Here is a 101,092-nt window from a genome sequence, read left to right as displayed (position 1 = left end):
TTGTTTCTCTATTTCTTTGTAGTTTTTTCATTAAAATTTCCTCCTTTATCCTCCTCCTCCTCTTGTCCTACTCCCCCTCTTCCTCCTCCTTCTTCATCATCATCAGCCTTTACAAGGCTGTCATAGACCCGCCTATTACCTCCATCTCCCCTGAATTCCTTGAGGTATGTATGGCCTTATGTGCCATGTGGCCCAGGAGAAGACCCTATCACTCCCTCCTGGGAATCTGGAACAGGAGTATCAGAGACAGAGACAAAGCTGGTTTTGCTTTTGCAAAGTGCTCCCCTGGTAAAAATGAGGTGATTTGGGGTGGCCTGTGGTGAATCGTTTTCATTTAGTTTAATTAAAAATTTAAAATTATTATCATTTTTGGGATGCCTGGGTGGCTCAAGTCGTTAAGCCTCCGACTTTGGCTCAGGTCATGATCTCACGGTTTGTGAGTTTGAGTCCTGCGTGGGGCTCTGTGCTGACAGCTCAGAGCCTGGAGCCTGGAGCCTGCTTCGGATTCTGTGTCCCCCCCTTCTCTCTGCCCCTCCAACACTTGCAGTCTGTCTCTCTCACAAAAATAAATAAACATTAAAAAAAAGAATCTTTTAAAATTATTATCATTTTCCTTACATTTACCAGTTTATTATTATTATTTTTTAAATGTTTATTTTTCTGAGAGAGAGAGAGAGACAGAGATGTAAGCACAGTAGGGGCAGAGAGAGAGGGAGACACAGAATCTGAAGCAGTCTCCAGGCTCTGAGCTGTCAGCACAGAGCCTGAAGCAGGGCTGGAACTTGTGAACCATGAGATTATGACCTGAGCTGGAGTCAGACACTTAACCACCTGAGCCACCAGGCATCCCCTTTACCAGTTTATTATAAAGGATGCAAATGAACAGCCAGGTGAACAGGCAAGGTCTGGAAGGGTCCTGAGGGCAGGAACTTCTCCGTGGGGTTGGGGTGCACCACCCTTGTGGTGGGTGGATGAGTTTACCAATTTGGAAACCTGTTTTCATTTCAATTGGTACATGTTTATTGTAACAGGTATTGGAAAAAAATAAAACTCACACGCGAGAGTCACAAGGCTAACATAGGTATTTAAGTTACTTTGATAAAAGTGGATCAATTTATTTTTTTAATGTTTATTTATTTTTGAGAGAGAGAAAGAGACAGAGCACGAGCAGGGAGGGTCGGAGAGAGGGAGACACAGAATCCAAAGCTGGCTCCAGGCTCCGAGCTGTCAGCACAGAGCCTGATGCAGGGCTGGAACTCACGAGCCGTGAGATCATGACCTGAGCCGAAGTTGGACGCCCGACTGACTGAGTCACCCAGGCGCCCCAAGTGTGAATCAATTTAAAGAAGAACATGGCCCTTGAGTAAACATGACACAACGGCTGCAGACGGTTTGAGGGTGATTGAGGTTTGGAAAATCCCAAATTAGATGATAATCTAATCATTCTCAGTCAGTCAAGAGTGCCCTCCGCTGCAAGAAACAAGAACCTGACTCATAATAGCTAAAACACGTCGTGGTATTTTTGTTTGTGATTTTACGCATCATGTCCGTTAATGTTGAGTCAGGGGTTCAATGGTGTCCAAGGGGGAACCACCTCTTCGTGATTCTTCTGACCTTTCTTCATGGTCCCCTGATGACTGTTAGAGCTCTAGCCATCACAACCAAAAGGAAGAAAAGGAAGACGTGGTACCAAGCAGCATCTTTCCTTTTTTGTCAGGAAAAGTAAGAGCTTTCCTGGAGTTTTCAGCAGTCTTTTCCTCAAGCGTCATTTGCCAGAACCACATACTTGGCCACTGCTAGGTGTAAAGGAGGCTGGGAACGTGGACCACAGACTGCCGGCATTGGCTTTAACCATCCTCATTAAGCTGGGATCCTGATAGTGAGGAAGGAAGGACAAGTGCTGTGTCTGTCGTGTGGGAATGCTTGGACCTGCAGACAGAAGCAGAGATGGGAGGCCACATGGCCCCAGAGAGAATGGCCCAGCAAGGAATAACGTTGGGCTTTCAGCCCCAATCTCTAAGTGACAAACTCTACTTCATTTCCTGCTCTTGTGAGTTGGCGAGATTGCCCGTTGTATCATTTCCAAAAACTGTCCTTCTGACTTGAGCTGGTGGGAGTGAGTTTCTATTCCTTGTAGCCCTGAGCAGAGTTTGTGACACATCTTTCTAGGTGCTTCCTCATTTGTTCCTTACAGTGGTTGCTATTGTCCTTATTTGACACCAGAGGAACAAGAGGCTCTGAGAAGTGAGGTTGCCCACTTTCATGCGACTGTGGCCCAGATTTTCTGACAACGAATATATTCTTTATGCCATCAATGTAGTTTTAGAAGGATCACTTACAGGGGGAGTGTTTATTCCGTAAATAGCATCAAGGGCACAGAGGGACAAATATATGAGAGATGGAGTTTCATCTGGGGCCTGTCAGGGTCACCCATCAGCTCTGTCCCTGGCTTAAGTCAAAAGGCAGGAGGCAGCTTGTCATGCGTCTGGGTTTTGGAAACCCAGGGAATGTTTATTTTCTGCTTGTCTATTTTCAAACTTCACACATGTAATTTACTGTCCTGATTACACAGTTTAACATGGTTGGAAGATGTGAGTTATTCAAGTTACAGATTTGTATGAGAAGCACAAGAAAAAAGAACCACATCTGGGAGCTATCGCGCTCCCCTTCTCACGCCACTGTCTCTCCTTGGGTGACCTTAGCCGGCCAGCGCCTCTACTGCCCCCAGACAGTGCCGGCTATCAAGATGGTGATTCATCCTGGTCAAGCAGAAGTCATTATCTCCTCTCCCTAAACTTGACCTTTCTCCTTCGTTCCCTATCTCGGTAAATGGCACAGCCGTGGTACACAGCCATGCCCGGAAGTCATCACCCCTGCGTGCTTGCCACGTTATTTAAGATTAATCCCACTTTAATATGCCTCCTCTCCTCTTACCTCAATGCCTCAGTTCCGGCCTTAATCTCCTTTTGGAAGATAGTGGACATCATCTCCTGGACTCATTGTTTTCTAAGCTTGTTAGAAACGTGCCCTGCTCGTTAATCATCTAGATTCTCAGGCCCTTCTCCTAGACTCGATTCAATAGGTGTGGGGTGGAGCCCTGGGATCCATGTGCTTAACAATGATCCCGATCCATTCTTCTGGGCTGGTTTCCTGGCCTCAGGGCTCTCTGCTGCCACTCTAGCCCTCCTCTGCTATAGAACCATCCTCCTAAAATGGGCCCATAGCTCTTTGTCTGTGGCACAAAACCCAACCCTGCAGCATAACAAACAGGGTGTGATTTCGTCACTACCTCCCTCTCTGGTCTTACCTCCTGCCTTCCCTGGGCTCTAACGGCAAAGGCAAAAACCGTTGGTCAGATCTGAGGACCCCATTGCGTTTTCATTGCTCAATGCCTCTGCATGTGCCTTTCTTTCTGCCTGGACAGCCCTCCATCCCCACAGCTACCTGGAAAATTCCTATCCATCCTGCAAGACCCCACTCAAGTGTTCCTTCTTCCCTGAAGCTTTCCTTGCCATCCCTGGGACTCAAGTGTATGTTTATTATTGTAGTTGTCTCACTGACTTCTCTATTGAAGAGACTATGTTTAGCGCACAGGGTACTTTTCCCACGTGAGATGAAATTTAGGGAAAGCACATAAGGCAGTTTCCAGGAAAAAATGCTCCCATTCTTTCCCACGAGCGTAAACTCTATCGAGTTTCTTACTGTGAAAACAAAACACTATCCATTCACATTTACAAAGTCAGCGTACTAATTGTTTAATAGTCAATAATAGTCAGTAGTAGCCAACATGTATCTGGTGCCCACTGTGTGCTAGAAACTTTGCACTCACCATTTTACCCCATCTTACAGATGGGAAAAGTGAGGCTCAGAGGTGAGTTAATTTGCCTAAGATCACAAAACTGGTAAGTGGGGAGATTGACGCTATGCTAATTCTACCTCTTCCAGAGATTTCTCTAACAACCATTAGGATCTGCAGTATATGTCTAGGACAAACATCCCTGTACCAGGGGGTGCAGGAAGTATAAGTGAGTGAAACGGCGTGGGCTTTGGGCAGTGAGATAGGGTAGGGAGTGTGGCCGACTGGAGGGCATACACCCCATTTAAACGAGCCTGCCAACGGGGTGCCTGGGTAGCTCAGTCGGTTGAGCATCTGACTTCGGCTCAGGTCATGATCTCACAGCTCGTGGGTTTGAGCCCCACGTCCAGCTCTGTGCTGACAGCTCGGAGCCTGGAGCTGCTTCAGATTCTGTGTCTCCCTTTCTCTCTGCCCCTCCCCTGCTCATGCTCTGTCTCTCCCTGTCTCTCAAAAATGAAGAAACGTTAACAACAAAAAAAAAAAATTAAAAAAAAAATAAATAAAAGAGCCTGCCAAGGCTGAGTGCTGACTGAGGCCCCTCCCAACATTTTATTGTGAAAAATTTCAAACATATAGCAATGTTGAAAGAATTTTACAGTATATGCCTGTATACCTACCACCTAGATTCTTCCATCAACATTTGACTGGCCTTATCCTGTGTCTGTGCACCTAGCCATCCTTATGTATGCAGTCCTTTTGGATATGTTTCAAAGTAAATTGCAGACGGCAGGACACTTCTCCCTAAATACTTTAGGCCGCATAGCATTAACTACAGATGAATATTTATAGCTTTTCTTTTATTATTATTAGTTCATGTTTATTTATTTTTGACAGAGAGACAGATGATTAATGGGGACACTTCTACTTATTTTTGAGACAGAGCAGGGGAGGGGCAGAGAGAGAGGAAGACACAGAGTCCGAAGCAGGCTCCAGGCTCTGAGCTGTCAGCACAGAGCCTGATGCAGGGATCGAACTCACGAGCCATGAGATCATGACCTGAACCAAAGTCCAACGCTTAACCCACTGAGCCTACCCAGGTGCCCCTAGAGTTTTTCTTTTGATGTAAAATTTATACGTAGTTAAACGCATAAGTCTACAGTGTCCATTCACTAAGTTTTGATAAATATGTGCTCCTCTATCATCCCAACCTCCATCAATATGGAAAACATTACCATTATCCCCCCCAAAATCCCCTCATGTCCCTCCCAGTTTGTCTCTGCTTCCATCCCCCCAAGGTAGCTGCTGTCCCGATTAGTTTCTTCTTCTTCTTCTTTTTTTCCTACTTCAAAAAACTTTTTGTAACTTGTTTTATTTACACTGCCGACTTTTTAAAACTTAAAAAAAAAAAAATCTAGACAACAAACTAGGCAGAAATCGCTTTCCAAAAAGAGGGAAAGCCCAAAATAGCACCTTCTATAAAAACCCCTGGTTCAGTTTTGGTCAGAGCAAAGAGAAAAGGAGCTTTTGATCAGACTGGAAGAAACCCAGCCTCAAGTTTGGAATCTGTACTTCACCTGTGCCAGCAAGGAGGACAATATTCCACCAAAATAACTGATTTGTCGCTGCATTTGTCTCTGTTTGTCTAATATTAACAGTTATAAACAGAATCGTGTGGCTGGTCTCCACAACAGCCCTTACGGTGTAGGGTCAGGTGTAGCATTTCACTTCTCTTCACACCAGTGCTGAATTTTGCGTCCCTGGGCTTCCCCTTCTCCAGAAAAGTCATTAAAAAAAGTTTTTCTTTAAGTTTATTTAATAATTTTGAGAGGGAGAGAGAGGGGTGGGGGCGTAGGCAGCTCAAATGGGGGAGGAGCAGAGAGAGAGGGAGAGAGAATCCCAAGCAGGCTCCATACCATCGGTGTGGAGCCCAACGCAGGGCTTGAACCCACAAAACCACAAGATCGTGAGCTGAGCTGAAGCCCAGAGTCAGGCGCTTAACCAACTGAACCACCCAGGCACCCCTAAAGTCCTATTTTAAAAAGTTTATTTATTTTTTATAAGTTTTTTTTAACTTTATTTATTTTGGGAGAGAGAGAGAGAGAGTGCAGGAGGAGTAGAGAGAGAATCCCAAGCAGGCTCCACACGGTCAGCTCAGAGCCTGACACAGGGCTTGATCTCATGAGACATGAGATCATGACCTGAGCCCAAATCAAGAGTCGGGTGCTTAACCAAATGAGCCACCCAGGCACCCCTATCCCTTTTCTTAAAGATATCTTTTTGATAAGCAGAAAAATTTGATTTTGATGAAGTATAACTTAGCAAAAACATTTTTAAGATAATTAAAAAAATTTTTTTAATTTATTTTGAAAGAAAGGGAGAGAGAGAGAGGGAGAGAGAGAGAACCCCAAGCAGGCTCTGCACTGTCAGTGTGGAGCCCAATGTGGGGCTCTAACCCACGAACTGTGAGATCATGACCTGAGCTGAAACCAGGAGTTAGACATTCAACCCACTGAACCACCCAGGCGCTCCTAACTTAGCAAAAACATTTTTTAATGGTTATTCTATTCTTTGACTTGTCTGAGAAACTTTTTGCTTACCCCTGAGTCATGGAGGTATTCATCCACATTTTCTTCCAGAAGCTGTACAGTTTTAGCTTTCACATTTAGGCCTGTGTGTGATTCATCTCAAAATAATGTTTGTGTATGATGCAGGAGTAAAGGTTTGCATTTTCCCCATACCTCAGTATTCCAACATCATCTTATTGATAAAACTGTCCTTTCCCCATTCGACTGCTTTGGCATTTCCGTTGCAAATCAAACGATGGTATGAGTGTGGTTCTGTTTCTAGGGTCTCTTTCTTGTACCAGCTTCAGATGATTTGTGCCATGGGCTCAGTATTGCCGGACCCCCAGATTTTAGAGGACAGCTTAGAAACTCAGATTGGTTTTTTTTAAAAAAAATTTTTTTTAACGTTTTTTTATTCTTATTTTTGAGACAGAGAGAGACAGAGCATGAACGGGGGAGAGTCAGAGAGAGAGGGAGACACAGAATCCGAAACAGGCTCCGGGCTCTGAGCTGTCAGCACAGAGACCGACGCAGGGCTCGTCATGGACCGTGAGAACATGACCTGAGCCGAAGTCGGCCGCTTAACCGACTGAGCCACCCAGGCGCCTCAGAAACTCAGATTGTTTTTAATGTAAATGAGTCTAATTTTTTAAAATATTTTATTTATTTTTGAGAGAGAGACAGACAGAGCACGAGCGGGGGAGGAGCAGAGAGAGAGGGAGACACAGAATCTGAAACAGGCTCCGGGCTCTGAGCTGTCAGCAGAGAGCCCAAAGCGGGGCTCGAACTCACAAATCGTGAGATCATGACCTGAGCCGGATGCTCAACCGACTGAGCCACCCGGGAGCCCCAACGAGTCTAAATTTTTAAACATTGAGCACCAGTTCTAGTTTCAGTGCACAAACAAAGGAAGAAACTGATTCCATGCAGCCCAAGAAACTCATTGGGTCTGTGGCCTTGGGACTAGGGAGAGGTAATTGCAACAGGAAGCTGGATATACATACATTCACTATACATCAAAGGCCTTATTTTAAGTGGAAGAAAATGGGAATGGCCCAAGGGCAGGCAGGTTGATTTCCAGAGTCAGTGCAAGTTAATGAGAATTCACTGCCAGGGTGAGATAAAAAACCCCCCCCCCGGCCTGAGGTTTCTTTGGCGGCCAGGAGACGGGGGAGTACATCTGTGGAGAGATTTGGAATTGTATCTAGAAGCAATACAGGCAGAGAGGGCCGGGTGGGAGCTGAGGAGAGGCCACGATACCCTGGGTTGCAGCGGGGGGGGGGGGGGGGGGGGGGGGGATGAGAGCGTAGGCATCTAGACAGATCAGTGAGGGAGAGAGACGAGGACCAAGAGAGTCCAGGGTGAGCTGATTCAGAGTCAAGGATCTGGAGTGGAGGTAACTAAGAAGGGACAGTTTTCTAAGCCCAGGCCCAGAAAGGTGCCTCCTGGAATTGGCTGGAGGCCTCTTGGCTCTCTCGGTGGAGGTTGAGACATAGCATTCACGAGACATACAACCTCAGATGCCAGAGCTTCAAGGATGGTTCGCAGCAGCACCGCTTGCTTGTTACCCTCAAGTTAAAGTTCCTAGTTTTTACCATTTCAAGGTTATATTTTACAATTAAAATTTGTAACAAGAACACTTCACATGTTTCAAAAAAAAAATACTAAAAATGATTAATGAGAAGTCTTTTCCCCACCTGTCTCCCATCTGCCCAGTTCCCATCTTCAACCCCTCCACCCCCAGGTAACCATTTGTGCAATTTATTTTTACCGCCACCAAGGACACTACTTTGGCAGCCACGTCTGCCAGACAGAATGTCGAGTATGCTGGTTGGGCCGCACAGGGTAGAGCTTGGTGCAGTTGGCTGCATGTAAGAGAAAATAAGGAAGGCTGCGTTAAAGCCAGACAGAAATTTGCTAGAACTTGCTAGAACCTTGCCTCACGAATAGGTAAGAGAGCACCATCAGGACGGGAAATCAATCATTCTCCTTACAGTGTGACAGGGTGCTTGCTATGGACTCAATTGTGTCTCCTCAAGATTCATATGTTGAAGTCCTAACCCTGCATGTCATGGTATTTGGAGGTGGGGCCTTTGGGAGGCAATTAGGTTTGGATGAAGTCATGGGGGTGAGGCCTCTGGGACGGGCTCGGGGTCCTTAGGAGAAGAGGAAGAGACCAGAGCTCTTTCTCTGCCGCCCCCGTGTGCGGACCCCGCGAGAAGGCAGCTGTCTGCAAGCCAGCAAGGGAGAACCCGACCGGGCTGGCCCCACCGAGTCCACGCTGTTTTGTGATGGCAGCCTGAGCTGCCCATGACGCTGTTCAGGGACCAACAAGTGAGCTCTGAGAAAACAGTGAAAAGATTTTCGGTGCTTTGAAATATACCTTTCAATTGTCTTGCCCAGAGCGTCCCACTGTGCTGTATTTGAAAGGGCACGAGAGACTGAGAACCACTGGTCTGGAGGAAAGGGACGACCACAGAGACAGGACTCTTCCGTGCTTGAAGCCGGAGACAGATAATTGGATGGCACACGAGCACACAGGTGATTAACTTCCCGGCCCCTCCCAAGCTGTGCTCACACTCTGGCAACTGCTAAATTCTCCTCTGGGAGGACTTTAGGGGGAGAATGAATGCATGTGAAAGGATTTGCGAACCTGCAAGGGTGGCGTTAGGTTCTAGAGGCTGGCTGCCTGACCCAACTCCTATGGGGTACCGAGTTATTTTCACTGGGATGATTTCATTTTCCCTCCCCACCCCGTTTGTTTGGATTTGAAGATAATGCTGCCCTCTGCTGGAATGATCTTGCAACTACAGCCCCTGGCCACCCAGGGCGAACCCCACCCACGCCCCCGGCCCCTCCCCCGCCCAGTCGTTTGCTTGATCTCAGTTGTTGTCTGTATAGCTAGGGGTCTCAGGCTTTGCTAAGTCACGTCTTACAGCCGTGGTGAAGTTGGCTTTCCCTTCAGTGCTATATCCCAGAGGCTGGAGGTGAGATAAACAGGAAATTACTTCTGGGTCTCCCAGTCTCCAGAAACAAAACCCATCTCTTTTTTTTTTTCTTCTTTTCCTTCTTCAACCATTTTTGTTTTTTTTAAACGTTTATTTATTTTTGAGAGAGACAGAGTGCGAGTGGGGGAGGGTCAGAGAGCGAGGGAGACACAGAATCTGAAGCAGGCTCCAGGCTCTGAGCTGTCAGCACAGAGCCCCACGTGGGCTGGAACCCATGGACTGTGAGATGGTGACCTGAGCCAAAGTTGGACACTTAACTGACTGAGCCACCCAGGCGCCCCCTTCTTCACTTTTTATCACATCCTAATCACTAAGCTGTCTCTTAGGCACTTGGGATAGGGTGATCAAGATAGATAAGGATTTCTACCTTCCTGAAGCTTACAGTTTAGAGAGGAGAGAGAATAAACAACAGTATATGTAATAAACAAGCAGATATACAATATGTTAGGAAGTGGTAAGTGCTGTGAGAGAAGAAAAATGTTTAGAATACAGCATAGCCAGGGACATCAGAAACGCTAGGGGAGGGGCAATTGTGAGTAGGTGGACAGGGCGGGCCTGGAGCATTTGAGCAAAGTCTCAGAGCAGGTGGGGGAGTTTCCCCCGAGGGAGGTCTGTCGGAGAGCATTCAGAGAAGAAAAGACATTGGAAGCAATGCACTAAGGCAGGAACGGAGCAACCAGGCTAACGTGGCTGGAGCAGAGTTCTAAGGGGGGAAGGAGGAGGATACAAAGAGGATGCTATGGGCTGAATTATGTCCCCCTCTCCCCAAATTCATATGTGTTGGAGTTCTAACCAGAAGTATGTCAGAATGGGACCCTGTTTGGAAATAGGGCTGTTGCAGATGTAATTAGTTAAGACAAGGCCATGAGAGGGCGCCCTAATCCAACATGACTGGTGTCCTTACAAGAAAAGGGGAAATGTGGGGGCACCTGGGTGGCTCAGTCCGTTGGGCTCAGGTCATGATCTCGCAGCTCTCGTGAGTTCGAGCTCGCTTCAGATCCTCGGTCTCCCTCTCTCTCTGCCCCTCCCCTGCTTGAGCCCCCCCGCCCCCCCCCCCCGCCCAATAAATACATATATTTTTTAAAAAAGGGGGACATTTGGACACAGACACCTGCCCACGAGGAGAGCACCATGTGATGATGAAGGCAGAGATCAAGGCGATGCATCTACAAGCCAAGGAATGCCAGAGGTGGCTAGCAAACCAGCAGGCGCTATGAGAGAGGCCTGCAACGGATTCTCCCTTGCAGACCCTCCCTCAGGAGGAAGCAGCCCTGCGGGCACCCTTATCCTGGAGGTCTGGCCTCCAGAACTGGAAGACAATACATTTCTGCTGTCTAAGCTACCCAATCTGTGCTACTTTGCTGTGGCGGTCCTAGCACACCTAAGGCACAGGGATGATGAGGAGGGATGGGGATGCGGGGGGCGGGGCATGGAATGATGGAGGAAAGCCTTAAAGGACTCTGGCTTTATTCAAATTCTTTTTTTTTTTTCATGATTAAGTGGGATATATCCCCCCCCATGCAAACTAAATGAAAACCATTAATATAATTCACTTGCTAATATATCTAAGAAGGAAAAAAAAAGTCATAGGACTATCTACATAGGCCTTTGACAAGATTCAACACCTAGTCCTGATTTAAAAAATAAAACTCAGTATAACACTGTGTGTTAACTACACTGGAATGAAACATTTAAAAAGTCATTAAAATCATCTAGACCTGTATGCAGAAAGCATTTTCAAAAATAGAACAATGGAATTGTATTCATAAAAAAGATTGAAAGGAATCTTTCAATAACAAAAATCAGTGTTAAGACAAAAAAAATGAAGTCAATAACATCACATAGGTGATGACTTTAAACACAATTATGAACTGAACTCTAGCTTTTATTTGGATTTTGCCAGTTTTTCCATTATCACTGTTTTCTGCAGCAGGATCCAGTCCAGGGGTCACATTGCCTCTGGTTGTCATGTCTCCCCAATCTCCTGTGACCTATGGCAGTTTCACTCAGTCATTCCTTGTTTTTCATGACCTTGATAGTCATGAGGAGTATTGACCAGGTATAGAAGGCCTCCCCAGTCTGGGTTTGTCTGATATTTTCCTCCTGATTAGATGGGGGTTATGGGTTTTTGGAGAGAACACTACAGATGTGGATGCCCTTCTCATCACATCCTATTGGGCATGTAGGAGCCCACACGGCATCCCTGGTGATACCAGCCTTCCTTACCTGGGTAAGGTAGTGTTGTCCAGGTTCCTCCACTGTGAAGTTGCTTAAAATGCATTTACAAAAATCAAAGCAGCGAAGGGCGCTTGGGTGGCTCAGTCGGTGGTTAAGCATCTGGCTTCGGCTCAGGTCATGATCTTGCGGTTTGTGAGTTGGAGCCCCGCGTCGGGCTCTGTGCTGACAGCTCAGAGCCTGGAGCCTGCTTTGGATTCTGTGTTGCCCTCTCTCTTTGCCCCTCCCCTGCTCACTGTCTGTCTCTCTGGAAAATAAACCTAAAAAAATAAAAAAAATTAAAGCAGTGAAATTCATTCTTTGCAGCCATTGTAGGGCAGTAAGAAAGTATGACTGTGGTCTGACTTAGAATGTCAAAGGACCTGGCTGGCGTGATGAGAACAGACTAGAAGAGCAGGGGCAACACAAGGGGGACTGGGTTGTCGCTTCGGTGATCCAGGTGAGAAGGGAAGGTGGCAGGGGTCAGGGCACCAACAGCAGAGGGGGTGAAAATATAGGAGTTAGAATCAATTTTGGTCGAGTCAGCAGAATTTTCTGGTAGAGCAAGCATTGCATGTCAGGTGTAAGAGATAAAGAGGTGTCAATGAAGAGTCTACAGATGGCGGCCCGAGCTGCTGGAAGGACGGAGTTGCCACTGACCGAGCTAAGGTAAAGATTCCAATCTGCCATTTCGCTCCTCTCCACTACTGCGTCCATTTAACCAATATTTATTTGGTGGCAGGGCTGGCTGCAGGACCCAGTCAAAAGGAAAATGTGGGGCTCCTTGTTCCAAAAGCAAGAGAAAAGCTTGTTTGTTTCTTTCGCAATCTTTCTCTGAACTGGACTCCGTGTTTTTTATTTGCTATTCTATGCTGTGCTCCCTGAAGCATGGGGTGCTTGTGGGCTGGGAGAGTGGGTGGCCGAGCCCAAGGAGGCAGTAAGAGGCAGGAGTGCGCATGAGCTGAGCCCCAAGCTCCAGCGTGTGCTCCACTGTCCTGCCGGACTTCACGCGAAGGCACGGATTCCAAGATAAAGTTATTAAGAATTTCAAGGCAGAGACTGCAGGGCGTCACGCCCCAAGCTTGGGGTTCTTCTGAGCATGGGGCTTCCTGTGGCTGCACGGGTCATACACCGACTTCCTGTCTGGCATGTGCTAGTATGTGTCACACACTTTGTGGGGCACCAAGAATGCAAAACGGAATCCTTTCTAGTTCCTGCCTTTAAGGAGGAGCCAGGAAAGAAAGGATGCTTCATGAATCCCTACTCTGTGCCAGAGCCTCGCCGGTTCACAGCCCAGTGGGAGGGACAGGCTCCTAAAAATGATACAGTGATACAGTCTGAAAACTACAACAGTGGAGGACCCGGGCGGGTGACACGGGAGCCCCAAGGGGAGGGGCAGGAGGATGCAGGGCATTTAGGGCTCGAGGAGTTGGCACTTAAGTTTTTGTTTGTTTGTTTTTTAGATAGAAAGAACAAGTGGGGGAGGGGCAGAAAAAGAGGGAGAGAGAGAGACTCCCAAGCAGGCTCTGCACTGTCAGCACAGAGGCCGATGTGGGGCTCGAACCCATGAGTCGTGAGATCGTGGCCTGAGCTGAGGTTGGATGCTTAACTGACTGAGCCACCCAGGCGCCCCTAGGGCTTGAGGAGTTGGGAGTTCAATGGACAGGAGGCTCAGAGTCCTGGACGTCTGCTCACAAACCTAGCTGGACCAGCTAGGTGAGGAGAGGGGGATATGACCATTAGAGTGTTATATATTCATTTTTTAGTGAAAATGGCTAAATACATATTTATTCATTGCAAAAGTAAGGCTCATCGTAGAAACGGGGCAACTTCAAAAGATATAAACAAGCAGCTATCTGTAATCCCACCACCCAAAGATAACCACTGTTAACATTTTTTCATTTTTGAGAGACAGAGAGAGATAGAATGTGAGTGGAGGGGGGTCAGAGAGAGAGGGAGACACAGACTCGGAAGCAGGCTCCAGGCTCTGAGCTGTCAGCACAGAGCCCGACGCAGGGCTCAAACTCAGGAACTGTGAGATCATGACCTGAGCTGAAATCAAGAGTCAGATGCTTAACTGACTGAGCCACCCGAGTGCCCCAAGGAAGGCCAGTATTTGAATGATGGTCTGTCTGACTCCAAAGCAGAGCTTTCTGGGTCGTTAGTGAGGATTTTTGAATTCATTCCAGAGTGTGTTCTCAGACGGGTTCTTATGTGCTTACTTTTCAAGGTTCCTCTTTGGCTTCTGCCAGAGTTTGGCAGGCAGGGCTAGGAGGTCTGCACCTGCCCACGTCATACCTCTGTTAAGTCCTCTGTTACCCTGACTGTCGCAGCCTGGACCCTGTGATTTGCTGACATTCCTCCCCTCTCCTTTCATTCCAGATCACTTTTGTTTTCCAGAACTCTTTCAGTTGGTCATCGTTTTGGTTGCAAGCAACGGAAAACTCAGCCTGAACTGGTCTGAACAATAAAGAGAATTTATTGGCTCACGGAATGGAAAAGTACCAAGGGAAGATTGCCTCTGGGTGTGGTTTGTTCAGGACGCTGGCTCCGATTCTCTCAGTTCTGTCTTCCTCCGTGTGTTAGGTTTTGTCTTTGGACGGGTTTGCCGTTCATGACGGTAAAATGGCATCCAGCCGTAACAATACCACATCCTTGCCTTTCCACAGTCACCAAACAGCCATCGTGAACTTGGCTCTGCGTGGTTCATCTTAGGTCACATATGTACCCTGCTCCTGGCACTGTGGCAATGGGGGTGATCACTGGAGAGAGGGGAGAATCCTCTCCTCCACCTCCCTTGCCTTTATTCTGGTCCCCAGGTCCAAGCGGGTCCTTCTGCAGGAATGTAAAGAGATGCTGACACTGACATCAAAGCTGACATAGGGACGGAATAGATATACTTACAGCCATATTGTGCTGTTCACAGGCTCTCGCCTAGAAGCTTTCATTTTTAGAATGGAGTGGCGAGAAGAGGCCCCCGCACTTTGCCAGAGGACTGGCATTCAAGCTACACATGTCACAACAGTCTTTGTGGCACTGGATGTTCTGCACAGAATAGAAAGACGCTTTCCCATTAGGAACATTATAGATCCGCTGAAGAGGGAGCAGTTCTAAGCGGGAAGGTGCGGTACAGCAGATATGTTGGGTGGGCAGATTGCTGGAACATTTTCAAGTGGATAACATTTTATTCCAAGCTCATCTATGTGTGCCTTTCCCCTCCTTCAGTGCAATGCTCTTTCCTTTCTTTCCTTCCACGAAAGGGAACTTCTTTTAATTAAAAAAATTAAAAAGAAATTAAAATACAACTCATTGGCAAGTTCGCTAACATACAGCGTATACAATGTGCTCTTGGCTTCAGGAGTAGATTCTCATGATTCATCGCTTACGTACAACACCCAGCGCTCATCCCAACAGGTGCCCTCCTCATTGCCCATCATCCATTTCCCCTGCCCCCCCCCCCCCCCCCCCCCGCCATCAACCCTCAGTTTGTTCTCTGATTTTAAGAGTCTCTTATGGTTTGCCTCCCTCTCTGCTTGAAACTATTTTTCCCCCTTCCCCCATGGTCTTCTGTTAAGTTTCTTAAATTCCACATATGAGTGAAAACATATGATATCTGTCTTTCTCTGCCTGACTTCTTTCACTTAGCATAATACCCTCCAGTTCCATCCATGTTGTTGCAAATGGCAAGAATTTATTCTTTCTCACTGGCAAGTAGTATTCCATGGTATATATAAGCCACATCTTCTTTATCTATTCATCAGTTAATGGCCATTTGGGCTCTTTCCATAATTTGGCTATGGTTGATAGCACCGCTATAAACAGTGGGGTACACGTGCCCCTATGAATCAGCACTCCTGTATCCTTTGGATACATTCCTAGTAGTGCAATTTCTGGGTTGTAGGTTAATTCTATTTTTAATTTTTGAGGAACCTCCACACTGTTTTCCAGAGCGGCTGCACCAGCTTGCATTCCCACCAACGGTGCAAAAGAGATCCTCTTTCTCCGCATCCTCGCCAACGTCTGTCATTGTCTGAGTTGTTCATTTTAGCCATCCTGACAGGTGTGAGGTGGTATCTCAGTGCGGTTTTGATGTGTATTTCCCTGGTGAGGAGTGATGTGGAGCATCTTCTAATGTGTCTGTTGGCCATCTAGACGTTTAACTCTTGTCCTCCGGATCAGCTTCCCCCTGGAGACCTAAGCTACCAGTGTTGCTACCCCTACACTCATCCAAGAGGACTGCTTGTCTTTTGCTCCTTGGGCTTGAGGATGGACCAGCCCCTTCCCCTCCATACCTCAGTCACTCATTGGTTTAGATGGGAATGCTGTACTGACTGGACTGAGGGCGTAAGAAAAGCAGAAGGGAGTTTTATACAAAGAGTATAAATACAATAGGTATTCACTGGGGCTGCTCCTGCCCTGGTCTTTCTCACTGGTCCCTTGCAAGGACTTCCCCATCCCGCAACTGCCGCCCCCTTGTGGCAAACACTCTCTTCCCCCCTGTGGCCTCAGCTTGCACTTGAGGATGCGTGGGCGGTTTGCAGACAGGCCCCAGACAGTCTGTTCTCTTGTGTGTTACCAGTCACTGTTTACTGCCCCAGGATTACTTTTCCCCTAGATGATTAATAGTGGAATGTCTATTCCCTTCAGGGACTACCCCATCTTCCAGTGCTTTCTGATCGAGGTATCAGATCAGGATAGTAAGGCATGAGTGAAAGCATGGGTGGCCCCAGGACAATTATCTCCTTATACTTCCTGCTACTGTTCGTGAATGATAAGAGCACCCAGGAGGAGTGCCAGTGGCAGAATTGTAGGCACTGGGGGCATGTTTAATTGGCACTTATGGTAGGGGGTAGATTTTATGCTTGAACAGGTTGGTGCTGTGAACCATAGAGGATGATTGGGAGAGCACAATCCCAGACAGACCAGCCTGGCTGTGTGGAAGTGAAGCTTTCAGGCACACCTTATATATGACTGTGTGGCCGAAAGCAATAGACGCTCTGAATCATGGTGGTGATCCGATCCATGAATCACAGGAGGTATGTCTCATTTTTTCTACAACCATCAATTGAGCACCTGCTTTGTTCCCTGGTAGAGGATCAGAAGGTGGATCAGAGAGGGTCTTTATTCTCTAGGAGCTCACGGTCTCCTGGGGGAAGGCTGACTTGTAAACCTATCATTACAATACGGTAGGATTCATATTGTATCAGAGAAGTGGTTACAGTACCAGAAGAATGAAGCCAGGGGACAGACATTAGCTGCTGGGAGCAGCTGAGGCAGGTTGCAAGAAGTCACCCTTCATTCTGGGAGAGAAGCAAGATGACGTTAACTCCAACCCCTCTGTTCAGGGATTGCCCCAGGTCCAGTGGTCTCCCTGTGGTCCAGCCAGACTGCAGGAGTGCCCCCCACTCCCCCCAACCCCGTCCCTGCCCCACCCCCCGCCTCAGGCTATTCCAATCATCCAATTGTGGATAGTGATTGCCCCCCACCCCCGCCAGGCCCTCCTAAGTGGGGGGCTCCTACAAGGCTCACCTACAGTGGGGTCCTGAAGTCTCTGTCAGAAGCAAAGTCCTCTCCCCTTTATTCATACCCAAGCAAGTTGGAAGCTTTCAAAGGTGATCTGCTAGGGAATTTAAGGGATCAACAAATGGAAACAAACGCCAGAAAAGGAAGAAAATAAAAATAGTCATCCATGCGGAGAATTCAGATAGTGGACCCTTGACTCTATCTTCATGTCTGGTACCCCTGCGTGGACATATAGATCCTGAAAGTCTCTAACGCCCTGTGGTCCCTTGACTTCATCCGTTCTCCAAATACGGTTGTGGGCAGGGCTCAGAGAGGAGGTGTGCTAGGAAGAGGCTTGTCTATTTCCCTTTATTCATCAAGTTTCCTCTAACTGTTAAGTCACTCTGATCTGTGAGTTCCAGGCTCTTACAGTTGGACACACCTTGCCAGTGCCTCAGGTAGGAAGCAACCTCTACTGCCAGGACTTTCTTTGGGGAGGGAGATTTAGTTTGATTGTGTTTTACAAAATGCATCCATTTCTGTGGGACCTGAAGATTTCTGCTCACTTGGCTTCTTGCCTGTTCCCTTGTGACTGTGTATTCAGTTCTGACCTCATACGTGGTTGTAGGTGGTAACAAGGGGGCCACGGTCTTGTCACCTCCTCCTTTCACACCTCCCCCTTTTTGGGGGGGAAGAGGCTTGCTTTGCCCTAAAATGTTGTCTTCTGTAAAAAAAAAGAAGGATTGGCAAGGGGAGAACCTCCTAAAGTGTGTGGATCTGAATGAATTTCTAGAACCTCAGGCTTGGAAGCAGCTCAGGGGTTAAATACGCTGCCCACTTCAAGTATGCAGATGACAAAACTGAAATCTATAAAGGTAAAATCACCCACTCAAGGTCACACAGCTTATTAATGATAAATCAGGATGGAATGAAGACTGGATAGCAGGTATTCTTATTTCTTGGTAATTTTCCAAAGGTTTTCAGACTGTTTTCTGGAGAGCTTGGGAGTTTTGGGGGAACCATCTTAGCAGGTGTCTGGGTAGAGATGGAGCCCCCCCTCCTTCCCAGCAGCTGACTTTAAAAATAAAATGTTTAAAAATGATTATTTATTCTTGAGGGAGAGAGACAGACAGACAGAAAGAGGATGAGCAAGGGAGGGACAGAAAGAGAGAGAGAGAGACAGAGACAGAATCCAAAGCTCTTCCAGGCTCTGAGCTGTCAGCACAGAGCCTGATGTGGGGCTCGAATTCACAAACCGTGAGATCATGACCTGAGCCGAAGTTAGATGCTTAACCGACTGAGCCACCCAGGCGCCCCGCAGCAGATGACCTTTGATCGGTTTTACACATTGGTCTTCTGGTATGATTTTGCTTCAGCAAAATGTTTCCCAATTTAGGAAGATAATTGAAAACTGCTGATGGTTCTGCGGATATTTAGGGAGTGATATGAGGGAACAAGATGGGGACTTCTCTCAAATGCTGATGCTGTGAAACTGACCTCTAAAGAAGTCCAAAATAGGGGCAAAGGAAGGGATCTCCTGTTGCCAAACCAACAGAAAAGCAAAAGATATTTGAATAACTTTTCTCACATCCTTGATGAGTGATTTTAATTTGAGTTACTAAATCACATTTCTTTCTTTCTATCTTTCAACTAGAAAGATTCCATGATTGTCTTAATGGAAAATATTGGGAATGACACTGATTGGTGGGAGTTGATGGACGAGTTTGAAAATTTCACTGGCACACCACCCACAGAAGAATATAGTCCCTGTAGGATACAGATTGAAACACTCAACAAATATGCCGTACTGGTCATCTATGCCCTGGTCTTCATGCTGAGCCTGCTGGGAAACTCCCTGGTGATACTGGTTGTCTTATACAGTCAGGTCAGCCGATCTGTCACTGATGTCTATCTGCTGAACCTGGCCATAGCTGACTTGCTCTTCGCCCTGACCTTACCTATCTGGGCTGCCTCCAAGGCAAAGGGCTGGATCTTTGGCACAGCCCTTTGCAAGGTGGTCTCTTTTCTGAAGGAAGTCAATTTCTACAGTGGTATTTTACTACTGGCCTGCATCAGTGTGGACCGCTACCTGGCCATTGTCCATGCCACACGCACGCTGACTCGGAAGCGGCACTGGGTCAAGTTCATATGCTTAGGCATCTGGGCCCTGTCCTTGCTCTTGGCCCTGCCCATCTTCATATTCCGTGAGGCCATCGAGCCCCCCTATTCCAGCCCAGTCTGCTATGAGGACATGGGTGCCAATACTGCAAAATGGCGGATGGTGTTGCGGGTCCTGCCCCAGATTTTTGGCTTCCTCCTGCCCTTGATGGTCATGCTGTTTTGCTATGGACTCACCCTGCGCACGCTGTTTGAGGCCCACATGGGGCAGAAACACCGGGCCATGAGGGTCATCTTTGCTGTCGTGCTCATCTTCCTGCTCTGCTGGCTGCCCTACAACCTGGTCCTGATCGCAGACACCCTCATGAGGCTCCAGGCGATCAAAGAGACCTGTGAGCGCCGCAATGACATTGGCCGGGCCCTGGATGCCACCGAGATTCTGGGCTTCTTCCACAGCTGCCTCAATCCCATCATCTACGCCTTCATTGGCCAGAAGTTTCGCCATGGACTCATCAAGATCATGGCCATCCATGGCCTCATCAGCAAAGAGCACTTGTCCAAGGACAGCAGGCCTTCCTTCGTTGGCTCTTCTTCAGGGAACACTTCTACTACCTTCTAGGCTCCTGCCCCTGTTGCAGCCCCTCGGGGCTCCTCCCTTGCCATCAGCACCCCATTCTAAGCCTCACGCCCACTGGCTGTCCACAGTCTCTATGTCAAGGCAGCCCCCGTTGTGGTTACAGGAAGTTACTGGGGTCACATCCTTATCAGGCCCTCCTTGTTTGGTTGAGAAAGCCTGCCCTGCTGCCCCTCCCCTTACTGTAGTTGCTATGTCAGCTGCTAGAGCTCAGTCCATCCTACCACTGAGCCCATAGCACCCTGTCCCCTGAGACACTTAAAGACATTTAACAGACATTCTTTTAAGTGACTACAGAAAGTTCCCACCATTGGGAGCCATTAGTGGCAAACAGCATTGGTTGCTGCCCCAACTCTCTCTTTCTTGCCTGTCAGCAAAGTCCAGTTCCCTTGAGAGAGGCCAAAAAGGACAGGTACTCCTTTCTAAGACTCCTTTTTGCTTGGAGTGGCCTTATCGTTCACTTCTGACTAATGAGATTTAAGGGCAATAGTGTGCTGGTCAACCACTGTCCTGGGGAAAAAAAAGTCCTGATTTGTAGCATTTGCCAAGTTGCCTGGTGTAAATGCTCCACCGTGGCGATGTCACGGGTGGTGGTGTTTAGCAACCAGCTCACAAAAATCTAGGAAATGTAATGATCTGCTTTCACAAGCAGGTACAAACTGGCTTCAGTGCACCATTGCTTAAGAGGAAGTCTGCCGGGACTGGAGGACTCCTGGGAAGTACTCCTGATTGAACAAAGAAAGAGAGGGGCACCTGGGCCACCTCAGTTAAGCATTTGACTTTTGATTTGGCCTCAAGTAATGATCCCAGGGTATGCCGGGCTCATGTCATGGATTATTTGGTTAAGAAATGATCCCAAGGTCATGGGATCAAGCCTCATGTTGGGCTCTGCACTGAGTGTGGAGCTTGCTTAAGATTCTCTCTTTCTCTGTCTCTGCCCTTCTCCCCCACTCACACACACTCTCCTTCTAAAATAAAATGAAAACAATTTAAAAAAAGAATAAAGAGACACACACACACATCCTTGGTTCTTGCCTTTAAATATGGTTGTAGGATATGATGTGACAAAAAGTCAAAAAGTGTGCCCAACATACTTAAGCAGATGAAGGTAATGGATAAAGAAGACCTAGAATAAAGAGTCCAGAAAGAAACCTAAGTCAGCATAAATGGTCAAATGGTTTTCGATAAGGGCACCAAGACTCTTCAATGGGGAAGGGATAGTCTTTCAACAAATGGTGCTGGGAAAACTAGATACCTACATGCACAAGAATGAACTTGATCTCTTTCCTTACACCTCATACAGAAGTTAATTCAAAATGAATCAAAGACCTAATAACAAAAGCTGAAACTATAAAACTCTTGGAAGAAAACATAAAGGAAAAGCTTCATTTGGTTTGAGGTTGGGGGTGGAGAGATGTTCAGAGATGGGGTTTACATCAAGGTTGAGTTTGGAATCAGGGATGAGGTTGGAGTTGGGAGGTGATGTGGTGGGGAGCCAGGGATGGGGTGGCAGTTTGGAACAAGGCAGAAGATCAGAGAAGGATGAAAATTAAGGATGGGGGAAATCCAGAACAGGGAGAAATTGGGGATGAGATTGAGGGAGGTTCAGATGGGCTTGGGAGCAGGTACAGAATGAGGTGTAGGAATGGGATGAGTGTGGGGGGGGGTGTGGTGAGTCTCAGGGAGAGAAGTCAGAACTGGAGTGAATGCTCAGGGGCTACTAGTGTAGTCCAATTAGTGGTTGGAGCAAAAAGACATCCTTGGGAGAGTGACCATTTTCTGGGGATCATTGTCTACAATGCTTTTCTGGGGGCCAGGATGGAGGTGACTTGGCCTATCCAGCTGGGGTTCTCCAAGGCGGTTGATGAGAAAGGAGTTAGGGCTCAAGCCCTAGGGGATAGAGAGAAGCCAGACGAATGCAGAAACCCAGGGAGGAAGGCTGGATACTGGGCATGGGAACCTCCCCTTCCTCTCCTTCCCTCCCTCCCTCCCTCGCTCCCTCCCTCCCTCCCCTAATGCCCTTCTGCCTTCTCCTCCTGCCTGATTAAATGCTTATCGTCCTTCATTCTCTGCTATTCCAAAGACCGCTCCATCAGGGCTTTAGTAAGTAAATATGGATCCATATTGGGCCTGAGGAAATACAAATGACTAATACATATCTGAAAACATGCCTGGCCTCGTTAGTAACCTGGGAAATGGGAATCAAACAGTAATAAAATAATTTGGAAGTGTCTTAAATAGGAAGGGATATACAGTGGACTCTCCAACAACACTGGTTTGAATTGTATGCATCCACTTATATGAGGATTTAAAAAAATAAATACAATACTATAAATGTATTTTCCTCCTGATTTTTAAAAATTTTTAAATACAATCCACATGAGGCTCACACTCATGATCCTAAGAGTAAGAGTCCCATGCTCTACTGACTGAGCAAGCCAGGCACCCCGTCATGATTTTGTTTTTTAATGTTTATTTATTTATTTTGAGAGAGAGAGAGAGAAAGAGTGAAGGCAAGTGGGGGAGGGCCAAACAGAGAAGGAGAGAGAGAATCCCAAGTAGGCTCCACACTGTCAATGCAGAGCTCGATGCGGGGCTCAATCTCACAAACCGTGAGATCATGACCTGAGCTGAAATCAAGAGTCGGACGCTTAACCGACTGAGCCACCCAGGCATCCCCTCCATGATTTTCTTAATAACATTTTCTCTAGCTTATTTTATTGTAAGAATACAATATGTAATACATATAACATACAAAATATGTGTTAATCTACTATTTATGTTATTGGTAAGGCTTCCAGTCAACAGTACGCTGTTAGCAGTTAAGATTTTGGGGAGTCAAAAGTTGCATATAGATTTTTGAGTGCAAGGTGTGGGGGTGGGGTCAGTGTCCCTAACCCTGTGTCGTCTAAGGGGCAACTGTACTCAGAACTCCTTCCAAACAAGGGCAACATTGTTCAATTAGATTTTCAATGCAGTGTAATTCTCTGGGTATAGCTCAAGACATAAATAATTTGCATTTCAAATCTGTAGCAATGTCAGATGTGGGTACTAAAATAACACAGTATACTGAAATATCAAAAACGAGTGTTTAAACCACTAGGTAGGATAAGGATTAGATACCTGGTCAAGGTCAGGGAGATGGTTCGCCTCAGAAAGGGCTTAGTGTCCAGGGTGAGGCTGGGATCAGAGACGGGGTGCATCTTAGGAGGGGACTGGGGTGTCAGAGATGCTAGAGAGCCAGGGATGGGGCTAGGTTAGGGTTGAGGGGAACATCAGGATAGAGTGGGGGACAGGGATTGGGATGTGAATGTATGTTCTGCTCGATGCTTGCTAATTTTAAGTTTTGAAAATTTGTCTTGGGGGTACCTGGCTGGCTCAGTGGGAAGAGCATGTGACTCTTGATCTCAGGGTCATGAGTTCAAGTCCCACATTGGGTGTAGAGATTACTAAAAATGAATGAATGAATGAATGAACTTAAATAAATAAAGAATATCAAGTTTAAAAAAAAATAAAGAGAATTTGTTTTGTAGGCTTGGTTAAAATTTTCCAGCCTCCATGTAATTATGTTGAAATACACTATTTTTCCCTACCCTAGTTACACTTCTGACCGACCATGGCCCCATCACCATCCCTTGCCCTCAGTTCTGTGGCCCGTTCTTACCAGTTCCAGCAAAAACATTAATTGATAGTCTGGGCTTTATTCGAAAGGGGTTTAAGATGACCCCTTTCTGTGCAACTTTCATTCGAACTAGCGTCTTTCAGAGGCTGAAAATTCTCGTAGATGCAGTCAAAATAAAAGGGCTGCCTCCTCTTTGGTCTAAGAGTCTTCGTGAGATGTGTCTTTTTTTTTTTTTTAATTAAAAAAATTTTTTTTAAGTTTATTTATTTTTGAGAAAGAGAGAGAGAGAGAGAGAGAGAGAGAGAGAGAGAGAGAGAGAGAGAGACAAAGCATGAGCGGGGGAGGGGCAGAGAATCCGAAACAGGCTCCAGGATCTGAGCTGTCAGCACAGAGCCCGACTCAGGGCTTGAAACCCAAAGCTGTGAGATCATGACCTGAGCTGAAGTCGGATGCTCAACCAACTGAGCTACTCAGGTGCCCCCTGAGATGTGTCTTTTCTGAGGTGACCACTAACCAAGAAATCATGATGGACTACAGCCTTTTGCTGCAGAGGTTGGAGAGGCCAAAGATCTGCGGGTTTGTCCCTTCTAGAAAATCCTAAGTGGCTAACACCTATGTTCTTAACACTGTTGTTTGTATCCATCCTGGTATTCTGAGTTTAAACTCAAGATCCTTCTTCCAACCTTGAGGGTAAACAAGAATTAAAGAATTAGAAATATATAAAATAAACAGAACATGTTTCAGACTTTCTAAAATTAGTTTTTTAAGAAATAAAAGTATTTCATGTACATTGTTTCAAAAAAGTGAAATAGCTTTATAAAGCTTATAATGAACATTAACAGCAACCCTCCTACACTACTCCTTGCAGGGAAAGGCAACAACTTTCAACTTTCATAGCTGTTTCATTTAATGGTGCTGTACATATTTCTTTTTTTAAAATTTTTATTCATTTATTTTGAGGCAGGGAGGGGCAGAGAGAGAGGGAGAGAGAGGATCCCAAGCAGGCTCTGCTCTTCCAGCACAGAGCCCAACTTGGGGCTCGAACTCACAAACCGTGAGATCATGACCTGAGCCAAAGTCAAGAGTTGGTCACTTAACCGAATGACCCACTCAGGCACCCCAATAGTGATATCCATGTATCTGAATATCATGCTTATTCAGCTGGTTCTTGATTCCTGTCCCCTGCACCCCCCCCCCCCGCCCCAGTTTTAGATATCATTTATTGACCTTCTCCTTTGGCTTCTGAGGATTTAACACTTTTTCAAACTCTGTCCAGCATTTACCACTGTCCAAGCAAACATAAATACTGTCTCTCCCATTCTCCTAGGAAAGATAATCACACTTTCCGGTTAAACCAACATTCAATGTTTTTGCTATAATGACTATGTAAAAAATTATTCATAGTTGGGTACAATGTTTACATTTTCTTTCTTTGTACAAGTTCTATTTTCTCTGGAATTAACAATAGGATTTTCCATTACTTTTTATTACATCATTCTCAAATGTCTCCCTCAATACATCAATATTCATCAGATAATCTATATATATATTTTTCCTTCTTGGAGACTTCATTCATGGGGCCCTTCATAGTCCTGTTTTCGATCTGGACAGGTTAACTCTCCAGGCCTGCCTTTTTTTTTTTTTTTTTTTTGCCCCCTAAATGGTTTTAACTACATTTCCAGATAGATTTTAGAGTCTGATAGCCAATTTCTACAAAATTATCCTACTGGGATTTTGATATGGATTATTTTGAATCTGCAGATCAATCTGGAGAAAGTTGATATCTTAACAATATTGAGTTTTCCAATCCATAGCGTGGTATCTTTCTCCAGTTTTTTATGTCTTTTCTTTAAAAAAAATTTTTTTTTAATGTTTATTTATTTTTCAGAGAGAGAGAGAGAGAGAGAGAGAGAGAGAGTGTGTGTGTGTGTGTGTGTGTGTGTGAGAGCAGGGGAGGGGCAGAAAGATATGGAGACACAGAATCCAAAGCACAGAGCTGTCAGCACAGAGCCCAATGAGGGGTTTGAACTCACAAGTGGTGAGATCATGACCTAAGCAGAAGTCAGACGCTTAACTGACTGAGCCACTCAGGTGCCCCCGTTTTTTTCTTTCTTTCTTTTTTTTTTTTTATATTTGTTTGTTTCTTTATTTGAGAGAGACAGAGAGTGTGAGCAGGGGAGGGGCAGAGAGAGAGGGAAAGAGAATCCCAAGCAGGCTCCGCTCTTAGTATGGAGCTGGAATCAGGGCTTGATCCCATGACCCTGGGATCGTGACCTGAGCTGAAATCAAGAGTCAGATGCTTAACTGATCCACCCAGGTGCCCCAACCAGTTTTTTTTTTTTTGTTTATGTATTTCCCAATTTATCTATGCAATGTTCTGTAGTTTTCAGTACATAGATCTTGTACCTATTTTGTTAAATTTGTCACTAGGTATTTTGTGGTTATTTTGATGCTTTTATAAATGGTATTCAAATTTTTTTCCAGTTTCTTTTTCTTACCAGTATATAGAAATATAACTGCATTATGTAACTTGACCTTGTATCCTGGGACTTCAGTAAATTCTCTTATTAGTTTTAGTGGCTTTATTTTTTTAAAGATTCTTTTGGATTTTATAGGCACATAATCACGTCATCTGAGAATAAAGACAGTTTTATTTCTTCGTTTTATTTTTTATTTATTTATTTTTAATTTTTTTTTCTAACGTTTATTTATTTTTGAGACGGAGAGAGACAGAGCATGAACAGGGGAGGGGCAGAGAGAGAGGGAGACCCAGAATCTGAAACAGGCTCCAGGCTCTGAGCTGTCAGCACAGAGCCCGACGCAGGGCTCGAACTCACGGACCGCGAGATCATGACCTGAGCCGAAGTCGCACGCTTAACCAACCGAGCCACCCAGGCGCCCCTATTTCTTCGTTTTAAAAATTTCTTTTAGTGGGGCACCTGGGTGGCTCAGTTGGTTGAGCAACCAACATCAGCTCAGGCCATGATCTCATGGTTTGTGAGTTCGAGCCCCTCATGGGGCTTGCTTCTGTCAGTGCAGAATCCACTTCAGATCTTCTGTTCTTCTCTCTCTCTGTCCCTTCCCCTCTCCTGCTCTCACTCTCAAAAGTAAATAAAGTGTTAAAAAATTTTTAAATAAACAAATAAAATAAAATGTCTTTTATTCATTTTTCTTGCCTTAATTCATTGTCTAGGACCTCCAATATGATGCCGAAGAGAAGTTGTGAGAGTGGACATTCTTGCCCTGTTCCCAGTCTTAGGGGTAAAGCATTCAACCTTTCTCTATTAAATGTGATGTTAAGTGACGATTTTTCACAGAGGATCTTTATCAGGTTGAGGAAGTTCCTTTCATGAATGGGTGTTAAATCTTCCTCTTTCTTTGAGCGCATGGCTCTGGTGCTTTAATGCTTACTATAACTACTGCTTTGTGACCAAGGGCAGATTTCTCAGCTTTCTTCTAATACCTTGTAAAATGTGTATAATAACAATGCTCAGCTAAAATCTATGAGGATTAAATTAAATGAGCACACAGACACCAATATAGCATTTAGAAGAATGCCTAGCATACAATAGGTACTATATAAATGTCATCTATTGTCATTAGTTTGGTTTATCCTTTATTTTGCTAGATTAGTGGGTCTTGATAAAGAAGGATATAAGGGAAATAACTTTTTGAAGATCTTGAATTTCCAAAAAAGCTTTTATTCAGCTCCTGCACTTGACTGGTATTTGGGCTGAGTATTGAATTCTAGGTTGCAATTCATTTTCCTTCAGAATTTTTCAGGCTCTTAGTTTCATCTAGCTTCTAGGGTTGCTGTTGACACTGCTCGTGCTATTCTGATTCTTGACCTGTTGTATGAGACTGACTTTTCTCTTAGAAAGTTTTAGAATATTCTCTTTATGTTCTTAGTGTTATTTTAAATTTATTTTTAATTTTTATTTGAGAGAGAGAGAGAGAGAGAGAGAGAGAGCATGATGAAGGGAGAGACGTAGAGAGGGGGAGAGAGAGAGAGAGAAAGAGAGAGAGAGGGAATCTCAAGCAGGCTTCATGCCCAATGTGGAGCCCAATGTGGGGCTCAATCCCACAACGCTGGGATCATGACCTGAGCTAAATCAAGAGTCAAGCTCAACTGACTGAGCCACCCAGGCACCCCAATCTTAGTTATAGAATGCACAATGATGTGTCTTGGTGGGAGCTCTTTTCTCATTCATTTTGCTGGTGAATCCGTTTAATCTAGAAACTCAGAGTCTGTGAAATTTTCTTGTAGTATTTATTTGGTACTTTTCTACCCTTCATTTTCTCTATTCTCTTCTTTCTGGGATTCCTTTTACTTGTGTGTTGAATTCCCCAAGGTTGATTCTCTAATATATATTTTTAAATCACTCTTTGTTTTTCAATGTCTTCATCTTTCCACATCTCATGAAGTTACCCTTAACTTTATCTTCCATCCTGTTAATTGGCATTTAAAATTTCTGATCATATTTTAAATTTCTAATAGGCTTTTTTCCTGTTCCTTGAGGTTCCCTTTTAGAGCACCTCTTTCTCGCCTCACTAATGCAATATTTCCTCTTATCTTTCTGAGGTTACTATGGTTTTTGTGAAGATTTCTTTAGCTCCCCTCATTGTCTTTGTGTCTTTTCTTCTGGTCCAATAACATCTACTTTTTGATTTCTATTAAAAAATATCTCATATATTCTTTCACATTTTCTTTGTTCTTTACCTTGTGGGATTATACCTTTAGTGTCATTTTTAGTGGATTTTAAAAAATATAATTTATTGCCAAATTGGTTTCCATTCAACACCCAGTGCTCATCCCAACAGGTGCCCTCCTCAATGGCCATCACCCACTTTCCCCTCCCCCCCCCCATAAACCCTCTGTTTGTTCTCAATATTTAAGAGTCTGTTATGGTTTGGCTCTCTCTCTCTCTCTCTCTCTCTGTAACTTTTTTTTCCCCCTTCCCCTCACTCATGGTCTTCTGTTAAGTTTCTCAAGATCCACATATGAGTGAAATTTAGTGGATTTTTGAGAGGGAGAAGAGATAAAAACATTCCTTCAATCTTGAACTTTTTTAGATAAAACTCTCCTGGATTTAAAAAATATACTTACTGTTTTTATTTTATTTTATTAAAAAAATTTTTAATGTTTATTTATTTTTGAGACAGACAGAGCGTGAGTGGGGGAGGGGCAGAGAGAGAGGGAGACACAGAATCAGAAGCAGGCTCTGGGCTCCGAGCTGTCAACACACAGCTTGACATGGAGCTTGAACCTACGAATTGTGAGATCGTGACCTGAACTGAAGTCGGACGCTTTGCCGACCGACCCACCCAAGCGCCCCCCAAAATATGCTTATTATAAAGGCACATTCAGATGCTCTGTTATCTTCAGTCCCTCAGGTATAAATTCTCCCAACTGTTATGTTGGCTGAGTGTTGATGGTAGAGGTATTAATTCTATGGAATATTGATTGTGAGCTCATATGTTGAAGAGCATTTTGTTTCATGGGCATCTTGCATATGTTTTGGATTATGAAGAAGTCTACCCAGGGGAAGTGTCATGGCTATCTTTACTGGAGCTCTACTGGGTCACATGGTTCAGAGCATTTGTTGTTGTTGTTGTTGTTTTTCTTAGTCCTGGGTTTCCACACCATTTCAAAGGGCAGATTTGTGTCCTCACCATTTGTCACTCAGGGTTGGGATTTGGGACCATCCCCCAGGTGGCTCTCTTTTCCCTATGGCCTAGGGAAGGTAGTTCACTTACAGGACACGTCTCAGAGCTAACTGGTATTTTTCTATTTCCAGACAAGCGTGGGCCAACTCTTTCCTGGTTCTTAGCCTTTTTCTGGGAAACCAGTTCCAGTTCCCTGCTGCGGGGTCTGTAAACCTACTGTAGACCTTCTGTTGTCACTATTCCCATCATTAAGATACATGACCAGTTCTAGCATCCTTCTGGGTTCCTGTGGTTTTAGGTCCTTCCTAATAAGTCCAAACCTCTTTATGTTCCTCTTCTCTCTCTCTCTTTCTCTCCTTTTGCTTTTGATCTCAGATATTTACTTAAAAACTTAAAAATACATGTTATCTAACACTTCTCTGTAGATTGTGTGTGTGTGTGTGTGTGTGTGTGTGTGTGTGTGGTTGTTGTTGTTTCCCATGCCTCCTCAGCCCAACATCATGATGATGGGATATCAGTAAAAATTGAAATATCTCATGAAATAAAAACAAAGTTTCCCTTCCTGTACTCTACTTCTTCTTTTCAATGAAGATAAGCATTGTTAAAACCTTCTTCCAATACATTTTAAATGTCAACCTGGAAGACACATTGACCAGATTTCTAGTTAACTCACAGTGTGATGTGTATGTGTGTGTTGGAGGTACATGGCACTGGGCTATCCCAGAATTATCACTCTCTTCTTTCAGCCAGGTTCAGATTGGGGGTGTGGGAGAAGTAAGATATAAAGGTAAGTAGGAAGGTGCTTGTGAAGAAATCCAGTCATTTCCGACATTGTATTGCCCAACAGAAATGTGAGGCCACATCCGTACCTCTTTTGGTTCCCATGTTGTAAACAAGGCTATCTTCCTGAAAGGGTTGGCTTTGCTCCAACTTTGAAAGTGTTGAGGGTGGAGGGAGATTAAGGATGCAGTGCAGGGCTCCCCACTTTGACAGTGTACTGTGCACTCCTCTTAGCTGGGATCCTGATGATACTTAGCATGTACTATGCCCTGTGCACATTGATTGAGGTGTTCTAGAAAACATATGTTTGTAAGGTAGGATCAAATAACCAGTTATTGGATTATGTATCAAATGCCTACTATGCACCTAACTTCGTGTTAGTTCCTTAAGACAAGGGCACATACTATAGAAATGAAACTTAGGGGACAAAGGAAACTTGTGAATGGAGGATATGTGAAGAGTTATGAAATTTCCTGTCGCATCATGGTGGCCAGAACAAAGAGATCTAGCTGGGGGTCCTATTGTACTACAAGCGGACTATGAAGATTTGGGAAAATGCTTCTAATTAAATAAAAGAGAGAGAAAAGAAAGACTTAGCAGCTGTGTGACCTTGAATATTCACTTAAACTTTCTGAACCTCAGTTTCCTCTTCATTGAATAGAAGTTTGATTAGGGAAGCTCCCTTCCAGTTCTAAGAGGTGATCTAAATCTAAGAGTCTACTGAGAAGTACACATGCATCTATATTTGTGCATATGTATAGCTCCATGTAAACTTGATAAGAAACTTTTATCTTTGCTCAGACCATGATCATTAGTGATTAGGTACGTCACAGAAGGCCACTTTGTGCTTTCCAGGCAGATGCTGACTAGGCCTAACATGAAGGGTTCCAGAGAGGCCTCCCTTCTCTCCCTTGCTCTCCCCTCTTTCCTCCTTTCTCCCTCCTTCCCTTCCAACATCTCCTTTTCTCATCTATCAGCAATTAATTCCTTTGGGTTAGGCAGGTCATCTGGAAAAAGGGAAAATGCTCCTGGGTGAGGGAAATACTTGTCTTTCAGTCATTAAGCCTAGAACAAAAATGGTTGGAATCGTTCCCTTGCACAGAAGACTCTCTCCTTCTGAGCCTTCAAGGTCATGAGAGACTTGCATGCTGCGATCTGACATGTCAGCTTAGCCTGTCACTAACAGATGTGTCTGCTAATTGAAAACCTACTCTGTGCCAGGCACTGCGAAAAGCACTTCTTACATTCATTATTTCGTTTAATGCTCGCCGAGACCTTATGTTAGGAAGTATTACTATCCCCATTTTACAGATGAGAGAAATAAGGCCCAAGGAGATTAAGTACCTCGCTCAAGGTAACACAGCAACAGAGAAGTGACAAAACTGGAGGTTAAATCAAGGACTAAGTGCTTTCAGGGTCTGAGCTCTCAACTGCTCATGGTAGGTGGAGAAGCACTATGGTAGAGCAAGAGCCATGTGGGGTTTTGAGTCAGGCTCCGTCTCAGTCTATCCTGACTTCTTTAATCCTGAGCAAGTAACTTAACTTGTCTGAACTCCTGTCTCCTTGAAGGGATGATAGCATGAGATGCTTGGCAATATATGGCAGACTCTTGGAATAGACCAGGGCCTTGACAAATGGCAGGCATTATTATCATAGCAGAGCCTTGGAAGGGTGACTCAGCTGAAGAACTGGCAAGTATCCTGAAACCTTCTAACTTTAATGGCAGTGCTTCCTGCATGATGTTACAGGGGTTGGGGGCTAATAGGAGAGAGTTGGTATACGTTACTTTCAAAGGCATCAGGCCACTCTGAGATGAAAGGACAGAGCTTGGAAAGGGGATCAATTGTCTTGCTTCATGTTCCTACAACCATTTTTTTTTCTCTTCTCCTGAATCATTCCCATTAGCATTTAAGCTCCCTTCTTATAATAACCATCCCTTCACCCCACATCCCTGTCAGCTACGGTCCTATTTCTCTGCTCCACTTTGCAGCTAAGGTCTGAGTCTTATGGCTCAAGGGATGCTTCAAACCCATGAAGGGAGATGAGGGACATTGAGCAGAGTCTCAGTTGGAACCTGACCTGGGCCATTCTGGGGGTTCACGTAAGCCTGAGCACACCTGAAAGGAACAAGAGGTCAGGGGCTTTTTAGGAAGTGAGCTCATTTCTATAGGACTAGAGTAAAGTCCATGGGCCTGCAGAGGGTAATGAGTCAGAACTGGGGGCAATGGGAGTGGGCGTTGTGGTTAAGACCATGGACTCTGGCCCATGGATTCTTACCTGTCAGGGAGATGGGGCTGGGAGAGAAAATGAAAAACACTGGGAGATTTTGCCAGTGCAAGCAACATGCTCAGGGAGACTGGGCCTGTTCTTTCTAGGTGGCCAGGCTGGAATTGGCAGAGGAATGAGGGCCAGCTTGACGAAAAGGCCAAGGGGCTTCAAAGGGGCAGGTGGGAGGCAGTCCCAGAGAGGTTCCCTGAGGTGACAAATCACAGCTTGCCCACTGGGTGTCTACATACAGGTTGTAAGCAAAGAAAGAGCTCAAGAAGGAAATGGCGGGCAGATTTCCGGGACCACCAGTAGCAGAGGAGGGCATTACTTATCCACATATCTCACTTCCTCCTTCTTAAAGATCTATTCTCCCTGGTCTCCTGCTTTCCTTCTGCATGTTCGTCTTCTTTTCAGTCTCTTTGGAAGGCTCCTCTTCCTCTCCCGGACTCTTAAATGCTGACATTCTTCCAGATCCAGTTGTTCCCCCTTCCCTTCTCTTTATCTATTATCATCTTTCCCTGGGTGATGTGATCTACCCCTGTGGCTTTAATGATCTGCCACCTCTGTGAAAATGATCTTCAAAAATGTGTTTCTAGGGTAGCCATTTTTCCTGGGCTTCCCGAACTAAATTTTCCAAAGCACATTGACATGCCTACTTGGACCCTCACCATAAATCCAAAATGAAAGCTGGCGTCTTCGCTCCAAAACCTGCTTCCTTCAGGCTGTTTGTCCAAGCTATGGGTGGGAGAAAACTTTTTGACCCATTCCCTCTTTTTCGCTTCCTCACTCCTATCCTTGATGGCCGAGTCCTGTTGTCTTGCCCTTAAAGGTCTCTTAAACTCCACCCACATTGTCCTTACTTTGCCCAGACTTTCACCATTTCTGCTATAGCCTACTGACTGGACTCCTGCCTGAGCCTCTAGATCTCTGGGTCCATTCACACACTACTCATGGAACAGTCTGATTTCATTATTTATCAGCCGAAAGCTTTCCCAGAGCTTCTATTTCTTGTGGGATAAAGCTCCAACATTTTGGCACAGCACTCAAGGCCTCCTGAGGTTTGGACTTGCCCAGTCTTATCTCTCTTATCCTCACATCTGTCATGACCTTTGCTTTGGCCAGACTGTTTTCCTTAAATTTCCCCTAATACATAATGCTGTCTGCTTTGGCCTAGATTTCTTTGCTTGTAAGTAACAGAAACTTCCTTTAAAGAGACCGAAGCCTGAAAGGAATTTAGTGGAAGGGTCATCTGATGGAACCCAAGGGTGAGGAGGTTCTAGGAGGGACAAGAACAAGGAGGAGGAAGGTAACTCTTTTCTTGGGCTCTCTTTCTTTGGGGGCTACTGATTTTTCACCTCTACTTCATTTAGCAAGTCTGTTTCACTCCTCTTTCTAGGCATACCAGCTTTCTCTGCTTCTTCCTGCTCACAGCTACTCCATAAGTGAATTTATATCACCCTAAATCAATTGAAAATTCCAGGAAACATCCCAGGCTTCCATTTCCAGGCAAGCAACTCTTGTTGGCCCAGCTTTGGCCATGGAGGCAGCTTCTGGGCAGAACATACATAGCTTCATAAGGGAGGCTTGGATGATACCTTCAAAGAAGTCTCTAAACTCTCATTGCTGAGCTTTTGCATATACTATTCCCTTTCACTGGATGCCCTTCCTTGCATCTCCAGCTGTTAAATTCTACTCATATCTCAAAAGTTAGCTCAAAATTTAGACTGTTTTGAAAACCTCCCTACACAGAGTTATGAGTCCCTCCATGTGTTACCATAAAACTATTGTATATCTTGACTCGAATGCTTATTGCGTTTGGGTTATGTCAATTAATTTTCTCCGTCTTTCCTTTAGACCTTAAGATCTCAGGAGTAGACGCTGAATCTTTTCACCTCTTTTTCTTTAGAGTCGGGAGAAGAGTGAGGCCTAAAATGGGGGTAGATCACCTTTTAGACGAATGAAGAGAAAGGTGATTAATCTCCATCTACCGCATGTAGGGATTTTTCAGGGCAGGATTCAGGCATATGGTGGGAAAAGAGAAAATACCACACTGACTTATTCTAATGGCAGCATGTTCTTTCACTGTTCGTCAGAGTCCTACAAGTGTCAGCCCTGAGGAAGCTGCGTAATTTAGGATTAGTGTTCTGCAGGTTTACAGGGTTCTGACTTCCTCGATAAAAAGGGCCTAATCTGACTTATAAGCTGATACAAGAAAATGAATGGCTAAATGAAGAACAGGCTGGGTTGCAGAACACGTTTTAAAAATGTTACCACCTTCCTAGGACAGGCAAGTTGATAGTGGCTGTGTTCATTTTATATTAAAACTATAGCTGGGAACTCATTTGAACTTTATTATCAATGTTGCTGTGCATAAAGTTTAGCCCAAATTATGACTGACCTCTGTAAAGTTGGAGCAAAATTAAATATTTGAATAAAGATTAATAGCTAACATTTATCAGAGTTTACAATGCTCTATTACTGGGCTAAGTGCTTTTTTAAAATATGTTTTTTAAAAAGTTTATTTAGTTTGAGAGAGAGAGAGAGGGAGAGAGAGACAGAGAGAGAGAACACGCGTGCGCACGTGCACAAGCAGAGGCGAGGCAGAGAGAAGGAGAGAGAGAATCCCAAGCAGGCTCCACGCCTTCAGCACGGAGCCCGATGCAGGGCTCAAACTTAGGAACTGTGAGATCATGACCTGAGCCAAGATCAAGAGTCGGACGCTTAACTGACTGCACCACTCAGGTGCTCCTGAGCTAAGAACTTTTAAAAAAATTTTTAAATTTTAATTCCAATTAGTTAACATACCGTGTTGTATTAGTTTTGGATGTACAATATAGTGATTCCATACATCATCTGGTGCTTATCATGACACGTGCATTCCTTAACCCCCATCACTAGTTCCCCCATCCCCTCTTGCTCCTCCCTCAGGTAACCATCAGTTTGTTCTCTATAATTAAGAATCTGTTCCCCGAGTGCCTGGGTGGCTTAGTCGGTTACAGCTCAGATCATGATTCTGCGGTTTGTGAGCTCGAGCCCCGCATCGGGCTCTGTGCTGGGGCTCGGTGCTGACAGCTTGGAGCCTGGAGCGCTGTCTCTCAAAAATAAACTTAAAAAAAATCTGTTTCCTGGGTTGGTTCTCTCTCTTGTTTTTTTTTCCCTTTGCTTGTTTGCTAAGTGCTTTAGATGTGTTCACTAACTACTCTGATCCTTAAAACTACCCTATGAGGCTGGTTTTATAATTAGTCCGTTTTGCAGAAGAGGAAGGCGAGGCACAAGAGTTTAACTAGAGTTGGGATGTGCCTGTAGGGATCTGGCTCCGAAGCTAAACCTACTTACAGGTGGTAGACCCTGGGGCCAGACCCTTAAGTAGCTAAATCTACCACGTAAACCAGCTCCGAATGTTTACCTGCTTCTCACGATGGGTGGGAATACATGAAGAAGTGTTTAGGACAGCCCTCTAAGTCTCTAATTTTGGGTTTTCTTATCCCTTGAATCTTTATCTATAGGTGCTGGAAGAAAAAGGTCATGGGCACAATCTCATGAGTCTTGCTGTCAGTCCTATGCGAATTAGTTTCCCCAGCGACTTGACTGGAGGCTTCCTGGTCTAGTGAAGAGGGTAATGGATGGGGAATCTGGAGACCAGGGTCCAGCTCTGCCTCTGTCACTTGTAGTTCAAGACCTTCGGCAAGGGTCCATCTGCTCTCGGTCTTGAGTCACTCACCTGTCAAAAGGGGAGTTCAGACTGGAAGGGGATATTTTTAAGCTCCCTTCCAACCAGTCTAGATTTAGGTAAAGCAGTTCAGGGCCACCACTCGTAGATGGGCAGGTTTGACACTGCACAGCTTAAGGCGGGTGCCATTTGCAGAGTATGAGGTGAATAACACACACACACACACACACACACACACACACACACACACACATGTATGCCCTAAGCTGAATTAGCAGGGCCTCCCCATAATGGAGGGTTTTTGTGCAACCCTGACCCTGGTCCCCGGGAGCTACTATGACGTTGAGAGTCCTGAGCCTTTCAGAAGCTCCCTGGGAGTCACGCTCCTGCATCTTGACAACTGAGTGAGACCCTCGGGCAAGCGTAGACTTATGGGACAGCAGAGTTGCCCAAAGTGCCAGCTATGCAGTCTCGTATAGTAAATCCCGTAGCATAATGCTGGACATCTGACAAAGTCCCCTAGAAATGCTAGTTGGTATTATTACTGTAGTGGAATAGAGAAGAAACATGGGTCAGATCACCTCATGGGATTCAAGACTTTGACCCAATCTCTGAGGTGGCTTGGCACAGAGCCAGCTTCGATAGGAAGCTGACCCTGCCATTTATGGCCAGGGGAACATGTCTGACATCAGACCTTGCAAGGCTCTGTTGAGAAATCAGTTGTGTGTCTGTCTTCTCCGGGAAGGTGACTTGTGAATGTCTCTGAAGGGCTGGGGGAGGGGCCATGAGTTGGGAATGTGATCTCTGTTTTCCCCACTCTCCCTCCCCATCCCCACATCTGTTCTATTTTGAGCAGATGGAATGGTCAGGAGGAGGCTGAAATGCAAGGCCACCTTGCTTTGGGCTAGGGGTCAGCAGGAGTTGGAGGGTCTTAGAAACTGGAAGCATACACGGAGAGAGAGAGAGAGAGAAAGTAGAATATATACCTTGTGCAAGGGAAAGACTCACCTTCACAAACAATTCTAATTGCAACGGGGCATTTCTCATCTCTGGTTTGGGCAGCTCGGCCATCACTGCTTCTGGGTCAGTGGGCTTTACGCTTGAGTCTTGATGATACTCCTCTGGGACTCCAGATTTCCAGGACCCCACCCTCAGCTATTCAGATTCGGTAGGACTGGGACCCTCCCCTTACATCAACCTCGGGTTGGAGCGGTGAGTTGGGTACCTTCCACATATCCACTCTCTGCCTTTCTTACCCTGCTCTATGCCATGGGATGCTGACCGATAGGGACTACCTAAATGGATTCCCCTGTCCTTTGGATTCTGAGCTCAGCCAGCGGGAACCCTAGTAGGAGATGGGTGGGCTGAAACTTCAAGTCAGGGCATTTATTCCCCCCCCCCCCCAGCTCTGTCCCTGCTAGTTGCTGGGATTGGCTCCTGCTGGGCGGCCATCATCATACAGCTTCCTCCCTGGGCTCCCGTAATGTCTCCCTTGCTTCACTCCTCAGACCTAGGGGCAGTGACAGTTCCCAACTGTTACTGGCCTTGGGGTGCTGCACCATCACTCATTTTCTTTTCCCCGAGCCATTTCCACATGTTATTACACTCTCACCAGTCTGATATAACTCTCTCTCCTTGCCCAGCTTCAGTACACCACCTGGTCCTGCCAGGGCTCTGATCCATTCAGGGATTGTCCATAAAGCTGCCTTTTAAGCAAGGGGCCCATCTTAAACATGGAGAACTTTTAGAAATACTGCTTTATGGCCTTTTATGCTCTCTAGTTCTTTTTCTGTCCCTTGGCGCTTAACTCATTTGAGACCAAGGTGATGTTTTGCAAAGGCAACTTTACCAGAAAATGAAGTTAAAAAAAGAAAAGACTGTTCAATGGGAAAATATAAAAGCATAGGGACATATCCATAAAGCCTAGCCTCCTTGTCTGTAAGGAGACTGATATGCATGCAGCCTGGCATGCCCCCTCCCCAGACAATAGGCCTCCATTCCCCCCCATTTTTGAGAAAATCCCACCCCAATCAAATACGTGAAACAATGCAAAACTGTATGAATTAATCCTAAATATAATTCCACTGTCCAATTCTCTTTAATGCCTTTCGATAACTTTGTGTATATCCTCCCAGATATTTTTCTGAACATTTATAAACCCATATATATTATGGTTTTTTTTTTTTTACAAAAATAAGCCATTTACTGTTCTACTTTCCTTTTCATTCAGCATGCTTTCTTAAAGATCTTTCTGTGTCCATGCATATAACCACCTCATTATTCTTTAAGGATTTTTAAAACAGCTTTATTGACTATAATTTACTTACAATAAAATTCACCTGCTTTAAGTATATAGCATCCAATGACTTTTGGCAATTTTCCAGAGTCGTATGACTATTACCACAATCCAGATGTAGAATATTTCCATTGCCCCTAAAAGTAGTCTTGTGCCTGTCTTCAATCATTCCCTGCTCCCATCCCGAGCCCTACAGCTCACCTGATCTCTGTCTCTGTAGATACGCCTTTTTCAGACATTTTATGTCGATGGAATCATACAATATGTGATTTTCTGTTCTGACTTTTTCCACTGAACAACATGTTTTTACCTTGTGTTTAAACCACTGCATTCAATGTATTCCATGGTGTGGATGTTCCTTCGAACCTTATTGCATCTTTCCCTCCTGCTGAACATTTAGGTTGTCTCGAAGCTTTGAGTTTTAACAGCAATGCAGTGACAAATATCCTTTGTCTACCTATGTGGGTATTTCTATAGGGTAGATTTCTAGAAGAGTAATTCCCGGGTCAGAAGGTATATACACTAAAATAATACGATCAAATTACCTTCTCTAAAGGGTGTCCCTATTTACCCTGCTACCAAGTATGGGTGATGATATTGTCTTCTAATCTGGTGGATTCTGACCCCCGAAACTATAGGATGTGGCAGCCTCCCCTTCACTCCCTGCAGTGGCTGCTCCAAATGACCAGAGTTGTCCTTTGTTCTTCTGGTAACTTTCTTCATATTCTTTCCCTTAATTTTAGTGATTAAAAGCACTTTTATGGTGAATAGAACACATACTACAGGTTGTAGAAAACTAATGTTTTTAGCTTTAAGAATAATGATACATCAGGGGCGCCTGGGTGGCTCAGTTAGTTAAGCGTCCGACTTCGGCTCAGGTTATGCTCTCACAGTTTGTGAGTTCGAGCCCCTGGTGGAACTCAGCACAGAGCTGGCTTCGGATCCTCGGTCTCCCTGGCTTTATCTGCCCCTCCCCCACTCGCACGCAAGCTCGTGCTCTCAAGTGTAAATAAACATTTTAAAAAAAGAATAGTGACGCAACAAATCCCAGGTATCCATCACCTAGGTAAAGAAAGGGAATATTACCAGCATCCTCAAAAGCCCCAGTGTGTTCCTCCCTGATGGATTCAAACCCTAAGTAAACATTATCCAGATTTCGGTGGTAACCATTCTTCTTCTTTCGAGTCTGCACCTATGTTTGGGTGGAAGATTTGTAATGAGTTGATGTAGTTACACTGGAATCACGTTTCCTCAAGCTCCCTTTCTTGCCTAGTTCCGCCTCAGCTGTCGGCCAGGAGAGACTTCTGTGTGAGCTTTACCAGCAGAAGCTGCATTCTTTTTATGCTCTGGAAGGTCAGCGCGAGGCAGCAGATGCTGATCTATGTTGTGCCTCATTTGCTGGCTCCTCTTGTTAGTGTGGGGCGGCTGCTGAATCTGCAGCACTTCCTGCTCCAGAGCCAGGTGTGCTCTGACCTTCATGACGCAGGCATTGGCGTCTCCAGCAGGCCATCACACGTTGAACTTGAAGGCCATGAGAGGCCAGTGCAGGTCTCAGTCTGTCGTTGCACGGTCCAGCTTGTCCTATTCTCTGCTTCACGTGATCTCTCCTTCTCAGCCACCTGTCCTGCCACTTCCAGGTCCCAGCACCAGAAGCAAAGACCGCAGCCTGACCTAGACTGTCTAGCCAGCTCCCACAACTGCATACAGTCAGATCCCTATAACCTATCTCTCCTCCAAGGGGTCCCGCTTTCCTAATTGAACCCTGCGTGACAGCGCGTGTGTCCTCGATAGAGGGTTTAGGGCTGCCTGTCTTTGCACTTTGTACTGGGTTCCAATTGTCTCTTTAACTGGCTTGCGTACCAGCTCAGAATATGGTAACCCTGTTCTGAGCCTGCTCCCAACCCTGGGCCCCAAGCCTCAGTTGGCCCTTCCCTCTATCATATGAGTGTAGGCACTGAAGTAGAGACTGGCCCTACCTGTATGAGCGGAATGCTCTGAGACGTTCATGTATATATTTCCCCCATCTGTTTGTAAGGGGCCTGAAGTCTCACCACTAGAAAAGCAAAATATCTGAAAAAACGAACCACACTAGGAATTTTCATTGCAGCTCTACTCTGACCCAGCTATGAGATTTTGATGAAGTTGCTTTGTTCAGGCCTCAGTTTCCTCATTTATGTACTGCAAGGGTTGGCGGGGAGGGAGGGGGGCTCCAGGTTGCCTCCGGCTCCACTATGGCAGTGGTGGCATGGTTTTCCACGTGGGTCTGCATGCAATGAATTTCAATGTGATATGCAAACTGGAGGTACTTCTTTATGTCACCCGAGAGAGACTGGAGGCTGTCCTGATCTCATGAACAGAGGGAGCCCATCCCGCAGAGAATGGGGAGGGGTTGCTGTGGAGGAAGGCGGTATAAACTTGGGCCACAGAGAAAAAAGGGTGTTCGTGCAAGTAGGGGAATATATCTCCAGAAGCAAGAGCCCCCCTCGCCCCCCTCGCCCCCCTCGCCCCCCTGCCTAGATGGAGCAGGCAGATCTAGACAGAAAGGAGCTGGGCCCTAGGGACGCCTGGGTGGCTCAGTCAGTTAAGCGTCTGACTTTGGCTCAGGTCATGATCTCACGGTTCTGTTTGTTCTGTTTGTGAGTTTGAGCCCCGCGTCGGGCTCTGTGCTGACAGCTCCGAGCCTGGAGCCTGCTTCGGATTCTGTGTCTCCCTCTCTCTCTGCGCCCCGCCCCGCCCCCCCTGCTCGCGCTCTGTCTCTCTCTCTCTCTCAAAAATAAATAAACCTTAAAAAAAAAAAAAAAAAAAGAGCTGGGCCCTGTCAGTGGGACTCGGGCCTGGAAACTTGGGAGGGAAGGAAGAAATCAACAACTCAAAGGCAGGCCCGGGATTTGCCTCCTCCTAGTGATGGCTTGGTCGGTCAGTTCCTTGTGCCAAGGGAGGAGGGAGGGAGAGAGTGAGAAAGAGAAACATTAACAGACACCTAATTGCAACTGAGTCTCTGCCTGATTGCTCCTGGGCTTGTTTTATCCTCTTATTTTCCTTGGAGAAACATGCTTCCTCGAGCCCTTGTTATAGGAGGAAAGAGCAGAGCCCCGGAACCAGAGTGAAACTTCCCACTGACAATGATCTCAGGGAGCCATCTGGCCCATCCACTGTGCCAGGTCAGAACACCACCGGCCCCTCTGGCAACTCGGGTGTTCCCTCTAGTAAATACATGCTCACCTGCCTTTCCCACCTGATGAATCAGAGGCTGCTCTGGAGGCTTGGCCAGTGCGATGGGTCATGCCTGAACCTGAGCTTAGCACAGTGCCTGGCACAGAATGAGCTCAGAACAAGGGATAAATCGTTGCCTGGATTAATCCTGTTTGCACTTTCCTGAGTTGGGAGTGCTAGTTACATGCCCTTCGAACACTCCAGCTCAAGAGATTTGCTCCTGCCTCCCTGGTGAGGCCTGTTTTCAGGACTCCGATTTAGTGGTCAGAGAGCTGGTAACAGGAAGGGGATCAGAACCTGGTAAAGTTTGGGGACTGCGCACTTCAACTCCCCTTGACGTCTTATTTCCTTAGCAAGCTGCTCAGAGCTCTCTTGTCCCCTGCAGAGACAAGGCCTGTGAACAGGAGGGCTGCCAGGGAAGGCCCTGCCATATTCCAGAGCCCTGGGCTGGCAGGCCCTTAATAAATACTGCTAAAGCAGTGAGTTGAAGCCTTTGTTTTGTGCGGAAATCAGTTCCCCATGCTGCAAGAGTGTGCTTTTGCCAGTCTGGACGATGGGCGTATGTGTGCACGTGTATGTGTGAGTGTACGTTTTGTGTGAGACTCGAAGTAGGGGTTGCTGACTGGGCTCAGGAGAGCTCTCTGGCTTCCTGCTCCCCCGTCTAGCTGATCTGGTCAACATACTTGGCTTTTCTAATCCCATCCTTGACACTCTTGACTATGGTTTCACCCAAAGTCACGAGAAGCACTAGATGACCCCGGGACACATTTCCTTCCATAACACATGACAGCAACAACAAGCTTGGGCTCAGGATGAAGGAGGTAGAAAGGCTGGCCTCGATCTCTATTTCAATCCTCTCTGTGTGTCCAATAAAGAGCAAAGGGGTTTATTTATTGTAAATAAATGTACACTCAGGACCTCTGCTCACCCTTATCTGACTTTCCAGTTTGGATGCTTTTTGTTGCAAGTAATTAAATACTCGACTAAAAGTGGTTTATATATAAAAAAAGACATTTAATTATCTCCCTTAACAAGAAATTATTGGTAGATGGTTCCATGGCTGGTTCAGTGGCTACAATTTGTCTTTTGGGAACTAGTTTTTTTTTTTCTTTCATTGTAGTAAAATACACATAACATAGAATTTACCATTTTTACCATTTTTAAGTGTACTGTTTAGGGGCATTAAGCACATCCACACTGTTGTACAACTATCACCACAAGCCATCTTCAGAACCTTTCATCTTCCTCAAATGAATTCTGTACTCATTAAACAATAACTTCCCATTTTCTCCTCTCCCCATTTCCTGGTAACTGTTATTTTACTTTTCATCTATGAACTTGACTCTTCTCGGTACTTCCAATAAGTAGAATCATACGCTATTTCTGTCTGGCTTATTTCGCTTAGTGTAATGTTTTCAAGGTTCATCCATCTTGTAGCCTGTATCAGAACTTCATTCCTTTTTAAGACTGAAGACAAAATTCCATTGTACGTATATCCAACATTTTGTTTGTCCATCATCCACTGAAGGACATTTGGGTTGTTTTCCCCTCTTGGCTATCGTGTATAATGCTGCTATGAACACTGGTGTACCAATATCTGAGTCTCTGCTTTCAGTTCTTTTGGGTATACACTTAGACATGGAATTGCCAGATCGTATAGTAATTCTAGGTGTCATCTTTTGAGGCACTGTTTCTCACGGCAACTGCACCATTTCACATTCCCACCAACAGTGCACGAGGGTTCCACCAGTTTTTCCATATCCTTGCCAACACTTGTTATTGTCTGCTGTTGTTGAATTGTAGGAATTCTTTATATATCGTGGAAAGTAACCTGTATAAGATATATGATTTGCAAATATTTTCTTCCATTCCGTGGTTTCCCTTTCCACTCTGTTGATGGTACCCTTTGACGTACATAAGGTTTTACCTTTGATGAAATCTAATTTATCTATTTATTCTTTTGTTGCCTGTGCTTTTGGTGTCATATCCAAGGAATCATTGTTGAATCCAATGTTATAAAATTTTTCCTCTATGTTTCTACTAAGAGTTTTATCATTGAAACTCTCATGTTGAGGTCGTTGATCCATTTTCAGTTAACTTTTGTGTATAGTGTAAGAGAAGAGACCAAGTTCATTCTTGTGCACGTGAATAGTTTTCCCAGCACCATTTGTTGAAAGACTATCCTTTCCCCACTGAAGAGTCTTGACGCCCTTGTTGAAAACAATTTGACCATTTATGCTTAGGTTTCTTTCTGGGCTCTTCATTCTCGGGTCCTTTTTATACTTTGACTCCATCTGCCTGAGTATGTTGGGCATACTTAGTTTTTGCCACTTTGTCACATTATATCCTACAACCATATTTAAAGGCAAGAACCAAGGGTGTGTGTGTGTGTGTGTGTGTGTGTGTGTGTGTGTTTAATCAGGAGTACTTCCCAGGAGTCCTCCGGTCCCAGCAGACTTCCTCTTAAGCAATGGTGCACTGAAGCCAGTTTGTACCTGCTTGTGAAAGCAGATCATTACATTTCCTAGATTTTTGTGAGCTGGTTGCTAAATACCACCACCCGTGACATCGCCACGGTGGAGCATTTACACCAGGCAACTTGGCAAATGCTACAAATCAGGACTTTTTTTTCCCCAGGACAGTGGTTGACCAGCACACTAATGCCCTTAAATCTTATTAGTCAGAAGTGAATGATAAGGCCACTCCAAGCAAAAAGGAGTCTTAGAAAGGAGTACCTGTCCTTTTTGGCCTCTCTCAAGGGAACTGGACTTTGCTGACAGGCAAGAAAGAGAGAGTTGGGGCAGCAACCAATGCTGTTTGCCACTAATGGCTCCCAATGGTGGGAACTTTCTGTAGTCACTTAAAAGAATGTCTGTTAAATGTCTTTAAGTGTCTCAGGGGACAGGGTGCTATGGGCTCAGTGGTAGGATGGACTGAGCCCTAGCAGCTGACATAGCAACTACAGTAAGGGGAGGGGCAGCAGGGCAGGCTTTCTCAACCAAACAAGGAGGGCCTGATAAGGATGTGACCCCAGTAACTTCCTGTAACCACAACGGGGGCTGCCTTGACATAGAGACTGTGGACAGCCAGTGGGCGTGAGGCTTAGAATGGGGTGCTGATGGCAAGGGAGGAGCCCCGAGGGGCTGCAACAGGGGCAGGAGCCTAGAAGGTAGTAGAAGTGTTCCCTGAAGAAGAGCCAACGAAGGAAGGCCTGCTGTCCTTGGACAAGTGCTCTTTGCTGATGAGGCCATGGATGGCCATGATCTTGATGAGTCCATGGCGAAACTTCTGGCCAATGAAGGCGTAGATGATGGGATTGAGGCAGCTGTGGAAGAAGCCCAGAATCTCGGTGGCATCCAGGGCCCGGCCAATGTCATTGCGGCGCTCACAGGTCTCTTTGATCGCCTGGAGCCTCATGAGGGTGTCTGCGATCAGGACCAGGTTGTAGGGCAGCCAGCAGAGCAGGAAGATGAGCACGACAGCAAAGATGACCCTCATGGCCCGGTGTTTCTGCCCCATGTGGGCCTCAAACAGCGTGCGCAGGGTGAGTCCATAGCAAAACAGCATGACCATCAAAGGCAGGAGGAAACCAAAGGTCTGGGGCAGGACCCGCATCACCATCCGCCATTTTGTAGTATTGGCACCCATGTCCTCATAGCAGACTGGGCTGGAATAAGGGGGATAGATGGCCCTGCGGAAGATGAAGATGGGCAGGGACAGGATCAGGGACAGGGCCCAGATGCCTAAGCATATGAACTTGACCCAGTGCCGCTTCTGAGTCAGTGTGCGTGTGGCATGGACAATGGCCAAGTAGCGGTCCACGCTGATGCAGGCCAGCAACAGGATGCTGCTGTAGAAGTTGATTTCTTTCAGGAGTGAGACCACCTTGCAAAGGGCTGTGCCAAAGATCCAGCCCTTTGCCTTGGAGGCAGCCCAGATAGGTAAGGTCAGGGCAAAGAGCAAGTCGGCTATGGCCAGATTCAGCAGGTAGACATCAGTGACAGAACGACTCACCCGACTATATAAGACAACCAGTATCACTAAGGAGTTTCCCAGCAAGCTGAGCACGAAGACCAGGGCATAGATGACCACCATGGCATACTGATTGATTTCCAGAGATTCTGGCCTGCATGGGGCAGAGTCTGACAGAATAGTGGGCAGGTCAGTGTTGTAACTATAATTTTCCATGTCGAAGAGATCTTCCAAGCTGTAATTATCCCAGTCTACTTCCATATTTGAGGCAAACTTAAATCCTGGCCTAGAGAAGAGAGGTGAGAGTTACTGCACAGGAACATCTCCCCAGACTCTAGCCTGTTTGCCCATAAACCTCTGACTCTTCGCTTTGGCTTGTATATTACATGCAAGCAAGTTTCATGTTAGGAAATAGTGGCTCTAGGGTTTTGAGACTCATTTACTTAGTGATAAGTGGTACATTGCATGAAGAGTATAGTTCCCTTCAAAGCCAGAGAGGTTCTGAGCACTTTCCACGACACCACCATCACCCAAAACATTGTTGAAACTTCCCTTCAAATAATCCCTATAGAGCATGTCTTGGATTCTTCAGTGGTGAGCATGTCTGGCTGTTGAGGCTGCATTTAATGTCAGAAACATGAGGTACCATTTAGTTCTTGATCTGGGGGATGAAGCAGGCAATCCAGTTGGATTTGACCACTAGAAAAAAGATCAAGGTTTGACTATAAAGCTAAGGGAGGAAGCCCTTTGTCCAACTTTTTGAAAGTTATTTAAAAGAAGTGTGCGGGGAAACAGATTTAGCGGTAACAGCATACAGTTGCAAGATACTTGAGCTAGAAGAAGGAGAGTTTACTCAGTACGGCCCAGTATTTTCCTTTCAGAATGCAGGAGACCTGCAGTGGGAGTATTTGTGTAGTTTGGAAAAAAATATATTAAAAATCCTAAGCAGGTGGCTGATTGATTCTCCAAGTGGGTGGCAATGAAACAGAGTGTCTTGGGAGCTCTAAGGAGCCATATTGTGTCATGCAGAGGTGAGCAGAGAAAGCCAGCGTGCTCCCAGCGTGAGGAGCAGAGGCAGCAGGAAGCAGAGAAGACAGGTGGAGACACACTATCCTTGTTTTGGTGGCTTTCCAGTTCTGGTGGGGATACTCTCTGTCCTGGTAGGGAGTGCCTTCATCCATCATTGACTCCCCAGCACCCCCAGACTCTCCCCAGGTAAACCCACTTCTCTTGGCTCTGCCCTTGTTACGGGGATAGCCCAAAGCCGGCCTCTGGAGGAAGCTGCAGTCACTCTGAAATATGAACCCAGTTTTCAAACAGGAAGTAAATTAAAATAGACTAGCTACCAAATTAGTTGCTTTTGAACCACAAAATATGTCACCATTGTGCCATTTCTTTATACCGAGGTATGACCATCCTGTGACCATATGCAAGTCTGTGACCCACCTCAAAATGGAACCAGTGTCAAAGAGAAAAAACATAAAGTAAGTGGTTCTGGAATTACTTCAATACTAACTAGGATCATCATAATAAAACAAGATGGACAGCAATGATGTTGACAAGGATGTGGAGAAATTGGACCCCTCATACATGGTAAGTGGGAATGTAACATGGTGCAGCTACCTTGGAAAACAGTCTGGCAGTTGTTCAAAAAGTTAAACACAGTTACCAATGACCCAGCAATTTTACTTCTAGACATGTACCCAAGGGAATTGAAAACATATGTCCACACAAAAAGTTGTACACAGATGTTCATAGCAGCATAATAGCCAAAAAGTGGAAACAATCCAAATGTCCATCATCCAATTAAAGGATAAACAAATTGTGGTCTATACAAACAAGGCAATATTATTCAACCACAAAAGGAAATGAAGTACTGATCTATGCTACAACGTGAGTGAATCTTGAAAACATTATTCCAAGTGAAAAAAGCCAGACATAAAAGGCTTCATACTGGATGAATCCATGTATGAAGGAATAGGCAAATCAGAAAGGCAAGACAGAAAGCAGATCTGTGGTTGCCAGGGGCTGGAGGGAGGGGAATATTAATGAGTACAGGCTCTCTTTTCAAGGTGATGAAAGTGTTCAGGAATCAGACAGTGGTGATGATTGTATAACTTTGTGCATATATTAAGAACCACTGGTTGTACATTGGAAGTGGGTGACTTTGACAGTGTGTGAATTATATCTCAACCAGAAAAAAAATAGCCAAAGGGCAAATACATTGAAAAGCAAATACAAATAGTAAAACAATAGCATCAACAATGAAACTCCCAGGGAGCTTTTCTCTTTAACGGAAGAAAGTCTGTTATTGTCAATCACACATAGTAAAGAAGAAAGCTGGGTAGGGATAAGAGACACCAGAAAGGTAATGCCCTTTCCCCTAGAGTGACAGAATTCTTAGCCTTCACTTTCCTGAGAGGTTATTACTTTCTTGCCTAGATGATGGAGGTCAGTTAAGTTAGCCTCTTAGCCCATGGAGACCACGCACAGAGCAGATTCGATCAGTCTGTGCTGGTGGTGGTGCCCTGTCTGGCCAGGAGGAGAAGGTGGTTGTGGGATAGGCAGATGGTACAGCTGGCTCAGCCATGGTTGTTGGCAAGACCTGCAGGTCATTGGCTCCGCAGTCCCATAGTCAAGAGCATGTTTATCCCAGGGTCACATCCAAGGAAGTCACAAGGTCAAGGGTAGGTCGCCTCTGGGAACTGATGATCAAAGGTGCTCTCAAGGGAAACAAGTGACCTAAGAGAAGGCCATTTTTGAAAGTGGATGCAGAACTTGTGCCCACAGAGGAGACCCCTTCCTCCCCCCAGTTATGAGCATTGGCTGTGAGAAGACAGGGCTACAATGGCCACAGAAACTTCCCTATCAGGACAGGACAGGCAGCAGTCAAGTATATTTCACAGATATGCCCTCATTCTGGATAATCCAGTGCTCAGCTGTACTTCCACAAAGTGTCAGTTGGAGGGTCCAGAGGGAGACCCCGCAAAGCAGGATAGAAGGTAGAGAACTCGGGAAAGAGAACCAGGCCAGGGCAATGACCCCCAGCCACTGGGGGATGGGGGGGACGAGGTTTGTTGTTGCCTGTTGGGTTTTCAATTTACCAATCTCTAGGGAGGATGTTTTGACAGTTAAAGGGAGAAACTAAGGGAAGGGAGTTAACATATCTGAGATCTGCTTTGTGCCTCATAGGTACGTGATCTCCCTTGATGGTTACAAATAGATATGATTAGCCCCTGTTTACAGATGAGAAGAGAGGCCCAGAGAGGCACAAAAACCAGCCCAGGGTCACAGAGCCTACAAGTGCTGCAGCCAAGGATTCCATATGCTACTTACAGTCTACAGACCTGCTTCATGAAAAAAAAATATACCTCATATATTAAATATACTTCTAAGCTAAGTTCTCAAGATCTCATGAAGTCAGACTGTATACGGTTGACTCCCATCATTTGCTGTTTTGTGCAGTGCTTTCTTAGCTATTCTGTAGACCCAGAATGAAATCTACAACCCTTGCAGGAATGATAAACCAAACGCCTTTGAACTGGCTAGCTGCTACTGACCACCCAGTCCTGTTCTCGGTGAACAAGCAGGAGACTCCCTCATTGAGTGAGATGGCCATACCCTTGATGAATCATGGCCGTTCAGAAACTCCACAGATGAGGGGCGCCTGGGTGGCTCAGTCGGTTGGGCGACCGACTTCGGCTCAGGTCATGATCTCACACTCCGTGAGTTTGAGCCCCGCATTGGGCTCTGTGCTGACAGCTCAGAGCTTGGAGCCTGTTTCAGATTCTGTGTCTCCCTTTCTCTCTGACCCTCCCCCATTCATGCTCTGTCTCTCTATGTCTCAAAAATAAATGTCAAAAAAAAAAAAAAACTCCACAGATGGGATGAGTCCAACTTATTTTATGAAAATGCTATAAAACGGAGACATTTATAAGATCCCAAACATTGAAGGCAATCTTTTCAATAGCAATGGAAAATTCAATCATCTCAATACAATTTTAGCATTTTTTCTCTCTATAAATATAATCCACACATATTTGCATTTAATGTAGTGGACGGGGTGGGGGGTGGAACTCAGCAATGTCTGTCCCTTCCTCAGATCCAATCCTAGCCAAAGCAGGAGAGCTCACTGAGTTAGGAAGGGAAGGGGGTGTGAAGAGAGTTGCCCTAAGTGGTTTTTGGAGAGAGGTGTAGGGATGAAGGGCAGAAGCTCTCCCTTTGGGGGCAGGGAGGCCTAAAAATGGATAAAGCCCACCCAGGGTGGGGAGAGGTGTCTGGGATAAACAGAGGCTGGGTGTTAAGAAGAATAGAGAACAGAAACATTCTGGAAGGTGAGAGGGTAGGTGTTCCAAGACTTACCAGGAGTCTGGGACTTTCACCTGTACAATGCGATGCGTCCAGGAGGGCAGATGTGCCTGACTGACAGGGCGGCTGTGGTGAGAACACAGTGGAGGAAGTGAGCGGAGGATTTAGATTGCTCAATTCTAGGGTGGAGTCCTCAGGGTGCTGGATACTTTTGATAACTTGAATAATTAATTCCCAGGTCAGCTCTTGGATCACAAGTAATTTTCTGGACCAGTAGAGTCCCATATTGGTAAGGGACATATGGTGTTTTCTAGACAATCTTTTCCATTTCACAGATGAGGCAATTGAGGCCCACACAAAGGCAGCGGTTTGCCCAGGACAGCATGGGTTTATCTCACCTTTGCCCTGGTCTCAGCAGCCCCTGGTTCTTTCAGCTGCCTTGTCTGACTCTCTCCACACTCCAGCTGCCTCGGGCAGCTCCTGGCTCATGAACCTCTTTCACATCTCAAAGGAGAGTGACTCATGAAGACGACAGAGATCGTTTCCTCCTGCTTCCTGTCCCATCCCATTCACCCCAGGAACCCTTAAAGCCTCACAGATTCCTTCTCCATGTCACATCCTTGTGAGAACTCCCACCCCCAAGGGGGGACCCCACTCTCTTGTCTTTCACCTCCCTGCCCAACCATCTGCCCTGACCAGGGGCTCCTCTAAGGGCATTGCGATTCTTTCTCGGCTTGTACACTTGGGATTGGCTCTGCCGTAGCTACCGTCTTTGGAGCCAAGACCATCGGATTTGGAAAGAAAGCCTTTCGGGAAAAATTAACAACGTATGCAAGTCCAAACAGTTTTGAAAGCAGTGTTGGGTGGCACTAGGAATAGGTTTTGTCACATTGGCTATCGATTACAATGGAAAGGATGAACACGGGCAGAGCAGTGAACACGAATTCACGGCTCCCTCCCAAGCCCCCACCCCAGCAAACGATACCTCCATCCCCTCCACTACGCCTTACCCTAGCCTGTTAGTCTGTGTGTCCCTGCAGAATATTCTCAAAGCCTGCAGCAGACTCACCCAGGCTGCCTGCCCCTACAAAAGAACCTCTGAGTCCAACTGTTTAGCACACATTCTTCGTCACCCTTCCCTTTCCCATGCTGGAGAAGAACGCAGTGACTCCTGACCGGGTGATGCCAAAACCAGACAGAAGCTCGTTATACACGGAGAGAGGAACATGAAAGCAGGATAAGGATTCTGCTAGCCGAGCAGCTCTAGGCAAGTGACTTTTCCTTTCCAAGTCTCCGTTTGCTCATCTGTAAGATGAGACCAATGATAGCATCTAACTTGTCAGGTTGTCCTGAGGATTGACTGAAGAATTACCCGTAAAATTCTTAAGACGTACAGAAAGCGTGATGTTAGCCTTTGTCCTCGTGATTTTTAAAAAACATTTTTTTTCACGTTTATTTATTTTTGAGAGAGAGAGAGACAGAGCATGAGCAGGGGAGGGACAGAGAGACAGGGAGACACAGAATCCGAAGCAGGCTCCAAGCTCTGAGCTGTCGGCACAGAGCCCGAAGCGGGGCTCGAACTCACAGACGGTGAGATCATGACCTGAGCCGAAGTCAGACGCTTAACCGAGTGAGCCACCCAGGCGCCCCTATCATTGTGATCTTTATTACTGAAATAGTGTATCGACTATATGATGACGTCTCTCCACTGTACCCCCAAGCAAGGAAAAGCAGCGGGTAGGCTTTCCAGGCTGACTCTGATGTACATCTTCACTTTCTCTGACCTGGATAACAATAGTCACATTAGCTATAATGTTGAGTGCCTACCAGGGTCCAGCTCCTGGGAAAAGTGCTTTCCAGAATTTGTATTTTAGGGGGGCCTGGCTGGCTCAGACAGTGGAGTAAACAACTCTTGGTCTCAGGGTTGTGAGTTTGAACCCCACGTTGGGTGTGAAGAGTACTTAAACATAAAATCTTAAAAAAAAAAAAAAGAATCTGTACATTTAATCCTCTCAACAAACCCATGAAGTACACATTTGGTGAATGAGGAAACTGGACTCTGGGAGTTAAGCAACTTCGTCAGAGTGACGCAGGGAACTGGGTTTTAAACAATTTTTTAAAAAACTTTATTTATTTTTGGGAGAGTGCAAGTGGGGAAGGACAGAGAGAGGGGGACCGAGGATCTGAAGTGGGCTCTGAGCTGACAGGCTGACAGCAGTGAGCCCAATGTGGGGCTTGGACTCACGAACTGCGAGATCATGACCTGAGCTGAAGTTGGACGCTCATCTGACTGAGCCACCCAGGTGCCCCTTAAACAATTTTTAAGCAATGTTTTTTACCGGACCTTAAATCCTGTATTCTTTCCACTGTTAACAAGGGGCCGGATGCTAGCCTCAGGTTTCTGAGCTCTGTTAGGTACCTCTCTGTCCCAGACAACTAAATGAAAAGGTGTCGAAAGGGGAGCCCAGATTTAAAAAAAAATTTTTTTTTAATGTTTATTTATTTTGAGACAGAGAGAGACAAAGCATGAACGGGGGAGGGTCAGAGAGAGAGGGAGACACAGAATCTGAAGCAGGCTCCAGGCTCTGAGCTGTCAGCACAGAGCCCAATGCAGGGCTCGAACTCACGGACCGTGACATCATGACCTGAGCTGAAGTCGGACGCTTAACCGACTGAGCCACCCAGGCGCCCCGTAGGGGGAGCCCAGATTTGACATTTCCCCACCTGCCAGCTTCTTGACGTCCACTGGGTTGATTTCATTTCCCCTGAAACCACCACCTGCATATGGATGTTGGGGTGAAGAAAGAACAGGCTGGTTCTGCTGCTGATGGTCAGGGTGAACTAGGACAAGTCAATTCTCTCTGGGCCTTGACGTGGCCCGTTGGAAAATGAGGCGATTGTTCTAGATCTGCATTGTCCAGTACGATAGCCACTAGACACATGGAGCTACTTAACATGAGTTAAAGTGAAACAAAACATTTAGTTCCTCAGTCATAGCAGCCATCTTTCAAGGGTTCAAGAGCCACGCGTGGCTATCACGTTGGACGGTGCAGATACAGAGTCTCTCACACTTGCAGTAAGTTCTTTTGTACCATATGCTGTCCGGGTGAAGATTTTGTTAGCTTTAGCTCGAAAACTCATCACCCCGGTTCTCGGGGGCTCCGTGGAGGAGACTGAAGTTTCAAAGTCACGTCCATCAGAAAAATGCCCCCGGCGCCCCTCAGCCCGAACACTCACTTACCTGCTGTCGCCGCTACAGCTGCTGTTGTGATTGGAGTGGTCACTGGTACCTCCTCTGTGACTCAGGGCCGGAAGCAGTCAGGGCTGTCGGACAGGAAAAAGAGTGAAGTGGACTTTATGGGGAAACCTCGAACCTGGAGTTGCCCAGGGTGAATTCCAGGAGGCCCGCCAGGGGGAGAGTTCCCTCAGAGGAATGAGGTCTGTCCGGAGACTCTGACTCCAGGCCCAGGATCCGCCTGGAGATTCTGTGATGAGCGCTGGGGATTTTCATGCCTACCTGAAAGTCTAATGGCTGCTGGAGGAGCCTGCCAGTCTGAAGGTGGAAGTATGCCTAGTCTACCTCTGTCGCCGAGCGTGCGGAAACTGCACCTCCTTCTTTACAAGGAAGATGCGGGCGACCCCGGTCCCCGTGAACAGGCTTGCGTGCCCTTGTTGCACACCTTCTTCCTTCCTTGTAGAGTCAGCGTGAGAAGTGTCCCTCCTTCTCTTTCTGGTAAATTCCTGCACTGTCTGTGGAACACACTGCCTCTCACATCCTCGAGGGTCCTGCCTCCCGGCCTCTCTGCCCCACCCCCCATCCCTTTCCCTGAGCTCACCCTCCCTCTGTCGGAGGACCCCTCCGGCTACCACTCCCCTAGTGCCCTCCTCGCAGGCAGACTTCTGGAGAAAGCGGGGACTGTCTTCACCTCGCCACCTCTTGTTCACCGCTCAGCCCGCTGTAGCTAGCTCCCTTCCCACCGCTCTGCTGACGCAGCTCTTGCCAACATTACCAATGACCTCAGGCCACGGCCTCCAATAAGCCCTTTTCTGAAATCAAGCCACTTTAATATTGGAAAAACAAAGCAGGACTATGGTAAAGAATAGAGGCACCACAGAAGCATCTGAAGTCAAACAGGAAGGACTCTTTCCGTCCTTAGATTCACATATACCTTGTGTCCATCTTTCCAGACTTTTCCCCATGCATATACAAGCATGTTTTCCTTCCTTCCTTCCCTAAAACAAGTGACAGTTAACTACATGTACCATCCTGCACCTTAATAGGCTGTCGTGGACCTATTAACACATCGGTGCATGTAGATCCGTCTTTCTCTTTTCAGTGACAGATACTGGCCCGCGGTGCGGATGTATCACGATTTATTCGATAATTACCTTATGGACGAATATTTAAATTTTGCTACGAGCATCTTTGGGTGCAGGTCTTTGGGAACTTGTATGATTGTATGTGTGACTTAATTATAATTTTGCTGGGTCATATCTGTGCATGTTTAAATTTTGATAAGGCTGTACCAGCTTACAGGGGCTCTACTTACCGTGATGAGCAGGGCGTGATGTACAGAATTGTCCACACCACCGTGTTGTACGCCTGAAAGTAATATAACATTATATATCAACCATACTTCAAGAAAAAGACTGTATCAATTTATTCTCCCGTTGTCAGTTTACAAAAGGGCCCCTTACCCCATCTACTCATGTCTGCCAATTATGTTAAAATATCCCCCCCCCCCCCGTTGCATGCCCTGTAACTGTATTTATAGTGAAATGGTTATTGTTCAAGTCTTATTTAACCTCTGTAGCACTTAATCCCCCTGACCTCATTCTTTTTTTATTTCTCCGGCACCTCTCTTCATCTTACTTTGGGGCATTGTTTCTCAATTCATTCCTCAAATCTGGATGTTCCTCTGGGCTCTGCCTGGGTCCTCCTCTCTCCCTGCCCTCCCCAGGCCAGCCCACCTGCCCCCTTTGGCTTCAATGACCACCCAGTAAGGGCCAGGATCTCCCATACCTTTTGCTCCTGACTCGCCTCCTGCACTTCTCGCCTAAGCTCCAACTCCTCACGGGGCCACCTCTTGAAATTTCTGCTGAGGCTCCACAGGTGCTGCAAGCTGAGCAGGTAGAAAACCAGTCTCGTGGAATTCTGACCCCACCCTCCTAGCCGGGCATCTGCCCAACCGGAACGGCCCGCCCCTCGCACACCCCTGTCTCAGAGGCTATCTCTTTAGCATCTCTTGATTATCGCCATCTTCACTGACAGTGTTAGGCAACACCGCAGTCCTCATGCAATAGCTGTGGATTCTGGAGCTGGACTGTAGACCTTGGGGAGGTTATTTAGTCTCACTGGGTCTCGGTCTCATCATCTGGAAAATGGGGCTGTTGAAAACACCTACTGCATGTTAGAGTGTTGCCATGCAGATTAAATGAGTCTATATTTATAAAGCACTTGGAATGGTGCTTGGCACCGTTTGCTACTGCTGTTCTTACCACTACTAATCACCAATACCACTAGATCACCGTCCCCGCCACCACGACAGCTACAACTATTCTCCTAAGTGATCTTGGCCTCAAATCTTTCCCCTTTAAACCATCCTCTACTCTGCTCTCAGAACCATCTTCCAAAAGCGTGAATTTGATCATGTTCTTTTCCTTTTAAAACCCTTGGAGGACCCCCCATTGACCTCAGGTAGAGCCCATCTCCCGATTATGGGCAACTGGTGCCCCTGCATGTGACCTTGTGTACTTCTCCAGCCTTGTTGCTGGCCACATCCCCCTGACCCCTTAACTACAGCCACAGGGAACTACTTGCAGTTCCCCAAAGAGCTGTTTGGTTCCCCCACAGAGCCTGGCATGCATTTCCCTTCCCCTTGGAAGGTTCTTCCTTACCCTCTTGGTCTGGTCAACTGTCCATTTTCCTTTAAAAAGTTTTTTAAGTTTGGGGTGCCTGGGTGGGCCAGTCAGTTAAGCATCCAACTTCGGCTCAGGTCATGATCTCGCAGTTTGCGAGTTTGAGCCCCATGTTGGGCTCTGTGCCTACAGCTCAGAGCCTGGAGCCTGCTTCATAATCTGCATGTCCCTCTCTCTCTCTCTCTCTCTCTCTCTCTCTGCCCCTCCCCCTCTTACTCTGTCTGTCTCCTTTTCTCTCTCAAAAGTAAACATTACAAAATTAAAATTTTTTTTAAAGTTTACTTATTTTGAGAGAGAGTGCACACAAGTAGGGTGGGGACAGAGAGAGAATCCCAAGCAGGCTCCACACCATCAGCACAGAGCCTGACGCAGGGCTTGAACTCACAAACCTCGAGATCGTGACCTGAGTGGAAATCAAGAGTCAGATGCTTAACTAACTGAGCCACCCAGGCACCTCTCCTTTTTCCTTTTAGATTCAGCCCAGTCATGACCTGTATGGAATGCAGCCCTTTCTCTCTGTGTTGTCCACACCCTTAGGCTTACCTCTATCATGGCTTCAGTTAGGGGTTTTGTAATCTCTGGCTGCTCCCTCCTCCCCACTGTGAGGTTCTTCAAAGCAGGGATTTTATATATAATAAGTAATATACATATAAAAATATAAACATAAATAAATATATACAGACTATATATATTATATACATATATATGTGTATATATATATGTATTTGACAAAGTAGGGGGATTGATGTACATTGGAGGATCTGAATGACATCTAATTGAAAGAAATAATTATGTTGCCAAAATTTCCCACCACATCAATAGCAGTAATAGTCAATAGTCACATCAATAGCAGCAAACCCAAATAGCACTGGCTTAAACCCTCTGTGCTCATTCAGGGCTTCATCCCCCTGTAAGGTACTCTCCAGGAATTTTGAGGGGGTCTGTTGGGAATGTCTCCCGGGCGCTCCTGTGCGTGCTGCTGCGCTAGACACGTGTGCTGGAGTCACTGCTGAAGGACCGGTACCCTTGGTGACCCTTGTGGAACCTTCTGCCAGAGGATTCCCCAAGGTCTAACAAGCTCTTCTAATGTCTTTGTGGAGCTTTTGTGCTCTTCATTGGAGTTGGTGTGGACTCTTTGGGGGGCAGTGTTGAGCTAGAGACTGGTCCTCAGCACAGCCCTTCCATCCCACCCAAACGGGGAGAAGGTCAAGCTGCCCCATTTCTGGCCCCTGATTTCCTTCTGATGAGTTCTTGTCCAGGAGCATCTTGCCTTCTCTTTGAACATTGGCTTCTGCTACCTCTCTTCCCTCCCATCAGTTCATCAGGCAGGCCTGAACTCGACACTGGAGTTCAACTAGAACATGATGTCGTCCACTATAGTAAGAACCTAATAAAAGTATCTGAGCAAATCTAATCCTTAGCAAGGGATCGCTGTCCTTTAGGGTAGGGGTGATTCTATTGCCCTGATTGCTCCAGAGCCCCAGCCCTGCCCCCCTCCACTCCCTCCATTCCGTGCCCCTCACCTTGTTGTAGCTTTTGCTAAGGAGAAGTTCTTACCAGCTCTCCAGGGCAGGAACTGCTATTGCAAAACTCTTGCTCCATGCTATGGTAATGGGATGCAACTCTGGGTGTCCCTGACCCCAAGAGGCGGTCCACAGGCGCTGGTCAGAGCCACAAGGTTGCCCAACTGCTGCAGAGGCTCTGGCAGTCTGTGTGAGGCAGAGGGGATGGGGATAATAGCATGCATGCCTATTTGGGGCCACAGAGTCTGCCCTGGAGCCCAGATAGGGCAGCTAATCCCTATCTGGTACAGAGTGGGGCCTGTGCTTCTTCTGAAACAGTATCCTCAGAAGAACCACAATTGGGAGTCCAGGGAATGACACAGAATTTGTGTAAGACTTCTTGGGCAGTCAGGGGATATGGTCTTGTACCATGAAGGTACACAAATCCTCATAACTATCTTTACTAAAGTTTAGTTGAGTGAGCACTGCATAGAGAGTTACCTAGTCTCAGCTCCTCCGTCCAGGCACTCACAACTGGGGACTCACCAAGTCACCACAGTGGTTGGAAGGGCAGGACAGAGAGGCCCAAGCCTCATGTCTGAGCCTCCTCTCCTGCCCACTAAACCAGATGCTCTGCGAGGCGGCTGGCCCTCCCACACACTGCTGGTGGGAGGGGCCAACACACAACTCTTTTGGGAACAACTCAGCAGTTTCTTAAAAGTTAAACATATACTTATCATATGACCTGGCAATTTCATTCCTAGGTATTTACCCAAGAGAAATAAAAGCAAAGGTCTAGGGGCACCTGGCTGGCTCAGTGGATAGAGCATGCAACTCTTGATCTTGGAATTGTGAGTTTAAGCCCCACATTGGGTGTACAGATTACTTTAAAAAACAAAAATCTTAAAAAAAAAAAGTAAACGTCTATGCAAAGATTTGTACACAGATGGTTATAGGAAATGTATTTGTAACAGTCTCAAACTGGAAATAATCCAAATGTCAGGCAACAGTTGCATGTGTAAACAAATTGTGGTATATCCATGCAGTGGAATACTACTCAATAGTAAAAAGGGACTATTGAAGGCAGACAATAGAGAGTGTATAGTTAGGATTCCGTTTATATAAAATTCTGGAAAACTAGTCTCCAGTGATAGAAAGCAAATAAGTGGGTGCCGGGGAGAGAGGAGGAGGAGGGAGAGGTTACAAAGGGCATGAAGAAATTTGGGGAATGATGGGAATGATGTTCATTATTTTGAGTATGGCGATGGTGTCATGGGTATATATTAAAGTGAAAACTCATCAAATTGTACAATTTATGTGAAGTGTGTTAAATGTCAATAGTAACTCAGGAAAGATGTTAAAGACAAAAACACAACAAAAGCAGACCTTCAAAGCAGACAGGATGCTCCTGAGTGTGGTGAGCAGTGGGCTGGGTGAGGTGGGAGTGTGGGAAATGTCAGGGTCCCTGGGTCTTCTTCTTGGTCAAGGACATTCTGAGCCTGGAGGAACTTTAGAGAGGATGGTGCCCAGCTCCCTCACTTACAGAAGAAGCCCAGACAGCTGTGAGCTCTCTCAAGTCGCCCAGCTCATGGATGGTGGATGCAGGGCTTCAACCTGCCTCCTGCCTGCCAGCCTGGCTCCTTCCACTCCCACACTACAGAATGCGCACACAAGTGCTGTCTGCCTTAGGTCACCAACTTCCAGAAGGCAGGACAGGTCAGACCAGAGGGGTGGGAAGGGCAGAGGGGAGGGAGCTGACGGGATGGGGTGGGTGGCCATTCTTGGGTGATCTCATTGGTCGAACTGAGCTGCTCCCTTCTGGGAGCAGGGTGGGCAGTGGCGCCCTCTCTTCTTGTAATCCACAGAGCAGGCATGGCAAACCAGGCCTCCGCAGAGCCTAGGAGCAGAGGTGGGAAGAGTGGGGAGCTCAGGGATGTGTTTGGGGGAGGGAAGCATGTTTCTCATCTCCCATCAGAGCTGTGTGTCTCAGGAGGCCTCCCCTTTCCTAAAGGGCGTCCCAGTGCCCCACCCCCTCCAGAGTCCTCTAAATGGCAATGACAGGTTCTCCTGCTGGCCCCCCTCCCTCTCTCTCATGGCTGGTCCTGCCACCATGTTCCTGAAGGAAGATGAGGGGAGCAGCTTCCTCTGTACAGGAGATCTCTCCCAGACCAGGAGCCTGTTAATCAGTCTCTTCTTGGAAGGCTGGCACAGTCCCATCTTCCAGACACTGTTGCTTGTCTGACTCCTTTCCACTGTTCTAGCTCATGTCTATGCTAAGTGTTGTGTAAAGTGAATGGCCAGCTTTACGTGGCTCTCATGAAAGCCCAGTTCTTGTGACACCTCCCTTCCCAGAGAGGGTAGAGTGCTGTGGGCTGGTGGAAGCAGGGCTGTCCCAGAGGAAAAATTCTATGCTCTCCCATTACCTGCATGGGTACCGCCGAGACAGCCGGCCAAAGACCTTGCTGCAGTCAACACAGCATCCGGGGGCCATGGAAGAGAGATGCTGGACCTTCTGCCACAGGTCATCCTTCTCTCTGATGAGTGGATGGAGGTGGGGACACACACACACACACACACACACACACACACACACACACACACACCAGGAGGATGGAGATGACACAGGTAGAGATACCGAGACCGCGAGAAAGAGAAACACAGAGACCAAAGGAAGAGCGAGAAAGAGAGAGAGAGAGACAGAGAGAGAGAGTCATACAGAGATACACACACACAGAAACAAGAAAAGGAAGACAGCGGGTTGGAGAGGGAGACAGAGACAGAGTGGTAGGTAGGGAGATAAATGTAGAGAGAGAGGGAAAGGCCAGGAGAAAAAGATGTGGAGACAGTCAGGGACAGAGACAGAGAGGGAGAGAAAAATACAGAGAAAGACGGAGAGAGAGACATAGTGACAGAGAAGGAAAGAAATGAAGAGATCATGAGAGACACACACACACATAAGAGGTGAATGAGTCTGCAGTCTTTGGGAAGATGGATGGTGACACCCCAGTCCCCTCCCCCAATACAACCTCGATCCATTATTTAAGAACCTTCATATCCCACCTCCTCCAAGGAGTGTTCCCTGGTCATAGAAGCCCCCATAAGTTTCTTACGATGCCCTTATCTTTTATTTGGCACTTGATACAACCCCCCTTGTATTTATGTATGTTATACTCCTGCAAAACTATCTTTACTGTTGTTTTTTTTTTAAAGGATGTTTAGGAATGTGGGTTTAAAGTCTTTTTTTTTTATCAAGATGATATATACACACGATTTAAAAATCCAACAGTGCAGAAGAACTTATATCAAAAGGAAATAGACACCCTCCCTACTCCTTCCATTCTCAATGGCAAACCACCTCTTACACTTGTCGCTTTTCTCTTTGATATTACTTCCACACTTAAGTAATATGCTCATATCCTCTTTTTTTTTTTGATATATCAAGAGAGAACATCTACAGAGCTCCTTACCTTGATGTCAGAGGACTTAGCTTGTTTATTACCATCCCCGCTGAACTCCACCTCCTTCCTCCCCATGCGGTTATATCCCTATTTTTGGTTCCTCTATTACTACTGTAGTTTTACAGAATATACTCACACATTTATTTCTCACTCATTCTGTGGAGCACAGATAGCATCCTGACTGCCATTCTGTAATATGATGATACCAGCATCACTTCCTCTTCGGTTGGCCTCCTTCATCCACCTCCTACTTGTTATCTATTCCTGCTATGTCCAATATGGTAGCCACTAGCCACATGGGGCTACTTAACTTTATATTTCATTTAACTAAAATTAACTAAAATTAGAACTTCAGTTCCTCAGTCACATCAGACACATTTGAGGTACTCGGTCACTACATGTGACTGGTAGCTGCTGTATTGGACAGGGCGAGTATAGAACATTTCCATCTTCACAGAAATTTCTATTGGCTTCTATTTTGTGTACTTAATGTTGTTTAGGTAATAACATTTACATTTGTTCCATAATCACAATTGTTTACTGTGCTTTGTCTTTAGGTTGATTCTAACATTGAAAAAACCAATAAATAGTATTTATATTATTAGAAAATATATAAGCATATTGCTTCAAGGAGAGCTAAGATTTCCTGGGAAATTTTTTGTTTTTCCAGGACTTTTTAATTGCCTTTCTTTGCTCCTTGCAAAGTCCTTGCATGACTTGCCTTTAACACAGCCTAATTATTCCCTCTCCTCAACAAATTCTTCATCATATCAGGTATGGCATTGATTCTCTTTTTCCCCTGAGACCTTCCTCCTCAGTACTTCTGTTTCAGCCTGGATGTACTGCTCCTTGGGTTTGCCAGCCACTTGTCATCTTGGAAATTCCCTTTTCTTCTCTCCCGGGCTAGAGCTACTGTTTCCTGAATTCCACATCTTCTCCTTTCTTGGTAAGCCAAGCTTACTTCCTTGTTTTTCCGAAGCACATCCTTAATTAACTTCCCAAGAAGGGCCCTGTGGGAGGTAAATTTTCTATGGCCTGTCTTTCTGAAAAATGTCTTTTCCCATATCACCTTCTCTACTTGTTTTATAGTTTGGCTGGATCTAGAATTCTAGGGCAAAAGTTAGCTTTCCTCAGAACTTGAAAGTATTGCACCATTGATTCTTAACATGTTTTTCTGTGTCCTACTTCCTTTATAGGTGACGTGTCTTTGAGTATATTGTCCTCATCTTTGTTTTATGGCGATTTCACAACAGTGTATCTCAATGTGGGTTTTGCTCCCTTTCACTTATTGTGCTGGTCACTCAGTGAAATCTTTACATCTGAAGATCTGCAACCATTAGAGCCTGGAAAGTCTCTCATACTTTTATCTGATATTCTCTCTCTCTCTCTCTCTCTCTCTCTCTCTCTCTTTTTTTTTTTTTTGAATTCTTATCAGTTGGAGAAGAGATAGTGAGATAGTGAATCTCCTGGAATGATTCTTTATGTTTCTAACTATCTCTTTCATGTATTCCATCTTTTTATGCCTTTTATTCTACATTTTGAGAGATAGCCTCCTCTTCCTTTTCCCATCCTCGAGTTAAAATTTCGGAGATATTTTTAATTTCCAAGAACATTTCTCATCTTTTGTAGGTCACTTTTCACATTATCCTGTTGCATAAGAGACCAATCTTTTTTGTTTACCTTTGTCTCTGCTTCTATGTTCTAGACTCTTCTCAAACATCTGAGGATCCATGGTCATGATTTCATGTTTAAGCTGCTGGAGCTTCAACAGTGGACAGGGGTGGTTGACTTGTGGCTTCTCTTTAGGAAGGATGGGGCAGGAAGCTAACTGCTGCATCAGACTGTCAAATGCCAGAACACACTGTTGTTTATTTGGGGGCATTTAACTTTGTTTAGAGAAGGAAGTTTTAATTATTTGCCTGGGAGATAGACCCCTCAGGGTTGATATTCTGAAGTTGGGGAAGCATGCTGGCTCATTTCTGCCATCTGTGTTCCTAGTGTCTCTGGTCCCTGAAGTTCTAACTTGGGCTAAATCCGGTCTCTACTTCTTCATCCATTTTCTGGCTTCTGGAAATTAGCTGAAATCTCTTATCTGTGGTTGGCTCCTCCACCTTTCTATTAGAAGTTTTATTTATTTATTTATTTATTTATTTTTACAATCATTCTACTGAGATCTCAAGATGGAAAGCAGATGATGTGTTGTCTACCATCTTGATGCAGAAATCAGCCTCTATAGCTTGCCTGCCCACTTTGTGCTCAGGGCCATATTTTCCATGATGCTTCTGCAAGGGACATTATATTATGTATCTTGGGATCTTGTGATGAGTTTCTTTAACACAGGAAAAAAAATTTTCTTTCCTGATGAACTGGTATATTTCCTTGGAATGCATAGTGACATTTAGGCAACTTACTGTGTTTCCATTTTTGATTCTGCCAAGATGCTCAGAGCTAAATTTTAACCCTAATCCTAATCCCTCAAAAGTATGAATGTTTCCTCTTCCATTTCATCTATTTTTCTTAACAATCATATGTATATGTCTTTTATTGTTGGCTACCTTAAATTCTTTTGTGAGATACATGGCTAATTTTTTATATCTCCCTTTCTCCCCATTGACAGCTCTGTAGAGGAGGTCATTCTTAAATTCTTTGTTTGTTCTTTCCAGGTTGACTTCTCCCTTCTCTCATCTTTAATATCACTTGGATTTTTTGCAAGAGGACTTAGTCCTGGATGATCCCTCAGTGACCCTCCAATTCTAATGAAACCCAAGTCCAATGCCGTCCTGCTTCCTGAACTGGGTCAAAGTATAGCATTAGTTCCCTACTAGACTGAAGGGTGGAAACCAGGCTTTACACACCTCCTCCATCGCTCAGTGGTTTAGTGGTTTGGAATCCATCCTGGTGAGCTCTCTGGTACCTAGGGCAGCTGACCTGGGATGGCCCACAGGCCCAGTGGTCTCAGGAAGTCTACCAGACAGTCAGGGGTAGCACATATGATTACCTCTTGGTTAACCTCCCTTTTTCTTCTCTCAAATCCTTCTCCATCTATGGGCTCTTTTCCCTTCCCCTAACCTTAGTAGGTATGTGTGTATGTGGGGCTGTGTTGGAGTGGTGGCGTGCCTTAGAGCTAGAGGAATCCATGCAATTTATATGCGGTGTGTCCTTGGTGTCCAAGTCAGCGTCTCTGACCCTCAGTTTCCTCATCTGTGATATGAGGAGAACAGCTGGGGTGGCTAAAAGAAGATGAGTTAGCATATATTAAAGTTCTGCTCGACAGTTCTCAGCGGAGTAGAATTTTCATTATCCAGTCTCTACATCCCATATCATCCCCTCCTCTGCAGTCCTGCCCTGCTGTGTCCACCCTTACTGAATCAGTTCCAGCACCCTCATCTTCATGGCGTGGACCAGGTCCCGCTGCCCTCCAAGCTCCTTCTCATACATGGCGTCCCTCCTCTCAGCCTCCTGCTGATTCTGCTCCAGCTCTGTCTGCAGCCGGGCCCTCTCTTCCTGACACCTGGGCACAGAAGGAAGACTCAGTTCCCAGCATCTGTGACCAAGCTAGGCTGGGCCTCTACCTGACAGGGAGCTCCTGGGGGGAAGCTGGTGGTACCTCCTACAGCTGATGCGCGCGCGCACACACACACACACACACACACACACACATACACTCCCTTCCACACACACACACAGCATACATTCTCCATACCCCCGCGCCCTCCCTCGCCACACATACTCACACACACATAAAACACGCCATACCACACACCAAGCTGAACACCACGGATAGCATGCCATCTATAGGCTGACTCCTTACCAACCGTCCAGAGGAATGAACACAGGGTATAGCCTCCTGTGCTTCTTTAGAGAAGGTGAGCCAACATCTCCATTGGTTGTATTTCTTTTCTTTCCTTTTTTAACATTTCCATCTTAAAATGTAATTTTCTTGAAAGGCATGCCCACAATTGCAGCAGCTCTCTGGAGGGAAGGGGGGTATCTGGCAACCCAGGCTGGATGGGCTTTGCCCAGCTGAGAACAGCAGTTGGTTTGGGAGTGGGGTAACTGGTGGAGGACTTAGGGGGATATTTTTAGGTTTTAAAATATTTTGAAAAATTATGGTACATCGTCTTTTCAATTAAGAAAATAATGTTAAACATATGGCTTCCTTAAATTTTTGTTTCAGTTTGGGCTTAGAATCTCCTCAGCTCTATTCTTGCCTCTTTTTTTTTGTCTTTGGTGGCTTCTTAGAAGGTTCCAAGAAATCTGCTGCACTAGAAATAAGAAAGTCCCAGCCCCGCCCTCCATCACTCAGATGAGGAGGGTGTTGCAAAGGTGGGTGCACATCCTGCGACCTCAGGGTGTGTGTGGGGGTGTGTGTGTGCGCACGCACACACACGCATGGCCACTCCCCTGGGCTTCAGTGTGTTTGAGACTCGCAGGAGGCTTGCCAATGAACTGAATTATGAATTTTTACAACACTGCCGTGTAGCACACCTCAGAGAAGAAAGCTGGGTAGGCTGTAAAGTCAAACTGACAACAGAGATCCACCATAATTCCAAAAGACCAGTCCCTGCAGCTTTAAGGAAGGGTGTTCTTGTGCTTGGGCACTGGACCAGGGCTGTGTTTATTTTAATGAACATCTTGGCCTTCAGTGTCCTTGTTTCTTAATATTGGTGTTTGATTTTCCTGAGCTAGTTTACTTGCACACTGATCCCAGGGCCTTTGGTGTGGCCAGTGCAGGTCCCAATGTGAAAACCATGGTTAGTGTGTGTCTTTGAGGTGGGAGGGAACACTTATTAAGCACCATCTGTGTGCCAATGGCTGTTTGAGGTGCCAGGAATACAGCAGTGCCTACGGCTCCTGGTGGAGCTTATAGTGTGTTGGGGACAGTGGTCAAAACAAGTGATAAACCAATAGCATAATTAAGCTAAGTGTGTGACGGAGATAAATGAGGGGTGGATAGAGGCTCAAGAGGGTGTTCAGGAAAGGCTTCTTAGACAAGGTGACCTTTAAGCAGATGTAAGAGATGAGAAGTCAGCCAAGCAGAGCCAGCGAAGGTCACATGGAAAGGTCTGCAAGTTGGCAAGAACTTGCTTGTTTGAGGAACTGAAAGAAGACTAGGGAAGCTGGGATACCATGAAGTTGCAGGAGGTGGGGGTAGGCAAGAGATGAGGTGGAAAGGGGCAGGGCTGTCTCCCTCACTGGCCCCAGGAGGAGTGGACTTGAACCTCAGTGCATTGGGAAGCCACTGAAGTATTTCCAGCAGGGGCTGACAGACACTCCTGGTGCAGGAGAGGACACGGGAGGAATTAAAGTCTAGAGCACCTGTTACACGCCAGCCCCCGAGCTTAGTGCTTTATGCCCTATTTCATTTAATTTTCACAAATATGGCAGACAGGTGATATGGTCATAATTTTACAGGAAAGAAAATAGAGCTTCAGAGAGGAAATAACACTTGCCCAGGGTCACACTGTTTGATATGTGGAGGGAGAAGAAATCTGGACGCAGGCCTGTTGGGCCATAAGCTCTATTGGCCTCCCCAACTGGCCTCCCCATACTTTTGTCCGTGCAGGGCCTGGTCGCCAGTGGTTTATGGCACAAGTGCTGAGTGGGCAGCAGGTGGGAGCAAGGGATAGATCCTCATGAGCCCCTGGTGTGCCCCAAAGGAGCTCAATGGGGGGCGGGGTGGAGAGAAGTGTGATGTCTGCCTAATTCTGTCTGAGGACCTCTTCCACTTATACTTGCCCTAATCACTTTTGCTTTGAGGTCTTATCCAGGGGCAGAGGAAACCTACCTACTTGGAAAGATGGTCCCACAGAGCATCTGAGCTGGAAGGAGGAACTTTAGAGATCCAACTGTCTCCTTTTGCGAATCAAGGACCAGAGGCCAGAGAGGGAAGGCCAATTTCTCAAGGTACCACAGCCAGAAAGCTAGGAAGTGGGTCCTAGGTGCCCCACAGCTCAGTTCCAACTGTGTTTTCATAGCCCCTGGTTGGTCTGCTAAGGCCTGAGGCCAGGCTTAGCTGGCCCACTGTGTCTTCCCTATGTGTCCAGCCTGGGGCTCTGTGCCCAAAGGGCTCTAGCCTGCCCACCTTCTGTCTGTTCTCCACACCACAGACAAAGTAGTCCTGAAACCCATGGGGCTCTCCACTTCCTGCTCAAGACTCTGTTCCAGCCTTCCATAGCACAGGGAGTCTCTGTCCACTCCAGCCACATGGGCTTGCTTGGTTCCAAGTACACTTCTGGGATTTTGCCTTTGCTGGCGCTCCTGCCTGGAGCACTCCTCCCACGGTCTTTGCACGGTCATTTTCCCAGTGGCTGGGGTTTCTCCTCAACTGTCACCTCCTCAGAGAGGAACCCCATGACTCTAAATCTAGGTGAATTTGCGTGACTCTAAATCTCCTGTCTCTGTCCCCTTCCCTGGACTGATTTTTTTAACAGCGCCCATGACTACCTGACATCCTATTCCTATTTGTTGATCTAGTGTCTGTGTCCCCAGGTCTGTGAGAGCAGACACTGACTGTTCTATTCACTGCTGTCACCATGCTCATGGCCACAGGAGAGTCACAATATACTATCTGCTGACTGAGTGGGCTCCCTGGCACTTCAATCCGGCGGTAGTGAAACAGTCGCCCCCAGCTTGATGCCCATGGCCCCTTTTCCCTGGAGTGATGTGTTCCTCCTGAGTCCCTGGATCCCAGGAGGATCCCTCCTGGCCACAGGAGCTTCTGTCCTGCTGTCTGCATTCTGACGACTCTCCCGCAGATCCCCAGCCCAGGTTTCTCTGAGCTCCACACTCAGCTGTCTGCTCAACAGCTCCACTGGCATGCCTAAGGGGTGTCTCAGACTTGGCATGCTCTCCCCTCAACTCCTGAACTTTCCCCACAAGCGAGCCCTGCCACAGCACACCGTCAGCTGTGACTCTAGCTTTCCAGCTGGTCAGGCTGGAAAATGAGTCATTCCTGACTCTGTCTTTCCCTCTCCCCCCAGGAAGCCCCAGCTCACGGTGAATCCAGAATCTCGCAGCTTCTCTGCACCTCCACGACCAGAGAGCATTCAGAGGCACCCCTGCCCTCCCCTTCCTCATCGCTGTCCCTGCTTCCACCTTGGTTCCTTACAGACTAGCTCCACAGAGCTCGAGCCCTTGAAAGCACAGATCAGTCCAGAATAGGCACATCTATGGGGACAAATCAGCAGTTGCCTAGGGCTGGGGGGTTGGAAGGAAGTGGGCAGTGGATGCTAATGGTACAGGGTTTCTCTTTGGGCTAATTAAAATGTCTTAAAACTGATTGTGGTGATGGGTGCACAATTTCATGAATACACTAAAACCCACTGAATTGTTAAAAAAAAAAATGCAAACCTACTTAACCTTAAAGCAAATAGTCACATCTCCCTCTGCTCTGAACTCTCAGTGGCTCCTATCTCGCTCTGAGTCAATGCCAAGGTCCTTTTGATGACCTGTGGTCTCCTGTTACCCAGCTGACCTCCCCCACCTCCTCTCCCTCCTCTACTCCCCTGAACCTCCGTGATATTCCTAGGACCTGCCATGCCCATTCCTGCCTCAGGGCCCTTGCTCTTCCTCTGCCTGGAATGTTCTACCACATGCCCAAACAGCCCATTCCTCATTTGCTTCAAGTTTTTAACTCAAATATCACTTTTTCAGGGAGGCCTTCCCTGGCTGTGTCACCTCATTTAAAATCACCCCGACACTCCCATTCGCTGCTTTATTTTTATCTTCCTAGAACTTGTCACATCTGACATCCTATGTAATTAACCTGCTTATCGTGTTTACAGATTGCTTTCTGCACTAGAAGGTAAGCTCCACAAGGACAGGCATTTGGTCTGTTTTGTCCGCAAGAGGATTTCTGGCACACAGAACAGGCCTGGCGCAGCTCTGAGTATCTGTGGATAATGGACTGGATGACAGGTGGAGAATAGTCGGGGCTCCCCCAGCTGAGGGAGCAGCCTGGGCCTGGTTGTCTCCTTGGAGCCTCCCAGCTGCTTCCTCCAGCCTGTCTTGATTCCCAGAGAAGGCCTCTGGGTGGGCAAGGCCTCTGCATTCACCTAGGGCCTGAATCATGGGAATCCTTGCTGACCAAACAGCCAGGCTCAGCTGAGTGTCTGGTGGGAGGAGCCCCTGGGGGCCTTTTTGGGTTGGTTTCTGGGCCTATAGTGTCTCTCAGCCTTTGAAACAAAGAGTCAGTAAACCGCTCCATGATTCAGTCTGAATCACAGCTACCCAGGCTCTGATGGGGTTTAGGCTGGTGCCTCTGGCCCTGGGGCAGGTGTCAGCCATGTGCAAGAGTCAGGGGCAGGTGAACTGACTGGGGCACACAGAGCTAAGGGAGAGAGGGACAGAGAGACCAAGTCAGACCAAGGAAGATCTTTGCATAGTAGAGGTATTTTTTAAAATTATGAAAGAGAAACTCGGACACTGAGAAAGTGTTCTCTGGGCCCTTGCAGTTAATGTAATGACAGGAAGTTGGAGAAGGTGGAGGTAAGAGTAGCTGAAGGGGAGGCAGAATGAAATAAATACAGGCACTCAAAATATTGGCGGAGGGCCCGTCTTTAAGCCCACAGGTTCTGGAATCATCTACCAGGGTGTAGACCTCAGCTCCTCCACTAGTGACACTGGGTGAATTGTGTGGCACCTTTAAGCCTCAGTTTTCCTCTCTATACAATGGAAATTCTTAGAGAACTTATCTTATAAGTGTGTTGGGAAGAAACGCCTAGAACAGTGCCGGGGACATAGTAAACGCTCAGTACATGATAGTTACGATGAGGATTATGCATTAAGAGAGTGAAAGAAGACTGTGCTACAGGGAACAGGAAAATGAGAGACAGAGGACAAGAGGAAAGGTGTACACTGAAGGGGCAGGAGTGTGGAGGGGCAGGGAGGGAGACTGGGAGAGAGGGGAATGGCAGTGGAAGAGGCAGCAGAGAGATAAAGGTGAGTGTGGGAGGGGAGGGAGGGACAGGAGGCATGCACCCCTCCTGCAGGCTGTTGGGAAGGCCAGTGAGGGAGGGTCTGCCAAGGGGAGGGGAGGGGTCGGTGGGAGCTCCTCCAGGAGCCCCAGGAGTAGTGCCCTGAATGCCTCAGTGTCCCAAAGCTGTGCCCAGCACAGGGCCTGGTGTACCAGAGACGCTCAGAAGCCGCTTGCTGGTGTGGCCATGAAGGTGAGTGGGCGCCGGGGAGCGCCTCCTGTCCTGCTGGCCTCTGCTGCCCACCTGGCAGCAGTTGCCAAGGTTGCCAAGGTTACCTGCTGAGCATCTCCTGTAGTGTCCGCAGCTCCCCTTCCTTCTCCTTCAGCAGCTGCTCCTGGTGCTGCGCCCGCTCCTCGGTCTTCCGGAGCCCACATCTCAGGCTCTTGGGGGTGGGAAGTAAAGGAAAGGAAAGGGAAGCTGAAGGAGGAGGGCAGAGATCCCAGCCCTGGGTGTGACCTGACAAACATCCCCATGAGACCCCAGGGCCATGCGAGATAGCCCTTGGGTGGAGGGCTGGACTGAGGACAGCACTGGGAGCTGAGAAACCCGGCTCTGACTGCCCCTGGGAGAGGATGATGATCACAATTCAAGAGAGTGAGAGGGGACTGTGCAACAGGAACAGGAAAATGAGAGAGGAACAGGTGAAAGATTTCTTCCTTTGCTGAAGGATGAAAGTTACAGAGCTCAAGGATACAAAGAAGGCGGAAGGAAGGCTTGAAATTGATCTTGGGGATCTCCAGGAGAAACATCTACAACCAGAGCTGCTTGGTGGGATGGGCAGCAGCAGAACTTAGACATTGGTGGGAAATCCGCCAATAATGAGGGCTACTGAACTTGAGAACCTGTCATTGCCCCCAAAGAACTCTTGGGGGAGGGGGGTCTCAGACTCCAGGGCCTGCAGGAGCCAGGCAGGTAGTACTGGTGAATAAAGTGGGCTTGCCGTGAGGCCGTAGGGAGAGGCAGGGACTGTGGTGACCTGAAGAAGACCTTCTCAGAGAATAATAACCCTGTGCAGACCAGTCAGAATTATCTGTGGGCTGGAATTCACCCCTCCCCCCGCACCACTGAAGACTCCCACCTGGGGGCCAGGTTAGAGAGGGGAAAGGAGACAGGTACAGAGCTCAACTGCTCTCACCTCGACCACATCCTGCAAGGCCACTTCTGCTTGCTCCTTCCTCCTGGTCACACTGGTCTCTCCTGTTTCCTCTTGTGGTTTCTCTGGGGTGAAGTCTTCCTTTGTTCCCAGGCCCCAAAGGACCCCGGGCTCCCCTGGAATGCTAGGCACCTCCCACTCCTGCTGGTTCCCTGACATTGTGTCCTCTATTGTCCCTGTAGGGCTGGAGACCAGTAGCCTATGGGCATGACCCTGCTCTGCTCCCCCTTCATGAGTCCCCTCCGCACTGGGAAGAATCCTTCTGCCCTTGGCCTCTGTGCCTATCACCTCCTTTGGAGCCCCCTCAGACCCCTCTCCCTGTCCCTGGATGCTGGGTGTTGAAATCTCCAGGCAGATCCCAGTTCTTGGGGCTCCTTTCTCCTGGGCTTGCTGAAGTTCCTCCCCTGCTGGTTCCCACATGCCCTGGGAGGACCCGAGGCTCCTGGGATCTTCTCTTTTCTTTTCCAAAAAGGGAAGAAGGTGCCTTTGTTGCTGGGACCTGGGGAGTCCGGCCAACCAGTCTTCCCTGGGTGCATCTTGCAGACAGCTGGTTTGGCTAGTGTGCAGCTCCTCTGGCTGGACTGCTGTGGGGTTTCCATGTGTGGCTGAGATCTGCAGAGAAGCCCCAAAGCCATCACTGCTCTCAGCACCAATTTGCCAACCAGGTGGGTGGGAGAGGCCACAGACCTAATCCAAGGAACTTACTAAATCTGAAGGAATATTGATTCAGGGCCCAGGAATCAGAATGTTAACATCGCCCCAGGTGGAGGGGAGGCCCCAGCTTTGATCCTGGTCAGGGAGCAGTAGTGCTTCTCAGTGCTCTTTTCTGTCCCCCCCTCCCTGCCTCCCCTGCGTCTTCTGCAGCAATCTGGTTTCTACTTCCCACCCTCTCCTCTGACCCTGCTCCCTGAAATTCTCTGGGTCTCAGTTTTCTTGTCTGTAAAATGGGAATAATAACGCCTGCCTTGCAGAGTTGTGAAAGCTTAAACAGATCGACAGCAGCTAAGGGTCACCTCTCCTGAGAAGCCGTCTCCAGGCTCCCCTGTTCCTCCGTGCATGGCTGCATCACCACACTTAACAGGTGGCGTTGCAGTGTGTTCCCCCTTCTGGGCACAGGCTGAGTCCTCACGGTATCCGTACCTGGTGCTAGGAAGCTGGTGGAGTGTAGAGTGAGATTGGGGAATGACAATGGCCATGAGCTACCACTTACGGAGCACGTGGCCAGGGGCCTTGCTCTGTGCTACACGCAGGCTGTCTCTACACTTCCTCACAATCACCCTGCAAGGCAGGGCAAGTACCTTGCCAAGGGCCTTGGTTATTAGGGGCAGAGCTGGGATTTGAACCCAGAAACCTGACTCTTCAATCTCTCCAACTGAATGAACTGAGACGTTTGCAAATTGTCCAACGGAGGTTGTTTCCTTGATGTGCATCCTACACGCTTCCGGTTACCCTCCCCACCGCCTCCTCCTCTCCTGGGCCCCATGGCTCCCGCAGATGGTGCCAGTGGCCCCCTTCTCTCCCCGATATCCTCACCACCTTAGGACTACGAGGCCTTTCTTGTCCTGTGGCTACCCAGTCCCCAGGTCTACATGCCGGCCTCTCTGTCTGTCTGTCTGTCTCCTCAGCTACTGCCTATCCTGTGGGGCCCAGCAGAGACGGAGAAGAGGCAAATCAGAATGAAGTTGGGCAGAGGCACCTGCTTTGGGGAGTCTTTGGTCTTTCTGGGTCTTCTTCCCTGGGTCCGGCTGGGGCAGCAAGACCTGCAAGGAAAGGTGGCAGGGGGACCACGGGCCTCTTTCCAGCAGTGGTCGTGGTGCTCAGCGGCAGGACATCCCATCTTTCCACCCACCCACTCATTTTGCTTCTGCTCCCGCCTTCCCACCTCCCCACCCTTCCATCCTCATGTGTGCATCCCCCTCTCCATCCATCCACGAGCTTTGCCCACCACGAGTCCTAACAGCCACCATGCGCTCGTCCTTCTAACCCTCCACCCCAACCATCCAACGACTCTTCAGTGAGTGTGCAGTCTATGCAGCATCATGTGACAGGACAGATCGTGCCGGGAAAATAGAAGTCTGGGGAGGTGGAGAATCAGAGGCTCAGACAGCAAGGAGGGAAGAACTGATGGGACTGGAGGCTGAGTTTGGAGCTTGCTTGGGATGCGTGGTGGTCAAATGGCAGGAATGCACTGAAGAGAGGTTTCCCTTCAAGCTAGACGCACTCACTCTGAGAACATGGGCCAGGCTTCATCTAGGTCCGGCCACCGCAGGTTCAAGTCGAAGGTCACTCCATTGAGAGCATAGAGAGAATCCAGGAGGTCTTCCCGGAGTTCAGGGCACACCAGAGGGCTCCGGGGGCCATACCATTCCCTGTGTTATCGGTAATCAGCAGACTTGGCCTTTGGTACTTGGCCTTGGTGCTGTGGCCGCCCCCGCCCCCAGGGGATCTTCCTCTGCTATACACCACCATGGGATGGTTCCCCAAGCAGGGCTGTGGCCCTTGGGGAGCAAGAGGCTTAAGCATCATGGTGCTACGAGGACTCCTGGGTTCTGACACCCCCTCTGCCCTTTCTTCCTGGACTTGTCCCTCATGGCTGTCATTTTAGTTGTCCTTGATATTAATCCATCCATCTGGGGGGCAAAGAGGCATCTTTCACAAGGAACAGACAGTAGACTCAGAGGGTGTCAGTAGGATCATGTCCCAACAGCCCCACCTGGTGAGCTCGGGGTTCAGAAGGCAGAGCTGCAGGGACTCGGCCAGCTGTCCGTGGGCTAGGCAGAAGCGGATGAAGGCACGGCCTTTTGCTAGAGAAGTCTTCAACTGCAGGGTGCACAGGGGGCGAAATGGTGGGGAAGAGGTGGGGGCCTGGTGTGGTGTTAGATCAGAGGGAAGTCGGCCAGGACAGAGAGACAGGATGGGGACTTGTGTTGTTTGCGAACGAAAGGGGTGGCTGGAGGGCTGCTGAGGGCAGGGCTAATGAGACACGAGGGCCGGGTGAGGGGTCTGTGGTCAGTGGAGCGGGCATGGGTGAGAAAGGGGCTCCCGGAGGCCATCCCCATCAAGGGCCTGGTGGCAGGACCCCCTCATGCTGAGGCCAGTCTCCCTGCCAGCTGGCACTGGATACCTTGTCCTGTGAGCAGACGAAGCGGGCCGGCTCCGTGCTGCCCCGCTGTTGCCGTAGGCCAGAGCAGAGGAAGTCCCAGTAATCCTTCCGAGGCCTCAGGAGGCTCTTCTGCTCTTTCTGGTCAAACTGGGAGCAAGACCAGGGAAAGGAAGGCATGGAAATGTTTCCTCCCGGAACCCACCTTGCATTCCAGCACGCTGAGAATGGAGGGGAAAGGGCTACTGCAGACAGACCTGGCTTCAGGGGCTGGCTCTGCCCTCAAAGGCTGTGTGACCACGCTCAAGGTGCAGGACCTCTCTGAGCCTTTGGTATTCTCATTCATTCATTCCAGTGATACTTACTGAGCACTTACTATGCGTCAGGCTTTGCTCTGTGCCCTGGGAATATACAGCAGTGAGCAAACTGACCTCATGAGCTTATACCTTGGTAGTGGAGACAGACAATGTGCAGAGTAAGTAGAACATATAGGATGTTAGATGGTGCTGACTGCTAAGGAGAAAAATAAGGCAGGGAAAGAGAATAGAAAGCACGTGGTATGTGCACACGTGTGTGTATGTGGTGTGTGTGTGAGATGTGTGCGGGGTGTGTGATGTCTGTGAGCGTGTGGTGTGTATGTGTGTGTGTGTTTTAAAAAATTGTATTAGGGTGGCTAGAGAGAGCCTCACTGAGGTGATACTATTCAAAGTCCAGATCCAAAGGAAATGAGAAATTGTGCCATTCAGATTTCTGGGGGAGAGCATTCCAGGCAGAGGGCAAGTGCAAAGGCCCTGAGGTAGGTGTATGCTTTCGGAAGATCAAGGAGGTCAGTGTGAATGGAATGCAGCAAATGAGGGGGGTAGACTGGCAGAAGATTCACACATGCATCCTACCAACCTCACATGTACACTCACACCACACACATGTGCATAACATGCAGAAGAAAAACATGCAGGGTATGTGCGCGTATGTGGGGCTGGTAAGGTCATCCAGCACCTCAGGGGGTTAGAATGAGAATTTAAGGGGCACCTGGGTGGCTCAGTCGGTTAAGCATCCTCCTTCGGCTCAGGTCATGATCTCACGGTTTGTGGGTTCAAGCCCCGCGTCGGGCTCTGCGTTGACAGCTCGGAGCCTGGAGCCTGCTTGGGATTCTGTGTCTCCTACTCTCTCTCTCTGCCCCTCCCCTACTTGTGTGCATGTGTTCTCTCTCCCTCTCCCTCTCTCAAAAATAAGTAAATAAACATTTAAAAAGAAAAGAATGAGAATTTAATAAGGTGGGGCAAGAGAAGGGCTTTGCCCGGCCCTTGGTAAGTGCTCAACAAAAGTGCCAGCAGCAGAAAGGTCCAGCCCTAGGACATCTCAGCTCTGAGACTTCAGTCCTCAGAGAAAGGTGGCTGCCCTACCCCACCCCACTCCGCCCTGCCCCAGCCTCCTGTCCACCTTGTGCCCCAGGCTGCAATGTCAACCTCCAAGGGTGAGGTTAGATGTCTGGAAGGGCTTGCTGACTCTGAGGGTGCTGAGGCGGCCAGTGGCTCTTCCTGAGTATCTGGGAAATCCCTGCTGGTGACCTGGGCCTGGAGAGAGCGGGGTGGGAAAGGGGCGGGGCGGGGGGGGGTCACCTGTAGCAGCAGCTCCAGGCAGCCACAGAGTCTGTGCAGCTCAGCGCTGGCATCTGTCACTGGAGGCTGCCCGCCAGGGTAGCCCTGGAGGATGGCGGAGACGGCAGCTGCAGGGGCGGGGGCGGGGGGATGGCGGACATCAGGCAGTAGGTAGTGAGGGCTCTGACGGAGGGGCTCCCAAGAGCCCTCACCTCTCTCCCAACTCAATCCCAGAAAATCTCTCAGGACACACTCACCTTTCAGGTTCCTGGTGAGGATGGCCCCTTCCTCTGCCATGAGTATTTCAAAATGATGTGATTCTTTGTGGCTCTGCAGGGTCAGTCCAGGAAGGAGCCTCCGGGTTCGGCTGCCCAGTGGTCTCCTTATACAGAGGAAGAATCAGCGCCTAGGCCAGGAATGGGAAATATCTTGAGTCACACGGTGAGTCAACTGGTAGGATAGACACTTGGGCTCTTCCTCATAGGCCAGCATGGGAAGGGGATGGTATGGGCCCCACAACACCAGGGGAGCAGTTCCTGGGTGCTAGGCCCTATGTTCTGTGCCTGACATCTTTGTCTTGTTCAGTCCCCATAAAAACCTAGGAGGTCATTAACTCCATGAAATTTTTTTTTAATGTTTATTTTGAGAGAGAGAGAGAGAGAGAGAGAGAGAAAGCGTGAGTGGAGGAGGGGCAGAGGGAGAGAATCTCAAGCTGACTCTATGCCCAGCTCGGAGCTGGACTCGGGGCTCGATCTCATGACTGTGAGATCACAACTGCGAGATCATGACCTGAGCCGCTATCAAGAGTTGGAAGCTTAACTGACTGAACTACCCAGGCCCTAAGTGGAGAAGCTAGAGGTCTGGGTGTCCACACACAGGGCAACCTGATGTGAGCGACCCTGTGAGGGCTCACGCCATGAGGACACTGGGCTGAGGGACGGTCACCCCTCTCTGCCACAGGGAGCCTTGCCAGAGCAGTCATCATCCTTGAGGCGCACATTCATCCTTTCCTGGCCCCCAGCTGAGTGGAAAATGTGTGTTGTTTGAGGAAAGGGAGGCAGAAGTAAAATGAGGCCCTAGAGCTGGGACTGGGCCAGAATGCTGGGTGTGTGTGGGGGGCAGGGCACCTGGTTTTAATCCTGTGGTTCTCCCCCGCCAGGGGATCACAGCCTTTCTTCCCCCGTGGATCCTGGGGCTCAGAGAGGAATACTGTGGCCGCTGGGGGCCAGTGGCTTATCCTGATGTCACCTGGAATAAAGACCAGTCATGGGAAACCCCAGGGGTCCTGTGTCTCAGACCATAGTTGCTGGAATTCGGGGGTGTGGGTAGGAGTAAAGAAACAGGGGACACAGTGGAGGGAGAAAGGGAGGGAAACAAAGGTAGACGAGGGTGGAGGGTGGAGATGGTGCTCAGGAAACACTGAGCTGGACGTTGAGAGCCCTGGGTCTTCATCCTGACCCTGCTACTAACTCACTGTGTGGCCTTAGGCTCATCATTTGCTTTCCCTGGGCCTCAGTTTCCCCATCTATAGACCAAGGGGGTGGACTGAGGGTTTCTGCACCCCTTTCCAGTCCAGATCCACTTTGAACTCCAAGAACACCTAGATGTGCCTCATCGTCTCTCATTTCTATCCAAGTGTCCCTGCCTCTCGCTCCCAGCATTGCCCCATTTCTCCAGCCACCCCTAGACCCCTTCCTTGCTACTCACCTGGGAAAGCCTGGCTGGCTGGGAGACGGAGAGCCGGCACTGCAGCCCGAGCCTGTCACTTGTGACCGTGGGTCCCGCGCAGCCTTTCCCAGAGTGCGGCCTGGGACGTGACTCAGGCCCAGCCCAGCAGGAGCAGGAGGAGCAGAAAATCATGGGGGACATGTGGGAGAGGCGGGATCCAAGGCACCAGGGCAGAATGGGTGAGCTGGGGGATGGTACCCTTCGGGCAGATGGGGTGGCAGATTCACTTGTTGGCCAGACACCAACTCATCCAGAGCCACAGCGGCAATTGCCCCTATATGCGAGTTTCCTTCCCTTTCTCAACAGGGTCACTGGCTCTTGCCTTTCTTCCTTGTCGCCACCAGGCGGCACAGAGAGGCTGTGATTGCTGCTCTACCAGAAATTCTGTCTTTTCGAGCCTCGGTTGAACTGCGGAGCAGGTGGGGAGGAGGAGGACAGGGTCCCACCACGTATCTCCCTCCCCTTCCCCACCTCAGTCTCCGGGTCACCAGCGCCATCCTGCTCCGCCCCGCACTCACCCCTAGAAGAATGGAAGTGAAGCCACTGTGAACCCGGGTTCACAGCTGGGTTGCCCGGGTGGGCCGTGTTCTCCCACCCTGGCTGTGCCCCGCCTCCTCGAGGCCGGGGGTCTTTCCACCTCCGGGTCCTCATTTTTCCAGGCTGGGATGCCCCGAGGGCTAGTATTGGGGGCCGAGAACAGAGGGGCAGGCACCTGCGAAGACTACTGTTTCACAGACCTCAGGAACGGCCTGGAAACAGTGGTACTCGAGGTGGCCGAGCCCGGGTCCGCCGTTCCGCCGCGGACTTCCTGCCCGTCTCTCCCTCTCTGGGACACGGTCTCCCCGCGCAGAGGCTCCGGCCCCCATCTCTGTCCCCCGTGTCCCCGTGTCCCCGGTCTCTCCCTCACTGCTTCCTGCCTCCCCTTCGCGCCGTCGGTCTTCTTCTCTTCCTCCCCAGACTCGGCCGGCCGCCGCCCGGGCCCCCGAGACCCCGCCGCCGCCCCTCCCCGCGCCCCCGCGTCCCCCTCCGCCCCTGGCTGCGTCCGGGCGCCCGTGTCGCCGCCCCTCTCCCGGCCCGCACTCCCCGGCCGCCAGGCGGTGCGGGCCCAGAAGGCTCCGGGCTGGGACGCGGCGCCCCCCCCGCTCCCGACGTGCGAGGCTCCCCGGGCTGCGCGGTCGCCAGGGCGGGGGGAGGGGGCCCGGCTGCCCCCGCGCCCGCGTCCCCGCCCCCTCCCCCCAGCCGGGCGCCCGGCCGGATGGGCTGCACCGTGAGCCTGGTGTGCTGCGAGGCGCTGGAGCCCGGGCCCCCCTGTGGCCCCCAGCCCCCGGGGAGCCCCCCGGCCCCGGCGCGGGCCGAGGGCTGGGAGCCGGGGGCCTCCGGCCGCGCCGAGAGCCGGCGGCTGCTGCTTCAGGTAGGGCGCTGCGGGGCGGCTGCTGGGGAGCGGGTGGCGGTGGCGGGCCGAGCCCCGCTCACCTGACACAGGTAGGGAGCCACGCCAGGGGAGCGCCTGTCAGTCGCCTGCCAGAGCCGGCTGCCCCCGGGGGCGCCGGTCGGGGCCGGGACCGGGTGAAGGGGCCCCGAGCCGGCCTGAGGTCCCTCCTGGGTCTGTTGTGTCCTTGGGAGGAGGCGGATGTCGGACGTGACCCCCTTAAAAGGGCAAATGGTTCAGGTGAGGTTTAGGAGCCACCCAAGTTGGGCAGGGCTGGGAGTGCTGGGGAAGGGCACCGAAAGAGTTTGATTTCCCCTGAGCCGATGCAGAGTTGACTGTGTCCCGGGGTAGCTGTGGCTGTTGTCCCTGACTTCTGTAGGCAGGAGGGAGGGGGCCTTATGAACCAGGGAAGGCCCCGCCAGAGCAAGGACTGACCTGAAGATGATATGGGCAGCTGGACCCTCACCCCTGCGTTCTCTGTTTCTGGTAAGTCTTGGAGCCTCTCAAGTGGGCAGCTGACCCAGAGGGATGGGGATAGGCTGGTGCGGGAGGCAGGTGTTTGTTCTGGACGAGGCGTCTGTCTGGGAACCACCAGGCCCCCGTAGGTGTGGGCGCTAGATTTCTCCAAGGAGGAAGTGAAGGGCAAGGAGATATTTGGGGTCACTAGGGACTAGATAACCCTGCTCTAGGCTCCCTGCTTAAGCCCAGCCTACTTCCCTGTTTGGGAAAGGTTGCAGCCTCCTAAGATTTGTTTACTGGGCAGGGTTTGCTTATGCTGGTGTCTTATCTCCCTCCACCTGGGGCACATGGTGTTTGGGCAACTCAAAATGTATGCTGTGGCCATATCCCAGCCCTTCTTCCCCTTCACTGAGGCAGCCAGTGAAGTCCAGTGTGTGTGTGTGTGTGTGTGTGTGTGTGTGTCTGTGTGTGCATGCGCACGCGCGCACGCATGTGCTGGTGACCTTTCTGTCTCGCTTGACCGGATGCCCCTCCAAGGCAGGATTATAGCATATTCGTGGTTATACTCCACTGTGCAAAACATGGGGCTGCATTTACCGACTGAACTCTGTCTTCCCCAAGCCCTAGCCCTGATCATCCCCGTGATGACCCATCATGGTGAGGAACAGGCTTGGTGGGGCAGAGTGTTGCCCTAGCCCTTATAGTGGCTGGTGGCCCAGGTGTGATTCCGATGGGAGCCTTAGTGCCCCGGGGTAGGGTGAGGCCTCAGCGTGTCAGCTCGGCATCCCATACTATTGCTTCTCAGTCCTGGCAAAAGGGCAGAGGGTCTGGATAGTGGAAATGACATGGCACAACCCCTGGACTGCTGGGCCCTTCTAGAGGTCATCAGGACTCCTCTCTGCCTCAGAGCCTCATGAACTCTCCTCTCTCCTCGAAGGTTTCAGGGGGAAGTGCGCTCACAGTGCTTCCCCTTTATCTGTTCTGTCTCAGACCCTTCTGGACTTCACTTTCTCTGTTGGTGCTTCTTCTTGACTCCCCCTGTCTCCCTCCATTCTGCACTTGCAATGCAGGCAGCTGTGGGGTGGCTTCCAGGGGGGCCACCTGAGGGTGGGCAGGGACAGGGACAGGCAGTTGGTGCTGAGAAGGAGGAAGAAGCCAGGGGCACTGGAGGTAGGTGATCAAGGAGGAGGAGGGGGAAGGGAGTGAGTGCGTGGGTGTGTGACAGCCACGGGGACAGGGATGGGGACAAGTGTCTGTCTGCATTCGGATGAGCTGGTTTCTGAGCGGCCTCTTGAGAGTGCCTGGCGCTTGCTCATGACTCACCGGCTCCTTTATCTGCAGGACAAAACTCCATCCCAGTCCCAGCCCCTGCCCATTGCTACCCTAACCCTGGCTCCAGCGGGGCATGCTGTTGCCCGCTGCTCTCTCCTCTCACCAGCACCCCCTCCCCCCCATTTATACTGCAACTCTCAGGAGACCGGTGACCCAGGAAAGAACAGCCAGGCTGCTTATCACTTCACTAGAGGGGGCGTTTACCACGTTCTTGCAGTGGATAAACATCTCTTGGGCTCTGAGCTCCCCTCCGGAGTCAGGGCTTAGAAGTTACTCAGGCATCTGGGCTCCCAGCCAGGGCTCTCCCACTGACAGACCTGCCACTGACATGCCACCATTGCTGCCACTGACCATGTTCCCCCTGTCCCCCTCCAATACATATGCTAAGCTTCTTTCCTTGGGCCACAGGCTCCTGTCACTTCCTCCACCCACAGCCTTGCTCTCCTCCTCTCCCCTCTGGGCAGCCCCCTCCCACCCAGGCCATATTGCCCTCTCCCCTGCTGCATGCTGCCCCCAACTCGTTCCCCTAAGCAGGCTGTCCTCTGCTCACACCACACTGCCCTCCTCCCTCTGGTGGCCTGCTTTGTCCACCCCTCCCCCCCCACCCCCACCAGGCCCCATTATCCACAGGACTCTCCTCCTCCCTCCCGAATTTGTGGCCTGCTCCTCTTCTTTGCTCTGGGGAGGTCTGTCCACTTTGGTTCCCAGGCCTCAGAGCCCTAAGCCTGGGTTTTTGGAGCCTGGAGGTGTAGGCCCTCTACCCCTTAGGTGGCCTCCTGAGGGTCCCACGATTACCCTATGCTCTAAGCTCTCCTTTGGTTCCACATGTCAGCCTGCCAACTTCAGGAGAAGGGAAGGTGGGGTTTGGCACCCCTCCTGAGCATTCCCGCCAAACCTTCTCTGACCTGGGTGCCAAGGGGCCTGGAGGGCATCTCCAGGTGCCAACCTCACCTCCTCGCTTTCTGCTGTATCCCAAGGCAAGTGGGTGCTTGTCAGATGGTGGCAGGAGCAGAGGGAGGAGACTCTGGATCGTTTCAGCCTCCTCTCTCAAAAAACCAGCCCCTCGGGTCAGTTGGTCTGGCTTTTGCCCAACTGCCCAGAGCTCTGCTGAGTTTAGGAGTTCCCCAGGAGGCCAAGTCCTACAGCCTCCCCTGTGTTCCTGTTGTGCGGTCCTCACCTCTGATGGGAGTTCTTTAGCTCCGTCTACTGTAGGCTGGATTACTTCCTCTTTCTCTCTAGTTATATATAATCATAACCCCCCCCCCCCACCACTGCCCCGAGCTGAAAAGGATCTTGGTTAGTGAATCTGAACTTCTTGAGGCCACAGATGCCTTTAAGAATCTGGTAAAAGCTATGGATGTTCTTGCTAGGAAAATGTGCACGGGCATGTGTAGACACGCGTATATACACACATCATATACCCCTTCCCGTATACCCACCACCACCACCACCACCACCACCACCACTGTCTGTGGTCCTGATACAGCTAACCCCTGCATTTCACAGAGGAGCACGCTTAAGCCCAGAGAGGAGACATGACTTGCCCAAGGCCATAAAACAAGTGGGTGGCAAAGTCAGGACCACAGCCCAGGCGTCCTGACCCCCAACGAGTGGAAGTTTTGTTCCCAGAGGCAACTTTGCCTTCCCCAAAGGCTGGCTGCCTTCAATGGCCTGGCCATTCATTTATTCAACAAGAGGGTTTTTGGTGGGGAGTTTTAGGGTATTTATTAGCTTAGCTTTTAATAGGGTTTATTTCACTGTATGTTGATGTATTTTAAAAAACGTATTTTTATTGAGATGTAATTGACATATAACATCGTAGAAGTTCAAGGTGTACGATGGGTTGGTTTGATTCATTTGTATGTTGCCATATGGACGCCACTGCAACGTCAGCTAACACTTCTATCAATGCTTCTACTGAGTCACGTAATTATCGTTTCTTTATTTTTTTGGTGGGAACAATTAAGATTGAGTCTCTTAGTCCACAAGCAGTTTTGAGCACCAGCTATAAGCCAGGCATTGAGCTGGGAGCTGGGGAGAGAGCAGGAAATCAGGCAGCCCCTATCCTTGCCTTCAGAGGTGCTGCTGATGCAGTGGGACAGACAGAACAGAGCGCAAACATGACTGGAAACAGAGCCATGGAAGAGAAATAAGGATGTAATGGGAGCTAATAGAGGGATCAGATTTAGGTTGGCAAGGTAGAGGAAGTCATCTTTAGCGAGCAGAAGGTAAGGAAGAGAAGCATTCTAGGTGAAGGGAACGGCATACTTGAAGGTCCTGAGGTGAAGAGGTGGGAGCCCTCATGGGATTTGACAGAGGCTTTTTCTGGCTGCGCCTGGCTCCCCATGGGCCCTGCCATCCACATGGTGTGGATATTGATTAGATGGTGGATTGGAAGCGGGAAGGGGGGCCGAGCAAGGAGACCTGCCGGGGGGAGATGGGTCCCCCCCAGTCATCTGGGTGAGATGCAGGCTTGTGGGTGAGAGATGGTGGTGGTTTAGGTTAGCGAAGTGGCTGGTCATGGGGAGGGATCAGGGGGTGAGGGTGAGACTGATTCAGGCAGAGAAGGGACAAGATATGGAGATGGGTTGGAAATGGGCTGCAATGAGGCAGAGGTGTGTGTGAACCTGACCCCCTCATTTTACAGAAGTGGTAGCTGATAAAGCCTCATCAGGCACTCCTCGATTTCAGTTTAGTATTTCATAAATATAAAGAGTTTCATAAATACAGAAAAGCGCACAAACTTTTCCCAAGCTGAACACACCCACATACCCATGACCCAGAACACAGCCAACAATGGAGCGTTACCAGCATCCAGAAGTCTCTCCCCCTGCCCCTTTTCCGGTCACTAAGTCCCCTCTGAGGGTTATTCGCTATCCTGACTTCTAACAACATAGATTTTCCTGTTTCCGAGCTTCTTATACGTGAGCACTTATAGGGGTTATTTTGTACCTGATTTCTTTTGCTTAACATTATGGTTGTGAATTTCATCAGTACTCTTGCATTCGTTTGTAGATGGTTCCTTTCCATTGCTGGGTAGTGTTCCATCTGGTGAAGATACACTATCAATCCTGCTATTCACAGGCATTTGGGTTGTTTCCAGTTTGGGGTCATTGGGAAAAGCACTGCTATGAACATTTTTGGGCCTACCTTTTGGTTCTAATTTCTTTTTCTTCTTCTTTTTTTAATGTTTATTTATTTTTGAGAGAGAGAGAGAGAGAGAGAGAAAGTGCGAGTGGTGGAGGGGCAGAGAGAGAGAGGGAGACACAGAATCTGAAGCAGGATCCAGGCTCTGAGCTGTTAGCACAGAGCCCAACGCGGGGCTTGAACTCACGAGCCATGAGATCATGTCCTGAGCCAAAGTCAGACGCTCAACGGACAGAGCCACTCAGGTGCCCCTGGTTCTAATTTCCATTTGGTAAATCCATCCCTCTGTTTTGATGGGTGTCTCCGGAAGACCCCAGCATCTCAAGAATCAGAGGCATCATTCTATAAGGGGAGCACTTCAGGCATTTGTGGGTGATGAGAGACATTTTGGGGAAGTGGAGAAGATTCTCCAGCACCCTAGTATGTCCCTTTGTAGTAACTCTTCTCATCTTTCCCTCCCTCTTACAGTGGGTGGGAGGGGAAGGAAGAAGAAGCTTTAGAGGCCTGCATTGAAGTAGGGGTGGGTGGGAGCTGACCACCTCTGACTTGCATACTCTCTAGGGGCAGATCTGGGTCCCTGGTGGATCAAGGGGGTGTGAGGCTGAGGATGTGGCCACGCCTCCAACCTTTCCTCCTTCCCCAAGGGCAGGAAGCCAGCCACTGCTTCCCTGTTTGATGTATGAACTTGCCAAGGGCCCCTGGCACCAGGACAGAGTGTGATGCCAAGGGCAGGCAAGCTGTGGCAGCCCCTGGAGGGGCAGCGGCCTGTGGGTGGGAAGCAGAGGCTGCCATCTGCAAAGAAGCCAAGTGGTGGGGAGCAGAGCGAACCCAGGCGATGTCCAGGGTTCAGTCCCCTTGCTGATCGTCCCAGTTTTGCTCCCTAAGTTGACTCCTTTCCCACCAGAGACAGCAGCTCTGGTGCTTCTGGCCAGCCCCTCCCTCTCAGCCTGAGTGGCCTGAGGGCCCAGAGCAGGGGCAGGGGATGAGGGATTTCAGCTTTAGTGTTTGTTGCTGGCCAAAGATGTGAGAGTGTTGGGGTGCTTCTGGTGATTTCTGTCTCCCTAGTAGGTCTGGGAGCTGGTATTTTTAGACCAGAGCCCAGTTTTTGAGAGCTTGGTATCCTAGGAATTTAGCAGAAGGCAGGCTCCTTATGGGTCGCCCAGTGGAAGGATGACCGCCTGTGAGACTGGGACAGGTAGAGACCCCAGAGGAGGTGAGGGAATCCCCAGGGAGGCCAGGCCTAGGGGATGGCGATGGGCAGGTGTGGCCTGCTTCGCTGGGTGGAGCTATTCTGCCTGGGAGGCTGTGATCCCCACTCCGTCTTGGGCCCAAGCTCCTCTGGGCAGCCCGTGGGTGGGTGTGGGTGTGGGGATGAGACGGGAGGTAGGAGGAGACTCCCCTGGTCAAGCTCAGCCATGGTTGGAAATCCGCTGATAGGGGCCTTTCCGAGGTTTGGAGAGAACGGAGAGGAGAAAGATCCTGGTGACCTCCTGGGGTTAGCAGTGGGCGGCAGTCACCAGGGGGCCCAGGGGCTTGTTCTGTGGCCTCAGCACGAGTTTTGCCTCTGTCCAGCTCCTCTTGGCATTCTTGCCAGCCGCCCCCTCTCAGGAACTTCTCGGTGTCCCCGTCAAACCCTACTTCAGCCCACTTCCCATGCCATGGCTGAAGCCAAGGAGTCAAGGATGGCCTGGTGCGTCCTTGGGCCCAATCCTCAGGACTGCCTGGCAAAGCTTTCTGTGGGATGTCCCGTGGGCCCCGGTGCCCTGTGTGGCATGTGCCTTCCGCACCTAGTAGAAGCTCCCTGGTTCTCCCCTGTCTGCTCCCCTCTCAGTTCATCTGTCTTCTCAACCGTCCGTTCCTCCTTCTCTTTTCCCTGTGCACCCTTCCTCCTTGCGCCCATCGCCTTTCCTCTCTCCCACTCACCTGCCCTCTGCCAGGTCCTGAGCACACATACTGGTCTTCCCCAGTAAGTCCTCACCCTCCATTCGGAGGCCCAGTTTGGGGGCCGGCGGGAAAGATGTCTAAACACATCATCTGGAGGCAGTGTGCAAGGAGGTCTGTATGAGCCGTCCCCTGGTTCTAGAACTGGGGTGGCCTACTTTGCCTGGGGCAGTCTGGAAAGCCTTCCCAGAGGAGGTGACATTTTGACCTGGGTCTTACAAGGTGAATAGGAGTTCACTGACACAGAGGGGAGGAAGACCCAGGGGCGTGAAGGTGTGTGGTACCCTCAGGGTAGGGAGAGGAGAGGCTGGATCAGAAGCTGGAAAAGAGGTAGGTCAGTGTCGGCAGGGCCTTGAATGCCAAGCGAAAGAGTCTGGACTTCAGTCTTATGTGGGTCATGGAGAAACGCTGGAAGGTTCAGCCGGATGTGTGGAGAGGGGGTGGAGTCTGCATTTTAAACTGTCCCCGGCACAGGGTGGAAGATGGATGATAGGTGTGTGGGGCGTATCTGGAGCCAGTGATGGGTCTTTCTTATGCGACTAGACCAATCGGGGATGGGTGTGTGTATGTGAGCATACGTGCATGCGTGTGTGGGTGCGTAGAGGTTTTCCTTCTTTGTCCCTGAGTTCACTTCCGCCGACCCCTTCATCCCCTAACCAGCAGCCCCGAGAACTCTGGTCTGGCAGGTCAAGAGTTAAGCTGGGAACTCACCTGGAGGAACTCACCTGGTTCTCTGCCATGTCCCTTTGGCTCAGTTTTACCTGCTGCCCAGCCCAGACATCACTCCCACGGAGGCTGGGCAGGGGACAGGCCTGGCTTTGTTGGGACCCTGAGACCCGGCTGGGCTAGCCCTGTTGGCTCTGCCTTGGAAGGGATAGAGGACTAGGAATGGCGGGGGTGGGGAGGGATGGAGATTCCAGGGACTGGGCACTGCGAGGAGTCCCTTGGCTGACACCCTCATCACATGCCCAAGGGGGGGCGAGTTGGGGGTGGTTGGCCAAGGATGGCAAGAAGTGGGTGGGGTCGGAAAGTGCTCCAGGGCCACCTTCTCCTTCCTCTTTTCCTCCCTGTGGTCCAAGAGCTCAGCCCGTCCCTGCCCTGGGGAGGTGAGGTGCTCTTGCTTGTAGGATCAGGACTCTTTGGGGGCCAGAGCTGGCTCTCCTCCTAGTCTCTTCTGGCTCTCATTTGTGCCTTCATTCTGTCTCTAAGTTTCAGCTCAGTTCTTTCTGCGTGTCTGTCTTGCCCAATCCTCAAGAGTTTCAATTCCCTTTTCTACCCTCTTTCTCTCCCCAGATGGGTGGGCTCTCTCTTATAGAGGAGGCAGTATGGAGTAGTGGTTACACAGAGGCCTTTGTGGTCAAACTGTTGCCAACTTTGGGCTTGGCCACTTCAGGGCTGTGCATCACTGGACACCTTATGTAACCTCTCTGTGCCTTGATATCCTCTGCTGCCTTTAAAAGCACTTAGAACAGTGTGGCGCATTTCAATAACATTCAATGAACGGTAACTATTGTTGCTGTTGTTATGGTTACTGAGTCATTGCATTAGTCCAAGTTCTCCAAGAAACAAGATGGGATTAAATGTGTAAAGATTTTATTAGGGGAAATGCCTGAGTGAAAGGAAGGAGCCAGGGTAGGCTGAGAGAGCCTTCAGATGGCCATGTAAGACTGACCCTGAGTGAAGGAGAGGCAGAGGGAGCCAGGATTGGATGGAAGTGTCCTAGACCTCTGTGCACTCCCGAGCAAAGGCCATAGGGAATCCATGAACCAAAGTTGGCCAAAAGTCTCGTGTCTGCCGGGAACAAGGCTGCCTTGGAATTGTCCCTGCGCTCTGAGTGCATGACCTCCGCAAGCATGGTAGTGATTTCATGTGGGGCCTTGGTCAGTCCCGTTCCTTCCGCAGGTCTGTAAGGTGCATTCTTGTGGCCTGCCCCAGGGCCTGGAGACAGGGGGGGAGGACAAGGTCTTTGATTCTGGGGGTGTGGGGTGGGTTGGTGTGGAGGTGAGTGATGTGGAGGAAGGCAGCAGACTGGGCCCCAGGCTGTCCTGTCCCCTTCCAGGCCTGGGCCTGCTTGGCTTGGCTTCAGGCTGGGTCCTGGCTGTCAAGTTAGTATCATTTGTCCTAGTCAGGTTGGGGCACCTGGGTGGCTCAGTCAGCTAAGCGTCCAACTTCAGCTCAGGTCATGATCTCATGGCTTGTGAGTTCAAGCCCCGCTTTGGGCTCTGTGCTGACAGTTCAGAGCCTGAAGCCTGCTTTGAATTCTGTGTTCCTGGCTCGCTCTGCCCCTTCCCTGCTCATGCTCTGTCTGTCTCTCTCTCAAGAATAAGTAACACATTAAAAAAAAAAAAACCTTTTGTCTTAGGCTAAATAGAGTGATCCTGCTTGAGGCAGACAGATGACCCACCTGGCCTTTGATACGGCTCTCTGTTCCCCTCCCCATCTTTCCTTTGTGCTCAGGGTGTCTCAGTGCTGAGGGGGAAACTGAGGCATGGGTGCATGAGGCCAGTGAGGGTCCTGGGTAGGTGCATGCAGGATTCCGCGTCATGCTGTTCTCTTCTTCCCCCCTGAACAGAGCCATCCACTTCAAAGTTTGCCCTGGGGAAGGATGGGCAGCTTGAGACTACCCGTGACACTACCCTTAGGTGTCCTCTGGGGCTGGCCCAGGTTTGGCGGGAGCATGGGGCAGGGGTGCGGAGAGCAGGTGCCAAGCTGCGACACCATTAAGGGAATGAAGTTGGAGCAGGAGCAAGTGCTTCTGGGCACTGAGCTGAGGCCATCCGTGGGAGGTCGGAGCAAGCCCAGCCTGGCCAGACTGCACCCCCCACTCCCTCCACTGCCCGGATCGCCTCTCCGCCATTGCAGCTGCTGGCAGACTGCATTGAGATGTGCAAGCCACCCAGACGGCCTCTTGAACCCCAGCCACTCAATATGCTAAGCAGGGCTAATTTATTCCTTTGCTTCTTAATGGAATTGCACAAAGCCAGTAGGGGGTGAGAGTGTTGGAAGTAGCACTGGGGTGGGGGGTTCTCTGTGGTTCTTCTGCATTCTGAAGCAATTCTCCTGGCCTCTCTGTGGGACTCATCACTGCCTCTTCCAAGGCTTCCGCTCAGAGAGGAAGCCGGGTAGTGGAGAGAGCAGGGACTGGGGGACAGGCAGTTGGATAAGTCCTTGCTAACTCTTTCTTAGCTGGGTGCCCCTGAAAAGCTACTTTTAGTGCCTCTGAGCCTTGGCTTCCTCCGACCTGCAAAGTGTGGGACTCAGGGGCCACCTCGCCAGGCTGTTGAGCGAGCCAGCTTCATAGTATGTGCCAAGCCCTGGGACCAGTGGACAGGCAGCACTGTTCGAGCTGGTCCACACTGTTCTGGTTGGCATCTCCTTTCCCTCTTTTGTCACCCTCTGCAGTCTCGAGACCTGAATCCTGAGGTCAGCTGGGGATGGTGTTCGGGGAGGAGGTTGTTCTGGGAGCTCTGCTCTGAGGAACAGGGATTGGGGGTGAGGGGCAGGGACGGGTGAGCTTAAAGCTCTATGGCAATGAAATGAGGGGGGGGGGGGTTTGTGGTAGAAAAGCATGGGCCCAGGGCTTGGGCTGCTCTGGGCTCTGCCACGGATAAGTTTGTAAGCCTCAGTTTCCTCATCTGGGAAATGGGAATGATAGCACCTACCTTGCAGGGTTAGTGAGGAAATTGAGATGGCTAACGTATATAAAGTTCCTAGTACGTGGTAGGCCCCCAGTAAGCATTAGTTTCCTTCTTCCCCTTGAAGGAGGCTTTGAGATCATCTGGCTGACCCTTTCACTTGCTGGCCAGAAGCCTCACCTGAGAATTCCTCCCAGAAAGTAGAAATTGGGGGTAGGAAAAGGGGAGAGCCCTGGGCTTGGGATCTCTGATTTGTCTGGCAGGTCAGAGGTCACTTATCAATAATGATAATAAATAAAAATAAAAAGAGCCTCCCATGATCTCACAACAACCCTGAAAACTGATGTGGGCAGTCATCGTTACCCTACTTCACAGATAGGGAGGTTGAGGCCCTGGGAGGTGACCTGTTAACAGCCTCACTGCTGTTAGTGTCTTTGGGACGCGAGCCAGGTCTTAGGATTCCTGGCTCACTGCACTTGGCCTCTCTCTTGCTTCTTACCCATTCTTCTGAGCAGGATACCACCCCCTCTTCCCCCCACCCCCAGACAGTACAGGTTGGGGGTGTGCAGTAGGAGCAAAAGGAGAGGTTCCTCTCGTTCCCAGTGGCCTCTTTGGAGCAAGAGGCCATTGTCTTGCTTGACTGGTTGGTCCTTCTCCTGGGACCCCTCAGTCTCACCCCAGCCTGGCCTTCAGCCCTGAAGAAGGTACTCACCCTTCTCCCAGCTAGACCCAAGGCAGCATAGGGAAGGGGAGTGGGGAATGGGAGTGTCTGTGGTTTCCCTGCCTTCTTTGGGGATAGTGTAGGGTTGGGCCTATTGCCCCCTCACTCAGGCTGGGCAAGGAAGCCCAGCTATCTCTCTCTCAATGCCTCCAGCAGGTTAGTACTTCTGACTGCCTCCTCCAGGAAGCAACTTCTGGTCCTAGCTTTCTCCCTGCCTCCTGAGCCCATGAGCCCCCCCACCCCCACTTCCCCCTCCCACTAAACGCTTCTGTGGCCTCTGTGGCTGTGAGAACAGCCCCTATCTTGCTTCCCAGACCCACCGATGGGTATTTCCAGCTCTGGGGTCTCCCCCCGCCGCCCCATTTATCTCCTCCTCTGGGAGCCAGAGGCCTTTTGTGAAGCTCTTTGTGTGGATTTGAGCTCCTAAGCCTGGGCAGGGGGACGAAGGGACACCCCTCTCTCCCCTCTCTATTGTCCCATCTCTTCCCAGGAGTCTGTGTGTGCATGTGTGTGCGTGTGGGTGCGTGTGTGTGCCTGTGCACGTGCCGTGCTCACGTCCATGTCTGAGCCTGGTGACTTTTACATGTAACTTGGGAGTAGGGAGGAATCTTAAAAGGATTCAGGGATGCCAAGCGGTGTCGGGGCCTCTACTCCAAGGCTGAGAGGCCCTGGTGGGTGAAAGGAGACTAGGTGCTTTTGAGGAGGCGAGCAGGCCTGGGGGGTGTGTGAAGTGAGGACCAGACTGTCTCCACGAGTGGGTGCTGTCCCCCTCACCACCTCTACCCAGCTCTCTCCTTCCCTTGTTTTTCTATCTCTTTGTCTGTCTGTTTGTCTTCTCCCTGCCCTTCCCCTTATCTGTCCTCGAACTCACTCTGTCCATGCCCAGCTCTCTTTCTTAGCCTGGCATCTATCTCCTTTGGTACTGCCCCCTCTCATGGAGGAGAAACAAGGCAGACTCCCTTTCCTGCCCCTCGATGCCAGTTCCAGGGGGGCCTTGTCACCCACTGCCATCCCAGTATCCTAGCCTTTTCTGGATGTCTGCCCCTGTCTCAGCCCTCCCTGGCCCTGACTCCTTGCCCTGGGCTCTGCTCTTCCTGCCCTCCCTCATTCTGTGGGTGTCTCCTCCCAGGGGTGCCATTTCCGCAGCCTCAGCCCTGGCTCCCCTTTATCCTGGCCAGCCTGCTGACCCCTAGACTGCTGGTCTAGAATAACACCAGGTGGCCGGCTGCCCGCTGAGACCTGGCTAAAAATAGACCCATGCTTGGGGGAGCTTTCAGGGCAGTCTGGGGCAGAGGCAGGGTCCACCCCACAGGTCCCTCATGGTCTCCTTGGGGCACATATTCTGCTGGGGCCTTGGGGCCTCCCCACCACCCTGTTGTGGCCAGAAGCCTGGTTGGAGGGCCGTGGGCCCGAGCGACACCTGGGAGGGACTTTCTGGTGCTGGCGGGTGACACGTGGTCAGAGAGAAGTGAACTGAGTGCTGGGATCAACCCAGGATTCCTAGCTGGTAAGTGTCAATGGCCTGGATTTGAACCCATGTTGAGCCTCTCAGACTGGAGGCATAGACACTGCAGCCTTAGATGGTTTTGTGGCACGAAGGTTGAATTAAGGCAAGAGTTCACATTCCTTCCCTGCACCGCGCTTGTCTTGCTCTAGACCCCGAGCAGTGACTCAACTTCTCTGAACATCCGCTTTCCCTGCCTGTAGGAGGGGCCTTCCACATCTGGGGGCTACTGCTAGGTGCGTGGCTGCTAGGTCAGTGGTTGCCAGGGCTCCAGGGCGACCATCTACAAGCTGGCAGCCTCTGTCCCTTTCCAGCCCCAGGCCTTGGACCCTCGTCTCTTCCTGGCCTCTTGGATCCTTCCATGTGTCTGTGTCTCTGTTTCACCAGGTCTCCAGGTCACTCCCATCGTGGACTCTGGGGCCCTGAGGGGTGTGCAGAGCTTCTAGGAGAGGAGGGCCTGGCCTTCTGCCAGTGTGTGGGGGGTGGGTAAAGGGGAAGGTATGCACCAGCGCCTAGTGAGGGACTCAGTCTGGGCTCTGCTCTTTTAAGTTAATTCCCAAGAACTTTTTTGTTTGTTTTTCCTTCCTGTTCTTGTTTCTTGGATGCACTTTCCTCTCTGGCCTCTGTGAATGTTAATAACTTTATCTTGAAGTTTTCTTCTCCCCGTACCCCACCTGTTTCCTCCAAGTGTTCTCTTCTAAGCTTTCCTTAGATGCCTATGGCTTGAGTTTTTGGCTTATATTTCAAATGGGACCCTAACAGGCTGATGGTTCGCTCTTGGAAATGGATCCACCAAGGGCTTCACTCCTGGGGACCTGGCTGGGCTGCATTGGGGAAGCTTTTGTCTTTATCTGGGTTTCTCCTCCTGGGCTTGTCAGATCCCCAGAGAAGTTTTCACTTCTCTGCCTGGGGGGCAGGTACAGGCCTGGCTGCCTCATTCTCAGGAAACACTTAAACCCCCTTTTTCCTATCAATACTCACACTGTTGGCTGGGCCTGGTGGCCCCTGGGGAGGGCCTGCTGTTTTACCCTCTCCAGGGAATAAAACCTCCTGCCTTCTGCTGGGGGTCAGAGACAGGATCTCGAAGCCAATTGCTTCTCCAATGTTCTACATATCTTCTAGTTTAAGTTCACGTTCATCCCCATCCCCAAAGGTATCTGCCTCCACTAATTTGGAGTCTTTGGAGGGTTCTGTGCCCGAGGATCTGGCGGCTTCTTCTTAGCTTTGGCTTTTCCTGCAGGCAGTTCTGGGTGCAGCTTTCTCAGGCTCCCAGATCCTGTTCATCCATCTGCCCTCCAGCTCCCAGATTTTTGACAGTGTTGTCAGGGGTGATAATCAAAATATTTAACAAGCGATTCTAGTGACTGGGCTGGGAGGCTAGAGCGGTCCTCCTGAGGCCCCTCCTGGGCCAGGAATTAGCCCTTTCAGGTCCAGGGGAGGGCCAGAGCACTGGGAGGGTGGGGGCACAGGAGCTATTTACCAACTGGAACAGAAGGAATTGACTATTGCGGTAGTGGTTGTGTTGTGCTGAACGGCACTCCATGGTTGTGTCTTCTTTTTTTGTCTTTTGTTTATTTGTCCTCCGGACTTTTTGCTTTAATTAAAAAAAAAAATCTTTTTGCTGTTGTTTTAGAGGAGTTTTGAGAGGGAGCAAAAGTAAATGTGTGTCTTCAATTGGCCAATGTCACCGGAAGTATCCTCATTGTTTCTTGGTCTTTGGCTGCTGTCACCTGCAGAAAAGCGAAGTTGGGGGGCTGCCTGGCTGACTCAGTTGGTGGGGCATGTGACTCTTGGTCTCAGGGTTGTGAGTTCGAGCCCCATGTTGGGTGTAGAGATTACTTAAATATAAAATCTTAAAAAAAAAAAAAAAAGGTCCTAGTTGGCAAGCAGGGAGGCTATGTGACTAGTCAGGAGGGCTGGAAGACACAGCCTTTCCTGGGACCCAGAGGCAGAGTCTCCTCTCCCTTCTTGTCTTAGGTATCACCTATGGTAAGCATGGCCTGGAGGCCATTGATGGGACAGTGAAGTGTGAATCCAGCTTGAAAACAGCAGCAGGTCAGACAATTGGAAGCACTTCCCAGCCAACCAGGGCTGTGAAGCCAGAAAACAGGATGGGGTCTCCCTTTGAGAAGCACTTTCAGCCAAAGGGGACCTGGTGGGCTGGGGCTATATAGAGAGAGCTCCAGGAAGGCAGAGGGCTGACTGGGGTGATCCCTCAGTGAGCCCAGGGGCTTTGCTGCCTGACCTGCCCCTATGATTGTTGATGAACTGATCTCCCTTTTCGGGCCTCTCTTCCTCTTTTTATCAACAGAAAGCTTCTCTCTGTGGGAGGCAGGGTCCCTCTCCTGTGGGCAAAGGGGCAAGCCCTTCGTGGAAGGAGGCAATTTGGGGTGTGAGGGGCAGAGACAGGAGAAGCTTTGGGGACCTAGAAAGAGACCCAAGGGTGGGGAGAGGCCCTATGTGGCCCTCTCTCTGGGGCCCAAGGCTGGAGGGAGAGAGGGACCTCCTGCAGGGAGGTGAGGGGTTTGAGGTGGAGCCCTGGGGGCGGTTCTTACCCCAACCCTGACCTCTCCTGATGGTCAAGCATAGACAAAGAATTCCCTGTCAGGCAATCTCATTTGCATACTGGCTTGTGTGTCCTTTGGGGTCCATAATGGTCAAAAGGTTCCTTTAGCACCTACTTTTCTCTTCCTGGGGGGGTGCTCAGCTCCACCCCCTTCCACTCTTTCCTGTCTTGTCTACAGGGTACCAGGCCTGGACCTGACCCTCTAGGATGCTTACTTTGTCCTGCGGGGGCATGTGTCGTATGTATGTGTGTGTATGTGGTGTAGTCTTCCTCTATTTCCAGGCGCATGTTTGCTTCCTTTCTAACCAAGTCCCAGGCCTTTCTTACAAACTTTTAGGAGCAATAATGGGGTTCCATCAACCTTTCCCTATGAAGGGGCTCCTCCCTGCCCCCCCATCCCTACTTCCCTCATCCCCTGCTTCCACCGGCAGCCTGTGCCCCCTTCACTCTGCCTCCCAGACAGAAAACTTAAGGAAGGGGACAGTCGGTGCTATACAGAGCCAGGTCTGAGTGGCCCAGGCAAGGCCTGGTTGAGGCAGAAGAAGGGGTTTCTGAGGGATTAGGAGTAGATGTCTCTGTGGGAATTGGCCCCCCATTCCAGGCATCTGAGATGGCCACGGATGGTGGGACTGAGTTTTGGTTTCTGCAAGAGAATCCATACGGAGATGGCTGGGCTGAATGAGTCTGGAGATTTGGGGACCAGGGAATCAGGGCTGGCCTATTTTCTTGCTAAGGAGAGCAGGGACTTCTAATACTGAGGTTTTATGCTGAGTAACAGAAAGTTGAAGACTCAGACCTCATTTGGGGTTTAGAGGAGAGGGGGGAGTAATGGGGCTAAAACGGGGGTCTCTCCGTAGGTGTGGCGCTTCATTGGAAGTTCTGCCTGTTGTCTAACTTGAGTATCTCCTGCTTCAGTCTGGGCCCATTTCCTCATGTTTATCTTCAGTGTGGGTGGGGAGCTCAGGAACTCACTGTTTGCTTTTTTCTTCTGTTTTCTCTGCCTGAGAAAATCCCTCAATCCCTCTTTCTTCTTGAGTTCTGGCCTCTTCTGGGCTCCTGTGCCCCCATTCTACCTCTCCTTTGGCCTGCTTCCAACATCTCCTAACAATACTGTTTTGGCTCATCCTGGCTCCTCTTCCTTGGGTGTCCATTCCCCAGATGGTGGTGTGACTGTGTGTTCCAGACAGGGTGCTCTTGCCGAGGGTTCTGGTGGGGAGCGTCTGTCTGGTGGGGGGGTCTGAACTTGCTTTGACAGTCACCCCAGGGCGTTTTCACATTTAATGTAATCCTCACAACTATCCCATGAGGTTAGGATCCTAGTCTCCATTATACAGAAGAGGAAACAGGCTCAGAATAGGGAAATAATCTCTTCAAGGTCACACAGGATTTGGACCCCGGGCTCTGCTACCTTTGTACCTGTATCCTTTCCTTTGGGAGGTGACTCTTCCTGTACATTTTCCCCTGGCATGCTCTCAAGTGCACTGGGAGGTAAGAAAGGCAAAGGCAGCAGTACCCGTTCCCCAGACCAGAAGCTTCTGGGTTCCCAGAAGCGCTGTGCTCAAGCCGCGTCTGGGATGTTGTCTTCTGTCCTTCGGTCTGACTCCTCACCCCTCAAGGCCTCATGACTTTGCTTATCCTTCCATAGGGCTGCCTCAGTAACTTCCTCTTCTCTGGTCTGCCGGGGACCTGCGCCTGCCCTGCTCTGCCCTGAAGCTACCAGAGTGAGAATAGAACATGCCAGAAGTTGGGCTTCAGTGGATCACAGAGAGGGTCTGGGACCCTTTGGGGAGCGGGAAGAGGAAGCCGTATCGTACCATTCCGGTCAGGGGAGCAAATGGAAGTCCGCAGGGCCTTGGAGGGCCTCTAGCCTCGAGAGGGTGCAGGATCCAGCCAGGGTGCGTTGAGATGCCACCCCTCCTGGCATCTGTGGAGTAGTGAAGAATTTGCATCTGGTGGGGCTTGGGTCCCCTCAGGAGCTTGTTTTGGGCCTGGCCCCTGGGCCAGCTGGGGCCTCCTCCTAGTCAGGAATCAAGTGCCCTGAGAGCTTTGGCCCAGATCTGGCTCCTGACCACAGGGGCTGCAGCTGGGCCCTGGTGGGAGTCCCTTGCTTGCTTCTGGAGCCTGGGTATAAGGCCATGTGACCTTGTTTTGTGCCTTGGTTTCCCTGGCTGGCTGGCAGGTGGCACCCTGTGCTTCCTCTCCTCTTTGGTCTATTCCTTGCCTCTCCTCCCCTCCCCTAATGCCGGACCTTTGCTGCGGCCCTTTGTGAGTTGGTCACCTGCCTCCCTGCCTCCCTGTCCTCCTGCTGGCCTCCTGCCTTTCACTTTGGCTTACCTCCTTCTCCCCACTCACAGGGGCTTTCTCTCACTTCCTGTGTTTGACATATTAGCCCCAGTGCCTTTCTTGTCTTTGCATGTCTCTCTTGGAGGCTCCGTTTCCCCCTCCTGTCTTCAGCTTGGTCTTGGGGTCCACCTGGGATCTGTCTCAGTGACCTGGCTCCTCCCTGACCTACTCACTTCCCTGGAGTGCAAGGTGTAGGCCGAGGGCCCTGGGCAGAGTGGGGAGCCTGAGAGTCCTGGGGTCCCTTTTCTTGGACTCCCTCCCATTTCTTCACTCTGTTGTCAGGAGTGGGCCAGGGAAAGGAGCCCAACGATGAAGTGGCACTGTGTGTGTGTGTGTGTGTGTGTGTGTGTGTTTGCATGGTGAGGGGTGCCAGGAGTGGGATGGGAGGGAGATTGTTGGGTGAATAGGGGGTAGACAGGGATCTGCTTATCTGTCTGTATCTGACTCTGTTTGCCTGTCTCCGGATGTCTCTAGCTGTCTGCCAGTCTCTGTCCCTGTCTTTGCCTTTCCGTGTCATCTTGGTTCTGGGACTGGGGGACTTAACCCAGCTCCTCTCCTCTGTGCCTCCCCCACGCACCACCCTCTCTGTCCACTTCAAGGGCGGGCCAGTCAGTGGGCTGGTTTCCCAGGAAGGGAAAGGGGCCGTGTGGGGGGTGGGTGGGGGTGGAGGTGAATGGTAATTGTATTAGCTAGTTCTGATGCAATTGGGCTTCCCAGACTGCCCCCCCTCCGCCAACCCCCTTTCCCTCCCCTGTCCCCCGCACCCCTCCTCTGTCTCTCCTCCTGTGCTCTCCATTCATCTCCCTCCCTCTCCCAGTTCCATCAGAATCAATTAGACAGTCCCTGCTTTAATCTCACGCAGGAGCCTGGGCTCAGACCCAGCTGCCCAGCTCCTGGTCTGCAGTTTCCACATGGGGCCCTGCAACCCAAACCCCAGGGGTAGAGGGATAACCAGGATGACCTTAGGGCCCCTGTTCTTCCTTCTTCACCTGCCCCCCTCCCCACCATGCTCTAGCCTGCCTTGGGAGGGAGACCAGGCCTCAGGCTCCCCAAGGGATCAATACTCTTCATGGCTCTGGGTCTGTCCCACCCCTCCCCCATGCACCACCGTTTATCATGTCAGCTGCTGGGTGGTGATGGAAGTCGTTTGGAAAGGGGCCCAGAGGACCCAGGATTCTCATCCAGCAGAATAGAGAGGGGTGGGGGTGGGGTGGGGATGGGGGCTTGAATAATGAGCTGCCAGAGCCTGAAGGCATTCATTGTGCAGAAGAGAGTGACCAAGTCCTTCTCCTTCCCAGGCAAGGCAGTACAAGAGGAAACGGTTTGGAATTTGAGAGGGGGATGGAGGCTAGATATCAGGAGGAACTTCCTGCCTGTCAGGGGTCAGAGACCTGGATTAGGGGGTGAAAGGGAGAGAGAGAATTTAGGGACTCACCTCCTTGGGATATCTGTAAGAGGAGGAGCATTTCCTGCCTCTCCTCTCCACCTCCCCTTCCCCCTCCCCCTTCTCTCTCCTCTCCTCCTGTCTGCAATGCTGTGCTATGGAAAAGCAATGAACCAAGAATGGGGGGGCCTCGATCCACTTCCAGCACCGCTACTGTCTAGCTGAGTGACCCCTGACAAGTTACTTTACCTCTCTGGGCCTTGGTGTCGTCAAGTGTAAACTGAGTGTGTGTTGGGGTGGGGGCAGGAGAAGGTAGTAGGTCTTTTTCAAGTGTACCTCGAATCAGGACTGGATATTGGGGAGCTGTTTCAGAATAGGAACAGGGTCCCCTAGTTAGGGGTGAGATGCATAATGGAGATGCATAAAGACATCACCTTCCTGGCTGTAGAGCTGCAAGAACCCTGAAAGTGACACTTCCCCCTGGTCCATAATCCAGGGCTGGGGGAGGGATCTAGTGGATCTGGAAGTAGGAATGGTCTTCCTCCCTCCCTCCCTCCTTCCTTTCTTCCTTTTATTCATGCAACCAACCAACCAATCTACCAAGTAATGTATGTCCAACGACCACGTGCCAGGTCATGCTGGGTGCTGGGGGTGGGGGGCGGGGAGTGCAGTGGCTGACAAGGTGTTCTGGAAGCTGGCATTCTGGTGGGGAAGGGATGAGTTAGTAAAGTGAGCAAATCTGTCAACAAGAGGCACTAAGTGCTATGAAGAAATGCGGGGTTGAGGGTGGGGGAGGGCAGGCAAGGACTTTAATGGGGCTGTCCGAGGAGGTGGGAACCTAGGAGGTGACGTTGGAGCCCACATGAGATGGGACCCCATCTCTGCAGGGACCCCTATTCTGTCGCATGGCGGGAGAACTGTTGGAGTTCTGGATCTTGTAGATGGTTGTGCAGTGTAGCTATGGGTGCAGCCCATGAAGTCCCTGTAAGTGGTGCCGGACCCTGGGGAAACCAGCCTGGGAGGTGAGACCAAGTGAGAGCCCCCTGGGGGCCACAAGAGGACTCCTTGAGGCTGGGAGGGTGTTGAAACTAACTGTAGTGAGAAAGCCAGGTCTGCCAGAGCCGTCCCCATCTGATGGAGGAGAAAGGCTGGGAGGTCCCTGGGGAGCGGCCTCTGTGCATCTCTCTCTGAGTGTGAAAAGAAGACCCGGAGCCTCCGATCTGATGCCCAAGCCATTCTCCCCAGACAGGAGCCGCCATTGTCCCCCCACAGACAAAACCAGCTGGGGGCACTGTGACCCTGGGGGCCTGAGACAGAGGAGGCTCTGTGCCTGCCCTGAGCCAGTGGGCCCTCCTCCCAAGGCCTGTCCCCAGGGGGCTACTGGCTGTGACCTGCTCTCTTATTTCCTTGACACCTTTGCTGGCTGCCTCTGGGAAGTTTCCCATTCTTCTCCTACTCAAGGGAAAAGTAGGCCCTCCTGGCTCTGACCCAGGGAAGACTTGGGGAGAAAAGCCCAGAGTGGCCCCCTCTCTGTGCACGTGGCTTCCGTCTCACCTAGTCTCTGGAATTTCCTCCCTGGCCTGCACTCAGAATCTGGGTCTCTGGGTTGTGTGAACAAGAGTGGGGTGAGGAGAGATTCTTCCTCCTTCAAGTCCTGGCCAGACCCGCAACACAGCCTAGTTTGCTAGTCTGGAATCTAGCTGAGGAGAGGAGGAAGAGGGAGGAATAGTGGAGGTCCCGGAGGGTGGCAGGGCTGGGAGTCAGGCCCAGGGACCACTGAGGCCTGGGCAGGGCCACGTCACATGAGTTGGGGGGCAGGGGGTGGAAGCAGTCATTGGAAGGTTGGTTAATCCTCTGAGGATGCTGGCTAGCTTTTCAAAAGCTCCAATGGGGAGGGAGAGTTAGGAGTCTGGGGGCTCTTGTCCGGCACCTCCATGGGCACCGTAGAAAGGTTGGGGTTCTGATATGAGGCCCTCTGATGGACCAGACTCCACCTCAGAGGGCTCATCCTGGCCCCTCATTCACTCCATGCCTTGGCTCTAATGTGTGGTCCACTGTGTTTGAGCATCTGTGTCTGGTCCATTCTGTGGAGCCTTGCATCTGTCCCCAGTATTCAGGGGACTGGAAGAAGAAGAAGGAGGGAAGATTTACTAAACACCACCGGGTACTGGATGCAGTTTCTGGTGCTTTGACTACTTTGTGGGATAAGGGGATTGAGATTAAGAGACCTTTTGGGATTCGGCTCCTCCCCCCCAACCCCCCCCCGCAAAACCACAAGAGCCTTGGTGGATGAGGAAGCAAAGGGGTCCCTACTAAAACCTTCTAGGAGATTCTGGGGATTCTGCAGCTGCTATTCTCAGGATTCTGCCCTCCTCTGGTGGTGAATGCCGAACAGAGGCCTTGTGGTTTCCCATGAGGCATCAAACTCCCAGGGCCACATTTCTGGGTCCCACCAAGGCAGCATCCACGGGGCAGGGTTAATCTTCAGGAACTGAGGTGTGGGGCATGAAGCTAGGCCAGGAGCTGGGGGAGAGGGTAGAGCTGGGGAGCAGCTGGAGGCAGTGATGGGCTTGACTGCCTGTCCCTGTCAGCTGCACAGACTCTTCCGTTCCTCTCTGGAGGGTCCCTTGGTTTAAGGACATCTCCTGCTGGGCAGTGGATGAAGTGAAGGACTCTGTCCTTTTGAGCCTTTTTCATCGGATCTCCTTGTTCCGAAGAGCTAGGTCTAGCCATCAGTTTCTACTCTTTCTTCCCACCCTCCCTCTTTCCTTTCAGTGTCCTTGATGAGTGCCTTTCATGTCCTAAGTGCCAGGAAGACTTAAGGATGCTGTTAAGAGAAAGTCATCTTGTCCTCTTTTCTGCCAAGCAGGGCCACCCTTCAGCAGCCAACCCTATCTGAAGGACTTCCTCCTATTTAAAAAATCCAACAAGTGATTTCTTTGATTAAACTTTGTTCCACTCCCTATGGATTAAGCCCCATTTCCTCACGTCTCACGTTTTATCCATTTCCTCTGGTGCCCCGGTGGGGAGGCTGTGGAGACTGCCGGATCCCCGGATCCCCGGAGAAGAGGAACGCCCCTCTGCAGCCCTGGAAGAGGCTTGAGCAGTGCCAGGGCCTTCGCTGGAGGTCACAGGCATGAGCGAAGGCCTGCTAGGGGGATGGGCTCACTTTAGTGGGTGGTGCAGTGTCCCGAGGCCCCCTCCAGCTTTCACCTAGAGCCTTCTGTGTGTGTGTAGGGTGATGGTGGTCCCCTTGCTTGGGGGATTGTTAGGGGCTGAGGGCCCTGATGTCTGTCTTCCCCTCTCTTACTAGCCATGCACTGGCTGGGATCTTTTCCTTCTTTTTCACTGTGTCCCTGCCCAATCTCCCCCAAAGCACTGTACCCCACTGCCTTGTCTCCTGGTGGGGATCTGAAGTGGGGAGGGGGCAGGGCCTGAGAAGTCTGCTGGAGTAGGGAAGAGCTTGGGACAGGGGTGAGGGGAAGGGGATAGGGAGACAGCATTGGCAAGAAAAATGGCCCTGAGATGGTCCCAGGGAAGCCTGGCTGGGCAGTGCAGGCCAT

The 101,092-nt window shown here is 49.3% G+C and overlaps 3 protein-coding genes and 1 long non-coding RNA gene across 24 annotated transcripts; 2 read left to right on the top strand and 2 right to left on the bottom strand.

The window, feature by feature from the left end:
• Window positions 1–8,230: 8,230 nt before the first annotated feature.
• LOC113595239 (uncharacterized) lies at window positions 8,231–10,706 on the top strand. The gene is made up of 2 exons (XR_008291046.1): window positions 8,231–8,901; window positions 10,458–10,706. It is a non-coding gene; the product is annotated as an uncharacterized LOC113595239 (long non-coding RNA).
• Window positions 10,707–17,421: 6,715 nt separating this feature from the next.
• On the top strand, window positions 17,422–23,618 carry LOC106970076 (C-X-C chemokine receptor type 2). The gene is made up of 2 exons (XM_027050929.2): window positions 17,422–17,542; window positions 18,739–23,618. Exon 2 carries the CDS (start codon window positions 18,748–18,750, stop codon window positions 19,819–19,821), a length of 1,074 nt encoding a protein of 357 aa, XP_026906730.1. The 5' UTR covers window positions 17,422–17,542; window positions 18,739–18,747; the 3' UTR covers window positions 19,822–23,618.
• A 17,284-nt stretch (window positions 23,619–40,902) lies between these two features.
• CXCR2 (C-X-C motif chemokine receptor 2) lies at window positions 40,903–58,134 on the bottom strand. 8 transcript variants are annotated; one of them, XM_053215780.1, is made up of 6 exons: window positions 57,109–58,134; window positions 54,656–56,160; window positions 54,183–54,235; window positions 52,874–52,956; window positions 49,687–49,758; window positions 40,903–45,610 (listed from the first exon to the last, which is right to left on the bottom strand). In XM_053215780.1, the coding sequence occupies exon 6, from the start codon at window positions 45,583–45,585 to the stop codon at window positions 44,515–44,517; it is 1,071 nt and encodes a 356-aa protein (XP_053071755.1). In that variant the 5' UTR covers window positions 45,586–45,610; window positions 49,687–49,758; window positions 52,874–52,956; window positions 54,183–54,235; window positions 54,656–56,160; window positions 57,109–58,134; the 3' UTR covers window positions 40,903–44,514. The 8 variants fall into 8 exon arrangements, with proteins under 8 accessions (XP_053071755.1, XP_053071757.1, XP_014922167.1 ...); XM_053215782.1 differs by having other exon boundaries at window positions 40,903–45,494; XM_015066681.3 differs by lacking the exon at window positions 57,109–58,134 and having other exon boundaries at window positions 54,656–54,755; window positions 56,095–56,129.
• A 146-nt stretch (window positions 58,135–58,280) lies between these two features.
• On the bottom strand, window positions 58,281–78,031 carry RUFY4 (RUN and FYVE domain containing 4). Of its 14 annotated transcripts, none has more exons than XM_053215769.1 (17): window positions 77,587–78,030; window positions 77,048–77,476; window positions 76,463–76,588; window positions 76,225–76,374; window positions 75,598–75,722; window positions 75,362–75,468; window positions 73,767–73,892; window positions 73,356–73,462; window positions 72,868–73,011; window positions 72,339–72,402; window positions 71,656–71,796; window positions 70,625–71,254; window positions 69,765–69,871; window positions 63,876–64,022; window positions 62,192–62,352; window positions 59,477–59,587; window positions 58,281–58,950 (listed from the first exon to the last, which is right to left on the bottom strand). In XM_053215769.1, exons 4-17 carry the CDS (start codon window positions 76,338–76,340, stop codon window positions 58,739–58,741), a joined length of 2,298 nt encoding a protein of 765 aa, XP_053071744.1. In that variant the 5' UTR covers window positions 76,341–76,374; window positions 76,463–76,588; window positions 77,048–77,476; window positions 77,587–78,030; the 3' UTR covers window positions 58,281–58,738. The 14 variants fall into 14 exon arrangements, 11 of the variants coding, with proteins under 11 accessions (XP_053071744.1, XP_053071745.1, XP_053071746.1 ...); XM_053215770.1 differs by having other exon boundaries at window positions 77,048–77,267; XM_053215771.1 differs by lacking the exon at window positions 71,656–71,796 and having other exon boundaries at window positions 77,048–78,031.
• Between the last annotated feature and the right edge of the window lie 23,061 nt (window positions 78,032–101,092).

This window comes from Acinonyx jubatus, chromosome C1, assembly GCF_027475565.1.
Source record: "Acinonyx jubatus isolate Ajub_Pintada_27869175 chromosome C1, VMU_Ajub_asm_v1.0, whole genome shotgun sequence".
In the NCBI taxonomy this organism is placed as follows: Eukaryota; Metazoa; Chordata; class Mammalia; order Carnivora; family Felidae; genus Acinonyx; species Acinonyx jubatus.
The sequence above is the reverse complement of the archived record's forward strand: the minus strand, read 5'-3'. Positions and strand labels throughout refer to the sequence as shown.

Excerpts from the sequence above, each read along its gene's own strand:
- LOC106970076 (XM_027050929.2), top strand. The coding sequence starts at position 18,748 with ATGATTGTCTTAATGGAAAATATTGGGAATGACACTGATTGGTGGGAG.
- RUFY4 (XM_053215769.1), bottom strand. The coding sequence starts at position 76,340 with ATGTGCGCCTCAAGGATGATGACTGCTCTGGCAAGGCTCCCTGTGGCA. Across the intron at positions 73,012-73,355 it reads CTGAACCCCGAGCTCACCAG|GGAATGGTATGGCCCCCGGA; the intron begins GTGGGGCTGTTG and ends CCGATAACACAG. Across the intron at positions 58,951-59,476 it reads TCTCGGCGGTACCCATGCAG|GCTCTGCGGAGGCCTGGTTT; the intron begins GTAATGGGAGAG and ends CTCTGCTCCTAG.
- CXCR2 (XM_053215780.1), bottom strand. The coding sequence starts at position 45,585 with ATGGAAGTAGACTGGGATAATTACAGCTTGGAAGATCTCTTCGACATG.